The following is a 144179-nucleotide window of genomic DNA, read 5'->3' as shown; positions in this document are numbered from 1 at the left end:
CGACCATCTCATACACCTTAAAATGGACCGCTCCTCACTATTGAGTTATGTTTTGTCTTTGCAGACACGGATTCCTCTTTGGTCCCCACACTCATCAACAAACACATCTTTGAGCAGCAGTGAGTTGAGATAACTTTAAAAGAGAAATAGTTTCCACTTACATTTCTCTGAACTGCATTTCTGCCATAATGAAAGAAGTAACAGCTCTGAGGTTCAAGAGTTAGGTCACATATTTGTGTGGTTTAACCTATCAAATGTATGTCTTGATTCAAGTCGAAAAGGTCCAATTTTACACACTCTTCTTATGTTTTGAGTTTTTATATCCATGAGAAGATATATTTGTGGATTTAAGTACCAAAACAATCTCAATTTAGTTTTACATATGTCAGGCTTCTTTCTGGAGCTGTGGAATTCTCACTTTCGTTGTGACCATTCTTGTTCTGGGCACTGCGACACACTCATTGAACATACTCTGTCAATGAATGCAGGGATTTTTTTTCCTCTTACTTACATAGAAAACTGGGAGGAATCAGAAGCCCTGCTTTGAGAAACAGTGAATATATGTTTTGAAATGTCTTTTAGACAGGGCCTAAGAGGGAATATCGCCAACGAGTCGGAATAGTCAGACAGAATCCAACTATATCCTGAAATCCAAATGGACATGATTAACTTTATTGAAATAAAATACTGCATTAGAAACTCTGAAAGTTATAAACCTCTCATTAAAAGCCAATCCATGGACATTAGCGACTATTCTTGACAACTAAGTAGATGAACACAAATCCTCTTAAGAGACCTATTCTCAGGCAAAGGAAGAAAACTGGGACACAGATCAAAGCATGTATTGTTGGCAAATACAATAGCATTGTATCTATAGGATCTTAAAGTTTAGATGAAACGTTAATGACTTCTTTAGGGAAATCAGACTACCACTTATAAATTTGTTGGTACAGGTTACTCAGAAAAAAGCCCAATTTGGAAAAACTTCAGTGAAAGTTTTACAGCTGGCCAGGATCAAGGCTAACAGCAGCAGCAGCATCAGTATCCCTTCTCCTCCTTTAAGCTGGAGCTCTATTTGGCAGGTTAATATTTGCACATTTTTCAATATGTCCAGATCCTTTTTTTATAGTCTTGAGTAACCCTTGAGAAATTAAATTGTATTGGACAAGGATGGACACTTTTTAAAAGAAGTGATATTTGCACAAAAAGGTCACCCATGTTATCTCTTGCAGCCTTCGGCACCTGGAGTTTGTGCCGTGCTCAATAAGAAGAGACTACATGTTATTTAGCAATTATATCTTTTAGTAAAGAAAATAATAATATAAAGAAATACAGAAAAACTTTTAGCAACAGTCCTTCTATAATAAAATCCTTCAGCGATATCAACCTGAAGTGTGCACTGTATGAGGACCTCGGGAACTTTTCAAGTGGAGTTAAAAAAAATGTAACAGCCTACGTTTTTAAAGAGAAATGAACAGTTGTATATTCTTTACATTTCACACCTACATCAGTGATATAATTGTGTAAATTTGAGTCAGACACAATGCATAGGAGATGCAAAATGGCCCAAAACACCTATTGTCTCTGCCCTATCTGTACAAGAACCCTGACTTGTGGCGACTCCCTGTTGGAAGTATATCAAAGCAATACATGGCAGTTTCTGGGATTTAATGGTAATTAAAATTGAAGTTTGTTTAGTAATAATATTTTGTTTTTTAAAAGAGTGTCTACTCTCAGCCTCTTAAAAAAATTGTAGTTTTGCTACGAATGTGTATGTAATATATGAAGCTGCTTTTTTTGTCCATCGGCCAAAAAAAAAGTAAAAAAGTTTGCATTGTTAAAAAAATGGAACAAAATCAAATACATTTCAAAAAGATCCAATTTGTTTTATGTATTATTTTGGGAGCAGTGTTAAATGCACACACACACACAAATAGACACACAGACATACATGCAGAACCAAACTGCGATGAAAGAAACTGACATAAATTCTTTGCCATAAGTATACAATGGGTTCAAAATATTTGTAAACCCCACAGATACTTTGGAACATGTATATCTGAGCATGAGTGCCGAACATAGATGTGTAATTATTTGGTATGGATGGTTTGGGTGAGTTAAATTTAGCCGCTAACTGCAGTTAGTCAGACCTGTGGGACATAGGCGCTCTTTTTGATTAAAAATGAAGGAAAAAAGAGTGTACTCTGTTAAATTGCAGTATGTAAAGTTCAGTGATATCTAGTGGTGTAGTGTCATGTTGCAGCTGAACACCCCTCACCTCATTCTCCCCTTCCAAACATGAAAGAGAACCTGTGGTGACCTTCAGTTTTCAAGTAGACTCAAAGGGTGTTTAGTTTGTCCAGTCTGGGCTACTACAAGAAACAGGCCAGCCTCCGCAGAGGAACCACCCCTGATGTAGATATAACGTATTTCAATATAAAGGGCCCATTCTAGGCTAAATAAAACAGCAATGTGTATAATTTAGATGAAAGACATTCGTGAAAACATCACTAGGATTATTTTATAATACATTTCTGTGAGTGGATTCCTTTCACCTAAATCGTACACACTGGACCTTTAACAAAAACAGTCGGTCACTGTATGGATCCTTTCCCTGAACTTGTCGTAGAACTCACTCAGACAAGTGAGTGGCTGGATTTACAAGACAAACATGGCATTTTACTTGCAAAGGACGGCTGCCTGTTTCAACCACAGTATTTTTCATCAGATTGTGTTCTTTTCATTTTGACATTCATTTGTAATGTTGGAGACAGGCATTTTTCAATGTCGAGTTACGATGCAGGCCTATTCTGCAGTCTTACACCACGTGTTATTCTGCCATGTGTTGTTTATAAAGTGATTTCATGGACACAGATTAAGCTCAATCCAGGATTGGAGATTTACAATTCCTTTGGTCCAGTACTAGGGCTTAATCCTAATCTCTGTGAAATTATCTCAATTGGTTGTTTTGGCTAATTGGGCTTTCTCTTTTTTAAGAGGCATATAACAGCACAAAGGAGAACCAGAGATGTGGCTAACATTGCAGACCACTGTGGCTTCACTGCGTTGCCTCTAACAATCCTTCCTCCTGGTCTAAGCAGCTCCTGTGGGTGGAAGACGCCAACAACACGCTTCCCAGTTCGGCTACTGGACTCTCACCCTTCAAGTGCTCCCGAGGTTACCAACCCCCACTGTGTCCTGGGCAGGAGCGAGAATCCAGCATCCCATCTGTCCAGATGTTTCTCTGCTCTGCCTGATTCCTCTTAGGAACTGCCTTCTTGGACCCTGGATTCCCTTTTTGCCTGCTCCCTCAGGTAGCTGATGAAACATACCTGAAGCTAAGTGTTTGGGCCATCAGCTGCTCCATGTTCTCCTCGATGTTGTTTGAGGGAGTACTCCTGCTTAGCTGCACACTTCTCCTACGTGTCCTCCATTTTCTCATAGGAGGCCTCCTTCACTTTTCTTCACAGTTTTCACATTCATTTGTGACCTTGGCAATCATTGCATCCTTTTCAAAGATGATGTGCTTCATCTTCTTGTCGAAGGAAAGCTCCATCCACTGGATCTGGTTGCACTTTTCATTCAACTCCTGTTTCACCCTCTCTGTCTCAAACTACACGTGTTGTCCCTCAACACAAGCTTCAACTCCTTGAGCTCGTCCTCCAACTGTGTCTGTATGGCTCTTGCAGGGTCGTAGGCCTGCCCCTGTCTGGCCAAGTCAATGGTATCCTGCACGGCCCTTTACTCCTTCCACTCAGCTGGACATCATTATCTTCAGTGCAGCATTTTGTTGAGCGAGCTCCATCCTCTCAATCTCCATTATCCTTATCTCTTCATGGAGGAACTCAACTGTTTCAGTGGGAGACTTCACATGATGAGCAACTGAGTGAAACACACAAACATACATATAACAGGTAAATACACAGTCCCATTGCGACTTTGAAGCTACACAAAAAGACAAGAGGTCTTTCACCTTTATACTGATTCACAGTTACATCACTTTCATCAAATCAGAAGATTTATTCTCCATCAATTCCTTATCTCTCTTAAAACGTTGAGCATGATCATCACATGCAATTATTAGTTCATTAAAATGCTGTTTCTGTATTTCTCCTGAATACAGTATCTCAATACTTAAGTGAAAGTGAAATATCCTAAACAGCGGGGACTGTTTCATGAGGGGACTGTTGGGCCTTGGTGGTGGTATGTACTCTGCGTATTGTTATTATGCAAGTGCCCCCCAAAATTCAGAATGGTTCGCTCCTTTTTTTACTTTGTAAAATATGATTGTGTATTTTTTTTCGTGATTCCCGATATGTGCGTCTTATAATAAAATAAAATCTAATTTTATTTGTATAGCCCATATTCACAAATCACAATTCGTCTCATAGGGCTTTAACATGGTGTGACATCCTCTGTCCTTAACCCTCAGCAAGAGTAAGGAAAAACTACTAAAAACCCTTTTAACAGGGTAAAAATAAACCTCAGAGAGAGCCACATGTAAGGGATCCCTTGGCCTCTGTATTGTAAGGGAAAGACGTGCAATAGATGTCAAGTGAAGGAAAACATCATCAAGATTAAAGTTTTTAGCAGCATTGATAAGGGTAAACATTTAAAGGGATAACGTCAATACTATATGTCAAGCAGTCCAGCTGCAATCATAGTCTATGGTCAGCAGCCAGCAAGATCATGATCCACCATCAAGATCGGATGCCACTATAGTCCACAGTCATTGTCCACTGCCGCTTATTAGGATCCCTCAGCAGCCACCGACCTCGGCCGTGGTCCACCACAATTATATGATGCCAACGCGACACAGGATCCGCCATCACCACTACGATCAGCCTGCAAGATATAGAATCTGCCGTACTGGATCCACCATTGCGACCTCTGATGCGCGATCCACAATCGTAATCCATGGTGCGGCCACAGCGGGCCCAGATCTGCGGGCGATAAAGCAAAGGGACTCGGGGAAGGGGTCAAGTCAGTAACATGTACTGATGAGATATGACTTACTTCAATGTGATAGGGATGGAGAAGAGGAAGAAGAAGCTGCAAAGAGAAGCTCCATGTGTCATGTGTCATAAATTCCCTTTGCATCTTAGCGTCATCAGGGGTTTTTGCCCTGTAATCGCTGATACAATGATACAGGCCGAACTTTATGGAGGACCATACATGACTTAAGTAAAAATAAATAAATAAATAAATGTATAAATAAATACAGAAATAAATAAATAAATAAAAAAGGAAATAAATTAATTAATACAGAAAAAAAAAAAAATATGTTAATACCAAAAGAAATGTCAAAATAAATGTCTTAAATATATTTGCACATTTATTTATTCCCTGACACATTTCCTTTTCATTTGCAGTGTCCTTATGCTAATGAGAAAGGCGGGCCTAACCGCAGTCTCATGCAGGATTGGTCACAGGAGTGTAATGATCCAGCCCTACTACTTCTGCCTCTCAATGCTGGTGTCCAGTAGCTGTTTGCAGCGTTGAGCCAGTTCACACTTAAAATGAACTAGTTCAAGTTCAGAGGGTTAGTTAAGGTTATTTTTTATTGGGATGATTTAGGTGTCAGTAGTCCTGACTGTGAGCGTCACGTGTTCTACTGAGCACAAGGAGCGAGCCGAGAGGAGGAGGAGGAAACAGAAACTCCAGCTCGGTACAAACCACCTGCAGCTTCTGCTCTGATCATGAAGCCGCTGATCTCTGAGCAGATGTGACCAGAGAAACTCTGTGTTTCCACTGTTCTACAAAGTCACTGACTGGCTGTTTCACGGTGAAAAGCTCAAGTCTCAGTCACTGCCCGTGTCTCTGAGCGAGTATGTGGCGGAGCGCAGGGGCTGTGTGTGTGTAGCTCAGTTGACCAATCCTGCTCGAGACCGCGGTTAGGCCCGCTTTTCTCATTAGCATAAGGACACTGAAATCGAAAAATAAAAGTTGGAATAAATGTGGAAATAAATAAATAAATGTGGAAATAAATGCAGAATTAAATGAATCAATGTCTTAAACTTATTTCCACATTTATTAATTTATTTCCACATTTATTCCAACTTTTATTTATTCCGTGATATATTTCCTTTTCATTGTCCTTATGCTAATGAGAAAGGCGGGCCTAACCTCAGTCTCGAGCAGGATTGGTCAACCGAGCTACACACACACAGCCCCTGCGCTCCACATACTCGCTCAGAGACACGGGCAGTGACTGAGACTTGAGCTCTAAACCGTGAAACAGCCAGTCAGTGACTTTTGTAGAATAGTGGAAACACAGAGTTTCTCTGGTCACATCTGCTCAGAGATCAGCGGCTTCATGATCAGAGCAGAAGCTGCAGGTGTTTTTTTACCGAGCTGGAGTTTCTGTTTCCTCCTTCTCCTCTCGGCTCGCTCCTTGTGCTCAGTAGAACACGTGACGCTCACAGTCAGGACTACTGACACCTAAATCATCCCAATAAAAAATAACCTTAACTAACCCTCTGAACTTGAACTAGTTCATTTTAAGTGTGAACTGGCTCAACGCTGCAAACAGCTACTGGACACCAGTCAGCATTGAGAGGCAGACGTAGGGCTGGATCATTACACTCTTGTGACCAATCCTGCATGAGACTGCCTTTAGGCCCGCCTTTCTCATTAGCATAAGGACACTGCAAATGAAAAGGAAATGTATCAGGGAATAAATAAATGTGCAAATATATTTAAGACATTTATTTTGGTATTAACATATTTATTTATTTTTTTCTGTATTAATTAATTTATTTCCTTTTTTATTTATTTATTTATTTATTTATTTCTGTATTTATTTTTACATTTATTTATTTTTACTTAAGTCATGTATGGTCCTCCATAGAACTTGGGGGTACACTGAGGCACAAGGTAAATCTGACTGGCTACTGGTTTGTATGGTAGTATGATGAAACCATGTGGCCCACTCAGTAGATCAGCCATCAATACCTCTATGCCTTTTTAAACTAAACGCTTCCTATTTTAGAACATAGGAAAAGTGACGTTCTGCCGCACTAATTAGCTCTAATTATAAGCCCTATCAAAAAGGAAGGTTTTGAGCCTACTCTTAAACGAACAAATGGTGTCTGCCTCCCGAACTGAAAGTGGTAGATTATTCCACAGGAGAGAGGCTTGATGGCTAAAAGCTCTGGCTCCTACTCTCCTTTTAGAGTCTTTAGGGACGACAAGTAAGCCTGAATTCTGGGAGCGGAGGGATCTAGTGGGTTGATAGGGTACTAACAGCTCTTTAAGGTAAAATGGCGCCATATTATTCAGGGCCTTGAAGGTGAGGAGGAGAAATTTAAATTCTATCCTAGATTTAACTGGAAGCCTGTGTAGCGATGCTAATACTGGAAAAATTATAAGGATTTAAACGTATTTATTGGTACACACGATAAAAAATATCTGATGATGCAGTATTGCAATGTGCAACGTTTCTCACAAACCGTCTTGACTTGATATTTGGCACTTTGTTCCTTCTTAGTTGTCATGGGAAGTGTGGGCCGTAACAAGTGTGGTGTGATTTGGACGTGTCATACCTGTCACACTGTTGTTGAGCACTGTTGCAGTGTGTGTGTGGGTGTGGGTGTGTGAAGCGATGGGAGTCACACCCATTGCTGGTCTGTGTCAGTCTGATATGGTGAAGTAAAATAATCCAAACATGTTCAACTCGGCCCACAGACTGAAGACAGCGCCCCCCCCTCCCATTGACTACCTGCCATAAGGGGAAGCTCATAAACCATATAACAGACGTTGGACTGATTGTAAGCACGTATGTGTGCTTTGAGGTGACCATTATGTATAATGATAGATATTCAGGAGCTTTGAACTAATTTACTTCCACAGTACCTGATCGGCCTTCATTCAGAGTTATAAAGAAACTACTTATCTGTTCATTAGTAATTAACTTTTCTTTTCTTTTCTTGCCCCTTGCTCATTACTTTGCAGCTCCTCTGGACAGTCACGATTATTCCAATGTGTTACATTTGCATCAGATAAGTAGGTCAGTCATTCATTTGCCAAGGCTGCCAGATGGTCAGTCTTTTTCCATTCAGGTGAATTAGAAAACATTGTCCTGTAGTGAGGCATTTTCCTTGGGAATATTCAACTATTCCCTCATAGCGCACACAGATGGGATAGTGCCATTTTAACCCCCTTTAAGCCCTCACAAATTTCAGTGCTGAATACCAAACAATAGTTTATATAATTCATTGTCTAATAAATATGGTGAAATATAAAAGAGAACTGCCGAACTGATTTATTTACTCTGTACCTGACACTGCTGCTCACTGGTCACAGAGCAGCTCAGTTTGGTATTAATTAAGTGCTTTGCTCAAGGGAACCTCTGCAATGTGATGTGGAAAAGACAAGCGCTGTTCTTTTATTCTCCTTCAGAGAAAGTGGGTTTTTAGGGCTTTTCTTGCTGAAAAGGATTCTGTGAGTGCTGATAGTGAAAGAAAAACAATAAATGTGTTCACTGGACAACTAAATAATGAGCTGAAACTTAGCATGAACATCCAAGGGCACCTGCAGATTCAAATGAGGATTTTTTTTCTAGGCCTGTTCATCACTGCCAGCCATCGTCATTTAAATGGAGGCATTATCATAAGAATATAAATTGTGGCCACTTAAAGCTGTGGACAGAGATTTCTAACTCATGAGTTTTAGACTAGTAATACTGCACAAAAGTGGACAATCCAGGAACAATCTAGCAGTTGGGTCCACAAGATTTATCTGAGGATGCATCTCGGAGGATTAATGGGAGGAAAGAACACACAATGTTCCCAACAAAATAGTAGATTTTTTGTGCATAATGTTGACATGTCTGACTTTGACTGAATTAGCTCAACAAATGGGATATAAATATCCATTATTTTGTCAAATAACCCTGGCACCCAGAGGGTGAGTCCTGGTGACTTTGGAGACCCCCTAACTGTTCCAACCGCAGGTCATAGCTTTCACCTCTACTGTGAAATGTCTCAGCATCTACTGGATGGACTGGCAATAATTCTTTTGACAGATCTGTTTCCTGGAAGATGAAGTCTTTGCTGCTCCCTTGATGTCCCATCTAGCACCGTCATTGGGTCAAAGTCCTTTTTTGTCCAATATATTTTATGGACGTATGAAACGAATGGCATTCTCATCAGCCTTTCCTGTACTTCATGCAAATTAATATATATTAAAAATTGAAGCCAATAGAATGAGATGTATTAACATTTAGCACAAAGCAATTACCATTACCATTAGCAAGGTTACCAAGGCCATGGACCATAATTAAAAAGGTTTTTTTGGTGGTTTGCAGGGACAGATTTGATGCATTCTGCTCCAATCACTGCTCCGGTCATTTTCTGACAGCCTGAAATCTCATTTAATAATAATAAAAAAAACTATAGCAGTGTAGTAAAGGAGTAGTATAAAATAGCATTTAAATGAACTACTCAAAGAAATGCATACTATGATATTCTCACTTTAAATTAACATAGCAGTTACATGTTTTCCTTATTTTCTTCTTTAAAAGACTTTCGTTTGCAGGAAGCTATTTTTTTATTGATGTAATTTCCACGACAAACTTCCTACTGTTTGCACTTTTACCTTCAACTGTCAGGTGTTAGGACACAAGGTTCAGGACTTTTCTTTTCAAATGACCCAGTCCAGGGTTTTACTGATGAGTTGTGGTGTAGGTGAGAGGAGGAGGTGGAGACGTGCCAGCGAGATCAGATAAAAGAACTAACACAAAGTCTATTTTGACCTGTCATCTTTACCGCCATGTTGTGAGGACAATCAGGACTACAATAAGTCACTGAACCCTAAAGCTGTCAGAGGACAGGAGTTGGCTACCTGCAGGCAAGGGGGAGTGCAACAGCATGCTAGGGCGATACAGGAGCTTCAGACAAGAAACACTCTGAGTCTCCGGTCAGGGACAGAGTCTGGACACATCCACAATAGCTTCAACTATTAAAATGTATTCTTTTTAAAGACGTCAAGTTCAGTTTAAGATCTCAACAGTACCTAAGTGGTGCAGCATACACACAAGCACAACTGCAGGCAAACAAACTATGAAGGAGACAATCTCACTTTAAGTGCGTCACAGAAGACAGGAGGTGTTTGTTTATCTGTCCGTCAAAAAAACTTTTGTGTATCATCAAGCTGCATCTGTTCTGTTTAACCAATTGAAATGCTTGAAGTTGCGGTTGTTAAATAATAAATTAAAAAAAGATGACAACGCAGGTGTTGCATAACAGAATCCCAACAAAGTAACACGTACCAGAGAAATGAATAACACAAGCACATTCAAATGTTTGTGCTTGGGTCCTACCTGACTGCTCATAATGATGTTATCTCAGTCTTAGTGGAATAAACAAACACAGGAGCAGATTTGGGCTCAGACTCCGTCTCTGTGGAGGAGCACGTTGGCTAATTAAAACATCAGCGGCATCTCATCTGTTTATGTTTGTTCTTGTCAGGCCATCCAGAGTTTCTTTTGAGGTTATTAAAAAGGGAAGTCAGTGTGTCAGAATATTATAATATCTGCAGTCATTCCAGAGATGTGAACTGACGTGGCCTGTCACAAATCACAATACACTTTGCGATAATGTATGAAGTGCATATTGCATAATTAATTAGCTACTGATTTGATAATTATTTTATATTCATTAGTTGATTAGATGATTTGGTTCTTCTTAGTTTTATATCAGTCTTGTCTTTGTGAATATTTGACAGGTATTTTATTACATTTATTTGCTGTTAATAACACAATTTGTGTGCAGTACAATGGTTCATGAATATATATATACATATTATGTCCACAGTGGTTGGTTACAGGTCATCTCCTTGAAATGAAAGTACATGGACAGAATCTATTTAGAGTTGTCCAGTAGCTCATACTAATCATACTGTTTTGTTTACTTTCTACAACCTGGATTTCCCTATAGCCAGAACCATGTAGTTGTCACATGTAGCTCATTTGAAAAGTCAGAGTTTTTATAACCTTGGCATTATACTTGAAAAGAGAAATAGCTCAAAATAATGGGTTCTGTAAAATGTATCTTTATTGATGCCCCTTGGTGTCATAGTGTTGCACTGATAAACAGTTGGTAGTGGTAGTACACCAAGAATCATTGGAAGGCACCATTAAAGAACCACTTGTCTTGTTGTAACATGGATTAAATAAAACAGGGTTTTGCTTCACAAAGCTAGAGAATGAATTTGGCTCAGATCAGAAGTGGGGTATCTTGGAGTGCTATACAAATTTGCTGAACACATCATAATATCCTAAAGCGATGGCTGGACCTTTGTGTCTTTTGTGAGGCGTCTGATATCAAATGGCAGTGATGATGATCATCAACCCAAAGGACCTTGCATGACTTGTGAGACAGCAATTCCACCTTTTGTGTCAAACTCAGGGTAGCAGTTATGTTTTCTTTTTGGGTACAAAACTCTTCACGAAGCAAGATTTTATATTTGGCCCTGCAGGTCATCTGATTTAGCATGTTTCAAGCTGCAATGATGCTAAGTTTGGACATTTGCATAACTGCATCAAGACACACACACACAGTTGTCTTTTCCTTTAAAAAAGTAAAAACATTAATTCCAAGAAAAAACATTCCTCTTCTACTTTATTTATTCTTGACAGATGTCGTTATGCTTGTCAGACATGAAAGAGCAACATGTGTTTTGTTGACCCTGTCTATGACCTGACAGGCACACAATCAGAAGGAACCACTGTGTATTACATCTTAGTTTAAAATGTGAGAGAAGGATTGCAGATATTATTTTCTTGTACTCCAGTTGCAGTATAAGGTTTGCAGACCGACTTAGAACTAACTAATAACTCTTTCATAGCATAAATCCTATGACCTGCCAATTAGGGCTAGTTCTAGGGTACTGGTATTGCTCTTTTTTTTTCACTGGGATACTTGATGGAATTGGGCCATAATTGTTTCAAATAACTGCTGTAGAAGAGTCTTTAGACATCACATAGAAATTCATTCTTTGTACAAGGCTGTCTTCTTTTTCAACTGCTCAACCAAGTCTAATCTGCCATGAAGTATGGTTGAGAAAAAATGTAGCAGGGGAATTTTACATGGAAATTCAATATACCAAACTTTTTTTTTTAAACACAACCAGCATCTGCTATGGCTTCTTAATGATACACTCCCTGTTTTGTGACCACAGTGTCAGGGTTTAAAAATGCAGAAGCAAGGCAGGAGCATAGTAAACTAGCAAAAGGTGTCCTTTATTAAAAGGTAAAGCCCTTACCAAAAATCCATGAACAGAAAAACACAGTGATCATAAACAACACTAGAAACAAGAAAAACTCACAAGCGAGGGATAAAGGTGAAGGAATGAGGACAGGGTGTAAGGCGACCATGTAAGACAACAGACTGACCAAGACAAAGGGTAGCACAGAGACTTAAATACACAGAGGAGGCAGGGATGACACTCAGTGGCCCATTGTATTTGATATTTTAAAATGGGTAGGTTTCTATTTATTTGTTTAAATATTTATTTTTATGTAGTTTAAAAAAAGAACGGACACATTTCGCTCTCATCGCCTCTTCAACTGAGAGACAGGTAAGACCGCAGTCTCCCTGCCTGCTGAAAACTGCATGACCCTCACACACATCTCCACCCAAAACTATGAGGGCTGACATTAATTGAATGTATCATTGTGTGTCTGGAACATATATAGCACGACAGCAGGGGTGCCCAATACGTTGATGGCGATCTACCGGTCAATTGCAAAGGTAGTGTGGGTAGATCGCATCATGCTAGCATGATTGGACAAGAGGCAGTCACATGGACATTACTTATTACTGCATCCTTTCTATTCTGGAGAGGAAATAGTGTTAGGGAGCTTGTCAGTCAGCTGACTTCCTTGAACAAAGGACAAACAGAGTTCAACCAAACAGAGTTCAACCACAGTAAAGCAAAGGTCACTTTAGAGTTCAAGTGACCTCAGGATTAACTTCTGCAAAACATGTTTAAGACAATGTTCAACACATGCTAGACAGTGGGTGAACATGCTATATGCATAAAGTTTATGTCGGGCTGTGCCCTAGATGGAAATGTCTGCTGAATGCATAAACTAAGTAAATTTCCATTTCATAATCATTTCGGAAATTCAGTTACAGCTTTTTGTTTTGGTGTGCCATTCCAAAGTGTCCATTGGACACAATTTGCCACCACTATCAACATTTTCTGGTAACACCACCGCTGTTAACTCTTGCACTCAGCATAGGTTCCAAAAGAGAAATGGCTGATGTTGTCACCTCTCTACATTACCAGCATGTTTCTTGATTTCTGAAAACTCTTTTCTTCCTTTTTGAGCCATTCCTGTATTTTAATCATTTGGTGCCTCTGGGCAGCAAAGTATCACTGATTGTTATAGAGTCTTTGGCCCCATTAAGGCTGGGTTTATTTCTCTTGGGGATTTGGGGTGATTTTAACATATCCTACTCTGGTCAGAGATTTGAAACCCATTCAGGTTATTTTTCACTCCCACACCAGTAATAACTACAGCCCCAGTACCTGCTGTTTTTATGTTAACTGGCTAGTCCACCTGTAATCATAAATCACTTCTGACGTGTCTACCTTACATTTTAAGTGGATCTCTCAAAGTTTTCTTTCTGTGGGAAGGGCTCAGGGTGAAAGCAGATCAAATGAACTGACACAACGTCAACTACAGGTATTTTCTTTTCAACCCCATTGAGCCTAAGCCAAAAGTAAAGTGAAATAGATATTGGTAGTTATTGATTGTAAAGTGATTATTATTTTACACAAAACTGTCCTTGGATTACTTTGATACTGAAGAAAATGTGATTATTCTCAGACAACGTTTATGATTATGAAGTGGATGTTATTTTGTCAAGGAGATACCTCCTGAGGGTTGAAATGCCGCTTGGAACAATGAGTTGAATTACCTCTTAGGCTACTTAATGCCCCTTCTCCTTCTGCAGTATTAGTCCGTCGGAATTGTAGGGGACATTCCTGGCCTCTTAATGTTATCACCGCCGGTTAGCACCGCACAGTCCCACCATCACCCAAATTATCACCGCTTTATTTCCTTGCTATAACTCAAAGGGTCATCATTTATACCATTTCCATATTCCCTGTTTTATTACCATTTTGGATATTCCCTTTATAGTAGATATAAGTAAATCAATCTCATATTCTTGGTACCTTTGTGTTCTTTGGATTCAAAAATAACCTAGTATATGTTTTTTTTGTCCTATCTTTATTTAAGAGCGTGGTCTTGTGTTATGTTTGTTATGTTTTCACTCAAAACCCTACTCTCACACTCAAATAGACTGCCTGTGCTCTGCTTGAGTTCAAACACAGATATTTCGTTGCTTGGACAGATTTCCTGAAGTGCAGCTTCAGCTCTCTGCACGCTCACGCTGCTTCTGCAAGTGTGTGTGAAACACCTTGGATTTTTCCTCTGTTCTTGGAGCCCAAATGTTCAACATAGCCTCATTTAAAAATAATGGTATTTCAGTTTTATCGTTATGTGACATCAGTGTGTTGCACCTTCGGGTTAGTGGTATGCATCTAGTTGCAAAACTAGAATGATGGATGGTTTGATGCTGAATTGATCCTGAGGGAAATTTAGGCATGATTAGCTCTAACACAGGTTTTCTCTTGACTGAGTTATATTTGAAACTACTCCAAATGACAACCTCTTCTGTTGCCATCATGTTCTCTTTTACTGGACAGTATACTTTCAAATATTCTACAGCCATAGCGGTAAAGTCAATAGCTGCATCCAGTCCAGCACTGGTGGTATTTGTTATGGTGCTTATGTGAAAAAACACAGGAAAGATGATTCAAGCGCAAAGGAAATATGACATTTAGATATATTTATTATTTTATTCTAATCTTTTTCCCTGAACGACATGGCATGTTGATATAATCACAGAGAACACTGCGAGGTCTGGGGGGTTTTGTGTAATCTTTGAAAAGTTTAACTTTAAGGAAAGCAAATTTAACATAAACAAAATAAAACCAAATACTATTGTGTGGGCGCATTCATCTTAATTTTATTACTGACCTGTGGATGACTGTAAGACCTGAGAATCCACAGCCTGAAGGCACTGCCACTGTCCAGCTGGGACAGGATGCCTCCGTATCAACAGCCTGAGGCGTTTCCAGCAGGACGCCTGGCCACTTGGCGATGATGTCAGGGATGTTGTCGCTACCATCAAAAGGCGCCAGTGTGCTGATGCTGCCTATATATTTTTCATTGACACACATCTCTCATGAAACATGAATTTCACGTTCTACTTTGAGAGATTTGCAGAGTGCAGAGAAAGCATAGGATTCTGCATAACTGCTGTGAAAAGGACCTAATGGCCAGAGGACATTTTTAATGATGACAATCCTGATGCTTGTGAATGTGATGTGCAGTGAACTGTCACTCAAAGTCCTGTAGTTTTGGTAAAATAATGGAGTGAGTTTTAATAGAATTTCTGTAAGTACCAGCAAATGTATGTTTTGCAGGCAGAGCTGCTGATGGTGCAGGGCCTTCAGTGAAGGCTGGAAGGATATGTAGAAGGAAGGGAACCAGGAGCAGAGGGTGACTGTTTAACAAAATCCCAGGAAAGCCATTTTGAAACAGGTTTATCATTTCAATCAATTGTCTCTTTTCAGCTTTGGGACTGGTGCCCTGGGAGGAAAGATAAGCCATCTCTCCCCAACAGAAAAGAGCAAACTACCAGGATCTGGTACATGAGGCGCAGATTCATGCAGCATGCAGCATTACTCCCTCTCCTCGGCCTCCCAGCAACATCAGTGAGCTACTTTCTGCAGAAGATTGGTTTGGAATCCAAGTTGCCTGCTGAAGATGCAGCAGGGAATGCACACACACCAACCACCCTACCACCATCAAGAGGAGAGACTTGCAACATCCCATCTCAAGTCACTCTTGCAGTTTCAGCTTGTGCACACATTTTACTTTGTGATTTGCCTCTGTTGCTTTTTTGTGACAGTTCTTGGACTAAACGAACAAAGCATAATCAGAGCAGATGTTACAAAGAGAAGATTTGAGAATGAAAATCATATCAACAAGATTAAATGATGAACACTTTCATTAAGTGAGTGCGATATAGACGTTGCTTCCCTTACAATATAACTGAACTTTTATGTGATTACAATCTTACAATATGTGTGATGGTTCTCAGGAAGTCATTTCATCCAGATTATTTAAACTGAATTTGAGCACACTTAACGTTCCCCTGCTACACATAAAAACTGTACATGACAGCAATAAGTTCAATTTCTTACCACTACACTGAGTGGATCTGTAAATTGTGATGGATCTTTACATCCTTTTCATCACAAACCTGAAACCCTGTCTCCTGAAATGTTAATTTTTATTTACAACTATTTTCATCCATGTCAGAGCGGCACATCTGCAGTACTGAATAATTGAATGGAACATTTGTTGCTATTATGACAAGAGGACTTTGGAATTATATCACATCAGTATGTTCCCATTTGTAGTCTGGTAAGAAATCCATTGCCTCAGCATTTTATCCAGTCATACACATTATGTCTACAATACTGTAATCCATATATCTTTTAGAAACGCATTCATTATCTAAATTATTTAACTGTACCCCTGAAAGCTCATCGCTCAGCCAAAAAAACTTCAGACATGGACAGAAGATAAACGTGACTCGTTGACTCTCTACTAAATGAAGCATCAGCCCCATATACAGTCCCTTGCATAAGTATTCACCCCCCTTGGACTTTTTCCCATTATGTACTGTTACTAACTGGAATTCAAATAGACTTAAATAAACTTTTTCCCGTTTGATCAACAAAACATGCATAGTACTTTGGAGGTGCAAAATAAATTTTATTGTGACACAAACAATAATGAGAACAAAAAAGTTGACATCTGTTGGGTGCATAAGTATTCACCCCCCTGTGTCAATACTTGGTAGAACCCCCTTTCGCTGCAATTACAGCTGCAAGTCTTTTGGGGTATGTCTCTACCAGCTTTGCACATCTAGAGATGGAAAGGTTTGTCCATTCTTCTTGGCAAAAAAGATGAAGCTCAGTCAGATTGGATGGAGACCGTCTGTGAACCGCAATCTTCAAGTCTTGCCATAGATTCTCTATTGGATTGAGGTCTGGGCTTTGACTGGGCCATTTTAATACATTAACATTCTTTAATCTGTTGGGACATGGTTTTTGTGTAAACCACAGGCCTCCCTTCAGTCAAACTTGAAACAAGGGAGCCGCATGTTCTGGAGTGAACTCAGTCTCCCAGAGTGCCACATGTTCCCTTTGTCTTAAGACAGTCAAGGAACTCAGTCTCCCAGAGGATGTAACAGGATGCTGCATGTCCTGGGATTTGGGCAGTATCACACAAAGGTGTCAAGAACCTGGGGGGTCACTCCTATTGGTCACTCTGGTCCAAGACCTGTGAGGTCACCGGGGCCAATATAAGGAGAGGTCTCCCCTCTCTCTCTCTCTTTCTACAATCCTTCGAAGGCGGAAGACTGCTACAGCCTCTCTTCTCCTACATCGCCAAGGGGGGGGGGGGCCTGGCTGATCCAGCTTCCTTCTCTATCCAACCCACAACCGGAGGTCAGAGGTGCAGCTCCCAGCTCACCCCTCTCAAGGAAATCTCCTCGCCCTTCAAGCTCTACAAAACTCCTCGTAGCGACGCGATGTCCTGCAGGAGAACTTCAACCAGCATCTGAGCACACGGCTCGACAGAATCGCGAATGCAGAACTCTACGACCACCAACCCAGGAGACGTCACAGAACTGCAACTGGACTGCAACTTCTTTTCCCCTTTCCCTCGGACTGGTAACATAATCTGGGCTTAATAATTATACTACGCTAAGCAAGACTGTTTATTTGATCAGTGTGTGTTTATAAGTTTGATATGTGTTGTGATATTGTGGCAACAAGTTATTTGAAAGTAATTGTTAGTTAGGCCTCCTTTGTAGGTCTCTCTGACTCTTGCATTATCTGATTAACATCTACACAGACACACGCATAGTCTCCACCTAATTAAACCTACCCCTATAAAGCAACCTCAGAAGAAGGGGGGGGGGGCTCTTATCTTAGGGACCATTTTTAAAGCATGCTAATTTACATTCACACACACACACACTCACACACTTCCTTTTAGTTAGTTTGATTGTTTAGTAATTTGTGTTTTTATACTTTATTATGTTCATAATAAATGTTCTTCTTTCACAAATGTTCTGTCATTAATATTGCATAAGTGAATCTTGCCAACTGTTACACTGTTAAGAACTCCATAAACCTTCATTGTTCTTTATATAATCTTTAATGGTAAATTATTGAGATTTCTAATTGAACTAGATCTAAATGAGACTGATCTTAATCAATAAATTGGCTATCTTTTCCCTTCTATGAAGGGTGGTGCCCCGCGAGAACTTTAACCAATTAAAGTTATGATTTAATATTAATATTTTAAATATTAATGTTTTACATTTTATTATGATAACCAAATTTATTGAGTGCCTAAAGGCACACCATTCTATGGTAACACTTTTTACGTACTATTGCACAACATAAATGGTGCCCCGTGTGAGGCGGAACGCTGCACCTATTTAACATAAATGGTGCAGCCCCGTGAAAGGCAGAGTACAGTTGGCAAAAAAACTTCATGACTATGCAATATTAATGTGTTTTTCATTTTTGGCAAAAGCCAGAAATAGGTGAATTTGGAATTTTCAGTCAAGCCAGAGGCTTGAATTCAATTCCACTAGTCTGCTACCGGAGTAGACATTCAACCGTATTTACAAACAAGTGCATTGTGGTGAAATTTAATTTGCTCATAAATTAAATGTTTATTAATAATTAATTATTAAGAGCTACCACTTTAAGTCCCATAGTGTTACCCTAAAAGATTGCTATTGTCGCTAATAATTCTAGTTGAACGTTCTTTGTTGAAATTTTAAGAGTTTCTTTTAACATTTGAATATCACATATTCAATGTTAACTGGTCAAGCTGCGAAATTGCCTGTAACTGTTAAATGCTTTTGAATTAAGACATAACGTGCCACCGGCCCTATGTAACAGAGCTTGTACCTGGCTGTTACGGCCTAGCATATCAGCCCAAGTTGGATAAGAGAACGTGAGAAAGAGCCACAGCGTGCTTACAGCCCTGTGAATTTATAGAACCCTTAACTGTTACTGCCCTGCATATCAGTTATTGTGATTCAAAGTTTGGTGAATTGTTTTACTCACCATAATTTTGGTTAGGCTAGTGTACGATCAAATCCACACTACAAGGTGTCTGCCATCGCAACACCAAAGCCAACCACACTGTTTTTGATTTATAAACTTAAATCTAATCCTTACATTACTGATCCAACAATGGAGAACCCCTGTGTAGAACAATTTGTTTCTTCCCTAGCACCAAGCCTGACCCCTGGCTATCCTGAATTCATCAACAAGTTGAACTTCAATGAGTGTAATAAAGAAATAGATTATTTACTTAATGACAGGTGTGATGCACAAACAGCATCAAAGGGTCCATTGTTGAGATGTATGATTCTTAATTTCCACAGGCAAATCAACCTTGCCTGTCAGAGCACAGCAGCCATGGAACAGGAGGTAAATGCCCTTAGAGCGCAAAATGCTTTTCTCCTCCAGGAGGTTCAGACTGCTAGTAAGAAAGCTCTGCACTATTTGGAAGACCTGCACTCAGCAGAGTCAGATCTGTTTTCAGACATAGAAAGGAATTGTTAAAACTTAGATTAGAAGGCACGGCCTCACATCAGTTTTTGAACCAATGTGATTCTGGTTACTCCGATTCATACTCCTCTGATAGTGTACGGTTAACTCCCTCTTCACTCCCAAGATGGGACAGAATCCCATCTGACCCGAAGTCTTTGGGAATGAAGTCACTCTCGGATCCTCCACTGACAGGAAGAGGTAACAGCTTCCTAACCGCCCATCTTTCTGACTCTGAGACTGACATTGATGACACATGTAGTTTATTTTCAAGAACACATTGTGCCTCATACACTTCTCATCCACTGCTGCATGACACATTGTTCCGTGCACAACTCTCGAAAGGGGGGACTTCAACATTCAAAAATGTTTGAGCACCTCCCCCTCAACCAGAGAGACCTGTAGCAGGTGATGCATGCAGCCGGACCTCACAGTGTCCGTGCTTCAAGTTGCTGGAGTTTCTAGCTAAAGATATTGAACAATTTGATCCAGACAACTGTGATCACAACATTGATAATTACTTTAGAGAACTAGATCTCAGCTTAAGTGATGTGCCAAATGCAACAGAAAGAGAGAAGGTTAGACTTGTGATAAAAACCAGCTCTACAGCTGTTCACAAGTTTATTCAGTCACTACCTTCCAGTGTCACAAGTAACTACACAGAGCTCCGTCAAGCACTAGTCGAGGAATTCTCTTCTACTGCTGATGAGATAACAGCCATTGTTACAGCATCCGAAATTAAACATTCACGTCGCGAAAATCCCAAGGATTATTTCAAACGTTTGAGGCATGTTTATTTTCAAGGAAAGAACGAACCAGGCCTAGAAGAAAATCCCACCTTCAAGGCCATGTTCCTACGCAATTTACATCCATGTATACGCACACATGTTGTACTGATGACACAGGAAGGAAAACCTTCGATGCAGCAGATCAGGAAGATGTCACAGGTGGCTTGGGAAACTGTTATCACTCTCAAGGCTACAGTTGGTGCAACCGAGCCTTTCAGAACAAACACCAAGGTGTCAAATTTATCCACAGCCTCAAAAAGGCCCCCTCACAACAAAACGAGGGGGGGTGACAGCAGGCAGCGTGGGGAAACAGAGCGTATCCGCCATGTTCACCAACTGCCCAGAGATAGGCATTCCCACAGTAGAAGCTGCAGGAAGCCGTACTCTGACATTCTGGCCCAAACAGACAACCACTACTCAGAAGATGACGACAGCATCTCTGAGTACAGTTCAAAATATGGTTATGACCGAGCACACAGTGACAGCACCTCTGAACGCAACTTAGAGCCTGGCCCCACAGCGCGTTACAGCCCTGAGCCGAGACACAGGCGATCAAGAGCTCGCTCCTCACGGCCATAACCAACACACAGTTAAATCCTGTACGGACAGTCAGTATTAAGTTTCATGCAGTTAAATAGGAAAACAGCTTTTGTTAGCAACATCAGCAAACTCAAAAACCTAAATTCTGATTAAACTTATATACCACTGCCAACTTTGTAAATATGTTTGGATCGAACACCTTTCATATCATAATAAAAGTCCATACCACACAGGTTAGGACATTAGCATATTATTACAGAAACAATGATACATTCATTTGAATTTTGAGATTTTGAAAATTATGACATCCTTCTACAGGAAACCTGAGGAGTTTAAAATTGTTGAGTGTAACAGATACGACCGAGTACTACATTAAGTAAGATCCAATGAGGTAACAAAACTCTTGGATATTCCCCAAAAAAAAAAAAATGACCTTACCATTGTACGTGTCTCTCTCTTCGTCTTGTCTTACAATTAACAAATGTCACATTTTTGTTTTCTCCTTAAACCTAGTGAACAGCACAGGTTATTCATATTGTACTGTTACTGTAACTCTGAATGATTTGTCTAATTTGAATCTTGCTTAGCTTAACTAGATAGTATATACAAATGCCCAGATGTTACCGTCCAAATGAACTGACAATTGACTTTTCCAGCCTTGCACTAAACATGTTCAGATATGCCCTCAGGAACACACGTCAGGTGCGATCCCTGAAGCCACAGGGGGGATGTTGGGACATGGTTTTTGTGCAAACCACAGGCCTCCCTTCAGTCAAACTTGAAACAAGGGAGCCGCATGTTCTGGAGTGAACTCAGTCTCCCAGAGTGCCACATGTTCCCTTTGTCTTAAGACAGTCAAGGAACTCAGTCTCCCAGAGGATGTAACAGGATGCTGCATGTCCTGGGATTTGGGCAGTATCACACAAAGGTGTCAAGAACCTGGGAGGTCTCCCCTCTCTCTCTCTCTTTCTACAATCCTTCGAAGGCGGAAGGCTGCTACAGCCTCTCTTCTCCTACATCGCCAAGGGGGGGGGGCCTGGCTGATCCAGCTTCCTTCTCTATCCAACCCACAACCGGAGGTCAGAGGTGCAGCTCCCAGCTCACCCCTCTCAAGGAAATCTCCTCGCCCTTCAAGCTCTACAAAACTCCTCGTAGCGACGCGATGTCCTGCAGGAGAACTTCAACCAGCATCTGAGCACACGGCTCGACAGAATCGCGAATGCAGAACTCTACGACCACCAACCCAGGAGACATCACAGAACTGCAACTGGACTGCAACTTCTTTTCCCCTTTCCCTCGGACTGGTAACATAATCTGGGCTTAATAATTATACTACGCTAAGCAAGACTGTTTATTTGATCAGTGTGTGTTTATAAGTTTGATATGTGTTGTGATATTGTGGCAACAAGTTATTTGAAAGTAATTGTTAGTTAGGCCCTTCATAGGCCTCCTTTGTAGGTCTCTCTGACTCTTGCATTATCTGATTAACATCTACACAGACACACGCATAGTCTCCACCTAATTAAACCTACCCCCATAAAGCAACCTCAGAAGAAGGGGGGGGGGGGGGCTCTTATCTTAGGGACCATTTTTAAAGCATGCTAATTTACATTCACACACACACACACACTCACACACTTCCTTTTAGTTAGTTTGATTGTTTAGTAATTTGTGTTTTTATACTTTATTATGTTCATAATAAATGTTCTTCTTTCACAAATGTTCTGTCATTAATATTGCATAAGTGAATCTTGCCAACTGTTACACTGTTAAGAACTCCATAAACCTTCATTGTTCTTTATATAATCTTTAATGGTAAATTATTGAGATTTCTAATTGAACTAGATCTAAATGAGACTGATCTTAATCAATAAATTGGCTATCTTTTCCCTTCTATGAAGGGTGGTGCCCCCCGAGAACTTTAACCAATTAAAGTTATGATTTAATATTAATATTTTAAATATTAATGTTTTACATTTTATTATGATAACCAAATTTATTGAGTGCCTAAAGGCACACCATTCTATGGTAACACTTTTTACGTACTATTGCACAACAAATCTAAACCATTCCTTTGTAGCTCTGGCTGTATGTTTAGGGTCATTGTCCTGCTGGAAGATGAACCTCCGCCCCAGTCTCAGTCCCAGTCTCCATCCATCTTTCCCTCTATTCTGACCAGTTTCCCTGTACCTGCTGAAGAGAAGCATCCCCACAGCATGATGCTACCACCACCATCTTTCACTGTTGGGATGGTGTGCTCAGGGTGATGGGCAGTGTTGGGTTTTCGCCACACATAGCGTTTTGCATTGAGGCCAAAAAGTTCAATTTTGGTCTCATCTGACCAGAGCACCTTCTTCCACATGTTTGCTGTGTCTCCCACATGGCTTCTGGCAAACTCCAAACGGGATTTTTTATGGATCCCTTTCAACAATGGCTTTCTTCTTGCCACTCTTCCATAAAGGCCAGATTTGTGGAGTAGACGACTAATAGTTGTCCTGTGGACAGATTCTCCCACCTCAGCTGTGGATCTCTGCAACTCCTCCAGAGTAACCATGGGCCTCCTGGTTGCTTCTCTGATTAATTTTCTCCTTGTCCGACTCTTCAGTTTGGGTGGACGGCCTCCTCTTGGTAGGTTTGCGGTTGTGCCATATTCTTTCCATTTTCTTATGATGGATTTTATGGTGCTCAGAGAGATGTTCAAAGCTCTGGATATTTTTTTTAACCTAACCCTGCTTCATATTTCTCCACAACTTTATCCCTGACCTGTTTGGTGAGCTCCTTGGTCTTCATGATGCTGTTTGTTCAGTAATGATCTCCAACAAACTCTGAGTCCGTCACCGAACAGGTGTATTTATACTGAGATTAAATTGCAGACAGGTGGACCCTATTTACTAATTATGTGACTTGCAAATGTGACTTGTGAATGCAATTGGTCGCACCAGAACTTTGTTAGGGGTTTCACAGTAAAGGGGGTGAATACATATGCACTCAACACTTTTCAGATTTTTATTTGTAAATAATTGTGAAATCCATGTAATATTTCCCCCCACTTCCAAATGATGCACTATTTTGTGTTGGTCCATTACATAAACTCACGATGAAATAAATTTTAATCTGTGGTTATACCATGACAAAATGTAGAAAAGTCCAAAGGGGGTGAATACTTATGCAAGGCACTGTATGCCCATGAGGATACATGAGGGGGAGAGATGAGTTCTAGCTGCTGCATCAGTTGACATGTTTAAGTGCAGAAACTTGAATTTTCATCTTGTGGATATCAGGATATCCACTATCCAATGTGTTATTATGTCTGCCTTAAATGTTTCCCGAAAGGGATCCTCGTAACTGGTTACTTCAATGCCTCATACTAGGCTATGCATTTTCCCAATGTGTTAATTGTCCCACACGATGGTGGTATTTATAGATTTCTGGATGTTTGAATACTGTTCTTGAGAAGATTCTTCAACACCAACTTGACAATTGGATTTGTCTAAATGATTCCGCTTATTGTTAGCCTCAGCTGCCATATCCCTGGAAAACATGAAAGCCTTTCTGATATTCCGCACACTCCAATTCTTGGTCCTTTTTTTATTTTTATTTTTTTGTATATATGCTACCACAGAAGCACCACAGAACAAGTCACAACAGGTAATATTATTGATTCTGAGTTAGATTTTATGAATAAATCAAAAAAATACTTTAAAATACGTCATTTATCTGTTATGTTAAGAAATGTTACTGGTAAGACCCTTAAATGCAAAGGAAGATTACAAAAATATGATTCTTGCTTACAGGATTATTAAGAAAAAACATGAAACTTAACAAGGGCCATTAAGAGATCACATTGCTGCACTTATAGCATCATGACACTGGCTGCCTGTGTAGTGAAGGATAGATATAAAACAGATTTGACTTGTTTATAAGGCTCTTATTGGTTTAGCACCTTCATATATTTCTGATTGCTGATCTGGTTGTGTTCCAGATTCCACCTTATGTCGTCTTTCGCAGGCTTGCTGAATGTTGCAAAAGTTAACCATAAAAAGTTAGGTGAGGCAGCCTTCTGTTTTTATGTACCAAAGATTTGGAACACAGCCGACTCTCAGCAAAAATGAAACAAGCAATTTCTGATGATAGTGTTAGAAAACAGCTCTAGACCTATAACTATGATTTTGCTTTTAATTAACTGTTTCAATTAATACAAAAATATTTGTGTTGAGCTTAAGCCTTTCTTTTTTTTTCTTTTTTAAATTGTCCTCCTTGTTGTTTTATTGCTTATTGTCTGCTGCCTCTCTCCTCCTGGAAAAAGTGTTTTTATTTTCTCCTGTAAAGCACTATTTATGCATGAAAGGTGGTATGCAAATGAGGTCTGTTATTATTGTATTGTTTTAGATTATTACCTCTCTCTTCATCTTCACTTTTATGTCTTTACCCTAACCAGCTTGGTCAGGAACCAGCCTGCTGCTAAAGACCAAGAGTTACAACATACTGTATGTCGATGTGAAAATGTAATCAAAGTGATTCATGATGAACTGCAGAGGGCTTTATTTTTCACGAGTGGGTGAAGCCTAATCAAACTTTACAACTGCAGGGAAAGAGAGGATGCTGCTTCTGGAACGTGCTTCTTTTTCTCTGTCTTGTTAATCAAATACAGAGGGACTTGGCTGTATAAGAATAAATTACCCTGCATTTAGTAATGGCATAATTTAGTGATTTTACCATTACTGATTTTGCAGCTATCAAGGAAATATGTGCAAAACATACATACACATGGAGATTACACCAATTATAAACTTTATGATCATTGAGAGAGAACAATAAATCATAAAATTACTAATGAAAAGCTGTCAAATAATTTTCCCCCTTAAAACAGCTGCCTTGGTGCTGCTGGGGACGGAGTTGGTGAAAGGATCAAACTAGTACAGTTTTGGGCTTTAAACCCAAAACAATGAGCCTTTAATGCTCCATAAGGAAGCTGGAAAGTTATTTTTAATTACCTGTTGGTTATTAACTACAAGCAACTCCTTGCATATTACTAGCTCAATTAACATAGCGAATATAACTGCGTTATGTAGCTTCTAAAGCTTTTATTTGTCCATGTCAGCTGGCCTCTGCTCCACATCCCCTTCCACCACAAAGGATAAGCAGAATAGATGATGGTTGGTTGGATGAACCAGTAGCTTTTGGAACCGTCTAGCAATACATTAAAAGTAACTAACATACATTTTGGGCTTTAGCCTGTTCAGGGGGATTTGCTGACAGGAAAAAAATATTAAAGATCCCCACTTTATGTTTATGTTTTAATCGTGTTAGTAAAACATTTGAATTATGTGAAATAAAACATTGTAATATTTCATTACTTATGGCGAGATGTGAAGTGCATCTCTGGGCGTTTGCTTTTTTATTTGTTGTTGGTTGAGAAGGGATCCAGACTTCAATGGCTTTCCTTTCATTAAATCATCTCCTTTTTATGCGATTTTAAGAAAGGTGAAACTCCTTCCTGTCACTCCAGAATATGTCTTTAAATCAATACAAACTTTGACTTCTCATTAGAAGTACATTTAGTTGCAAAATGGGAAAATGGACCCATGGGACTCAGCATTGTCCCAAAACATATTTGAAATATTTTTTCCCGTTTAAGACTTTTACCAAACAGCGGTCAAGCACCATTACACCACTCATGAAATACAGTTTAACATAATGGACAAAGACAGCATGCTCATAAAAACAGTGTGTGTTGGCAGTGGATCTGACAGCAGTTGCAATCCACAGATTTATGTTTGACAAAATGAAGCACTTAAAAAAGCAGCACGTCTTTTAAATGGAGGGGAATTCTTTCTGAGGCAGGAGGAAACAACAGCGTCGACAAAGAGCACAGCACACAAAAGAGAGTTTGACATTAATCATCGGCGGTGATATGGAACCATGATATCAGTAATCACCTGCTGGCTGCTCCACTGTGACTGAACTTCACTTTATTGTCTTCACTTGTTCAATTATAGCCTCTGTATTTTACTCCGATATTTAGGAATTAATTTGAGGGAAACAGTGTTTATGGTCAGGCGTGCGGTCCTCAATCACGGTCATAAATATTTACGTGCTGTCCATGAGATTCAACGACCTCTCCCATTACTTCTCTTCATACCCATTGGCAGTAATTTACAGGACTAAAACAAGAGTCCCATTGTAAATTCAGATGTCCAACCTAATAAATAAAAATGATTAATTTGAACACCTCGAAGTATGTGTACGTTTTTAGTAGAACTTTACTTTGTAGTTGAATAACTAATAAACCATGAGGAGCAATATTGGAAAAACAGGGGGAAGCCGAAGTAATGCCATGATTATGAAAGTCTCTTGCATATAGTGTTTAAAGAAGTACTACGGCCATACAATTAAGAAACATGAGGGTTGGAAAACTAGAGGGTACCACAGCGGGTCGTCTCGGCACGAAGCACACAGGACCCACAGCCTCGATCACAGCTTTTTACTGTCTCTCATAGAACATGGCACAAAACAGTTGCTGCCCAGCTGCTCTGGCGCAGGTTTTTTTGGGGGGGGATCTACGGAGCTTGTTTGGCTCGTCTTTCTGTCTCTGTGTGTGTGTGTGTTAGTCTCACCACATTTGTTTAGGCCATATTTACAAATTACAATTTGCCTCATACATTGTTTGTCTTCTGAGCTTCTTGGATCATTCTTTACTTTGAAAACAGCAGTTGTAAAAACAATTTAAATTCAGTATCCAATCACTTGCTTGTTCTGGAACTTTTGACCGTAAAAACATGTTTCTCATCAATGTGGATGTTCAAATTTGCACCTCTTTTCACAACTTGTTATCGAAGTTGATTGAAAAGTTCAAACTTAGTCTGCAAGTGAGGGACGTGTGATATGGCCAAAGGCTCCAGAACAAATGTGGACCTCAAGTGAGATTTCTTTCTTAAAATATATTTCTTGATATAGAAATACAGGCTAATATGTTTTTCGGTTATTCCATGTTATACCTTGTCTTTATCCATTCTTCCATGCCTTTGTCCAGTGGGATCCATCACCAGCCAGTCAGCTGCTACAAACTGAGTAGCCATAGCATTGTTCAAATGTAAATGTCATATAAATAATTAACTGAAGAATCCCTCATGAGTGGATATAACCTGCCCAAAAATGTATATTTCAACTGGAAGAAGTAGGAGGATAAAAATACAAAAAAAAATAACAGTTCAGCTTTGTTTGTTTATTACTCTTAACTAGTACAGAGTGATGCGAGTTAGCTTTGCATGAGTGGATTTGGACTTTCTGTACTGCGTTGCACAGTCAAAGCTTCATATCACTGTACCACAAACCAAGCTTCACTGGGAAACTGCATAATCTCGACTCTAGCAGCCAAACACTTGGGTTTCATTGTGAGTGGATGTTCCGTAGCTCACCTAAGCAGGATAAAGCTGTAGACATGTTTTTTCACAGCTGTTGAGAATTTGTCACTTTACAGGCTTAGATAACAAAGCAGAGGCACATGGTTTTTATTTAGAAGTTCCACTTGTTAAAGATAAAGTTGTCTCAGCAGGAAAACGCTCAGGGGGTTGTCATCTCACAGCACAATAAACCACATCTTTAGTTATTTTTTGGTATTTACACTTGTAAGAGTGGCATCTGTGGGGCTTTTGCGGATTTAGAGACAAGGGTTTTAAAAAAAAATGCTTGAATTCAGCAATATGAGACAAAAATCCTGTCTTATCTTCAGTTATCGATGAAGGATCATTACAAAGCTGCATAACTTTGAGGATTCAAAATCGGGGGGGGGGGGGGGGGGGGGGTTATTGGAAAAATATCAGATCTGTTTGTGCTCTGCTGTTAAACATATTCAAAGCTGGGGAAAGAGAATGTGAGGCAGCCCCAGTGCTGGCTCCTGTATATCAAGCCAGTGTGCTCAGGCAGCTCGGGGGACACCTCCAGCCTCTCAGGAAGGTGATGCTCCTTGACGTTAGGCCTAAAGTCGAAGTCAGCTAGAAACCTGTGGTGTGCAGCAAACAGCTGTCAGGAATTCTGCAGCATGTGGACGTTTGATAAAGATGATGCCCTGTAGGGAGCAGTGCCGAGACAAGACAGAGCCAAATGGCAAAGGACCAGATATCCCTCAGTTCCTGCACAGCAGACATTACACATACATCCACAGAATGTCCAAAGCCACAGGAGTTAGAGTCACTGTTACTGAGAATGAATTTGATAATCAACATTTCATCGAGTACAAGTTGAAAAAGAAGTATACAGATGCTTGAGTGTAAATATATACAGTCATGGTAAGCCATATGACAATCGTAATGAATAAGCCTGCTGTGTAGTGTATAATCAGGATGCAAACGCAGTAATGTTCAATCTGTAAATTTTTTCATAAAGGAAAGGTTCCTTAATTTCCTTGAATTCAAAAGCTGTGTCAACACTGCACATATTATAAATAGTGTTTTGTCAACTTGCACTACACAATAACCTGTGTTTTGTGTTCATGCTGCAAAGATCAACTGACTGACCAGCATGTGGAGTTTGTTAACAAATAGTGGGAAACATAAATACCCTTATAGAAATCCTTACCAATTTGATTAACACCACCCTTCAAGCACACACTGATGTGTCGTGGTGACGGCAGCTGAAATTTGATCCTTTGATACCTTTAAATTTGACTATCTGCGGATAGGAGCTAATTAGTCAAATTAAGGATTGCATTCAGAATTAGGGATGAACATTTATACAGCATCTCAGAAATGAAAATGAAATTCATGCATTCTGATCATTAAAAAGACATGGAGGGAGAGACTTCACCTATAGGATAATCTGTCATTGACAAAGACATAGAGACCTGAGCTAGAAAATGAATTATAATGTAACCTACTTGAACCATTTTGTTAAAGACGATATGATTCAACTACCTTTGTATGGTTAAATTGTTGCGCATGAGTCTAGGAAGCATGGGAACCTCTCTCCCTTCATGTCCACTGTGGGGGAAAAAAAAGATTTGCAGTGGCTGGCAACATGTTGTGCAACATACTTTTGCAAGGCTAAATTGTAAAGTAAATTACGAGGATTCCATTTTTTTTTTTATCTATCTGAAAGAATCAATCTCTTATTTGCAATTAAAAGCTATCATCATGAATATATTGTAACAGATAACCCTGTAGATAACCATGAACATCTGGATAACGACCTAAAACAACTGGCAGAGCGAAATGGTTTCAGGCATCTTTAAATTGCTTCTCCTTTCCTCCTCCAATAGGAACAGACACAGAAAAGATGGGAGCCAGATTGATTTACTAACCCCGCTTTGAGGGTGACAGAATCCGGAGGATCTCTGCATCAGTGTCTGTAACAGTGTTATGTCCAGCAGCATGCCCGTTTGGCATTCTTTGCAGTGGCATAAAATGTTAGTCTGCACAAATAGTTGTCATGTTAGCGCGACTTGCATCAAAATGTTTAATCCTTATGATCTGGAAAGTCAGAATGGTCAACTGTCTGAACAAACATAATTGGCTAGAGAATTTTTTGAGCCTTTCATGCAGAAGCTGCATCCTCCCTGATGCATCCACACAAGAGTGTTGATGTCCTACAGTTCACTGTAAGGTCATGCTCTCCTGTTAGAAAATAATATCTTTGCCTGATTCAATATTTCAGTCCTGGGCCTGGCTTATCCTTGTATAGTTGAGGAATTACTTTGTGTATTTAAGTGTATTTATGGGAGCAAAGAAGTAACCTCACTTGCATGCATGTGGTCCTGTGGTCATATGAGTAAAATAGAAGCTCAAACGTAAAATAATTAGCATTCTAGCCCCCTCCCCATCTTATTCCAATAGTTATTTTGTCTAGTTTTTATTCAAGTTATACTTGTACTGACATACCGTTTCTGGAGCATTTGTGATAACCTTTAAAAACATGTTATGTCCCTTGTTTTATAAACAGGGACAAGCACAAGACAACCAAAACAATTGAGGTCAAAAGGTGCATGTGACAAAAGTATTTATTTAAGTTAGTTTTGTAGCGGTCAAAAAAGGGAAGGTTTAACAAAGGTAGGGGAGGTGAGGACAAGGTGGTTGGTGTCAAAGAAACTGAAATTAGAAATAACAATTCCAAATTTATCTATATTCTATTCTTAAAATAAAACCCTCAAAAAACGAACTAAAGAAGAAGCACTCCAAAATACACATGTGACACCAACGAATAGTGTGTCTATACAAGTGACTGTGTGCACAAAAGTGAACCCCGACTAATCTAATGTCTAAACAAACCTCCCACCACAAACCTTACAAATTTTTGCAAAAGCAAAGCACGTAGCAGCAGATCTGAGACCAAGTCAAAAAGAGACCCTGAACTTTGAGGGCTTGCTCCCTTTATTCTGGAGACCTCGACTGTGATAGGCTGATGATGAATGGAGGGAGCCAATGAGCTGAACCAATGCAGCAGCTACACAGGTGGCAGCCATCATCATTATCAGCAGCACCTGGGAGGGGGGGGGGGGGGGGGAGAGAGAGAAGGTAAGAAAATACACAGGCCCTTTGACCCTGCCTGATCCTGCTGCACATAACAATAGAGCAAAATTATTCAAAAAATAATTTTCCGTCCTGGCTCTTTTACTTTGATGTAAAGGATTTAGATATGCATATTGTGTAACATAATGACTACCAAAGTAAGCAATGTGGGCCTCCTAAAGCTTTCTAAATACACTTCAATGTAATACAAAGTCTGACTGGAAGTTAACACAGTAAATACCCCGTGGATTAGACATTGGCTCCATCTACAACTGGGGCAAGAAGCTGCTTTTGAAAGATATTCAGGAAAGTGATCTGAAGGTTTTTTTCCTAAATTTTTTGAAAATGTCGGGGTTCTAGGCCAGGCTCCCTGAGCAGCAGTTGAACACAGAATGTCTTAAAATGGTCTGGTACACATCCAGACGACAGAGGGCTATTAATAATACAGAGAACATTAGAGCGTATGGCCCCTATTATCTCTCTAGACAATCTTGTGGGGATAATGTCAGCGAGGCTGGATGAGGGTTTCATGTTCGACTCAATATTCAAAGAGCATTCAGTGATATTAGCCTAAAGCAACTGAACAAATTTAGATAGAAGTCAGACGGGACAGAGGTCTATTGCAGAGACAGGAGGTGTGAATTAGCAGCAGAGGGAGCATCTGTGACCCTTAACACTCGTCTTTACTTCTGCATTTTTTTTAAAGCTGCAAATACCACCTGGGCCTGCGGTCGCTGTTTGATTGAAACTCTTTTTTCTACGATTTTTCGTTTTTAAATCAAAATTCCTATAATCTATAATTACTAATAATAAAAAATATATATTATTAAAAAAAGTATCCCACAAGAATTGATTCCATTTTAATTGTAAAATATGCAATATCTATGCGCATACATCCAATTCATAAGATAATTCAAATACATAAAACACAGTATTTACATATAGATAGATATAACAAGTCAACTAATTGTTTAAAATATCTGAAATGTGTTATATATAGATGTTAGAAATAGTTCATAACAAAATATAAAGTGGTTATTAGTTACAGACTTAAATTGTCCTTACAAATACATATTAACAATATAACCATTCCAATAAGAAATTATATATTATTACAAATGTGTTTGAATATATTATCATTTATGAACTGCTTTTACAACAACCTCCATGTGTAGATGTCAATAGGAGTGAGTACAAATTACTTGTATCTACACTCAACTACCTTATACACCTAACTGTTGCATGCAAACAACAGGGAGTCAAAGTAAAGTGTTACCGATGGAACTGCATTGTGGCAGCAACTGGCTACAATACCAGTATGAGGGTCAGGACACAGAATAACATCATCAAAATGATAAATATTTGCCCCATTTTCAAGTACATCAGTTACATTTGGACATAGACAGGCCATGAAACCAGAGCAAATAACTGAACCTACAAAACGGGTTTTAATTTACTGACGGTTCTTTAAAAACACAGGTACACTCTGATATGACTGTTGAGGCAGATCACTTGTTTCTTCTCTCTCATTCCAAAGACATCTGTTCATATTCAGATCTGTGAACCAATCTTAAATTGACAGGTCCCTTAGGATTTCTAACAGCTCACTATCATCTGTCTGTCAATCACAATAATGCTATAAACCCACAACTCATCGGCTGTTTAAACACTGAACTGACACTTTGCTTTCTCTATGAAGAAAAAAACAATCACAGATTTTACAGTTTCAGTTTCAAAGATTCAAGTTTCTAAATTCTATTACTAATCCATCCCCTTTAATATATTGATTTGAATTAATCCAATTAATTGTTAACAGTTATTGATTCAGAATATTTAAATAGAAAGTAATGTAAGGTAATGTCTGTCTGTGTGAAACTGAATGTTTACCCTGTTTGCTGATAATGTTTTTCATAAATAAAAGTGTGGTGTTATCCTCAAATAAAATGCCAATTTGTATTTAATATCCACTATCAGCTGAACCCTACCGGTGTGAGCTATGGTGTTTTTCTCCCATGGTGCACTGGTACTTGTTCCCCTGTGATCTATCCATCTTTTAGAGGATTATGTAGGATAACTCTTATGTTATCCTCTCCTTCCTGCTGGGAAAAACAAGCAGCTCATGTGTATTAGAGATCTGTACCACTCTCTGTCTCTGCTTCCCTCCCCTATGTGACTACACAGTGTGAAAGTGTCTTTTGTTGACCACACACACATATAGGCTCCCAGTACAGTATATGGGGCTTTTGGTTATTAGTTATTATTTCTGTGGTAGTTGCAGCAGTAATTAAGAGTTATGTTCCAATATGCAGAGGAGATGAGGTGAGGTCAGTGCAGGCCTCCACTATTACACATCAGCTTTTACCTGAGCAACAAATGACACACAACTCCATGCATCCATTTACTGATAAATTATTGATGCCCACCTAATTTATGTTATGGGCTGTGGGCACACACTGAAAGGGCTGTTTGGCTGTTGTTGATGTGTTTTCATCATGTTCGTAGAAAAGTCTGGCAGAATGTTCAACAGAAAGAGACATGTGAACAGAAATAAAGTAAAAACTTATTGTTTTATGTGCCCATACTCTGTCAGATTGATGACAGTTATCCTTTCAGAGTGCATTGCCTAACATATTTATTTATGCAAAGATAGCAACCCCCTAACATTAAAACCACAGCAAATCAAGAGGGACTGATACACTTCTTTGCAAAAAAGCTAAATATTTAACCCACGTGTGAAAAGGAAAGTTGCAGAGTTGTAGCACTAGTCCCAGGCATGATGCAATATAACATAAAGGGTCTGGATCCTACCCTCCTGTGCCCAGACACACCTGAGAGACATCAGCAAACCACAGTGGCAGATACAGGAGTTTACTAAATCCGGGTCCATTAAGGGGCCACAATTCACACAGAGTGCATATTTAGGTCATGCCCTGTTTAGTGTTATCGCTATAGCTTTGAGCAAAGCCACAAAAATAAAAAAATCTGAAAGTGTCACATTTATTATTAGTTTTCTAAGTAGGTGACTATTTTTCTTAAAAGAATAATAAAACCACGAAACCACGAGCACTGACAGGAGGGGGGCACTTCCAAAAAAAATGGTTTGGTTTTGATTTGTTACACTTCTTCAACGTTTATTGGAAAGGATATAATGATTTGATTGTTGCTGGGGGGTTGTCATTGAAAACATTGCAAAGTAAAGCGTTGTAGTAGGGAGATATTATATCTGGAAGGTCTTATAAGGCTATCTATCATCACTGCGGATCCCTATGATAGTTGGTTGTAAACATAAATAGTAAGGATAAAAATTATGTTTTCTAACATTTATTAATCAGAATCAGAATCAGAAAGTTTTTATTGCCAAGTAGGTTTACACCTACAAGGAATTTGCTCTGGTTATTGGTGCATACAATGAACATAGAAACATAAAAACACAATAAATAGAACACACATAAGAAAAGTAATAAAAAGTAACAATATATATTTACTCACTATTTACTTCTTATTTACTCACTTTTTCTAATATTTATACAAAGTAACATTTATTTAGACATAAACATATCTAAATAAAAAGATATAAAAGATAAAAGATATAAAAAGTGAAGGAAAAAGTGAAATGCAAAATGCAAAACAGTGAATAGTGTCAGATTGCAGTATGCAATGTAATGCAGTATAATATAATATAATATGATATAATGTGTTAATTTAACACATCCTTGGGGTGTGGGGGCGGAGTAAAAGTCAGAGTCAGATGGGGGTCCTGGGCCTTGTTGATAAGGCCAACTGCAGCTGGGAAGAAGCTGGTCTTGTGGCGGGCGGTTTTGGTCCTGATGGACCGCAGCCTCCTGCCCGAGGGCAATCATGAAGAAGGCATATTTCTTATACATTTTTAAATCCATTCCCTTTCAAAGTACCTCTGTTTTGTTTGCTGAAGTTAAAAACTGCTTGAAAATTCATCTCAATTACTTGCAGGGATTGCTTCTGTGATCAGGGCACGGACTGAGATGCCAATTCAAATACATGCTTCATTATGTTGTTTGAGTTACCTGGGCTTGTTGTGTGTAGGTATTTATGGAATGGTATAAAACAGTGTTTGACTCTCATTGGATGTTTTGTAGTGGTGTTAATTTTCTCACATAAAATATGTTGCAATGCAACGTCTTCCAAGGTTGGTCACAGGTGAAACACATGAGGGACAGTTGCATATAATCACAAGTGCGGGAAACAGGACACAGACAGGATGTCAAGGTGGAAATACACAGGGAGCAAAAGCTACAAAATAAAACAGGTAGAACACAAAACCAACACAAACCTAAATACAAGGAAAACAGGAAAAGTAATAAAGACTCAGCGATCCTAAATAAAATCCTCTTCATTTAAAAGTCCAAGTTAACATCTAGAGTCCATGCGTCATGGCATGATGTTTGAGAACCTCCACACATACAAAGGTCAGTACATTTAGAGGTTAGATTTGGCATTAGTTAAACTTATAACTGGGAAGACAGAGAGCCTGTGACCTCCGCTGAAGCTGTGCAGCTGCTCAGCATCTGTGGTCAGCAGCACTCTTCATTTAAGAAATAAAAAACAAAACATGTATCTTGTTCTGGCTCTTATTAATCGACAGTTACTCTGATGTAATGTTTGGATAAAGGATAATTTCAAGTCCTCAATTCCCCTGTCATCAACAGAGCAGTCTCATCGTACCTTGCTTCTCTGCTTTTGCTGCTGGTTGTCCAGGCAGAGGCACCAGTGTGTGATTTATACTTGTAAGTTTGTGAAGCTACTGCAAGTGAGGTTAAAAAAAGAAATTCATCTGCACATCCCCTCTCAGTTTATCTGCATTAGCAGCTCATCAGTCTGCTTTGCAAACTGTATTAGCATCATGATGTAATCCCACTGCAACCAACTGTGCAAACTAGGTCGTACCATAGAAAATCTTTATGTCTACAACTTGTATCTGTACTTCTCGCCCTCTAACAAGCCGAGATGTACGCAAAGATCTTAATTAAATCAGCAGACTAAGTTTCAAAGAGTTACTTTGATAACATTCATATCACACTGCCCCTCAGCAGCAGAACAGACGGCTGCTCTGGAATGGTTGTGAACAATCTGACTGATCTGAACTTCTAGCAGTGGAGGGACGATGAACTAGATACTCATCAGCACTTGATTGGGTAACTTGGGCCCATGCAACGTCCCTACAAGAAGCTTGGTCTTGTTCATTACAGTTTGTAGCATTGCACAACACCTTTATAAAAGTACCAAACCTCATCATCTGTGATGATCTGAGGAGCCGAGGTTCCTTTTTGAGTCTTGACTTTAAAATGCATGTTTGTACACAACCAGGGCTGTGTAGTAGTCATTCTATGAACATAATTCTTCATGGCCAGTATGAACAGGTGAAATCAATGTTCTGACCATAGTCAGGCTGTGGCTGAGGGGTAGAGTGGTCGTCCTCCAACCTGAAGGTCGGCAGTTCGATCCCCAGTCTGACCCATCTGCATGCCGAAGTGTCCTTGGGCAATATGCTGTTCCTCGAATGGCACCCCATAGAATAACTAAGTGCTGCGAATAGATGCACTGTATGTATGTGTGTGTGAATGTAAAACTGTACTGTAAAGCGTTTTGAGTGGTCATCAAGACTAGAAAAGCACTATATAAATACAAAACCATTTACCAGTCTGTTTATTGTATGTTCCAGAAATCCGTCCAAAATATTGTGGATATGAAAGTTTTGTGTGCGCTGCGCTTGTTTGTGTGTGCAAGCTACTGAAAAGTTAGTTGACAAGAGGAAACTGACGTTTTAACCTTATTTCCACCAACGTTGGACAAAAAGTTCACAGTGAGAAACGAAATCCTTGTTTACTTTTGTTTTCTTACCAGCTGACATGCGGCACACTCTGTCGCTCTCTATATCTCTTCCTATTAACCATTATAAATGAAGCCGAGGCTTTGATTCACCTTTACTAAGAGGTAATAGTATAATACGGACATGAAGAATGTGTACTTTAACCAGGACTATATGCCCGTTTAGTAAACACTCATTCCCAAAACAGAACAACCATCGGTGACCCTTCACAATAAAAGTCCTGTACAGATAAACTGCTTATGATACAGGAAACACTGAACACCTTCCACAATAAGGCAACTTAATAAAATAGCTTACATAAATTATATTTAAATAGCCAAAAGTGAAACTATAAAAAACTAAGTGGGTATAGTTGATGATAATAAATATTTTAGTTCATTAGTTATATATTATTAGCTATGCTCGCTGTGTCTTTTTCCTTCTTTAGTATTCATGATCGTGGAAACCGTGAAACTGTGATATTTCCTCTTACAACAATTGTGTGACAAAATGTCATATCGTGACGTCCCTAGTCAGCAGCAGTTGAGTCAGGTCAAGTATATAGGTTTGTTGTACTGAATAGTCTCAGCAGTGAGTGCTTACAGCAGAGTAGGCCCTGAGGAGGAAACTTGATTCAGTCTGCCAGGTCCTGCAGTTCTTATAGTAATCTCAACTTTGTTATACACTACTCAAGAGAGTTTGTAACATTATTTACAGTCTCAGTACTTTCATTTATACCATGCTGAACGAGGCCTTGGAGCTAAGTGGATGATTGGAAAAGGCCGTACACATGTTGATGTTATGTTATTAATATAAGTGTCCCAACCGGTTTAACAGTTGACTACATGACAGTGACGAATAGAGTAAAATATATTGTGCCATTCAGCCGATTTACTTTTGCACATCAACCAAGAAATCCTTTTTGTTTTGTGTTAACCCTTGTATCTTTTATTTCACAGTCTGTTTGCTGAAGACTTTGTTAAACCTGGTTGTTATTATTTTCTTCCTTTGCACTGACAGCTTAGTTGGAACCTGTTGTGTCAAGGGTGAGTGGGGTCACTGAAGATGCGCTCAGCCTTAGTCAGAATGAGGTCTTTCCGCAACTGAGCAGCTGACATCTTTTCACATACTGTGACTACTTGTCCTCTTGATCATGCTCTGTGACTTATGCTGCTCTCCGTTGTGCATGTTACCTACTTAACAAATCAGGCTAAAGGGCAGGATAGTGTAAGGACCAGCCTTCTTGTCATTAAAGTTTTTTTTATTTATTCATGCATATAAAAACATACAATCAAACTCAAAAAACAACATTTATAACAGCATCAACAGACAGTATACCCATCATACAACCATATATACAAAGGCCTCCTGCAAATCGATATTTTCTTTTTTTTCTTGAAACAACCAGAATGTACATCCAGCACCATGTCTACAAATTTTTCCACACGCCCTATCTACAAAAAAATACAGTCCCAGGCCCTCCTAAAATCTTCCTCTTCATTGTTCATTCTAGCCAACATGCGTTCATAAGATGCAACCTCTGACATCATTTCCATCCATTTTTTAACATCTGGGGCAACTGTACTTTTCCATACTCTGAGAATCGTTCGAGCAGCTGTAGGACCAGCCTTCTTAAACAGTCGTTAACCATAATGATCAACTGTAAATTTATTCAGTCTTTTTTAAGAATGACCCCTCTGTATGTTAGTCTATTCTCATCAATGTGGTAAATATTGTTATTTTGTTGTTTTGCTTGTTGCACTTCTGTCTGTCCTGGGAGACGGATCCCTCACATGAGACTCTCTCGGAGGTTTCTACTTATTTGAACCCCTGATTTTAGGTAGTTTTTCCTTACTCACGTCGAGGGTTAAGAACAGAGGATGTCACATCTTGTTAAGCCCTATGAGGCAAATTGTGATTTGTGGATATGGGCTATGCAAATAAAATGTGATTGATTGATCGAATATGCATTTTTAGGTAATGTGGGTGGGGACCAAAGCTTGACACTTTCTGTTTTATAGTCTTAAGTATGAGAGGCAGAAGGCAGCTCTGCAGGCTATTTTTATACTTGAGGGAGGAAACAGTTCTGTTTGAATCTGACCTGCTCAGTATGGTTTTGGAGAAAATTAATCCTCAGATTAGCCTTTGCATCAACCTTTTTTTCAACCCGTCAATCACTTTGTGAACCAGCAGTGGAGGGGCTGCTGGTTTAAACTAAAACTTAAATGAAAAAAGCAGGAGAGGGGTAATGTGTTCACTGTGTGTGTGCTCTGTAGTTTTTTTGACTATATTTGTCTTGACTCTGAACTCATCTGGAAATACCCTCACCAGTAATGTTCCTGTCATACACAATCAGCGGCGACAGGACATATGCTGGTACGTAGTGTTTAAAAAAAAAGAAACAACAAATCTTCACATAACTTTGAGGTTGTTCCAAGGGTTTGTTTATGCTTGGTCATGGTCAGGAGTCGGTAGCCAGCCTCAAACTTGGACTCTGGCTACTCTGCATACCTATAAGGATCCGAAGATGCTGAGACTTCATGGGGACCGAGGTTAGAACGACTGGCGGCAGGTTAAATATTTCCTTGGGCCTGCTGTTTTTTGGGCAAAGGTACAATCAGAGGCCGTGTCCACGGGTCAAGGACTAACCTGTGTCCAGGGCTCAAACAGCCTTTGGAAAGGAGTTGCGAGTTAATCATAGCACGCTGGCAAGACTCTTCAGCCAATGCCATCTGGACCCTGAGATTTAGCAGTGATAAAACAGATTCTCCACCTCACCCTGGCTAATCCTGATGTCACTGATTGGTAAACTTTTAATTGTATCAACTGCCTCCGCCCGCTGTGCCGTATAATCAACGGTGTCAGATTTGCAATGAAAACTGTTCAAGTCATTGGCAAAGACAGAATCATTAGCCACATTCATAGTGTGTGTGTTAGGTTTATAGCGTGTGATAATTTGTCGTCCCTGCCAAGCTCTTTTTAGCATCATGATTATAACGTGGCTGCATTTTGTCTTTATAGGCACCCCTGCACTGTGACGGGTTTTCTTTATTCTGTTCTATACAGCTTAATTTCCTCAGCAGAGGCAGCAGGAACAGGTTTGGTAGAGGTATGAGCAGGAGCACTGATAGCTTTAGTGGTGACAGCAGCACTGCCGAGAGGAACAGCAGCTGCAGTAACAGTGGCAGGGGTGGCAGTAGTACAAGCAACAGCAGCAGTATTAATGAAGGTGACACTGGGAACGGTTGTTACTAGTTACAGCAGCAGAAGTGTTGGCAGCGGCTACAGAAGTGGTGTTAGCAGAAGTATTGGAAGTGGTAGTAGATCTCCACAGTGTGGTTCTAGAAGTAAAAATCACCTTAATTTTCATAACAGAAATCTTGATTATCAGCAATAATATTGAACCATCAAAGGTAGACTTACCACAAGATACGAGAATATGAAACGATTTTATATGGTCCTAGAAGCCACAAGTCTGTATGACATCAACTGTGTTTCAATAAAACGTGTTTCATACACAATGCCAAGAGGTTCTACACTACCCACAATCCTCAGGTGTAGAAGGGATGTCACTGATTGGTAGAGATCCCTGTCCCCATGGACATTTTTACCAAAACCACGAAAATCATGTCAGCTACGATAGGCAATGATCAGATGGTTCAGCCTTACTACACTAGATTACCACTACTCACTATATAAAACACTATATACAGACATACAAGTTCAAAACTAGAATATTTAACAGAAAATTAGCGACAAGGTTTCAATTCAAATAAAAAAATCACACTGGAAGTCATTGGAAAGGGAATATTTACTGAGAACCAACATGTACTAGCTCCCTTAGTAGTTTTTCCTTACTCTTGTTGAGGGTTAAGGGCAGAAGATGTCCCAACTTGTTAAAGACCTATGAGAGAAATTGTGATTTGTGAATATTGGCTATACAAATACAATTTGATTGATTTATTGATTGATGTAGAATATATAACACCTCGTACTCAGTTAAACAATCAAGCCATAAATTAAAGCTAGGGTTGGTAATACTGGAAGAGTTAGCAAAAGCAGACTACACTTTAAAAAAAAGCAAACAGTTCCTTTGGTCTGAATGACCCCTAGAGGGCCACAGACATCAGCTCTTTCCCTTTTCCAGACAACTATATTACATGGAAATATTATATTATAATATATTAAAAGTGTTTAGAGAAACAACTCACCAATCCTACCTTTAACCCAGCGTGTGGTTGGATACCAAGCGCTTTAGTTGAAAACAATACATGTCTTATGGTGTAGTAGTAATAATTGTTTTAGTAACAACAGTAGTTATATTAGAAGTCTTTTGTAGTAGTACAATAATCGACAGCAACAGTATTTGACGTAGTAGTGCTTCTAGTAAGAGTGTGAGAGGCAGCAGGACTATCATAACACTAACAGTGGTAGTCTTCTTAGTGTTGGAACCAGCAGTCATACAAAAAGTGATATCAGTCATTACAGCTGTAGCAGTGGTGTAGTATTTGTGTAGTAGTGTTGTAGTCATGTTGTGGTGGCAGCAGGTATCCTAACAGTGTGGAGCATCAGTATTAGTCATTCAGCTATTCCAAACACTGATTATGTCACCTATTCAATCACTGTGCACATTCAAAACACCGGAATCAGCCTTGAAATGAGAGAGAGAGAGAGAGAGAGAGAGAGAGAGAGAGAGAGAGAGAGAGAGAGAGAGAGAGAGAGAGAGAGAGAGAGAGAGAGAGAGAGAGAGAGAGAGAGAGAGAGAGAGAGAGAGAGAGAGAGATGGTGGTGCTAGAAGATGTTTTGTTCATTGCAGCAGATGCTGTGCCTTGCAGCCGCTGGCCAGTACAGACGAAGCGAACCAATACTGCGACTAGTCACACACATACACACACTCACAGATGAACACACAGACACACACACGCATGCACACACACACATTCCGCCTTCTTATGTAAATACAAGATTGTTCAGTGGTGTGAGAGAGGGAGATAGATAGAAGCACATGATGTTACAGAGAGCACAGAGCAATCCTTTTCAATACTTCAATAAAAGTGTGGGGAAAAAAAACCTGCAACGTGGCACCAGTAGAGAATGACCACACTGCCCTCTAGTGCTAGGAGAAAGAATAATACTGCAGATGATTTCATTCCCCCTAAATCCAACAGGATAAAAAGTGGCTCCTCTCTATGACACTTGTTTGTTTGTCCTCCTTGTTTCTCTCCATTCCTTCTGTCTTGTCTTCTTTGGGTTTTAAAGTGGTGTCTTTAAGCGTATTATTCTTTCTTGGGCTGTGGTGATGTCTATTCAGGAAAGCATTTCTATATCTGCCCTATACAAATGTCTCAGAGTGCTACGTTAAATCTATTAACTGTTGCTTTGCCTTATGGCTTTATTTGAGCGATATGCAGCCATACTGGTAAATACACGGTGCAAGAGCTGCATGCTGGGGTAGTGGTTTACACTGTCGCCTGACAGCAAGAATCTTCTGGGTTTGAACAGAAGATCAGGGCCTTTCATGTGTGGTTGTCTGTGTGTGTGTGTGTGTGTGGGCGTGTGTTTGTGTGTGTGTCTGTGTGGGTTTTACTCCGCCCTCCCCCAGTCCAAAGACATGCATCGTAGCTAATTGACACTCTGAATTGTCTGTGAATGTGAGCATGGATGGTTGTTTGTCTCCGTGTGTGTCAGCCCCGTGATGAACCGGCAACCCCGCCTCTCGCCCAATGTCAACTGGGATTGGCTGCAGTCTCCTCTCCCCTGCAACCCTCACAGAGTAAGTGGTTATGATTAGATGGAAGGTCGTACTGTAACATGTCCTAGGTTGAGAACTAACGACCACGAAGGCTGTCACTGATGATTCACATAGTTTTGATGCTCATCAAACATTTACCCCCCCGTGCCCTGCACTGAAGTCTCCGATGTGTTTCTCCACGCGTTTAATCAGGTATTCCCTTTATTTTTTGACACATTTTACATTTATTTAAAACTGAGATATGGTTGACTAAGTGCTCTGATACAATTTCCTTATGGAACTGATTTCCAGCTACACAAGTCAATGTTCTTATGTCGGCGATGGATCAAATGAAAAAATCATCAGCTATACTGATCTTTTTTTAGCCTATTTAGGTTCATTCTTGAGGCTTTTCTGCCTGCGCACTCTGATCTTATTAAACTTCTTTCAGAGGTGGCAGGAAACTGTTTTCTGTGAAGAGCTCTGATAAATCCCCTGAATACTGCAGCCTGCCTCCACATCTCTAAATCACCCCCCACTTCATTCTGCATATCTGATTTTGAAAGCAAGTCATGTGTTTTGCTTCTAATATTTTATTCAGGATGGAAAGTAAAAAAATATATAGACTGTTTCCCACGAGTTCTAAAGATATTTGGTGCTAAATCCCACAACTTCATAAGACTACAACTCTACAGCTTGTGACTTTAAAGTTAGAATAATGACATGAGTGTTCTGGATACAGTACAGTTTCACACACATTCATACAGTGCATCTATGTGCAGCACTTTATTCACTCACACCAGCAGAGCCATCAGGGGCAATCTGGGGCTCAGAGCCTTGCCCAAAGACACTTTGGTTCACATAAATGAAAACCCAGGGATTGAACCACTGACCCTCTGGTCAGTAGACGACCGCTCTATCTCCTGAGTTAACAATTGGAGAAAATGAAGGTTTCAGTTTGTAGTTTCTGTAGTGGATGAAAAGATTAGAATATGAAGAGAAAAACACAAGAATAAACTTTTTTAAGGTGAAGAAAATGCTGAATGGGCGTCACGGTGGCGCAGTGTGTGGCTGTTATCTCAACAGAAAGTCTTCGGCTTTCTGTCTGTTCTCCTGCATGTCTCCGGCCCCCTCCCACAGTCCACAGACATATTGGCATATTGAAGTTTGGTCAGTTGGAGACTCTGAGTTGGCCGTAGATGTGAATGTGAGAGTGAATGGTTGTTTGGTTCTAGGTTGGCCCTGTGATATGCAGGCTACCTGTCCATGGTGTACCCGCCTGTCGCCCAATGTCAGCTGGGATTGGCTCCGGTTCCTGCACCTCACCTCTTAATCAATGCATTTGTGGATTTCTCCATGAAATTTATTAGCAATGTGAAAAATTGCACATGTATGTCACAACAATGGTTGTTATTTTTATTATTACTGCCTAGGCTGCAGTTAAACTGTGTTTTACTTGAAAGCACATATCTTTGAAAGCCATTCAAATTAATCAGAGGTGTTTTTGACTTGAAGCCCACATTTTTTTCGCTTTCTGGGTTATAACTATTCCCAGGTGCCCCGAGATGGTTCCACAAAATCTCTGGTGAATGTACTCTCTAATAACGAGGAGAGGGTGCATTTAAATTGCTCTCCACTGTGCCTTGCATCACCAGCCCAAAGCAAATATACAGATGATAGTGTCACTTTAAATGTAAACAGACTGCGGTCTGGCTGCGTCAACTGCAGTCAAATTACTGTCACAGCTGTAAACCCAAATACCTCCATGTTTTTCACATCCATCAGGGCTCTTTTTCTATTGCGGTTGGATAAGTGATTACAGCATAATCTCATTAAACTTTCAATAAAGGCAACTAAATGTATCTTAACGGCTTAATCAAATAACATGTATGAGCACTGCCTACACATCATGTTGAACCCCTATGTCATATAGCTTCACTTCAGAATAGTCATCGTGTTTGAATCCAACAAAGAAAATCACCGAGGTAATGACACAATCTAGTATGTTATAAAACACTGTATGATGGGGCCAGAAGGAGAGGACGTGACATCACTTCCAGTTTTAGTGGATTCTTATAGAAGAAAAGGTTTCTCCAAATCAAAACATTTCGCTAAATGACTGTTAAAATTGGCACTAGTCTGGAAAACACAACTACTGGAGTAAATGTGTGACGCAGGTTGAGGGAAATGGGTTAGCCGAATAATGATTATACTCAAAATGAAATTGATAGGTGGGACAATATTCCAAGTTGTCCCTGAACACCACTGGTTATGACATTTTTTTTATTTACATTTCAATTAGAGTGCATTGACAAAAACAAACAGGGTGTACATAATGGCCGGGGTATGTCATGCCTTCTAGCGCTATAGATCCCATGAAGAAATTGATAAATACAGAAGAGCGGCTCAAGGACATGTTAATCTATCAGGTCATATTAGTCAGTGTGATTTTTTTTTTTAAATTCATCTTTATATTTATGTAGAGGCGCCATAACATTATCATATATCATTGATCAAATGATATATCATCAGACCATATCATTTTCTCAAGGCACCTTACATAAGACATTTTCAGACGTGAACTTGAATTGGATCCAGACTTTCTCCGAAGTTTGCTTTTCAGGTAGGAGTTAGAGGAGCAGGCAGAGGCAGGATTAATTCACATATTGTTTAAAGAACATCAACACCAGCATCAGCTCTTATCACCAAAAGCTCTCATGACATATTTGTCAGTTTACAAAAATATTTTTAGTCTAAGGTGATTATACACTGATAAAAATCTCAACCTAATCATGAATAATACATTACATTAGATATAGCTGTCTGGTCCCTGGACCTTTAATCTACATCCTCTCTTCCTGATGCTGAAGTGGGACTTTAGCTGTTTTTGTGGTGTGTATCAGGATATGGCTGGCGTGAAGAATATCCATGTCCAAAAAAAAAGAATCTGCCTTTTCCTCCCTCCTCCTGCATCTCTTCCTCCTTCTCCCTCTCATGTCTCAGTCAGTGGGAAAAGATGAATAGGCAGCTGTTGCTCCCGGTACTTCAATGACTCAACCTTAATGGAGAGGAGCTGACAGAGGGACCGGGAAAATGAAACCAAGTACTGGAAGTAGGAGGAGGAGGAGGAGGAGGAGGAGAAGGTGACAGAGAAAGCCTGGGGGTGAGAACAATGGGGAGAGACAAGGAGTGAGTGGCGGTGCAGAGGAATGAAAGGGAATAGGGGATAATGTGAGGGGGTGGCATGACAGGGAGACAGGGAGATATCATTGGACTACAAGCGCAGCCAACCCAGGAAGATGTAAATGTTGGTTACTCCTTTACATTCATTGGCAATTTATGTCTCTCCCACTCTCTCTTACTGTTCGCTCCTCTGCTGCCTCCAACACACAAGCAGGGATGGGCAAAAATACATCAAAATGTATTTTGATACAAAATACAAATTACCCCTCAAATAAATGTATTAAAATAAAATACTAAATACTGGTGCCAGAAAATGTAACAAACTACAACACATGTATTTTGTATTTTAAAATATAGGAAATACTTTTTCTGGATTTTCCGTTTTCTCACAATTTGGTATAGCAGAGCATTCAGGTTTGGGCTACACAAAGCTCTGGTGAACCCCACAAAAAGGAAGAACAGTCAAAGAATGTCAGTGTAACTATGCAAAGCTATTCAAAGACAACAACTTGAATGATTATGTATATCATTTTTTTTTTTAATGGGACTTAACACCACATAAACTTTAGCTTTGTATCAACAAGAAAGTATTTATCACACAACAATAGCATCACACATTAGGCCTATGTATACTATAAAAGCAAAATATAGAATTAAAACCAGTTGTACACAGGTAAAGAGCCTAAATAAATTACTCTACATCAAGTTCTGCCCTGAAAAATAAATTATAATAAAGGTAAATAGTAAATCAAATCAAAAGTGAACAGGTAACTTAACAAGTCAGTAGCCTACTTAATTCTCTTTTACTGAAACTTGGCCAGTGGTAGCCTACTTATTTCTCTGTTACATTGGCCAGTGGCATGGCAGGCCACATTGTTCTATATTAAATGGTAAATGGCTTTGTATTTATATAACGCTTTTCTAGTCTTAATGACCACTCAAAGCGCTTTACAGTACAGTTTTACATTCACCCATTCACACACACTGCATCTATTTGCAGCACTTTGTTATTCTATGGGGGGCGATTCGGGGTTCAGCATCTTGCCCAAGGACACTTTGGCATGCAGATGGGTCAGACTGGGGATCGAACTGCCGACCTTCAGGTTGGAGGACGACCACGCTACCCCTCAGCCACAGCCGCCCATGTATTACAGTGTTAAGTGTCTCATACAGGTTCACACTGACATCTTTATGACATAATAATCCTTCCAATTTGGTTCTTGAGACCCAACCGCTGAGTAGCCAATTTAGTTGCCTTTAAGAACAACTAAGTTTTCAAATATTTCTGTTGTTAACCGCCTCCTGTGCGGATGGAATATTATTCCTGCCAACGAGAACAGCCTCTCAACCGGAGCTGAAGAGGGGAGGGTTATGTTAAATCGAACAAAAAGGAGCTTGATGAGTGGTTACTGCTGAAAAGAAAGCAGGTCTTTTCTGGTGTCCTCCAGAAAACGAAGGGTCTCTATCTTCGCTTTGCTTTGGCGTGTGATTTCCTGTCTTTCCTGGACTTAAGTTTCCTTTAGCTGAGAAAGCAAAGAAGTCGTCTTCCTCTTCATCTTGGAGGTTGGAGGAAGCCGTTTCACTCTCTGCCACCAGGCCAAGATCTTCAGCTGAGTGGAGCATAAGGTGATGGATTCGTCTCTAACCCTTACCCTAACTGTTTTTTTTATTCGTGGAGAAAGTATTTTGAATATTTTAAATACAAAATTACTACACTCTTAAGTATTTTGTTACAAATTACAATCAATTTTTGATCGGCCCTATCAAATACAAATTACAAAATATTCTCAAAAGTAATGAAATACGTATGTCAAATACAAATAATAAAATGACTGCCCATCTCTGGTCGTACACAACACAATATGAATGATGTGTACACAGTTTTAGCGATGGTGGATACTTGTGTATTCAAAACACATGAGTTGTTAAAAGACCTACCTCGTACATAACTACCCGTCAAGTAGATCCTACGGCGCACATCTCCTGCAGCGCACATCCTGCGCACATCTGTGCCGGCGCACATCCTGCGGCGCACATCTCCTGCAGCGCAGATTTGCGCACATCTCCTGTTGCGCATATGTGCGCACATAGTAGTAGAAATTCAAGTACGTGTCCCTTCTGTATTTCCACAAACACTTTTAGCATTTTGACACAAAACACTGCCAATGAAAATGAATTAAACATGGACACTACAGGGGTTTTTCAGACAGTCCATGCCCAACATACTATATTGCCATCGTTCTGCAGCACGAACCTGAGAAACGAGAATACATAACACATCAGTATCATTACTTAGTTTTCCATGGCTGTGACCAAACAGCTGCACTCCAGCTGTTGTCCTGAATAAGCGTTTTACTAATGAAAAAATACTGCATAGTCACATGCAGTAGGCGTTGAGAGCACAGCATCCTGGTTTAAATGTTACTATCAACACATCTCCTTTGGTACTCTGTCTGCAACAAGCATACTGTGTCAGAGTGAAAATTTTAATTAATTACACTTCATACATTACAAAGGACACAAAAGTTTTGTACTAACGAAGAAAATTTCGTTCAAAGTCTTACCAATATGCTATCTATCTATCTCTATATATGGTGTTGTAGTTGAGGGCGGCGGTGGCGGGCGGCCGGTGCTAACCAGCTTTGGGGGGGCCCAGCTTACAAAAGTTTGAGAACCCCTGGTTTAGACTAAAACTATTTTATTATCCATTACTAAAAGAGAAATTGCACCAAAGACAAACTAAATAAAGAGGTTAGGAACAAAACATAAATACAAACAACTGTCCACACTCACATTCACACCTCTGGACAATATGAAAAGCTGAATGAATCTATTCAGAATATCTTAGATACTTACTCTCCCAGTGCGTAGAGTGATGCTGTGTGCACGAGCACAGTCAGAATGGAATAGTGATCTCTTAGCGGTGGTTATAAAGGCACAATAACAACAGTCATCTTTAACACTGTCTCTGTTGAAACACTCCAGGTATATTTACACTCCACAGTCAGAATCTATCCCTTGTGGAATCAGAGGACGATCGGTGAATCTGTGATGTAAGACTGAGGTATGAACAGCTTCTGTCCAGCAGAGGCCACCAGAGCAACAGTCCTCCTACTCTGATCGATGCAGTTAATGATTTCACTGATATGTCCTCCCACTACGAGTAGTCTTGAGCTTATCCTTTTAAAAAACATCCTTTCTTTTACATGCCTGAAGAGGTAAGTCCACATTGCTCCTCAATACAGCATCAATAATAAAAATGATTATCTCATTGGCAGATGATCTGTGTGTGTTTTCTGTCTGAGGCCAAGTGAATGAATACATTCAGAGGAGGTCGACACAAAATCATCGGTGGGAACTGTGAATTCTCATGACAATACAAAGCTCACTAGCGACCACAAACAAAAGGAAACAAATGCTTTCATGGTGACAAGAACAACAACAAGGCATCTTAGAAAAATCCTAAATCATATGTTTGTTTTTAAACCTGAATAGGTCATGACACAGAAAATCCTAAAGACGTGTAATATTTGATCTTTGTATTTGCTTTTAGAGCTTCTTTTGCAACAACAAATCAGCTTCTTCACCTCTAGGTGGCATTGAAGTCAAGAAAATGTGCCAATATCATGGAGCTGATCATCAAATGATCAACCAGAGGATTCAACAGTATCTATCTATCTATCTATCTATCTATCCATCTATCTATCTATCTATCTATCTATCTATCTATCTATCTATCTATCTATCTATCTATCACCATGGCAGCACTTAACGCTGCTCTGAAGGAGCTGATGGTGGAAAGAAGAGGAGGCTGGATCAGACAGACTTTTAACATGGCGAGAAAGGAGAAAGACTTGACCAGCCAGGTGAATATTGCAAGAGACCAAGCTCAAATGGATGACCATGAGGTTAAAACAACAGAGAAAAAGGTAAAATCCTCGAATGCTCATCTTCAAATGTAGCAGGTCGAGCACCAAATGGTCCAAAAGGAATTGATGGAAACGTGTGACCGGGTCAAGTAGAGGGAGCTCTCCCTGGAGAAGAAGGTAAACCACATCATCCTTGAAAAGCATAAAAGTAAATCAATAAAAGCCAGTGTAATAAACTGAAAATATGGCACTTGTAGATAGAAATGTGGAGCTCATTGCCAAGCTCACCATCCACACTGTGAACCTCTAGAGTGACACTGACAAAAGTCAACGCTACATGGAGGAGAGTGTGAGCGGGCAGAGAATGAAGCTTTGAAAGACTGAAGTAGAGGTTAGAATATGTTATCTTACACTCTGGGAAATTCCCTTTTCTTCACTATTTGATTTTGGAGTTGTCATATTTCTTTCTACATTTTATGGACAAAACACCAAATCCTGTGGATATGACAATGTGGATATTTTTGGGGGTGACCAGGATGATACTTTTTATTATATTTATATTTAGCTTAAATTGTAGTAACTTCAGAAAAACAACATTAAAATAAGCAGGGATTTATATTGTTTTTAAAATCTCAAAGTGATTGAAGTATATATTATGAGTCAATGACCAGGTGTGGTTCGTCATTTTGTTATGTTCATGTTTCCTGAAATGAAGAATTTTCTTTGTAGTATTTGAAATCCAATTTGTGGAGCGGAACCAAACAGTTACACATTTTAACTCTTACATCTTTGTTTGCAAGATGATGTGAAAATCCAGCTCAGCTGCAACCCTCTCATTGGCTAAAAGATGATGATGGCAGCTCAGAAGCTCTTTCTCTTTTCTTTCTTATTTCCTGCCTTGAACTGGATGGATTACCATGGAACCTGGTGGAGGGATGCAGTATGGGTCAGGAAAGAACTCATTACATTTTAATGCCGACACAGATCATGGGGCTGATCCAGGGTTGTTTTGTATATCAGCTGTTGCTGTTAGAACAAATGCTCTATTTATTGTTAGAGTCTATATCTCAAGTTATATTTTCCCTGAATATTATTTTTTTATATATTTAATATGATTATTCTTGCTTTTTTAAATTTACTGACTGGATTGCAATGGCATTACAAGGAATTATATTCTATTATTTATTTCACCTGTAGCCTGTTTTAGCAGTGACAAGTGAACGGGCCTCCTCGAATCAGCTGCATCTCTCTAACAGAGGAGAGGAGAGACGAGTCCGAGCACGAGAGGGAGGGGGGCGTATGTTGATGGACACGTAAACTGCGTGTTTATGCACGCGTTGTCGGGTGGAGGCGAGGAGATGAGGAGGCAGCAGCGCACGAGAGGAGAGAAGCGCGTTCCCTGATTGGCTGTAGGGCTATGGTACCCAACTACGTCAAGGTGAACATGTTTACGTCGAAAATGACGAGTGTAACCTTCAAAATAAGAGTATTTTCACTCTGAATTGCGTAATTTGATCAGAATAGTTATTTGCACAATTGCAAGTGAAAATACTCCTTAATTTTGAATGTTATTAATACAACTGTTATTATTAATGTTTTTGTTCTTATTATGTAATGTTTTATTAATAATAATAAATAAGTGCCTCATGAAGAGGTAAAATGTAAACGGAACAAATACAAAACACCAAAGACAACAAGCAGTCATTTAAAATCAAAGACCGCAAATTATACAATACAAAATCTTAAAAGGACCAGGGATAAAATAATACAAAATTAAATAATAAAAGACACATAAGTAATATAAAAATATACAATCTAATGAGGGCAATTCGCAATAAGTGCGTTTGGAGGGAATTTCTTCATTTCTATTTATTACATATTAATTAAAAATCGAAATAAACATCCAAAAAATGCACAATAAAACGTGAAATGTCAAAGTATTTCAACGTGGTTTTAGCTGGGACCGGAAATACTTCCTTTCATTGTATCTATCTTGACTGAGGTCCAGAGGAAGAGGAGAGGATGTGACTCTCTCTCTCTCCCATGTCTCATCCCTCTCTCTCTGCTGTTTTTTGTCTCCCTCCTTCCCCGCTTCAACCGTGGACAAAAATGGAGCTCGGCGGAAATTAGCCTCCTCTCCCTCGTCCTCACCGGCACCGTGCTTGGAGAATGATCCACCGGCAGCTCGTTTTGTCCCAGGTAGGTCTCCTCCTCGGCCTCCATTGTTGCTCGGTGAACGCTGGGGGTGATGCGATGGGAGCCTCGCCGTCATGTCAGCCCCCAGCGGCGGCCCAGCACCTCCTCCTTGTCGGGGGGGACGGGGGGGACACGCTGCGCTGAATCCTTCTCTAGAGTTTGAGCGGAATTCACCGCCAAAAGGAAGCAGGCGCAGGACGACGGGTTGTTTCGGTTTCTTGTTGAATTGACCACACAGGCTGAGCTGTCCTCGGGTAGCACGCCACTGAGATCGCCTGTCAGAGGATGTCTAAATTCCGTACACATCATCTCTAAAAGTTAATATTCTATCATAAAAAAATAGGTCAAATTTGCTATTATGAGCGGTTAGATGTTTGCCGAATTGCAGCGGCACCACGGGTGAGAAAGGACCTTCAGTCATCTGCCATGCAAGGGAGACTATATTCCCCAGGGAGCCACGCAACATGAAATTCATTAATTTTCTAAATGGTGTTCGGCGCCGGAGACGCCTGGGCCCCACAGCCGTACTTATCCTAGTTTCCCCTGATTCGGGGTCTTACTACGACCGTGAGGCTTCCCCTTCCCCTCGTTGTGTGGGGGATTCCCATTCCCTGAAATCCTCTTAAATCCTGGAGCATCACACCATACATGGCTGCTTTCGTTTTTGTGGCCTTTTGTTTTGGCTATAACGGGGGATACATTAAATGGTGCAATTATAATTATAATAATAGTTTTATTTTATGGGTGCCCATGAAGACACTCAGGGACACTTCACAGATAGAAACAATCAAAACACTGCAGAATATAAAATAGAGATGTAGATGTAAAAAAACACAAACAAATATGTATTTTCCATGGAGCAGCAGCAACAACTTTTTAAGGGCTAGACGTGACTCTGAGCTACAAATCAACTATGAGTGTGGTTGTTATTATGACCTACAGCTTGTGACCATTACTACAGAAACCACTCTAAATATGACTATTTCCCACTAACTATGCCTACCATTAACACGCCCCCATTTCCTCTCGCAACGTGTAATTTTAGTGTTAGTGTTATTGTGAGGTTGGTCTTGTCTCCAGAACACATGCACTCACGTAGCTTTAGAGTGTCGTGGTTTACCCAAGAAGTCTCTATGTGTGTCTCAAATCAGGGGGGCCGCAACCTTAGAAGGACATGGTCTTTGAACCGAAATGAGACAATGTGGTCTTCTTATTGCACAGCAGCTTGTCCCGCCCTTACAGCCGTCGCCTAGCAACAGATACAGACGAGAAAGTTCTTCGGTTGATGAAAGATTCTCAAAAGATGTGTTTTTGTGCACCCTTATGTTGAGTTGAAGTCGATACTTAAATTAAAAAATGAATCCTTCTACCATTCCTCCTCACCTGCTGCCGCCAACAGTTTGTCAGTGAAGCGCATGAACCGTGGGATTGGTTGTGGGTAAGGATCCAACCAGTGGAGCCTCCGTTGCTCGGGGGTGGAAGGACACATATGTCACATTTGAAGGAGCCTTCCAATTGGGACAGATTGGTTGTGTCGCTGTGACGCCATCAGCCTTCAAATGTGTAGTGCGCATCAACTTCTATTCATGTTACTCCTTTAAGCAAGTGTCCATGTACTGTATCTGCCACAACACTGCTGACCTTTGAAACCATTTACATCATAGTGAACATACTGTATTGAAATAGGAAGTTTTGCCACGTGTTCACATCTATATAATTATGTCCTGAGCTGTGTAGATTAGATTTGTGCTGGTACTGGCTTTCTGCGCACATTGTGGAGATTAAAAAGAGCAGCAATTTGACTGTTTTCAGTGGGACACCAGTCTCCCTCTGTAGAAGATAGAGCGCTGACTCAGCACTGGGATGTTTTGTCACTCTGGCTCTGATCTGAAACATGTAGAACCAGCTGACTGGACTGTCTTCTGTATTAATCTCAGAAGTTTGAAAGACTCACAAAACAGAAAGGTGTGACGATTTTTAACATTCGCCACACTGATGCCCTCTCCACACTAATGTGCACACAATTTGGAAGGCAAAAACTTTTTCCTCTCTGTTTGGGCCTCTCGTCCACATGTGAACTTTGTTTAAGTCACTATAAAGGAGATTATTAGTCTTTTACTTTTATATCTCTTTTACGAACACTTCCAAAGAGGACATTTTCAAAAACTCTGGTTTCCGTGTATCTGTTTTTACAACAATGATGTCACAACTTACCTAGCACATGTCCACTTAAGAATTAATGGTGGTGGTGGATTGTAATCGTGATGGCAGCTGATCATGGACTATGATAACAACATGACTGATTGTACATTATGCCTACTCACATAATCTACCATTACTGGCAATAACATTTTCTTATTTATAAATACTTAAAACATTTACACACTTTTTTATATGTTCAGTTACACACGGCATCTATTGCACTTCTGTTCATCCTGGGAGAGGGATCCTTCACAAGTTGTTTCCCCTGTTAATAGTTTTTTTTGGGGTAGTTTTCCTTTTGTTCAGGGTTAAGAACAGCGGATATTGCACCTTGTAAAGCCCTATGAGACAAATTGTAATTTGTGAATATGGGCTATAGAAACAAAATGACACCATTGTAAACATATTGAATGGGCTGTTGTTTGGCCTTTGGTGTATTGGTGCTTGCATCTTTCTTTCTGACATTTAAAAATGTACCTGCAATAGGACAGACAGACAGACAGACAGACAGACAGACAGACAGACAGACAGACAGACAGACAGTGGTTACTGGAATATGCCAATGGTATATGTTAGTATGGCATTGATTTTTAATGGCAGAGTGGCACTGTCCCTGTGTGTCATACGATTGTGCTCATTACTCATCACAGGAAACACTGGTGGTTCATGTAGGTTATCTGAGGACATGGACATGTTCAATTCAGTCCGCCTGTTAGCGCTCTGCTCAACCTCCAACCCAATGCAGCTACAGAGCTCTGTTTGCCTGGTTATGTGTATGCAATCTTTATTATTATTGAACATATGGCATGTCCAAATTGCACCAAATTCGACACTGGGCTTTCTTGTTCTCAATATATGCCTTCAACATACAGACAGATATCTGGAATAGATGGAATTGAATGGATCTATGGTTAAAACAAGAACCATCTAACTGTAACATGTCACATAGAGGGACTCAATGTTAAAACAAAATTCCCTGTGACCTTTATACTATTATATACTATGGTGTGAGATTAGTATTAATAATGCATTGATCTTTATTCAGGATTTTATTGTCGTTGTAGAATGAGCTTGAGCTCTTTTAAATAGTGATTATTCTCACTTTGGATGAATCCACTGATTATTTTCTCCATTAATAGATTTATTGTTTGGTTTGTTAGTGTTCAAATAATAGTAAGAAATTTCATCACAAGTGCTCAAAACCATGATCAGAGATATCCAGTTCACATTCTCTGCAGGTGCGCTGATTCTGTCTGGGCCTTTAACACACACACACTCACCTAATGTCAGCCCCTGAGCTGGGAACGTTTGTGTGTGTTTCTTTATGGGCTCAGATCAATGTTCTGATTCAAATAGACTGAAAGAAAAACATTTTGATCGCATATTTTCTGATCAACTTTTAAATATTTGCATGTGTTTTTGTCAGAAAGTAAAAATATTGTATATATAAGAGTATACAGTCTCTCATCAGATTGAGAACTGTAGCGATGGTGTACAGTGGCTCAGATTTAATCTGTGCTGGGCTGCCTCCAACAATTTGTTTGTTGATGTTTCTAAATCAAGGGGTTGAACCCTGTTTCTACAGTATTTGTTATAACAAACATCAGCATAATATTTAGGCCCTGGCAGAGTGCGGAGCGGATCCAAGTAGGACATGAGTCATCGGAACCTTTCCTCTTCAACAATTGACAGTGGTTTGTGAACAGAGAATTTTTGGCTGATATTTTTCCTTGGTTTCTGACCTTGCTGCAGGGTTGTTGTGGTTTCATTGTTATTGAGGTTCTCTCTCTCTCTCTCTCTCTCTCTCTCTCTCTCTCTCTCTCTCTCTCTCTCTCTCTCTCTCTCTCTCTCTCTCTCTCCACAAAAGCTTTGTGTTTCTTTCAGATACCTTGTAGAACTGCCAGAAAGGTGTTGCAAAAGAAGCCATTTTAGTCTTGCAAAGAAAAATAGTTTTGCACCGTTTGCATCATTTGATTGAATCTTCTTATCAGCTGATAACAATTGGTGGATGAGTGACTTGAGAATCCTTACATTTATAACTATAGATAATATTACTTTTTGGCGAATGCTCATATTTAGCTCTTTATATGAAACCACACTTCTTCAATGTATCCATCTTTCCCCATTAGATGATGCGCTGGGGGCCTTATGTCTGCCTTACAGGCTTGTGTTGGATATGGGCACGGGCTCAAATATTATCCTACCAGTTAAAAGTAAGGAACATGGAAGATAGATAGATAGATGAAAAGATGGATGGATGGATGGAAGGATGGATAAACTTGGCGCTGCGAACAACCCCCTTCAACACCCACTTCAGTTTAAAATTAAAACAGTTAAAAAGCAACGCTTTATGTCTTGACATATTTCATCCATGGCTACGCACATAGTATATAGGACACAATAACATTGGAGACGTCACCCTAACCACTCTAAGTCCTGTTCTGTCACGGCTGACTGACAAAGGTCAGAACTGGCCAAGCAGTTATAGCAGCAGCAGAAGCTGTGACACAGTTCAGGTAATTTAAAATCTGTAGTGTCTTCTCTTGTTGCTGGAGTTATAACTCGGTGAAATCTGAATAAACAGATACTTACACATAATTAACACTGTGTAACTTACACTTATATAAAAAAGATTGGGTCAGGTTTTATCTTGTGGTCAGTCACTGAATGTAAGGTAACTTAACACTTCCGGGGTATATTTGACAAAATGGAACTATTATTCCACTACTTATTATAGGAGGGGGGAGGTGGTTTCAATGTTCTCTCTCAACTCTGAAAACAACTTAATCATATGATGTAGCTGCTGTAGTAAATATGTTTCCATGACATTCACAATGTGTTACATACTGTATCAAGTTAGTAATGATTCATAGTATGGTAGGAGTTTCATATATTTAATAAGACCCGGCCGGCTTTTCAAAATTGACGGAAAGGGGTCAGGTTAAAGTAGCTAGGAAAGGGAAACGGAGGAGGACGATGGCTAGATCATGTTATCGGAAACTGGAAGCAGCGCCATGCTCTCCTGTGCACACCCTGAATCGTAGCCTGTCAATTCACAGAGAGACATTCACACTGTCACAACAGGGTCATGAAAATGTTCAATCCAATTTTGATTTCTCCCACTATTCTTGATGTCTGACGATAAAGTGTTGTTGTACCTCGGTGGCACACATGCCTAATGAAGCGGCATTTGGAGTAGGTCTCAAAAGGCAATACAACCTATCCAACTTAAGTTTGTTAAATCTGCCTTTCTTCTTATGTCAGCCATTGTCAGCTCAGCAGGGTGTCACCACGTTCAACCGTTGTTTCAAATTAATAGCCCTCTTCGTTGGGCCGCTTCTGCAAAATGCATATAAGGGAAACACTAGATGATTAATAATAATACAGTACGTTGAAGCAAGACTACAACTAGAAGACTAGAATGAAGGTCATTACAGAGCCATAGTTCTGGATCATCTCAGGTCCAGCTGAGGATTTTTAGTTTCTTCTACATCTGCTCTCCATGTGTATCTGCTCTACATGTTTATCTGCTCTACATGTGTATCTGCTCTACATGTGCACTGAATTCATAATCACGTCGTCTTGAATGCAATTATATCGGTTAATTACGCGAGTGTCTGAGTAAGTGGGAAGAACAACTGGGGACTTATCCCTCCAGATGCCACAGCAGGCTACGACATCGTACTAATATCCTGCGATATGACTAATGAGGACTGTGGGGATTTAAGCGTAACTTTGAAATGTGTTTGTGTAGTTTTCATATATGCCCAACCGGGCTTTGGCTTATTTGCATATGTGTGTCACTGTGCACACCATTGTGTCCTTGAGTTTGTATGTATGCCAGCCTCTTATGGTAGTTATAGCTACAGCAGTCACAGCCACCGCTGGAGACTGTTACAAGTTTACTACAAAGAAGTCATCATAGACATAATATAAGAATGGAGTCACTCTATTGACTTACGACAGCCAATAAGAAAATATTGACATGAGAAAAAGGATCATGTGAAATTGATCGCTTCTTGCGTCCTGTGAGGACAGTGAGAGTATCTGGGAGAGTATCTGCTATTTTGCAATTGTGATAACCATGTTTGATGCTTTTCATTATCAATATCCACTCGCACTTGACTTAAAAAAATACACTATTGTTTCTTTTTGGGAAGAGAGACAGAAGCAGTGTTTCATTTCATTTTCTGATATGAATGTTTTTCTTAATTATACGCAGGGGCAGATTGAGAACATGCTGATACAATAGGACAACTGTCCGAAACGTTTGTAATTCTCCTACAATATGTGGATTTATGTTAAAAATTACATTTTTGTAACTGGGATGTTACAAAAATACACACCCAGCAAGGTGTTGAAGCACAGTGAGCAAGTGTAATGAGAGTTGAGGGCCATGACACAGCAATTTTATGATTTAATTTGGGTTGTCCACAGGCACCACACAGTAAAAGGATATTGTAGCCACAACCGACCAGAGGTTAAAGTCCTCTAATGAACGACCAGTGTGGTGCTGATGAATACTGGCCACAAAAAGCTCTTTCATATCCGAGGTGAACCACCTTCACTGGACCAATCACATTTCAAACAAACGCATACACATCGCAATGTTGATGCTACTGTTGGTTTCATGTGCAGGCTTTTCTTTCCACTGCAACAATGCAAGCAAACCATGTGACCATCGAGCGATGCACATTGCATTGACGCTGTATCTGTCTGTTTTACGTTGACCATCATTAGACCCTGCTGTTGTGTCTGTCTGTTGTATATCGGCATTTGCTCTTTCTTCTGGGTGGAGGTCAAACTGTCTTTGTCTCTCAGTATCCTGTTGTCTGTGCATCTGTGCTAACACTCCTCAATAATTCATATTCTTATCTAACAAAGAATAAAAGTATGATGATGATGAGCTTCCCCCCCCCCCCCCCATCCTCTAAAACAAGTGCACACACACTTTCACCCGCTACATTCCCTGCCTCTGCTTTTTGTTCTGTGGTTTGTAACACGCCACCCTTCTCCTCCCACCTCCCTTAGGTTTTGGTCTGCTTTGGGTTGACTGGTCATTATGCTGATGCAGCTCTGTAGTTTCAAGGTCAGTGCACCCGCTTCACCCGCTAACACAATAACCCGCCACCTTCTCCTATGCATGCTCACCAACATGAAACATCCTTCATCGTTTGTCTTTGTCTGTCATATTTACCCACCTTTATATGTTTATATGCATACATACATAAATATATTCATATATATATGTATATTTATAGTTGTGTGTTCATGTCAAAATTCTAATTGTTTTTAATAAAAAACAGTATTTTACAAAGCAATATACTGATATAACTTTAGGCTTAATCCACACTGATGTTGGCTTTTCACTAATAGTCATATCATATGGTGACATAAGCAAACACATTCAAATTGTATTGGGTATACTCTTTCTTCATCATCAACTGCACACACTTAGTGCTTCAGCATTTTGCCCGATCCGTCGATGCTGGCTGAGTGGTGCCCTGGAGCTCCCGTCTTAACTGGAACATTCTCTGATCTGATCTGAGATGCCAGGGTGAAAAACTCACTCCCTTGCATGTGGACTTCCTGGTTATGATGCTGCATCTTGCCGTGATCACAGCATCCACGCTGCACAGACACTAAACTCTTAGGTCATTCCACACATTTAAACCATTTCTTCAGGTTTGGCAAGGTTAATGTTGACAGGTTACTTTTCATTAACTGATTCTATTATATTATGAACACAATAAGGTTGTGGTGTTTTATATTTTGGTTGAATATTTGGTTTCTGGTATTTGATCCATCCAGTACTGGGAAGTTGTCACAACAGACATTAATTGTAGTTTTGTATGATTACAGGGTGTTTTGTATGAGGTAATTCTGTCTTGTGTTTTTGACAAATCCAGTTCCAAGATAACACACTAAATGACAATAGACGTAATTTAGAATTTCTCTGACACAGTTGCAAATTAATAAAAAAAACAAAACTAAAAGACACAGCCTGTGTTTGCAGGGAAGTTGACATATTTAGTATTATTTAATGACTGCTAATTTGGATAGCATTCTTTGGATGAGTACTAATATTTTTGCCATCTGTTGTCCATTGATATGATTGTTATTTATTTGAGGATTTACTGTTCTCTCATTTTACTTTTTTATTTTGTCTACAGAACAAAAGCCTTTTTATTCAACTAAAAAGCTTCTTGTGATGTATTCTGTTGTAGAACTTGTACCAGAATAGGTTCCTGGGCCTAGCGGCTATGGCCTCCCCAACTCGCAGCAGCCAGACCCGCCAACGCTGCAAGGGTGCGGTTCGTCACAGCTACGGCCCAGACAGCTACGCTGTGAACGGCCTGAACCAGGAGGCCTTTATGCTTGGGCTGGCAAGGTCCACCAGTGACACTGATCTGGTCTCGCCGGATGCCCGATCCACCCTCACCATCAGCTCCTCCCACTACACCATAGGTCAGTCTGAGGACCTGGTTATCACATGGGACATCAAGGAGGACGTGGATGCTGGAGACTGGATTGGAATGTATCAAGTTGGTAAGTGAGACATAACATGATGACCCTGAATATTAGAGTTTGATACAAGATGAATTATACTGTTTATCTAGTTTAATGACAATAGCCTCAAAAGCTACAAGATAGGTTGACAATCGTAATCTTTGCCACTTAACAATCTGCAACGAGGCAATACTTATATTGATTATAATGTAATCTAATGGTCTTACAGTGTTGACCTCTGCTAAGGCTAATGCCCCATCTCGCCATGTCAATGCACTGTTTCCTATTATTTATCAAGACTATGCAGTCCGCCATTTTCTAATTTGTGGTGATATAATTTTTTTAATTACCCAAAAAAAAAGCTATCCCTTGTCATAATAATATAAGAGATCTTGTGTGCTATTGTCTGTATAAGCTTTTATAAACAGACTACAAACTACTTGTTTATTCCATTATAGATAATATTCCATCCACCTTGTTTAATACTGTCTTGATAACGGACTCAACAGATTTTTCCGCATCAGTGACAGCCATCCTGGTCGTTAATAAATGCCGCTCCCTTTTGGCAGTCCTCAGTCAGTCATGATCAAAGTGCTAGCCTCCAGGCTGCCACAAAATCTTGGACAGAAACTACTAGAAGCCGACCGACCTTGGAGATCTCCTGACTTTTCATCTGCTCTTCATCTGGCCTCATCATGAGTTTGACATTTTGGGGTTCAGAGGGAAATATCTTGACATCTACAGGATACACATCCGTGGTCCCCAGATAATTAAAATGTCTTTGATCCCTAAGCTTTTATCTAGCACAAGTAGCAGGTCAAAATTTAAATATGTCCCTCATTTTGGTTTGTGACCAAAACACCTTAAAAAAACCCGAATGATATTGCCATCATCCTCAACCTTATCAAATTATATTAAATGACACTAACATGGCTGGGTTAGGGTTATTAATCACATTACTAAGATTTGCTTCCTCAATTGCAGTCACGATGTTATTGAAACACTTGGCGGTTAGGACTCTTGATGTAGTGTTGTTTCAGAAATTGTTTACTGAGGAAAATTCCTGAAAGCATTGTTGGTGAATAAATTGCAGTGTCATTAACAACTCTTCCCCAAGAATCAAATGTATTTATTTTGCTGAGTGGAATTGGGAAATGGAATATAAAATGATACGACTTCCAACTGAGACTGTGGTTTCATCAGTTTCCTCTCGTTGCAGATGAGGCTTTGTCGGAGAACTTTCTGGACTATAAGAACCGAGGAATCAACGGCTCCCACAGGGGACAGATAGTATGGAAAATTGACTCCAGCTCCAACATCATTGACTGTAAGTTATAAAAAACCCTGCAAGGCCACAAGTTGTTTCATATTATATATGATAAAATGTTTGCCCATTTCTGTGTGCAGTTCACATGCTGTGCAGGCTTAGTCAAAAGCAGCTATTATAAAACCATCTATGCACAATATTTATGAATTAAAGTCACGCAGCTGATGCAGTGGACAATTACTATAGACTATACTGGCATCCGATCTTGATGGTGGATCATGATCTTGCTGGCTGCTGACCATAAACTATGATTGCAGCAGGACTGCTTGACATATAGTATTGAAGTTATCCTTCAAAATGTTTACCCTCATCAATGCTGCAAAAAACTTTAATCTTGATGATGTTTTCCGACACTTGACATCTATTGCACTTCTGTCCGTCCTGGGAGAGGGATCCCTCACATGTGGCTCTCTCTGAGGTTTCTACGTATTTTTACCCTGTAAAAGGGTTTTTTAGTAGTTTTTCCTTACTCTTGTTGAGGGTTAAGGGCGGAGGATGTCACACCATGTTAAAGCCCTATGAGACGAATTGTGATTTGTGAATATGGGCTATACAAATAAAATTTGATTGATTGATTGATTGATATTCATTTGAAAGATGGACACATTCAGTCGCTCTGTTAAAAGGTGCTGAAAATGTTGTAATGATAAGATGAAACCAATCGCTGAGCAGACACTGGCAAATTGTAGCTACCTATTCTAAAATAGTTTGGTTCATTTTGTCAAAAAGAGAGAAAAGTCTGTGTCATGTCCACACTGACTTCACACTGGGATGAGGAAACCTATTCAGTAGTCAGTTACGATGATGTCATTCCACAGAGGGAAATCATTTCTGAAGACTGACAGCAGCTCCAATAGCAGTTTACTGGACGCGGTGTGTCACAATGAGTTCACTTTACAGTGCACGGTTATGGTTCAGTTTCATTACTACTCATCTCTAGTGGCAGCAAGCAGGCATTTGCAGTTAATGCTGAATCAAGCTTTTGATTCAAACAAATACTGCAAAACTTGTCCCACACTGGCTTGTGCAAACCAAACAGATAAACACAGCCATGTTGCACTGAAGGGGTAGGATGTGAGGCAGCTTCCAGCTGTTTTCAGACAAGACCTCCGGAGAATTTAGTCTGGACTTTGTCTGGAGAATTTTCCTTTTCCACATGCACAACGCAGCAGGGGATACTCTCCCCTGAAGAGTTCACATCATCACAGCCTCCTCCGGACTTTCTGCGAACTTATTACTTGAGGACTGGCCAGAGTTGCAGCAAGTTCAGAGGTTGTCAGTCTCACATTTGCGCACACAAATATTACCCCACTGGAGAATGTTCAGTGCATGTCTGAGAGCAACTTTAGTTGGAAGTCAAATATAAGCGTTCATACAGTACTCTCACTACTTGTTATGATTTTAATTATACCGGAAAAATTATGTCAATCATCAATTATAATTTCCCAGTTATTATGCCAAGTGGCCTTCACTATGGTGCTTTTTAATCTGGTCTATTGAAAACTACACGGTCCTGTAAGCTCTGAGATATTTGATGCAGCACGTTAACACCAGTCTCTGGGAAAGTTACAGCGTTTCATGTAGAAACAGAACAGAGTGAAAACGGATGCAAAATAGGAGACAATCACAAATGGTGCACAATTGCTGTGTTTAGGGGCGAAGGGAACGGTGTGCGGGAGTGAGAGAGATGCTCATATGATGCAGTATAAATTTATCAGCATAAAATGTGCAGGTGTTTCCATTCAGTAACACCATCCACTCTATCACAGGCAGAGGAGGCATTTTACACAAGTTTTAGGCTTTATAGGACTGAAGCTATTATATTAAATTTTAAGAGCATTTTTATCTGTGTCAGGATGAAGCCTAATGCACTACCTTTTATAAATATTCCTCACTCAATACTGCTGTTTACTTCAGGAAGCCTACAAGCATCACTGGCGGATAGAAAACAATTTTTTTTGCTGTTTTTCTAAGTTCTAGTTTTCATCTGTATTTTACAAAGAGAATTTTCATATCATATCAGACAAAAATAGCACATAAAGAAACAATCAAGTTCACAGTATATTGAAAAGCTGTCACAGTAACAGGTGGGACTCAAAGGGATTGCTGAAGCTGAAGCACAGAACACATTCAACCAGTTTCCATTATCATAATCTGTTCACAGATCTGTCTTTCAAAAACTATTTCACATTCGATTATAAAATAGTTTGTTATTTAATGTGATTGTAGAGCTTTGCTTCGTTACTGCGGCAAATCCAAATTATCCACATGTGATCGTCTGTGTTGAACTACAGACCCTACACAGTTTTTTATATGTGGATATTTCCAAAATGAATAAATATCCAATAGACTGTAAAGACAGTGTATTTATGGCATTCATGGCATTTGTAGACCCATTATGCCACAGCAACGCGACTAGTGTCTAAATTCGAAAGCTCCAACTACTGCGTCCTTCCACCCTTGACCAACTGAGGCTCCACCGCAAGGATCCTTCCCGGCCCGACATGTCCCATTATCCATTGTGCTTCAATAGCAATAGTTTTTCAAAGAGGTAATGGCGGCGGTAAGCGAGGAACATCGGAATAATTTATTTTTATGTTAGTACTCTAGTACAACAACGGTACACATTCCTGTCTCTTTAAGGCCCACCTCCTGATAATGTGACATCTGCTCTGATTGGCCAACTGTTCCAATTCATTGTGGATGGTCAAACACTTCCAGCTTGTATAGAAAATGCACTCTTGCTTAATCTGCTTTTATTAGGGGGTTTTCCCAGCTCAAAGGAAATTGCTGAGTGCGCAGTATTGGACTCAAGGTTTTACCCGATCAGTGTGTTGTGGTATTTATCATTGTAAAATAAATATGTTCAGGACAGAGAATGTCAGACTCTGAACCAACATGTTGATGAGCCTGTGCCTCATACCAAGGGTTCAAGCTTGGAATATGCTGTTCACAGGGTTGAATTAATTTTGTCACCAGCCTATTCAGTAATGAGAGCGTTGTTTTAAGAGCTTGCCTGTCCTTTGGGAACAACTCAACAGCAATTTTAACAGACTTGTCAAAGCACCTTGGACAAACATTTGTTGTGTAACAGGCACATTTTGAAAATTCAGGTATAAATATGTAAAATTACACGCAGTGTTGAAATTAAACTAATCCTTGTTTGATTTTCTCTCCATTATTGCCTCCTCCCTTTTCCTTACATGTGTGTGTCCTCCTCAGCTGAGACCCAGGTCTGCTTCAGGTACTACCACGGCGTCACTGGAGCACTGAGAGCTACAACACCCACTGTAACCATCAAGAAGGGCCCGGCACCCGTGAGTCTCACCATTCCTCCTGGCTTTATTTTGACATGTGGAGCTGTCTGAGAGTTGTGTACCTTCATTGGTCACTCAGTGTTGTTTGTCCAGTGTCTACAGGGAAAGCAGTCCAGCTCCCTAAGTTTGGTTAATTTCTGTCAGTCAGTCAATCAAGCTTAGTTGTGAGGAAGCTTTAGGACAGGAAAATTCAACATTTTAAGGCATCCTACGAGGTATTTAAATTTTGAGGCAAACTCAATTTCCTAAATTTGGAAGAAAATCACCTAATGCAGCCTAATTATTACCTGAGTCTGGGGGATTTAACCAGTATTCCATATGAAGATGGTAAATATGTCACTAACTAATAAAGAGATACTGCACACTTAAAGGGCCAATATTGTGTAAAATAAATTTCCTGGGATAACTCAAATTAAATCCCATAAAGGTGATAAATATGGGGCCTTTAAATATGTTTGTTGAGCTGTAAACAAATAATTTGACTTTACTGTGATGAAATACATTTAAAAATGTACGAAATAATCAGCCTTTATGGGTTGAACATGGCTCATAACCCACACAACACCACCCAGTGTTAACCGACTTGGACCTTTCAGCGCCAAAGCTTATGTAATGTGAATTGTTTGGGACGTTGGGAAGTACCGTCCCAGACGAGATACATAAAAGACTAGATATCACTTTATTAATTCAACACTGACAGTTTTTGACAAGAGGGTCAAAACTGATTTAGCAGAACCAAGAGTTTTTGTTCAACTCATTCTTCTTCCACCTGGGGCCAAAATTACCCACAATGCAGCACAATTGTTAGTTGTGTTACAGTAGTGAAGGCTAATGAAGCCAGGAGCCTCTAGCTTCAAGCAGAGATGACGTGTGGGCTACAGAGGTATATTGAGCCCCCATTTTTCCAACTGTAAGTATAGAGTGTGAGTGTATTACTACACATAATGTTGAATTGTATCTTGAGAATAGAAAACAAAGCTGCAAACTTGGGAAGGATGGATGAGAGTGGAACTGTATGCTATTTGCTCTGTACTGACACATTGCATGAAAACCTCAGAAATGTGTTCTCACCTGTCAGGATGGATAAAGGTTGTAATTAGCACGTTGACCTTTTATTGCTCCACGCAACACTTTGTGTGTCTGATGTTGTACCCATGAGTACAAGAGATTAGAAAAAATGCAATAAAAATGTTTAACAAAGATAAATGTACATACAGATGACATGGTGGAACAGTGGTTGCCCCATAGCAAGACGGTTCTTTGTTGAATCCTGGGCCTTCCTCTGTGGATTTTAATGTTCTCCCCGCATCTGTGTTGGTTTTCTTTCGGTATCTCGACTTGCTGTCTCAGTCCAAAAACTGGGTTAGGTTGATGGGAGACTCTAAATCTACTGTAGGTGTGAATGGTTGTTTGTCTTTGTATGTCAGTCCTGTGATACGCTGTCCATGATTTATCCTGCTTCTCATCCAATGTCAGCTGGGATTGGCTCCAGCCCTTCTACTGTGACCAGTCGTGAATTGAGGATAATACAAAGAATAACAAATAATATAGTTGAAAAGTTTTTTATTAATTGTAATACCCTTTGCATTTAAAACAGAGGTAAGTCTATTGAGTGCTTGAGCACAGTGTCTCAAGGTTCTTGGTTTGTAGGATATTTTTAGCATCTCAGTGAACTTTCTGTTGTTCTTTCTGGTCTTCTGTCTCATGTAACTGATATGGAGATCAGGGCTCAGTGGAGACCATAGCATGTGCTGCAGGACTCTTTTTTCACTAAAGCTAAGTGAACGTTTTTTAAAGCTGCTTCAGACATGCACATGACTTTGGAGATACTCTGGACATCCTCCGGTGAGGCTGGATGTGTGAACGCAAATGTCAGAATGAGAGCCTCTAGACTTTCTCTGACGGTCCCTAAAACGTCAGCAAAGTGTCTGGAGGAGCTGATGTGAGAACAGGAGATCCTCTGCAAGATTCATCTCAAGCCAGTGGATGTGTTGATGAGGTTTCTAACACGCCACAGAGGCAAAAATGGAAAAAGAAACAAAAAGAAGAATTTGTACATCCTGCCTCTCTGACTGCTGCACTCTCCCTCACCTGACTGCTCCGTAGATTTCTGTGTTGCTGTGATCACGTCTAAGCAGAGAATCTCCGGCTGTGTAGTTCTTTCATGAAAGGCAGCCTCCAGAGAAATTCAGGACCCAATTCTGTGGACATCCTCTGGAGTTAAAGCCTGAAAATAGTTCGAAGTACTTGAGCAGAGTTTCTCAGGGTACTTGTTGTGTAGGTTGTTTTATGTTTAGGTTGTTCATCTCTGGGAACTTTCTGCAGTTCTTTTCTGGTCTTGTGTCTCCTTGTGTAACCGATGTGATGAGGTGGAGATCAGGGCTCTGTGTGGGCCACAGCATCTGCTGGAGGACTCTGTCTTCTTCTTTTTTTGTGGACTGTGTCATGCTGCCGATTGAATTTGGTATCTGTGATGAACCAGAACCTAAACATGTCTTAAACTGTTCACAGTGCTTTTTGTATATTAAATGAAATGACCTATAAAAAAGTAAAACAATTTTACTTTTAGCTATTAGATGCATTTGATTTGTGGAGAGAATTAGCATCACTAACACATAACCTCTTACATTAAATTTGTGGAGTGTTTTCACAATTGTGGCTTTGGTTACAGCAGTCCCGACGGCTGTGGAATCTCGTAATGAAGTAATGGGGCATTATTGTTATAGCTAAAATAGATTCTTATGCTGAAATTGTCATATTCATTTTTTTTAGCAGCAGAGCGACAGTGTTACTGTCACTCTATCAATGTTGTCATTGCTCTTCCAAAGCTTCTGTCAGTTGCACCCTGTTATCAGGAGAATGTCCAGCAGGGCGATTGGATTTCCATGTTTGCCTTCCCATTCTGCTGCTGTGGGCCTCTGGAAATGCTGATGGGCCCAGAACTTGATCTGCACTTGCTTCCTGAGGACAAATGAATAAAAATAACCGCCATAGGAAGGGAGACAGGGCGGGAGGGAGGGGGGGAAGGGAGGGTAGGAAGTGGGGAGATAACAGGAGATAGTCCAGCTTAGGTAAGTCATTCAGGTTTTTTGGAGGCAAGAGGTAGAATGCACCAGGTTTAATAGCTTGAGGTCGAGAAGGAGAGGAAAAGACGGAGAAGATGGACTGAAAGAGAAGCAGCGGATGGACATTTGTCTGCTTCAATTTTTCTCTACTCTAGCCAGTCAGACGGTGCAGACAGTGCAGACAGAGCAGACACAGCGTTTGTTTTTGTTTGTGTGTGATGGATGGTTTGTGTCTTCAGCTGGGACTGCTGTCTCCCAGTCATCCCGAGAGGAGAAGCGTGAGGTGGACGAGGCTCAGCTGGATAGCCTGGGTAACCATAAATATGTCTTTCTCTCTTCTCTTCATATGCATTTGGAATACCTCAATCAGTCAGCTGTCTTTTTTAATATTTATTATGCAGATTATAAGATGTGTGTCAGATTGCATTGACAGCAATTCATCAGTTTGACACTCGGAACTGCCTGAAAGTCTTTAATATCAACATAGATATGATCAAACACAATGAGTTAATATTCACTTTTAAAAAGTATGCTTGATACTCGGGTGGTGTCTGCAGTTTATTGTCCAGTAACTGTGGCCCGTAGTTTGTATAAATATTATTTATCAATCTGATCAATAGTATGTAGGTTACATTGTCGAAATAGTTTGGAATGTTGTAGCTTTTAAGATTTCTGGTGCGTTTGAATCTAACAAACAAGGTACAGCTTTAAGTGTGCTGCTGACTAAGGACAGAGTTAGGCTAGCAGCTTCCCCCTGCTTTCAATATTTACGCTAAGCTAGGTTAGTTACCTCCTGACTTTATACTTAACCTACAGATCACATTTGGAGGTGGTCTGGGACACATGAGGAACCACTTACTCAGCTGATGTCCGCTGACTTTGCTACAGTTTCTCAATGTATTGAAAGTAATTCTTCGCTTCTCACAGCTTAATGTTAATTTTTTCTTTGGTCAATTTATGTTTTTTTTTTTCAAATGGGTAAAATCTGACTCCATTGTAGAGCTGGACACAGCTCTTTCCCCGTGAAATTTCCTTTGAACCATAATGATCAAAAAACTATCCCCCTTACACAACCTGTACATTTTCCAATCCTCCATTTTCCCACCGTCTTATAGCTGTTTTTTAAGACATGCACTGAACTCCAGTGATCCTCCTGACATTTCACTCTACTGTATTTGACTGTATGTGAAAAACCCAATGAGTTTCTCCGGCTAGTCCCCTTGTGAGAAATCTGGATAATGTCTGAATGAGCCAATTTGAGAATACAGCAGGAGATCCCTCGCAGCATTCACAGCAATATGTGGGTGTGTTAATGACAGTTCTAACACAAAAGGAATACAAATAGCTCAGGATGAAAGAAACGGTACCATGCACGTAGAAAACACTGACACAGAATTCTGCTGGGCCACCCCTCACCTGAAGACTCAATATTTTTGTGTTGTCATTAATGCATCTGACCCGAGAAACCCCTGAGAGATCTCCTGGGAGGAAGTCTGGACCCAATTCTGCAGACATCCTCTGCAGATCATGCCTGAAAATTGCTTATGAGAGAGAGGGTTGCATGTGGAGTGAGTCATCAGAATCATCCCCACCCTGGTAAAAACTAACAAATCCACTTAGTTTGGGGCCAAAAAACGCATCAGACTTCTAATGTGTGGCTGTGGGGAGAGTGGTCCTCCTCCAACTTGAAGGTCGGCGGTTCGATCCCCAGTCTGACCCATCTGCATTCCAAAGTATCCTTGGCCAAGATGCTGAACCCTGAATGACCCCCCATAGAATAACAAAGTGCTTCGATTAGATGCACTGTATGAATGTGTGTGTGAATGGGTGAATGTAAAACTGTACTGTAAAGCGCTTTGGGTGGTCATCAAGACTAGAAAAGCGCTATATAAATACTAAAACATTTACCATAATAAGTATTAAATATATTTTCTACATTATTGCAGTTTGTGCGTGTGGCAGGGATTGTTGCAGGTGAAAGGGGGGAATCCAGCAAACCCTATTACTGACAAAACCCCCACAAAAACACAAATGGGAGAGATGAACAGTCCATCCAGTGTAATTAGCCATTCATTTAATTGTGTCACTGTAGCTAATGGTGAGAGATATGTAAGAGGTGATGCTGCTCTGGCAGAAGCTGCAGGTGAGGCTGAAAACAGATAGAGCTGTAAACTGCATATTGTTCAGTCGTTTATGAGGCAATTCAAATATTAAGGGAGCACCTCATAATTCTAACTTACAATATAATAAAGCCCCTTCAATCAGTGCCCTCCACAAATACCTTGTTATTCCCTGCAAGACACTGAGAGTTCACCGGCTTATTGGTGAACCCTAATTGGCACATCGGTGTACTGTGGAGTTCTCCAAATGTCATGGAGCACCAGGTTCAGTGCTACTGCTGAGTGACTGACATTAGACAATGGCATTTGACAAAGTACCCTCCACAGAACTGCTCTCAACGCTGAACTGGCGTAACCTCCTCTCCACTATCCTGTGCAGCCACACTCAACTCGTACTCACGCAGAGGTGGGATCCCTGGTATAACTGACCTGTAATCACACGTGGATTAATTTCATGTATGTAGGCTCTTTAAAATCGATCTTCCCCCAAAACATTTAAGCGCCTTTTATATTTTGATAGTGCATGGGTAATTGTTTTTTTTTGTACATTCTGCAGCAGGATGTTAAATTATATAAAGTGTGCAGCCGATGGATGAAGTTGTCATTCGGTTTATCTGTGAGATTAGAATCACTGAGTAGACCCGCGCTGCCGCTTCTCTCTCCATCTCTAGTCAGCAGAGCAGATTAGCATCTCATTAAAATGAATTGGTCCAAACATCTGTCATGTCCTTTATCCCTTTATCTTGTTGTTTTCACTGCCTGTTTTTTTTTTCTCCATTTCCAGCCAGTTACACAAGTATTGAGACCTCGCATAGAGTTAAAGGAGGTACTGCAGGATTCTCAATTTCACACTAACTGAGTTATTTGTGGTCACAATATCAACACAAAAAGTTTTTATCATTTCAATTTGGTATAATCTAATTTCAGTGTAGAGCTGGATAGAGCAGATTGGTTCACTAAGACCCCCCCCCCCCCCCCCCCCCCTGGCCTCCCCCTTTCTTTCTCACATATAGACAGCAGACCAGATTGACATCACTTGGCCTTTGTGAACAGAAATTAAGTATGTGCTTATTTGTAAACAGAGTGGGGAGTGAGATCTGATCACAGGTGGTCACTGGAGCCACTTGTGAGAGGATCACTAAAGACAGATGCTAATACCAATCTGAATAGGGCCTAGGACTAAGGCTGTGCTAATGATTTTTCTTATAACAGTGTTAACATCAGAATGCTGACATGATCATAGTGACACTGCTAACATGCTGATGTACGTGTTGAACATAGTGAACATATTATAGGTTGTATATAAGTAATTTTGAAGGTCAAAGACCAATGTATATGACCAGGAGATATCTAATGGTGATGTAAGAGAGGGAACAGCGGCAGTGGCTCAGGAGGTAGCGCTATCCTCTTACCAGAGGATCGGTGGTTCAATCCCTGGCTCCTCTGGTCCTGTTCTGAAGTGCCCCTGGGCACCGCTAGATATAGAGGCAGATATGAATGAATGTGGATGGTTACCTAAGTGTGAATGTGAAGTGTTTTGAGTGGTCACTGAGGCTGGAAAAGAGCTATACAAATACAGTCCATTAACTAACGTCATCATAACTCATCTTGAGAGGGGGTCCTGACTATGCATACTAAATGTCATGGTAATCCAGCCCAAACGAAAAAGTCAAATCCCTGGTAGCGCTGAAGAAAAGGTGGGCAGATCACCAAACTGATTAGAATTCATCCTGCGGGAACCATGAGTATCTGGTTCAATGTTCACAGTAATCCATCAAATAGTTGTGGTGATTTGCCTAATGCCAGCGGATACTGCATGGTATAAAATAATGTGCTGTCAGACACAAGTCGATCCACCATGTGTAAGCAAGGCACAGATACCGACCTGCTATGTCCTTTGATTTCTGTTGGCCTGTCAGCCTACTGCTTAATCACCCGTCCATCAATTACAACTCTTTATCGTGGACAGGACCAAGGTGACCACAGAGCCCAACAAAAACCCTTTTTTACCCAGCAACATTCTCCAGCTTTCCTTGGGAGATCTCAACACATTTAGGAATTAGGCCCATTTTTTAGTAGCAATAGATGTCTTGTTACTTATCTTGTTACTGTAAATTTATATTCATAAAGTTGTAAATGAAGCTACGAGCTGATTAGTGATCTGAACATTAAAAATAATCCAGAGGGAAGAATGTAGATTTTGTGAAACTCAGGTGTGACGTCCTTTAAGATATCTTGCCCATCACTTATCTTTTTTACGCAACACAGTATTTACACTGTCCTCCGCTTTCTCCACTCTCCATCCTCTCCACTGTCTCTCCCCCCATCCCCCTTACTCCTTCTCTTCCTGGCTCAAGAATCAATGTCAGGATAATGAGGACTAGAGTATTGATCGCAGTCAGGCTGAAAGTGGAGCCTTTAAAAACACTGTGCTGAAATGAGATTGGACGGAGTGTCCCTACCTAAACGTCCATGTATTTAAAATCATGTCTGACTTTCACTCCACCAAATAAGTTGTTCTCTTGTATACTTGAATTCTTTTTACTTGTATACCATTGCTTCAGTGACCTACTTCTCTGATAGGCATCATTACATTTTCATTCTCTAGCAAAGGAAGGAAAAGGATTAGAGGAGAAGGAAAGTTCAGTGTGTTCTCATGTTCCTCAGGTTCATAGACACATATTAACCCTACTGTCTGTCTGTGTCTTCAGGTATTAAAGCCAGTGGTTAGTCCTGAAGTCAACCATGGACTGGGCAACAGGAGACTCATCAACTTTTCTCTGTCAGGTATGCCACACATCTGTCTCTTTCTTTCTAATCTTTACAAACAGTTTTTTCGATTGCAGGCGAGGGCGGTGGTTTTGGGGCTGGAAGCTTCTGGGTTGTGTTTCTAGCTTGAAGAATCACGTTTGAGCAGACTTCAGTTCCCGCAGGTCCAAACGGTCCGTGTGGAGAGCAAAAGAGGCGGAACACATTGACTTTTTAATTCATATGGTTTCATATGCAGCTAGTTGTCAATAGAAATGAGCTGAAATGTTATCTGGACCTAAAACACTTACAAAAAGTATTAATGTTTGTGGTTTGTGGTCAAGCAACATGTGATGAAAGAAACTAGTTGGACTGTAAATAGTGTACGGTGAAAGGAAGAAGCCATGTCCTACCCAGATATCCAGAGGCTAATTGACTCTCAGATAATAACCGATGGGCCCAGAGATTGGTGTCTTTCCATCTTTTCTTCTAATGCTTTAGTCCGAGAATCAGCACCCTTCAATCAGTGTGTTCTCACACTCCTTCCTCATCTGACCCGTCTCTCTAGCTGCTGCTCTCTCTAGTTATATCATCTTTACGCTGGCTGTAGACAAGCAGTGGTAGCTTTGTCATTTAATGTGTCCATAATGTGGCAAAACTCAAATCCACCTTTTTGACACAATACATTGTATATACAGTTGATTGATTGAATGTGACTACAGCGCCTAATGCAGCAGCAGTTCTTTGCTTTTAGAGGAAGTAAAGTAACTCTAGCTTCCAAACCTTCTACAATGAAATGAAACACACATCACTATGGTAACACAACATGCCAGTAGTTCGAAAACATATGAAAGACATAATCTCATTGGTAGCTGCAGCCTGGTAATCATCCTCTGTTTACAGTGACTAGAGAAGCTTTTCTCTATATGACCATTATTTTGTATTCTAGAGAGCCTCAAGCTTTAGAGAATTTTCAATAGCTGCTTTCAGACTTTCCGACTGCACTAAACTCCTGACTTTCTCATGAAATTATTTAGAAGGTGTGTATGTGAGAGCACAAATGTCTGAGTCAATTGCTGCGGACATGGCTTCACCTGCCAGCCCCTTTGTAAAAGCTCCAGAGAAAGTCAGGGATTCCATGTGAGGATGCAGCAGGATTTTGGATTCATTTGTAGGATTCATCCCCAAAAGTGTCTGGTGATGACGTTTCTAACATGCAGCAGGTACAAAACTGGAAAAAAAGAAGAATACAAATATCTCAGGATAAAGAAACGTTTCATAAATATAGAGCAAACTGATGAAGAACTTTGAAAGACAATAGGATTCAAGAACTTTTGGTAACAAGACAAGACAGCAAACAATCTCCTGCTTCTTTCTTCATATGAGAAAGGCAAAAGTCTGGACTCAATTGTTTGGACATTTTCTGGAATTAATGTCTGAAAATGACTTTTGCACGTTTTTAAAATCCAAGGAAAATGTTTTGGGTTGTAATTTGATGTTAATGCCAAGTTAATCTACAAACAGAATCTGCACAAATCACTGCAATCAATGCAGTTTGATATCAGCGGTCATCTGAATCATTAATGAAAAACAATTTCCCTTGTCAGATCTAATGACAGGTGAAATTATAATTTGCTGAACAGCAGACAAGCAGTTCCGTGTCGTTCCTATTTCACATAACATCATCCCTGTTTATTTGCATGTCCTTCAGACCTCCAGGCAGTTGGTTTGAAGAAGGGGATGTTCTTCAATCCTGACCCCTACCTGAAGCTCTCCATCCAGCCTGGAAAGCACAGCATCTTCCCCTCGCTGCCACACCATGGCCAGGAGAAACGCTCCAGAGTGGTCTGCAACACTGTCAACCCACAGTGGAGCATAGAGGTATACACACACACACACTCTTGAAAGATTTCTCTGCTATATTTAGACATCTAATATATATGCTCAGGGCCGGAGTGGCTCTTGCGGGTCTTATTTTCAGCCCAGGAGTTTAATGCCTCCGACCAGCCCATTTAAATTCACAACCTATCATACTGGAGATAACAAAGAGAATCTACCCTTTGCCTCCAGACATCCCACTCCATGCATTCTGTCATCATTTTTTCAGTAAACAAATAAGTTGATGTGTTTGGAATTAGGAGTTGGTGCAGGTTAATCTCTCTAATAGAATTGTTATTTAAAGTTATTTTTCCAAACATATCCGATATAAAGCCGGTGGGGATTTGCTGCTTCTTTGGTTTCTGTAGTGGAGTAAGAGGATCAATGTAATCCATGAAAATCATTTCTGCTTTGTGGAAAACAAGATCAGCCCATTGATTTTCTCATTTAGGACTTTTTCTTGGAAATCCATACGTTTTCTGGAAAGTTCATTGCTGTTCAATCCAGTTAGGGGCACTGCAGAATAATGGCATTAGCAATGTGGTTGACTTATGCTAAACTATTTTTATCCATCTGAGTATGCTGTTAGAAAGAAACAAAATATATATACAAAATCAAATGCTGAACAAGAATCCCTCTGAGACCACCCTTCACCAGTGAACTCTCGACAGATCAATATTGAAATAAATGACAAAGTTGTATTATGACTGAACAGTATATATATTTTTTTTTTTTTATTATTTTTTATTTATCAACAAACAAAAAAAGGTGGCACTGACATTGAAACAAACAGATCTCTTAACACCTCACTATGGATTTATCATTAGTAGTGTCCGTGCACATTCCTCCTAAGAACGTTACTGTTCGAGACCAGCAATATTTATTTCTTCTGACGTGCCGTGTCGCCGGGCTCAGTATGGAGTTACCTATACGTTACTTGTTACTCCGTACTGAAACTCCGTAATGTATCGCGGGACGTTACTCCTACATTGGCAACTGTCCTGCTAAAACTTGAACAAACATGAGGATGATGTAACCTACCATTCAGAAACATCCTGTTGTAAACGACTGTAAATATGTGGCTGGTCTTCTATAGCGGTATGCAAACATAGCGTGCAAGAATGAGACTGTTGATAGGCCTGCCCCACGTGTCACTCAAAACGCAGCCAACCAATCAGAGGAGGGGCTCAAGAGGCAGCCTGTAGCCTACTGTCTGCAGCTCCAGAGAGAGGCAGGAGAGAGCACATGGAAATACACATTGCAGCAGTTTTTCCGACTTTAAACCACTGATATATCATCTCAGGGGTACTAATACCTCAAATTAAATCCCAGAAAGATCTCAAATATGGGGCCTTTAAGAAAAACTATCCATCTGTTTTTCTCTCTTCTTTGACGTTAAAATTGCCTAAGATATGTGCTGAACTGCAATTTAATGCCCAACCAGTTGTCTTCTTTCATATGTTATGTCAATAGTTGTTGGTACACTCCTTGTTCTGTTTCAGAAGCTACAGAAAATGCTTTTATTTTAAGGAACCTTGTCTGAGACTGACGTATATGTAACATACTCAAAACTTGAGTTTGGAGTTGATGACCCAGATTTATACACAGCCATTGACTCAAATAAATATCCTTTACCTTTGCCTGATGGACACATATTTGTCAGGATCTTCTGCAGGAATTTCTGCTAATGTTTATTTTATATAAAGGCACAAGAAACAAACATTATGTTTCTGTGTCTGGTTGAACTGCCGATTTGTGAAGAGAAAAGGAACTAATGAGGGAAGGAAGAGACCTTAAAAACACTGGAAATGAACCAACGCTTATGTGTCTGGTGTTGGGCTGTTGCCTGTCTGACTGCAGTGTACGTCTCACAGTGCTCTACCGCCAGAAATCTCTTCCCTTCATAGTGTCCCTCATGAGACTCCGTACACTGATTTACTGCAGTGACCCTCTTGGCAGTATCCACTCAGCTCAGAGCCACTTTCCCTTTCCAAACAGCTCCCATGTTGAGTGGATCTCAGGCTGCCAAGAAGTAATGCACTGTATAACTCTAATGGGTCTCTATCGCCTGCTAGCTCAGTGGCTAAAGTAACCATTGCAGTATGGTTAGTTTAGCATTGAGCTAGTGACTCCAGTCCCTTTCAGATTAATTCTGATTCATCTTATGTTGAAAAACAATGAAGAAATAATGTAGCCCAACCAGAATTGATGCATGGAAACCTGAAAAGTTAGTTTGATGCAGTCCAATACTTTTTTGAATAATTAATGTTATATTTATCTTCACCTGTCAGTAAGATCAATTTTGACCTTGATTAATGCCAGTGCATCTAAAATGATTTGATTGACTGGTGGTTAATCAGCAGAGCTTTACTTCTCGGTTGTCTTAAGATGTTTAGGTAAATGTGGACGTGCGTGGTAATATGTAATACTACATTTGAAGTGACTTCCTCATGAGATTTTTCAAGATCTTTTCAATAATAGTGTTGTATGTCCTCAATAGACTGTAAGCATAAGACAATACTGGAAACCATTTTCTCTGAGAAAGGGTTATTGTATTATTATCTGTGCCACGCTTTGGGACTTATTGAATGGGGCTTTTTGACGTTGTTATTCTGGTCCTCAAACAAACTTGTATCCCTCTCTCAGTATGAATATGTGTCGAAGGAAACTGGAAAATAGCAAATTAAGGATATAATAGTGCAACAAAATAGAAAAATAAAATTCAACAGTTGAAGATAATTATAATAATATGTGACAAAACATGTAAGTACATCAAACAATACTATACAAATACACACAAACCAAACTGACTATGGGGGAGTGAGGTTCTGGTTGAAGAGTGTATAAAAGTAATTTTGCCATATAAGTCCCGTTCAGCTAGATAGATAGAAAAATGCATGTGTGCTACAATATTTTAATATAATATGTATGTATGTGTAATATGATATTGTGGAGGGAATTTTAAAACGTCAGTCTCAACACAGAAGGCATATCTCAGAAACAAGGCCATGTTGAAACTGTGTAGTCGTCCTGAAATAGGGAAAATTGCAATGAAAATGATCTGACCTTCCAGTGACCCTCTTTAGTTTTTGGTCAGATCAAAGCTGAATGGGTTCTCCATTTTCTCCTTTTCATGCATATATTGTAAATGTGACATAAGTGTCAAGCCAATGTGCAGCCCAGTGAAAACAACCTTTATTACCGTGTCAGGATCAATGTTGTCGCATGTGGAGAGAGACGTGCAATCCCATGCTGTCCCTCATTATGTGCCACGCTGCAGGTCATAAACTGCTGAGTAGATAGTGTGGCGAGTGGATGTGACGTCCACCTTTTTGCATGTGAGGGAAACAGTATGTTTTATAACAAGAGAACCAGGCTACATCCATACGATCCGATCTCTGTCCTCACAAGCTGTATGTCTATACTGACACTATACTATCACGTGACCACACATGCACATACCGGTGTAAAGTGGAATGGATGCACGTGCTGGTGTACACAGGAAACATTTAGTTTTTTAGTTGCTAAATTGTTGCAGATTGCTCAAGCTCAAATAATTGAAGCTTGTCTGCTGGCCATGTTAACAGTTTTGCTTAGTTAAATGGAGAATTAATTATTTTACAATAGTTGTTATCAAAGACAACAGGGTCAGGAATGCTTTTCATTGATTATCCAATTGCAATGACCAAAAAGACCCAATCAGCAAGCTGTTGTGACAAAAACACAACACAACTTAAGACAACAAAACAAAACACACACTCTTTCCTCAGCCTCTCTTCTCTTCTTTCCCTCTGAGTTTACTGAGTTTGTCCCACATCCCCCACTCCGGAACACACACTTTTGTTGTCTGCTCCCTTCTGGCTCATCTTGTAAATTATTCACTCTCTTTCTACCTTCTCAGTCCCACCCTGTCATTTAATTTCATTCCATGCAAACACCTGCATTCTTTCCATTTCCTTACTGTGCAGTTTTTTATTTCGCTCTTCTCTCCCGCACCAATTTTGTTTCCCTTTGTGTTTCCTTTTATTTTCATCTGTCTTCTAGCACTGGCTCACCGGGTGTAGAAAAAGCAGAAGAGACACAAGCTGATAACCACATCAACAAAAAAATACACAGACAAAATGATAGAGAAACACACGCATGCACTTTAAAACTTGATGGATAAAGCAAGCTGAAGGTTGAATAAAAGCCGTTAGCCCCATGCTGTATGTTGTAGCTCTGCTGAGATATTGTCCAAAAGAAAACTAAACTAGGACAAGAAAGAAGTCAGCTGCTGAAAGAGAAGAAGAAAAAGCAGAGAATCCTGAGAGAATCACCAAAACTGCAAGAAAACAATTTACTAACAAAATGTTATTCATTACATTTGAGGAATGCAGAAAACAATGCATTATATTAACCGTGCTTGTGCAGATAACTCCCTATGCTCACATGATAAGTCATAAGAACGCAGCAGCTACAACTGGTGAGCGAAAAGCTGGCGTTTTCTGAATAATTCATTTGGCTATACACACAGTTGAGGTCGCCATGACCACTGCTGCAGTCGATCCAACACACATCTTTGTCTCTGCACTGCAGCCACTTAGGAACCCAACATCTCCTCATGCACATGGACATGAAATCAGTCTTTCCCATTTCTTCAATAAATAATCTCTTTCTCTATACACTTTTAAACAAGTAAGGGGCCATGTTACGTCATCGTCATTTGGAAGAGCACCCATTTTTACTCACATTAATCAGTAACACAGCTTAACCCTTTACTTAGTTTTAACCTTTTGTTACTGTAAATACATTTCGATTGGGAGCCATGTTTCTGAAAAATACAAACCTCTTTGAATGTGAACTATGGCTGAAATTGGGATTGTGAATATGGGCTATAAATATAAATAAAATTTGATTGATGATTGAAATACTAAAATGTATTTTTACAACAAAAGTATTATATGATGTTCAGCCCAGTATGACAGAATAGTTAAATAAAGCAGAATCATATCAGAGATACAATATAGGACAGGTTTCAGCTCACAGAAACATTTTGAGGTCTTTATAGAAACCTGAGCAAAACTCATGTAACGTAGTTTAACATCAGGGCCAGATTGTAACGTCTGTTGCTTCAGCTCCTGTACAACACCAGAGCCCTTCTGGTGCTGTGAACGCTGAATGTTGTTACACACAGGTCCCTTGAAGCCTTGTCCTCAGATGAAAAATTGCTTTTTTTGAAGGCTCCTGCAGGAGCAGCGTGCTCAGAATATAGAAAGGCATTGACATTGAGTTTGTATACCATTTGAAAGGACTGTAAAGAAAAACATAAGAAATGCCTTAAAAAATATAAAATAATACACCACGTCACTTCTGTGGCTTATTGATTCCTTTTACGACTTGTCTCCCCCCTCTCGACATTCTCCAGAGTGAGCCATGGACACATAAAAAACGCTGCAGGAGATTCTCAGCTGGGGCGTATTCACAACAACATAGAAAACTATATAAACAAAATTTAAGTGAATAAAAAATCTCTTGTAACATATTAGTGTTTCATGTGTTACAATCATCATCAACACACCCACTCACTTCCTTTCGGTGAATCCTGCGGAGGATCTCCGGCTGTGTTCTCACATCGGCTCCTCCGAACTAACTTTTATGAGTGAAACTCCGGAGGAAGTCAAGAGGCTCTCACTGTGACTTTGCATTTATCATGAAAAAAATAAGCAAATGAAGCATCTAATAATATGATGAATGCTAGGTAGGTGCATATGAAGTGTGTATTGGACTGTTATAAGCGCGGTGACAAGAAAGGGGTGAAAATTATGTGAAAAAGCCTCAAATACCACATTCTGCAGATCAAAGCTTATTCTTTTTCTTTTGTTGAGACTCGATTTCCAAGAAAAACACATAGTTGATATGAAAGTCATTTTCAATAGACCTACAATGACATTGTAGTGCACAGACGAATATCATGTTTCAACTTAAGCAGTGCTCTAATCCTTAAGTTTTCCTCTGTGTGTGTGTGTGTTGTCTGTTTGTGTGTTGTCTGTTTCCCCAGAGGTTCACCTTTGTGTCTCTGCCCACTGACGTCCTGGAGATCGAGGTGAAGGACAAGTTCGCCAAGAGTCGACCGATCATCAAGCGTTTCCTGGGGAAGCTCTCTGTCCCTGTCCAGAGGCTCCTGGAAAAACATGCCATCGGGTAAAACACACTCCCACTACACAAGTGTGGAGTCCCTCTCATCAGTCCACATTTTCTTCTTCTGCTTAATGAGTCCAGTCATCGGACTTCTGGAATTTTCCCCTAAATCCACCGGCTGAGGCGTTTGACAGGCTGTCGTCCCTTTAAATCTCATTTGACAATCTGATAGCTGCAGATTTATTTGCTCTCAAGTCCTAACTGCATTTTATTGCTGGTCAGAGTCAATATTATCACAGCAACATCTGCATCTTCAATTCCCTTATCTTTTTCCTGTCTCCCCCCCGATTCACCCTTCCTCCCTTTCACTCCCTCTGTCTCTGTCTTTCGTTTGCAGGGATCGGGTCGTGAGTTACTCTCTGGGCCGCAGGTTACCAACAGATCATGTGTGTGGCCAGCTGCAGTTCCGCTTTGAGCTGACCACCTCCATTCACCAAGGTACATAAGGCATCATGACACCCAGAAGCATGAGCAGACATTGTCATGTTTATCTCAAGTCATATCCTGTGCTTAAGTGGTTAAACTTTGAAGCCAACAACGACTGCACATGGAAGTATTGTTTTTTCTCATACTGCATGTTGTTATTTTCTGAAGTATCTGATGGCTGGTAATATAATCTTTTAGTTGACCATATCGGTGTGAGCATGCTGTGTAAACAGGATAAGATGTCAGGTTTCAAATTTTTGGTCTTTCAGCTGTCGCCTGCAAGAGACTGTATCAGCTGACTCTAGAAAAATTACTTTCAACCTCCATTATGTAAATGTAAATGTCAGATCTTACTTTAAACTTAAGAGCTTCACATATTTCTAACATAAGTTTGGACGGGAAAGAAGAGTGTGTTATGTTGAACAGTTGGACGCAAACACGAAACACAGAAAGAAATAGAATACCAAAAAAGGTGAATGTCAAAGCACCATGAAAAGTGTGTTTGGGTCTTTCCGCAGATGAGGACTCCCTGGTCATCGAGCCAGCGTGTCCTGAGGGGGAGACTGCAGAAGATGCCAACCACGCTGCTGATCCACCTGATGACGACACACTGAGCGTGGGACCAGACATGCCTGACCTTCCCTTAGATGCCTCTCCTAACTCTGAGACGTCTGCACCCCCATCCCCCGCAGCTGAGGAGTCAACACCCGAGGAGGTGCGACCTGGTGCTGAGATGGAGATGGAGGCGCCACCGGAGGTGGAGCAAGGATCCACGGAGGAGGAGAGCACAGAGAGGCAGGAGCCCCCGTCTACTGAGCCCCAGGTGGAGCAGGAGGAGGGGGCCTCAGCTCCGCAGCAGGAGGAGAGCAGTGGAGTAGGGGAAAACGAGGGAGGAAAAGATGACAGGCAGTCGGAGGAAGAAGAGGAGGACCAGATGGAAGTGTCAGCACCACAGGCGGAGGAGGTAACAGAGGAAGAAATGGAGGTTGGGCAGGAAACTCAGCCAAAGCCAGACTGTGACAATCCTGTAGCACTAACAATAAATGATGGGGGCACTACTTTGGAGGATCCCACTGAGGAAACCCAGGACGCTCCTTCAGAGCCAGCGGGCAGTGCCCAACAGGAGGGGACAGAGGACGGAGAGAGAGGCTGCATCCCCTGTGCTTGCAAGTCCCTGTTCTCAAACCACAACTCCCATGCTCCCTCGCGCCGTAAAACCCGCCCCTGCTCCCTCCCTGTGTCAGAGCTGGAGACAGTGATCGCCTCGGCCTGTGGTGAGCCGGAGACACCGCGATCCCACTACATCCGGATTCACCACCTCCTTCACAGCCTCCCGTCGGCCCAACAGAGAGCTCCTAGCCAGGAGGAAGAGGAGGCCGAAGAGGGAGAGATCACAATCACCTCTCAAGAAACATCCTCCACATCACCTACGCTCAAAACATCCAAAGACAGAGAGGAGGAGGGGCAGGAGGACGAGGAAGAGGAGGATACAACCCAGTCTCCTTCTCAGGTACAGTCTGACATTCAGAATTTGTCAAACCTTATCACAACCCTTCATTGACCCCACACACCACAGATCCCTACAGGCTACAGTGGCCTAAAACTGACACAATTAATGAGGTCATATTTGTGGAACAGAATCATATACACAAAATCTTCACTTGTGCATGACCCAGTTCTAAAGATAAATGTAAAATAGGTGTCTACTTACTAGTTCCACAAGTCTCTCTGTTTGTGGAATACATATCTCACAAACTGTTCAGTAATAATTACTTTTAGTTTTTTCCGCTCTTTGTGGCTCAAGATTTAGATTTAATATTTTCTTTCCGAGGATACCTCGGGCCTGACAAATATTTAGGGGGAACACTTGCAACGTGTCAAAATTAACTTGAAAGTTTTATTACAGAGCAGGTGCTTCAGACCAGCACACTCTGTATGGGGGTGCTTACCACAAGGTAACTTTCTAAAGTAAACTAATTAAAATCCAAATGTCCTCTTAGAACCTGTGTATGATGTTACAGTCCATAGTGAGGGTTAAAATGTAAAACCAAGTAATATTTGTAATTTGTAATAATTCAATGTTCATGTCTGTATTTATCTGAAGGTCCTGGAGTGTCCAGGTCCTTGCTGCCGGCGATCTCTCCCCCGTAGCCTCTCCATCGAACGCCTCTCTGAGCTTAACCAGCTCTTGGAGGGTGAAGGAGGACACCCCGCCATCAGGAGGATCTCTCCCTCCTGTTTAGAGAACGAGGAGGGGGACTCCAGTACTGGAGGAGGAGGAGGAAGAAGAGTCGGCGGGAGCACCAACAGACCTCCAAATGAAAACGAGTGCGAGTTTTGCGACACGTCCTGCTACAGCACGTCCTGCTACAGCACTTCCTGTTACAGTACGTCCTGCTACAGCAACTCAGGCTATGAGGGGAGGAGCCGCTTCTGCAGCCACACCCGCCTGTCATCAGTGGACAGCAACAGGCTCTCCGGCAGCACTGTGTTCTCCTCGCAGGATGAAGAAGAAGATGAGGAGAGCGCCTTTGAGTCGGTACCTGATACGGCGAATGCACCCGAGGGCCAGGAGGCGGGCGGGGCCGGAGGCGAGAGGAGGACGGGGAGGTTAAAGGAGGCCAGAAGGGGAGAGCAGGTGGAACCAGCTGTGGCCGGACCCAGCGACAGAAACAGCATTGGTGAGATAAAACGTGATCTTCTTATTTGTTGTCTGCTGGAGTCTGGGCTAAAATGTGCGTTTGTTGTGAATCTTTTATGTGTAACTTGTGATGTTTAAAATGATTCAATAGTATGAGTTTATATTGTTTAGTTAAATGCATGCCGAAGCAACTGTTTACATTACACACAGAAAAAAAGTAAGGTAATTCTGTATGTTATTTGATTTTAGTGCTAATACAAATGTGCTAGCTGCAATGCTTTTATTTTGAATAGTAAGAGAAGAAGTAATGTGCTGGGAAAGTGACAGTAGTGTAACTAAACTGTGAACAAAAGACGTTATAGGCACCACTACTTAAAATAATAGATGTAAAGAAATTCAGAGGTCAGGCAACCAACACACACAGCCTTGCTGCGGGAGTAGGGGCCTGATTGTTGGAAAACACGGCTATGTCGTCATATAAAATGCTTTAAACTTTAACTCGCTGGCAAAGTTTCATGTTGGACGAATAAGCGGCCAGGTCACTTTATTTGTCGAGGTCCAAACAACCCTGCAGTTGCTGTTTACATCCCAGTCAGGCGACGATAACTTTCTATGTCTCTGTGCTGGTGACAGCCAATGGCCAGAGGCATCATGTTTTGGGGTTATCCGTCCGTACATCTGTTTGTTGGTCCCATTTTTATGGTTGCGACATCTCAGGAACGCCTTGGGGAATATTTGTTTGAACGGTACAAACATTAATTTGGACTGAAGGATGATTTTCATGGTCGTAGGTTAAGGTCAAGGTCATGATTACCTCACAAACTATGTTTATGTTGTTCTCGAATGTGATATCTTAAGATCAACTTAAGGGAATGTCTTCACATCCGGCACATACGTTCACTTGGCCAGAAGATGACCTCACAAAGAACATGTTTTGCTTTTTAAATTTGATACCTTTGGAACACCTTGAGGGAACCTTTGATCAGTTATCACTTGGACTCAAAGATGAACTGATTAGATTCCAGTGCTCAAAAGTAAAGGTCACCATGACCTTATATGAATTTTGTAAAAAGAAGAACCTGCATTGGTTGAAGGAGGCATGCTACCACAGTTTATTCCTAGTTTAAAATACAATTATGACATTTCATAATGACATCATCATGAGGTCATGTATACCATATCATGAGAAATGATTGGTTAATCTAAATAAACTGTGTTGCATCTCTTATCTTATTGGTTGCTTGAGAGTGACATCATGATATCATCATTCCTACAATATGATCAAAATTGGAGATGCCTGGAAAAGTAGGTCTTTGTGACTACTTCATGACATCACTTATCACATGATCAATATAAACCTATGGTTGTCTATTATTTGAGTAGATATCTTGGAAAATGTTGTTTTGGACCGTAGATGTTTCTCTTGGCCTTGGACCGATCAGCTCCCTTTCCTGTTGGCCTGTTTTGTGATACGTTTGGAGCCACTTTCGCCTTTTGTCAACTGTCACTAAATATTGATTGAAAAACAGATAGTAGAAAAGCAATAAGAAACTGTTAATGTATGAAATACTTTTGTAAACAAGAAATTGAGAGAAGCAGAATGCTGACATCGGTGACATGGCTGTGGATGTACTGATGACATTTGTGGAAAAATATGTTACAGTATGGTGAAACATTATTCCAGGCACAGCCATTATATGAACACCTGCTCTTGTTTGAGGATTAACTGTTTGGGGATTCACTCCCCAAAGTGGAGACTGACAGAGGTAGATAGAAAAATAAAGAGTTTATTGCTCAACAAAAAGCAAAAAAGGAGCAGTCAGTGGAGGCAGCGAGCAGGCTGGCTGGCAGAGTCCCAGAACAGGAGCTGAGCTCATGGAAGAAACTCTGCACTGAAGACACAAAGGCGAGCAGCAAGGCACATAGGATTACCTGAGCAAACAGAGAAAAACACAGGTAAGGCACTTCAAGAACCACTGACTGTTCAATGAGGAAATAGAAAGCAGGGCACTACTGAACGAGACTCAATTATTGGGCAGAGCAGTGGAGTGAAGAGCAGGATTTAAAGGCAGGTAGATGAAGGGAAGCAGGTGTGCCTTGTCTGCTGCAGGGGAAGCCAGCCATGCCCCCTGCCACACAAACATGCCCTGCAGGAGAAAGAACGGAAAGAACACACAAAATTAGGGATGCACCGATATGGAAATTCTTGGCCGATACCGATATTTAAAATAACAATCTGGCCGATAGCCGATACCGATACCGATATTTGTTTATTTTCTTTTTGTTATTATTCATTCACCTTTTTGTGCCAGAAAAATAATTAAATCATTATTTAAAAAGCACTATTTAAAAAAGATTCCGCCCTTCATCACTCTTATCTTTTAATGAGCACAAATTGAATCAGATTTATGAAACAATCTTTGATTTAACTAAACTTTATTTAACAGAGACATATTATGCCCATTTTACCGCAAGTTGAAATGGTTCCTTGGGATCTTAATGAAATGTCTGTAACATATTTTGGTCAAAATACCACAAGGATAATTTAAAACAGCACCCTTTTACCCTGTCTAAAACAGCCCTGTTAAAGTATCATTATAGAGAACGCTCTTCTCATTGATTTACGGTAGCAGTATTGCCCGTTTATTAGATGTGTTACGGCTTCTGTGTGTATGACGTATGTTGTCAATTCCCTAGTCACCTGTGCATGAGACGGATGAATAGAGCCGGTGCACATGAGAATAAAATACTTTAACAGACGCTACGCTCATACTTTTTACGCCAAGTTACACTGCGTGAGTCAAGATAACTTAACAAGCCCTCCTCAGTTTTACCTGTTTTGAGTGTCGGGCAGAAATCACATCGTGTCAACACCCACCGTGGCCCTTCGCGATGCTTGTTTTAATTAAACAGTCGGGTTCCCCTGGTCAGCACCAGTTCTCAGTCAGCTGCTAGGCGCCAGCCGAGGCGCACCGCAGGGTGCCCCCCCGCGCGAACAGAGGGTTCCCCCAGCGGTCGCCGTAGCTGAGGTGATCCGCGAGAAGGGCCCGACACGCGTCCAGAGTGGCCGCCGCTGACCGCCGTACCCGGTCCCCTCCAACGGCCCGCCTTCCGCGCCGGCGATGGACACCGCCCCGCGGTCCAAGAGAAAGAAAGCCCCCTTACCAGTGACGCCGTGAGGCCCCACCGGATGAGGACCTCCCGGTGCGGAGAGGAGGGCGACGGAGCGACTGCTCCCCCAGCCGCGGCACGTGCCCAGCGGTTTTACAACAAATATGAACATCGGCCAATGATATCGGTGAAAGTCAAGTTTATTACCGATAAGCCGATATCAGTAAACGAGGCGAATATCGGCCGCTACCGATGTTCGGCCGATAAATCGGTGCATCCCTACACAAAATCTTACAACACAATGAAGAGCAACACAGAATCCTCACAAAAGCAGCATGATTTAAATATTTTGACCTTAGTTCAATCGGGGACATGTTGAATCTTCAGATTGAACATTGTGTTTTGGGAAGAAGGAGCAAAGTCTTTATACTTAATAAAACATTTGTTAAAAATCAACTTTTTTACAATTTTAGAATATATATATTAGATTGTACAATATTACAAATATTGTTGATTTCAAAGGTTCAACTACAGGGTAGAAGATACGTCCAAGAAACTAAACTAAACTAAACTAAACTAAACTTAGCCTGTTGACAAATTAACAAGCGTCAGCTACATGAAGCTGTTTAACTCCAGACCACAAGGCAGCAGTAAGTAGAAGACAATATAACTACGATGACACGATATAAACCGGAAATGTTTCTGATTTAGGTGAGACATTTTTTTACAACAATTTAATTTGCATCCCTCGGATGATGTGGTCTACCCTTGGCCACGAAGTCTGTCTGTGAAATGTGAAATGAGACAGTTTGTTCGACAGCGAATTTCCCTGATTGCGGTTGTCAAGCCACATAGCCAAAGTATGTCAGACAGGAACGTTTTAATGGCCCTTGTTGTTTTAACGTGTACTGTTAGCTTTTCAGTTGAGTTTAAGCGTGATACTAGGTTCGTCCATGAAGTGCAATGAATCCTGGGATAGGTTGAGCTGGGAAAGATCCACTCCTTGGAATGGGACTTTCTAGTTCCACCGCTATGACGCCATGGGTCTTCAACCCAAACACAACCATTAAGGTATCTTTCTTGCTACCCACCTGATCAACGATTACACTTTGAAAGTTGGAAAAAGCCCAGGTAAACACCAAAATCAGTCTTATCAGTCTGTGGGGGTGTGAAGGGGGAAGCTCCCACTACAGGAGGTTAGTGTGGTAATCAGTTGATGAACAGATACTTTACCTGAGCGTACAATCTTCTTCATGCTATGTTTGCAGTATAGTTTATTTTTATTCTTCCATTATATCAGTCAGAAATAGTACTTTTTCCACTGCGATGATGAGGCTGATGTGAACAAACCATTGCTGTCATAGATTACATCAGAGTGTATTCTGGACAAAAGGGCAGTAAGCAGAACATCTTTCGTCGTTGATAGCTTTTGTTGTAATTTGTTGACTCGTGAATCATGTCTGCTTTGGGGATTAATATCTACCCAGTGGAGTCACTCTTCCTCATTAATGAGATGGAATCGTATGGATACCAGACGGACTGCAGCAGATCTGACCATATCTCCATCTCAATGCATGTTCTGTTTAGCTCCACTTTGCATTAGCACACATTTCCCCTCATCTGGATCACATATTCACTCACAGATAGTGTTTTAAAAGCAGAGGGAAACACTTTCAGAGACTAACTACAGAGAGGCCAATGATAGTGCAGTTTACAGTGAGTCAAGTATTGTGTAATGCACCAGGAGACACTTGAATTACCAATCTTTTCAGTAGACATAATGTTGCATTAACTAAAATGTTAAAATATTTTGCACTGAACATCAATGTGTATGCAACCAGGCATTGATATTATTACACACATTAAATCAAACCCTTGATAGCTGGTCCATTTTTACATTAATTTCCTTTAACCCACATTTCAAACCAAAGGTCCCCAAATCCACCAGCATTGAAAAAAGTCAAAGGGGAGAAATCAAAGTTAATTGAAATCATTTTATATTTCGCCCAATCCCGAAGGCATTTTTGATCAACACATAGAACAACTGAGATAACAATTAAAGATGATTTAGCTTTTGGTGTTAAATTTATATCACTGATGATGATGATGAATATCTGTAAACCCTAAAGTACACACAAAATTATTTTTTAAAGAGATGAACAATAGGATTGTTATGATTTCAGACCGAAGAATCGCAAACCAACAGGATTGCTTCAAACAATTACTTCTTTAAATATATGTGTGCTGGTTGTGGTAGTTTGGGAATCAGAAGAGGTTTGACTAAATCAAATATTTCAATGAACCTGTGCAAAGTTGAATTATGTTATTGTGTTGCCTTCCTTTAATGGACCCATCTCATTAATCCCTTTCATTTCTTCTAAACTACACAATACTATATGTACAGTTTGGCTGTTTTAGCTTTGATAGTGTCTCCATTAAGGATAGAAAAAAGCATTATGTTATTCAGTATAATATTTTGTGTATGTACAAGCTAACGAGCTATATTCTCTGCTGAGAGCTTGGTGGAGACCAAACCAGAGCTAAAAGGAAACTGCTTAATTGACTTTTGAAAAATCAATCATGCTGATGTTAGTCACTGGATGCGTAAATAAGAAAATTTGGCAAACTCATTTGCCATAATTTAATATGGTGATAATATGAAAATTATTACAGTTTATTCCACTGCCTCAAGTGAACAATGAAATATATTAATACTGCTTTAAATTTTGAGAAAAATTTGGAAACTGTGTAAAATAAAAAATAAGGAAATTCTGCTTCAAGTATACAATGAGTCTTTTCCCAGTTTGTAAGGGGGTACAGCGTATCCCAAGCTTCATGGTCATTTATCCCATACTGTCTCTCTGATGTCTCGTAGGCTCAGACTTCTCCCCTCCTGTCGGCCATCTTCCAGTCCTGCGACCCAGCCATGACCTTAACCATTATCCTGCTGCCACTGACCAAGCCTTACCTCCAAGTAAGAACCAACAGCTCCCAGTCTTACTCTGGAGTCTCATCCCAACACCTTGGTTTGCTATGACTGTGGTTCATTGTGTGTGCATGCTGCAATGAACCTTCACTTTCATGATATGTTCCACCTCCTCTTTGTTTGACATCATCATCCCTTCCTTGCATATTCCTTAAGTTTGAGATGTAATGCCCGGGCCACACCGGCTGCAGAACATCTTGCTTTTTATGCAGGTGCCCATCACATCAGGTTAGTGCAGCTACACTGCAGACAAGCTCCTTTGTCCCACAATAGGTGCGGGTTTGCACCTATTGTGGCCCAGGCGTTGTCCTGCTCTTGCTTCATGGTTGGATTTGCACTCAGTATTTGATGGATGCAGGAATCACTCGTCGTCATTTATTCAGCCCCAAACTCCACTTAGCTTTCACGGCAACATCCAACTGAGAATCACAAAACAGTTTCCTTTTTTATAACTCATTTTTTTGTGATTTATAGTGTGGATGCTGTCTGGTTCTTTAAATAAAGTAGTAGTATAAACTATTTCTGAGTATTCTTGAGTTTTAGAGTCGTTTATCTGTGTATTTCTGAACAGAGGACATGCAAAGCTAGGCTTAATAGGTCCTGACTCCAGCGTTGGTGTAACACACATTAATGGAAGTGGTGTCCCTCCTACCTTCTCATTCTTAGAAATAAAACAAACAAGTGTGTTTAAAAACTGTTGAACTTACAAGAGACGCATTGCATGTGTCACTGATGAGTGTTCAAACACTTGCTTTTCATCCTTACTAATCCAAATTCTTTAAACTTGGCTATTTGGAAATACAGAGTCTGGTTCGATACTTACATTTCCCTGAGTGTAGATGAAATGTGTATCTGACTCACTAACATTACAGCTGTGGCAAACTTGGCAAACCTTTTTTTTCAGGAGGAACCGGATCCAAATACCAGGGGTTAAAATGCTAAATGAAAGATATTATTGAGTTTATGTTGAAGTGGGAGAATATGATTTGATGCAGTCTGCTTGTGGGAAGATGTACCACTGGGTTTGGATTTCCTGGAACTACGGAAACACAGCTCAGCGATGGTTACGCAGAAGTGATATTAGACACTGCCAGCAGAGATCATATTAAACAGACAACACACATTTTCCGCCTGTCATCAAATTATACACGATATTCAGTATAAGAGCATGAACATATAAACTACCACCAGCTATGTTTGTCAGTTTTACTGGTGACTCTGAGACACACTGGCCTAAGAATCTAACCTGGTTCATGGTTTGTACACTCCTCTTGGCTAATAAGAAAGAAAGACCTCGTTAAATCTATTATTTTGCAGATCCAGGTGACAGCCCTCACCAGACTTTCAGTATTGATAGGATCAGAAATCACCGTCAATCAAAACCGGACACAATTGCACATATTTTAACCTTCGCCAAATATTTTCTTTTTTCTTTTTGTGTTTGTTTAACGTGAGCTGGACTACGAAAAAACTACTCTACCAATTTCCATGAGATTTCATTGAGGGGTGAGGCACAACCCAAGGAGGAACTGATTACATTTTGGTGCCGAACCTGATCAGGGGGCAGATGCAGGATTTGAATTTTCACTTCATTCTTCGTTTGTTTACATTTCCGTGGTTGTGTATGTTTACAGTGTTTACTTTGATTTCTCAAGGGATAATTCATGAATCTTGTTGAAAAAAATCTGGCGTATTTAGGAGACTGATATTTATGAGTGCGATTTAGTGCAGCTCAAAGTAAAAATCCATCTTATGAATTGAAATGTGGTTTTATATGTTAGATTCAGTTACAGTTCAGAAGCATATCATCACCTCTGATGTTCATGAATCTGCTTAGAATTCATACAAGAAAGATGCTGAAGTTCCAGAACTTCAGTTTTCTTCAGTATCACGGTGATTCAGTGATAGTTTCAAACAGGAATAGAAAATAACCTATTCTTTCTTATAGTTGCCTGTTTTCCAAATATGTAAAAAATAAAGGAAAACAATCTTAGAAATAGAGCTCAATTTGTATTCTACTGTAACACAAGCCCCAAATCATCTGCTACAGAATATAACCAATGTGAAGTTCATTCCTCCAAGTACTCTACAGCAGAGTGTAGAAGGCTCCATCCAGGCACCTGACACCATGATTTGGACCCACTTATGACACATAGAGTCACTACAGCACATTTAAATCTAGTGACACTCAGCAGTATTTTGTGCAAAGCCGACATCCTGACCACTGTCGGATTTGTGTAGAAACTAAGGGAACATGTGAGTGTCATGATTAAATCACACATTCACCTAGAACCTGATCCATATCACCTTCAGCCTGATGAAATAGAGCAGAACCAAAAAGCCATGGTTGGACCGCCTATTTCTTAGTTAAGGTCAGGACTGGCCAATAGAGGTTGTTCTGTGTCTGTCTGCATGTGGGTGGGTGTGTGTTTGTGTGTGTGTGGACAGAGAAATCATGACAGCCAATAGAGGGGTTTTCCATCCTGCAGGAGACAGTCTTCATATTCCTCCTCCTCAGAGCTGAGAAAAGCTGCTCAGGTCCTTGTCTCACATTTACCCTGTGGTCGTTTACAAGCCAAATGACAAACTCATTGTGGCATGTCAGACAGCCACAACGACAACAACAACAGATTTCAATGTCAGTCATCAAACATTGACACAGGTTACAAAAAGTTGGGTCGTCATTTCAGTGTTATCCTTAGAGATCTTAACGAATCAACTGTGACAGTGACTGTAATTGAAACAGTGATGAAATAGTGGTTCTTGTTATGACAAATCCACAGAGAATCACCTCAGCAGTTGTTCTCAGCTTTCTGGATATTTTACAACGTTTTTTTGGTTTTACAACAACCCACTCTAGCGTATGTGGCAATCAGCAGCAACAGCAGGAGCAGCCGGATAACACCGTGAAAAATATTGAATAAACTTACTTTAGAAATGCCATTCACCAAACAGCAGACAAACTAGGTCAGACAGTACAGAATTTTAGAATGTGACCAAATCAAGTTTTGCTATTGAAACAACAGAGAATTGAATTTTTCAAATGGTAACTTTATATTCTTCAGCAAGCAATGTAGGCAGACAACCAGGTAATATCACCCTTTGGTTAATACCACCAGGTTCTACTGAGTTGTGGTGCTTGTCTTCATTTGTCATTGGGGTTAATGACATTCATAAGGATTCTGTTTTCATCCGGTTAATTTGTGCCACATTCTGAACAGTGACACAGAAGAGCAATTTCGCCCTGTTAACCCCTCCTCACCCTCTCTGCTGCAACAGACTGGGAAGCTCGCATCGACAGCCACGGCAGAGTTTTCTACGTGGACCACGTCAACCGCACTACAACCTGGCAGAGGCCGAGCAACAGCGACAAGTGTAACCATGGCATCCCTCGCTCAGGGTCCACCCAGCAGATGGAGCAACTCAACAGGAGGTCAGACTCAGGGGGGGGGAGAGAGAGAGAGAGAGAGGGAGAGAGAGAGAGAGAGAGAGAGAGAGAGAGAGAGAGAGAGAGAGGAATATATGTGGAGAAAACCTTGTATAAAAAAAGTATTTGGGTCTGATGACGATATTGCTTTAAATTCAATCAGCTTGTTGTTCAATGGACAGATGTGACTGAAAAGAAATCAGACGAACATGTGATGATTTACGTCAGTTCCGGATTGTGTCAGGAGAATAAAACAGCTGTTCTGTTGGTGTGCTACACTTTAAATGTTGTTGCCACAAAGAATTGTGGGGCGGCATTTTCTCCTTTCCTTTCATAAAGAATGGTTTCCCGTACTAAAGGAGAGAATTAAAGCTCCCTTCTTCATCATTTAGAGAATTATAATTAGGATTGATTCTAATAACTGAACCTGGAAGTTTTCTTTTATGACAGCATAGCAGTTTATCATGTAACAAAGAGAAGCAAATGGATTTTGAGTAATAACAAGAACATGGCATGAAATAACAGGATAAAGTGACCATTCATCATCATAAAACTCAATTTGACAACACTATCAAAATTAGTATTAGTATTTTACCTCTTAAAATGATTGTTGTTTTATAGCATGATTAAGAAGAAGTCAACTTGGCAACAATAAGATGCTGTAAAATGACTAACCCTAACCCATTTTCTTTGATATTATTATTTATATTAAATATTAAATTACCCATAAATGCTAAAATATAGGTCCTTCTAAAATGCTAAACTTGTTAATTTTGAATGTTTAATTCCAGTGTTATGTACAGAAAATTGTACACTACACACCGTAACAAGAAAACTCACCTTAATGGAAAATACCAAAATGCCCTATTGATAAATTGTTCATTGTTGATCTGTATATGAAGGAGGAAGTGTTGTCAGAGGGAAGAGAAAAACACAGTTCCTGTAGTGGGGTTAGGCTGACATCTTGTGACTGGAGATGGAACTACAGCTACCCATGCAGAAAAAAGTGCAAAGCAAGGCGCCCAAAAAATTTGCACTTGAGTACTAGCAGTACTGAACAGGTATTAAAATAGTGAAATGTTAAAGGTGCAGATACACTTTTAGAACTCAGCAGTACCTCCTAAACCAAACACATGCACGTGTTTCATTCGTGCAGGTACCAGAACATCCAGAGGACGATGGCCACAGAGGAGGAAGGAGGCAGTCAGAGGTTAGAGAGGAGCAGCAGCACAGAGACTGATTCTGACTCTGCTCCGACAGGTACACTACCGATCCTCCTCGCATGTTCAAGTCCCGTCGTCTTTACGCAACATACCAACTGCACTGAGAGTTCATTTGTGGGACTATGGATTTGTTTTTAGTATATATAGATAATTAATCATGAATCAATAAAAAAAGTTTATATTGCTATTGTCTGTCTGCAGGCCCCTCCTCCCCTGTCAATCATCAGAAGATCAGCCATCTCCTCCAATCACCCGCTGTCAAGTTCATCACACACCCCGAATTCTTCACTATGTTGCATAGTAACTATGTGAGTAGTAAACACAGACACATAACCATTCTTGTACTTCTATCTTAGTGAGGACACTCACCTAAGCCTCACCTTAAAGCAACTCTTAAGCCTTAAACAGTCCAAAATGGTTTGTCACTGAAGTGCAATGAATCCTGGGATAGGTCGGCAAGTGAAGACCGCCCCATGGAGCCTTTTTTTCCTGGAGATGGAATGACGCATTTGTCGGCCACTTTGGAGACAGCCTAGTCCACACAACATCTGCACACAACATATACAAGGCAAAACTAGATAAGTCTCTACATACTAAAATGCTGCAATGTTAGCAGCATGTAGCATGTATCTGTTGGTTTCTTCTAAATAAAATACCGTTAATATTGTGCCAAACGGAAGTGTAACGAACGAAAGTTGTGTAGTAAATTTGACGAAGAGGAAACCTTCTTGGCTAGATTCTTGCACCATCTTTCCCTCGTAAATCTCACAAAGTAAACCTGTTTTCCAGACAGCCTACAGGATGTTCACCAGCAGCAGCTGCGTAAAGCACATGATCCTGAAGGTGCGCCGCGATGCCAGGAACTTTGAGCGGTACCAACACAACCGGGACCTGGTGGTTTTCCTCAACAAGTTCGCAGACATGCAGATGGAGCTGCCTAGGGGCTGGGAGATCAAGACCGACCCCCAGGGCAAGGTATCACATTGCACACACATGTAGAAGAAGTTTGAATCGATCCGCAGGAGGGGATGGAGGTTGATACCTGATCGTCAGCAGTGCGTCACACTGGGGGAAGCTAACGAGGCGAAACAGATCAAGGATAGAACACTTGACTGATACTCGTGTTCAGCTGTTTCTCTGTGATGCTTTAAGCTGCATTACCACCAGAGAAGGTCAGTTACTACAAAGTCCACAGTCAATCATGTGCAGCCGAAATTTCAGACCACAACATGAATCCAGCAACATGCACTCTCCAATGGAATGTACCGGTGATGGTCTGTCATATTAGAGGATAATAGTGTAGTTTTTGGGATGTTCTTTTGTCCTTTAGTCATATAATCATTTGAAAATGGAGAGATCATTTGAAAATTAATATTTTCCTTCACGTACTTTAATTAAATCATTCCAATCCATATTTTTTCTCCCGGCTCCTCAGTCTTTCTTTGTGGACCACAACAGTCGAGCAACAACCTTCATAGACCCTCGGATCCCTCTGCAGAACGGCCGACTGCCGGGCCCCCTCGCCCACAGGCAGCACCTACAGAGACTACGCAGCTACAGCGCAGGGGAGGTACGTACACGTCAACTTAATGCATTGTTCATAAAGTTAGTGTTAGGAGAGCAGCTTTGTTAAGTGTGGCGTCAATGACTCAATGATTTATGGTTTGCAGAAAACACACCTGAACTCAAAACTGACAAAAGATTATCAAACGGTTTAACTCCACAATTTAGTAGAATGCACTTTTTGCGTAATGATTTTCTGTATAATGTAAGTGTTTAGAAACAAATCTAGAAAGGTCCTTCACACAGGCTTTAGTCCTGCTACTGATATCAGATAGCATAGCCAATCTGATAACAACTCATGAGGAAACTAAACAATAAATTACACACTTAATTACCTTTTCACAACTGTCCATTAATCCGCTTAGTAATCGTATACATCGACTTGAACAGGTAGATGTTGACACCTGCCCGGCTCTGGGCCAGCCGCACCTCCACTGGTGTCCACTGGCTGCTGGGTCATCAGCTAGCCAGATGTTCATTGATCTTATCTCTGAATATTTCCTTGTGCCGGGGAAGTGCAACTCCCTGACACTCAGAGCAGCTAAACTTTCTCAGGAGCTGCTCACTCCTCAAATCTTGTCCGGTCTTCTTAGCCGTATCCAAACACCGGCCTTCTCTGCCTCTTGTGATAGCTCCTTAGTGGCTCTGTGTAGCTCCTTGCCCTGTAGTCTAAGGTCTCAGAGCGGGTGTAGTGTTGAGCTACCAACAAAGCCTCTTGTACTGATCTCCACCGGACAGAGTTTTGTGTTCCATGGCAACATGAAACTTTCTGTTTACATCCCCTAACATCACTGTGGGTGGAGCGGAGAGGTGGTGTGCTCTGTGACTCTATTTGACCACCTTCTGTTTCCTGCTCCTGTTTGTCCTCAGGCCTCCGATGTGTCCAGGAGCCGGGTGGCTTCTCTGATGGCCCGGCCAGGAAACAGTCTGGTAGCCGCCATAAGAAGCCAGCATCACACTGACTCACCACTGACCCCTCCAAGTAGGCACTGTCATAACACGCCATTTTTAATCTGGATCATAGTAACTATTCTTTCCGTTGACATTTTTTTTATATTCAGGTTGTGTTGACGTCTCTGTCTCTCTCTCATATCTCAGCTTACAATGACAAGATCGTTGCATTCCTCCGACAGCCGAACATTTTTGAAATGTTACAGGAGCGACAGCCCAGCCTGAGCAGAAACCACGCACTCAGGTAAGAACTGACTCAGAAATAATGACGTGTTGGATTTATATTCACTGTCCAAATCTAAGTAGTGAGAATTCCTCCACCACAACCCTTTCCCCGCAGACAAACACATTTATTTAAAGTGAACGCGATTCTTCCAGTCCACTTTAGAGAATCAATTATTTCCTCTGTGTTTGCTCAGGCTGTGTTCATTGCTGTGCAGTGAATACAAAGTGCATTATTACTGCTGCTCCTCTGTCATTCAGTGATCATATTGTGGCCAAAAAACAAGTCACAATGACAAGATTACCACAATATCCATAGAAGGTTTTAACAATAATGATACAAAATTTCATTCAGTTAGTAAAAAATTGTTAGGTTTATTGCATTTTAGATATTTTTAATTATGCCAAATATACTTCAAATCGTTTTTAATAATATGATATAATCATAAACTAGGGTTTTGAAGATAGATGATGATCTCTGTGAATAAAGATGGTCTATACTTAATGTACTAAATTATCATTTTATTCATAGTAGCATTACATTAATATTGGATTTCATTGAGTTTTTCAGACTAAGTCTGCACAACCACCACAGGTTCACATCACAATACAGACACATACACACACACATACAGATACACATACACCACTCTGACTGCCCTGTTTGTGTGGAGGTGCCCTGCTGATACAGATATGGAGAGGAGGAGGTCAGAACATATCAGTTTCTGAGTCTGTCTGTGTTTCCTTTCTCCTGATTGTAAATACAACTTTCAGAGGGAGACAGAGAGAGCTGCAGCCATATCTGGGTCCATGATGCTCCTCCACCGCTTTTAGAAAGACGGGTTTTCTCGGTACATAGGTTAGAGATAATGTAGTATGCACCAAATGATATGAATACAGCTTTGCTTGCAACAATCTACATGGCTTCTCCAACTGTTTTAAGACTTTGTATAATTTGTCACTTTAATACCTGTAGTTTGTTTCATTTTGTCAAGATAGATTAACTAATGATGAGGCTCAATTTCTGGAGACAATAGTCGGTCCGATTGTCGCCAGTCAGACAGGTCATGTAGTGTAAACATGGCATAAGACCTCATAAGATACTCTTTGTCAAGTCAACCCTAAAGGGGCTTTTCGGGCCTTTTTAGACCCAGATTTAGTTTGCTGTGGTCTAAATCAGTAGAGTTTGTTTTTGTGCATTTTTCTGAGTTGGTTTCTTTTCCAACAGAAAAAAATCAAGCAAACAGAAATGCATCGCTTCACACATTCAGACCTGAATGTTTCCCAGAACAACTACAGTTTTGTCTGTTCGTCACAGGAGCAAATTTCCTGCCTGTTTTTTTCTGCCAGTCCACGGTCACTGAGTTTCTGAAGTGTACTTCAGGGATTTTTCTAAAATACCTTTGCAAACGAAATGTACCAGGCTTGAAGGATCGTGCTGCATTGATGTCATGGAAGAGTAATGGTCAGTATGATTTGACAGTTCACACCGGCAGTGGAGGCGTGACTATGCTCTCTAATCCACTGGAAAATGATTAAACCTTCATTGATATGATGTTTGACCATTAATTCACTTTAAATTGACTTCCATTGGTATGGTTACATCAATAAGTCAGCGAACGTGGGTCGCAGTACCTCAAATTGCTACCGGTGTGAACAAGAGATTGAATTGGACTTTTGACGATTATTCAGGGAGAAGATCCACTACATTCGGACAGAGGGGACCCAGGGGGTGGAGAAGCTGTCATGTGATGCAGACCTGGTCATTCTGTTGAGGTAAAGAACCTCATTGACTTCAACTGAAACCAGTATCAACATCTTGTTTCTTCACAGTATTATCTTCACGAATGACTGAAATAGCACCTTCAACATGCACTAGAACTCTATGTGCTGTTTTATTAGATTAGATTAGATTAGATTAGATACAACTTTATTGTCATTGCACATTAGAAGAATTTATACAACAAAATGCAGTTTAGCATCTAACCAGAGGTGCAAAAAAGGCAGTAAAAGAGCAGAGTATTGTGCATATTTAAAGTGGAAAATTAAATAAATAAGATATGTTATCTGTTGTTCTGTCTGTTTGTGCAGTTTATGTGAAGAGGAAATCATGTCCTATGTTCCACCTCACCCCATCCACCCCGGGTTCAGCTTCTCTCCTCGCTGTTCTCCCGCCTCCTCACCACAGAACTCTCCCGGTAGGTGGACAGTTACAAATGTCTTGAGTTTACAGGTGTCAAGCACATACTCACTGTTGACTGGTATGATTGTAAAACAGACTGTAGATTGTAAAGCAGTTGGTATTAGAAACGTCTTTAAAAGGCTTAATATGAGTTAGTGAACTTCCAGAAGAGTGTACAGCACAAATGTGTCTTTCCTGCCACCACAGCTTTCTTTGTTGAGAAATACATTTTGGTTTCATACTATATATGGAGAACATTTTATAAATTAACTTCATGAGCAGTTTAAATCAGTTTAAATCAGTGGGTAGCTGTAAGGACGTGAAGACACTTCCTTCATCTACTATGACGCTGATACACTCTTGAGGCCTGTTGACAGTACGAGATGCTTTCTACTCTAGTTTACTATTTGAGTTCAAACACTCAGCCGAAACCCCACAATAACAATCACTGCTGTTTGACCGAGCGTGCTTTGCTGCCTTAGAGTCCAATTATGTTATCATAATGAGCTCCACTATTGGGCCACAAGTGTGTTCGCGTGTGTGTGTGCGTGTATCTGTGTGTTTGTGTATATTCCATTGATGGAAGGTTCTATAAAGGGAAATTGGGTCACAGCAGGGAATCCTGGCTCGTAATTGTGCGTCATTCGTTAGTTGTGTATTGCCTCTGTTGAAACATGACCTGGAAACAGAGTAAGAAGTGTTGAGCTGAACTGCTCCATATCAATCAGCCTCACTGTGATCCATCATCGGGTCAGTCCATTTCGTATTGACTTTTGAAATATGAAAGGTAATGTGAAGATCCAGACCAGCCTTAAAACCTTAAACCCGTTACCATGACTACTTGATCAGCATTTCACACCTTGGTCTACCATGACACCCCTTGGATTATTTGCTCCACAATTTATATTAGATTGATGCTACTCGGACTTGAAATAGGAAGAATGGTGCCACTTTCATTCCCACTCCTCACCACGAATGCCCGTTTCTTGGCTTTAAAACTTTGGTGAAGGGTAACAATCTCCAGTGAGAGGTGATTACCTGTGGCCTTAATGTCCAGAATCAGACGCATGAGTTGATGAGTAATGCCAAAGTGTAGATCAGTTAAAATGACTAAAAAGTCTGTGATGCTTTGTCTATTATCATCAATATGTACAATGATTATTCCACTGGGCTTGGCATTAGGTCCCCTTTTATTTGATCTATATATTAATGATCTTTCTGATAGTATCAGTTGTGTTTCAATTCAGTGGGACTACACAGTCAGAGCTGCTGTCAACAGAATCATAGGCTTTGTTTTTTCTCTACATGAATATCATTTAATCCCTCTGACCATGTGTGGCTTCTGAGGGTGCTGTTGTGCAGTAGAAGTTATATAGTGTTGCTGTAATAAAAAATGTAGACAATGCTTTCCTTGTCCAAACAAATTGATTGAGTCTTGATCTGAGGATCTGTCTTCTATGTTAAAGTGAGATAATCCAGGGTTTCATCAGGTGTTTATATGATTTGTGCATTTCTGTTAAAACATGGATCTATGTTACAAAATCTTTGTATGTGCATTCAGCTCTTTACATGGAGGCTTTTTCATTTCAACCTCCTCCAATATATTACATTAGAAATAGTATAAAACGCCAAGTTATATAAAAATATTAGTTGTGTAAATGAATGAAATCATTTGAATCTTTGTGTACGTGTACGTGTGTGTGTGTGTTTGTGTGTGTGTGTCTGTGTGTGCAGGCTTACAGAGGGCCAGGGCTCCAGCTCCGTACCGCAGAGACTTTGAAGCCAAACTGAGAAACTTCTACAGGAAATTAGAAGCAAAGGGCTACGGCCAAGGACCGGGCAAAATTAAGTAAGACTGGCTGTAAATAACACAGATGAAATAACTGACAGCGATTATACTGCTTTATCAAATACTCCCGTTAAACTATAAGACTTAAAGCAGATGTCATGTTACAATATTTTATATATCTGTCAGGTGAGTTATTTGTCAGAGTTGTTTGTCAGTTGGTTGTTGATGCCATAGATAAAGTGCCACAACATTTGGCTTCAATTTAAACTGAAATACTTCATGTAAATATCCACCAAAATTCCTGGCTCTGTAGAAATAAGATTGAAATGGAATTTTAACATAAAGTAGATGATGTAATTGATCAATTCAATTGTTAAATAAGTAAGAAATGAACAGTCCAACTTATTGAAATATATTCTAGACTTTTGGTGAGTGGTCAGATGTTTTGATGTGATTGTATAGAGGGAACTTGTAACCTCAATGTTTTTAAAGTATATGTAGTTCTAGTGTGATGTGTTGCCTGTTGGGGTTGTTGCAGGTTGCTGATCAGGAGAGAACACCTACTGGAAGGAACCTTTAACCAGGTCATGGCGTACTCCCGCAAAGAGCTGCAGCGGAACAAACTCTACGTCACCTTCCTGGGGGAGGAGGGGTGAGACACGCACACATACACATGCCCAGTGATGTAACAGCTAAATGTATTGCGCCGCTGTGAGTTACGTGGTCACATGTCCGCATTTTTGTGATTTATTATAGCCATTTTCAGACAAATACTCCGGAGAAGTCTGGAGTCACATGCAGCCCCTCCGGAGAATGTCCTGAAGTACTCTGAAGTTCAGTGTATGCTGAAAGCAGCTGTTGAGAACTCAGAGAACTGTCAGAGAAGCATAAATAAATAGAAACAAATGAAACAGAGGCACTACTCACTCATACGACTTGATACACAAACTAATACACAAAGGAAGAAATCCGTTTATCCGATGGTCTCTATTTAATGCAGGACCACAAGGAGCAAAACTATAGAGAACAGATAAACTCACACATGCATAAACTACACAACAAATTAAAGATTAAACACGATCTGTTAGGCCACACTGATCACTAGTATGTTTAACTACACAACATACACATTTGATGACTCTAAGAAATGTAAACACATTTACAACATAAGGACTGAAGGAGATTAGAGAGAAGAATGAAAGGCATGTTTACAAGGTATTGCCTCATGACTGCAGTTAAGCTGTGTGTAAGGATCAGGAGTAGAGGAGTTAATGTCGGGCAATCACTTTCTTTCATCCATATTCAAAAGTTTGTTATGCTCTTTTCACTTTAAGCATCTGATTCAGCTTTGTTTACCAACCAGAGAACGTCCATATTAGTGACACCGAACGATGCAATATGGCTTCTTATGTGATTGATTGGCTAAAATGTTTCTGTGGTTTGTCTTTGAATAGTAAATATTCTTGAATGCGAATTGCATTAGTTTTGTCATTCATCAGTGAGTGAGTTTTAGTGAAAAAGGCTTTTAGAATTATTGCTTTGGGAAGTATGAAATGTCAGAGCAAAATCCATGGTATAGAAATCCCTGCCTGTTGCTGGGGATATTGTGTGGTCTGTTTTTATCAAATTATACTCTTATTAGTAAAAAACAAGGCTATATTATCAGTTTGTGTCCAATTGCTCTATGAACTAAATATATAAAAATGTGTCCTCCTGTCTTCCCATCTCTCCAGGTTGGATTACAGCGGTCCATCCAGGGAGTTCTTCTTCCTCTTGTCTCAAGAGATGTTTAACCCGTATTATGGCCTCTTTGAATACTCAGCCAACGACACTTATACTGTTCAGATCAGCCCAATGTCGGCGTTTGTCGAGAACCATCTGGAATGGTGAGCAGCCAAGTTAACAGACACACACACACACAGTTATCTATGACCAGTGTTCTAATAAGGACACATGTGACTGAAATGTTTTTCATCTGTGGTGATAAAAGTATTTTGTTTTAATGTTTGATGGTTAAGTTATGGTTTCACTATTAATTAAATGTGCGATGATTCCAATGGATGATGCAACTTTTCTTCTTTACCTGTGAGTGAAAAATGTTTTTAAGTGTGATGGATTATTACCGTCATGTGACACATTACTGATTGCATGCACATATCCGTGTGTGTGTGTGTGTGTGTGTGTGTGTGTGTGTGTGTGTGTGTGTTTGTCCAGGTTCCGTTTCAGCGGTCGTATCCTGGGCCTGGCTTTGATTCATCAGTACCTGCTGGATGCTTTCTTCACCAGACCTTTCTACAAGGCCCTGCTCAGACTGTTAGTACACAAACACACAGACACATACACAGACAATAAATACAGCATTTTTCGTATGTCATCAACTTATTCAGGTTTCAGGGGTTGAAATCAGTATACGTTAATATCATAATGGGTACAACATTCAATCTTTTTATAGAGTTATGAAGTAGGAAGACTGTTTTCAGCATCCAGTGTTAAAATGTCATTCACAAGTGATAAAGCTCACAGTTTGAGAATGTGATGGTTTAGATTTGTTTTATTATTGTAACTTGGTAATGTGAACTTGACCACTATGGTGACACAATTTATTTGTGTTTGCTCAAGTTGCAATCTAAAGCTTTATATATATATTTGTGTGTATAAAAAGTAGTTTTGTGCTTCAAATCTGTGACCTGCGTGTGTGTGTTTGTGTCCTACAGGCCGACAGACTTATCGGATCTGGAGTATCTGGACGAGGAGTTCCACCAGTCTCTGCAATGGATGAAAGACAACGATATCACCGACATCCTGGACCTCACCTTCACCGTCAACGAGGAAGTTTTTGGCCAGGTCAGCTTCTGTGTGTGTGTGTGTGTCTGTGTTAGCTCAAACCCTGCCTCATGTGCATATGATCTATTCTGCATGTAGCTCTTTAATTTCTTCATGATGTTCATAGTACTGTTTTACATGTATTTCTCATGATAGCAAACTTTCACTAGACCGCTATGATAACTCACTAGTCAACTCGACCTCTGCTGTGTTTCTAGGTAACGGAACGGGAGTTGAAGTCAGGCGGCTCCAACCTGCAGGTGACGGAGAAGAACAAGAAGGATTACATAGAGCGAATGGCCAAGTGGAGAGTGGAGAGAGGGGTGGTGCAGCAGACTGAGGCCTTGGTCAGAGGATTCTATGAGGTAAACAACTCTCAGATGTCAAGAACGGCATGGATTGAGTTTACAAACACTGAAAGATAAAGATAAGCTTGGAAATTATTGTCTCTCATTTATTAAAACAGCAAAAAGATCCAAGGCCAGCTCGAGGAATCAGTTTTGAAACAAATTCCAACAAAATATGTTGCTGTGCTGTGTAATATTTTTAGTTCATTTAGAACTGTCCTGGGACTTTATCACTATAACATGTGCACATGAATGCAGCCGCACACTGAAACGTGTACCTGTCTTTGTCCCAGGTGGTTGACTCCAGGCTGGTGTCTGTATTCGATGCACGGGAGCTGGAGCTGGTTATTGCCGGGACAGTTGAGATCGACCTCTGTGATTGGAGAAGCAACACAGAGTACAGAGGAGGTATGTTTGTGTGACAACAGAAACAATTATTTCATTTTCTTAGTGTGATTCTGAACAATAGGTTGACTTTAACCAGCAAAGACAAACAGGACCTTATAGATATAATTAAGGTAGGAAAAAGTCTAACCCACATTATAAATATACAAATGCGTATGTGGACCTCACTTCGATCAGGTGCAAGGTTCCTGAAATTTCTGACAGCATCTGAATCTGCATTTGAATCTCACCAGTTGTTGATGTATTGTGTTTGGTAAATGGTCTGTATTTATACCGAGCTTTTCTCCTCTTGCTGACCACTCAAAGTGTTTTCCACTACAGTTTGTGCCATTCACCCATTCACACACACCCATTCATGCTGTATCTATGGGCAGCATTTTCTCTAACACACATAAATCGCACACTGCCAAAGGACACTTGGATGAATGTGGAGTCAGCGAGTAGCCATTACGTTTTTACGCTTAAACGCTTTTTACGCTAAGATGTTTAAGCAGTGGACTGTAGAGATGCTGGTAGAGGATTTGATGTAGGCTCGCTACCTGCCTCTGTTTTCGGTTTCTATTCGTCACTGTACAGATGTGTAACCCATGTGAATCTTCTCATCTTACTCTCAACAAGACCCACAATGTCCAAACTATTACATGAAGAAAAAAAGTCACTTCATGATGTCAGCTCTCCTATAAAGAGTAGTAAAGTGTCCCGTTCTCCAGCTTATTGTCAACCAACTTTCACAAAGCTGGATACTGATTGGTCAACAAAAGCGACTTCGTTTGAATTAAGTGCGTAAAATGTCTGATCTAAGTTTTTCAAAAACTAGAGTAATTGGATGCAAGTACGGAGAGCAAATGTTATAAGTCAAATCTAATTACAAATTACTTGTTTTTATCATGTACACTACAGTATACATTGATATAGAAATGTGTATAGAAATGAACAGCTTGTCTGGTTAAAGTCAATGTTAACTTCCTGACCCCCTCTAACCAGGTTACCATGATGGTCACATCGTGATGCGCTGGTTTTGGGCTGCGGTGGAGCGCTTCAACAATGAGCAGCGCCTGCGCCTGCTGCAGTTCGTCACAGGGACGTCCAGCGTGCCCTATGAAGGCTTTGCTGCCCTGCGGGGATCCAACGGCCTGCGACGCTTCTGCATCGAGAAGTGGGGCAAAGTCACATCTCTACCCAGGTATCTAACTTTGGTTCCTACAAAGAAGGGCTGCACGATATTAGGAAAACATGCGATATGCAATAACGTTCTTGAATGGTGCGATGAGGATATGACTTGCGATAAATAAACAAAAGCTTAAGTATATGGTGTTTAAGTAATACAATTTTGCCCTTGGCTTCTTACAATTGTCTATGAAGAAAAAACCTGGACATGCCCGTTTTCTTGTATATCAAATAGGTGCCACAAGCGAGGTGGAAGGTTCACTCATAGCACAGCATCAGTTTATAAGGGGCCACGTGTCGTGGAAATGTTTTGTGTGAGTAATGAGGAAATATTTCCCTGTAACGTAAAGGTTTAAACAATTGATATTCAAAGCTGCTGAACTCAGTAGATCTTCTGGACATGGAGGACAGACAAAATATGAAAAGAATATCTGTGGATAAAACAATTGTTGCCTACATGTAGAAGACACTGGCAAAGATGTCAGGAGAGCCTTTGGTGATAAGAGCCGCTGGTGTTTATGTTTGTAAACAAAAACTTATACATAACAAACTATGTTACAGCCTGCCTCCACATGCTCTACCACCCCTAACCTTAGCATTCTGAAGATTCTATGTTGTTGTGAACGCGTCTGAGCTGAGAATCTCCTGCTGCATGTGTGAAAGGCAACCTCAGCAGAAAGTCTGGACCCAATTCTCCGGACATCCTCTGGAGGTCATGTCTAGAAACGGCTCTAAATTACTTAGAGAGAGCGTCAATATTAACAAAGAATCCGACAGATTTTTACCTAAAATGCATAAAGGAAATCATTTCCCTTGACTCAAACATTCAGGGAAACTGATGGAATTATAAGACTGCACTAGCACTTTTGTGTTTGGTATACAGTACTGCATAACTGATGCTTGGAGCTTTATATACATGCTCTTGCATTTCCCATATCAGTACACAAACAATCCACCGACTCAGCAGAAGAGCTGTTTAGTTTTTTTCCCCTCCTCTGCAGTGTAAGTAGATGTGATATTGTTCGAGGCGTGTTCCTCTGACCTTACTGCAGGGCATTCATTAGGTAAACAGCAGTTAAAATGTGAGAGCGCTCAGCAGAAAGAGAGAGCTGGGCTCACGTTTCACTGCAGAGAATTACCACAGTTTGAACGTGTGGTGAGCGGACTGGCATGTTAATGACGTTTCTAACACACCACAGATACAAAACTGAAAAGATCTAAAAGAACACTAATATCTCAGGATAAAAAAGAGGACCCAGACACAAAGACGCTGAACTTGGAAAGACGAGATTCAAGAGTTTGTGATGTGGGAAAATGTGGTGTAGACAAAGACATATGATCCCTGCAGAGGAATTAATGCATCATGTCCTGTCTCCTGCATTCTGCACCAACCCTCACAAAAACACTCAAGAGATTTATGTGTTGTTATGAAAGCATCTGAGTGTAGAATCTCCTGCTGGGTTCTTAATATGTGCAAGACAAAGACATAAAAGACAGGAGAAATATTACATCATCTTTTTCTTTCACATTAAAAAAGTAATGAATGAGAAAACCTAATACAAAGCTTGATTAGTTCAGTCTTTGCTTTGCTTGGTCTAGTCTGACCAGTACCTTATGCTGGCTAATAGTACTGAGCCACGTTAGATTATACTGTTTTGAAATAACCTATTTGCAAATCGAAAAACTATAAATGTTTGCACCTGTACATTGGATACATCTAATTTGAATAACTGATTTGAGCTCCAGGTTTTCCCTTCAAGCAATGACTCTGTACCCCTCTCTCTCTCTCTCTTTCTCACCCTCTCTTTCTTAGGGCTCATACCTGTTTTAACCGCCTGGACCTGCCTCCATACCCTTCATACACCATGTTGTATGAGAAACTGCTAATCGCTGTGGAGGAAACCAGCACATTTGGCCTGGAGTGACACAGACAGAAAATAAGTCAACACTGCATCCGTCCAGGTGACACACCTGGCTGGGCCATACTGCGAAGGAAAAAGCTCTGGTTCTGGTTGGTTCATGTGGCACAGATACCTGGATTGTACTGAACAAAGAGGTTTTGGTCGTGTGGATGTATTTATGTCACTGTCACGTTACCATGTGTTGAAATCTTTCACTTAGCTATGCGGATGTTTATGATAGCACCCAGCACTTAGTACACTACGGAAGGTCGAGAGTTATTTTTATATTAATCATTAAGACCGTATAAAATGAAACTACTGATATGGCGATACATGTATACAAAAAGAAAGGGTATACAAGATGGATTCAAGATCATTTATAGTTGCATGCCCCAAAATGCATAATCCATCCAATGATAAAAATATTTACATATATATATCATAACAAAAGCAAAGTAAAAGTAAGAAAAAACAGTGACATGCCTGGTTTGAAATTTTTTAAATATTTAAGTAATAAATCAACAAGTAATGAAAGATAGAAAATGCTTATACAGAAAAAGACAAAGAAACAAATGAATAGAATCAGAGAGAATAATAAACGGTATAAAGACAAGAGAAGTTTAAATTGAAGCATGTTAGACATCGAACGAGGATTGGAGAAGTAAAATTACACTTTTACTTGGAAGAAGTTGTCTGCTGAGGAAACATTTTGTTTTACAAATTTTCATCCTGTGAATCCTGCGAATAGTGACGTTGAAATTTGTAAATCTTCTTTGTGAATTCAAAATTGAATGCTATTGATGCGTGCACAGTCCTGCACACAAATTCTCAGGTGGTTTGCTGCTCGAATATAATTCTGATAATAGTAAATTATTTACTCATCCATTCAGATAATCTATAAATGTTGCTTTAAAAAAGTAGTTCAGAGTATAATACAGAAGCGTAGCAGCAAAAGGAACAATCATCTTTGGTTTTTAATCTGGAGAGCCAGCAAGAATCTGCATTGTGGCAGGTCAATAGGATCTCAGACTGGGACCTTAAGAAATGCGGGATCAAAGAAATGCAATGTAGCAAGGCCTCAGGTAGAGCTTGACAAACAAATCTATAATTAGAACTAGTGTAAAGATGCTTAAATTATATAAACCTCCTCTGTTTGCTTCATTCTAAGAAGTAGTCACCGCACATTTACTTTAGCAGAAGGCATTTGGCAAACAAACAAATTATTCAGACCACTAGAAGGCTGGTATAACTCTTTTCCTATCCACAAGAATGAGAGGGTCCACTGTGCAGGCGTCCGTCCCCCCCCTCCAATATGTTAGCATTGACTTGTCCACGCTGGTCTGTGTGGCCACTACGCTGCAAGGGCACCAATTGCTCATGCACCTATCAAAGCAGATTCCCTATGGACAAGAAATAAGTATAACAACTACGCACCTGTGATGTCCTCAGCTACATACAACAGCATGTGTGAAAATAAAAAACAGCCCAAAACAGAACTATAGGATTTGGATAAGATTACCAATATAATTAGCTTGGAAGGACCACTGGACCACGGACGGGATACTTCAATGTAGGAAACAGTTTAGCCATCAATGCACATTAAGTTGTTATCCTCTTAGTTAACCAAAGTCAGTGCTTTTCTTCAGCAAACAATTCAGTATGGAGCGGTGACACTGGAGAAGTGCTGAGAAGAAAGAAACAGGAATGATCATGCACACAGGAATTAGGAACAGAGTAATAGTGGACTACTTCATACTACAAACATCCTTCAGTTAAGAATTGCGATACAGAACACTAACAGCTAATCCAGCGAATGGGTGTGTCACACCCTCTTAAATGGGTGGGTCTTATGGGTAGTTACAGGCTCTGCAGCTACTACAATACCTTCAGTTCCAGTTCTGATACTACCTGCATCTTCCCATTCTCTGTGTCCCAGGGGCACAAATATTTCGTTATCTTTGGACAGGAACAGAAAGAACTTCCAACAGTCTCTCCAAGCCGTCTGTCTCTGCAAGGCTATTAACAGCAGAGACAGTGATGTCATGTCTCCTCTTTCATAGTAGCCATCAATTCCAAAACAAGGGCTTCTGAGATTTCCTCTGTGGAGTATGGTCACGTTGACCCAGCAAACAGGTAGTTCATGAGTCCTTGACTAAAAATAATGCACATGTCTACTCCAACTTGATGAAGAGGACTTTATGTGAAACCTGTTGGCCAGAACGGTGCTTCATCTATCAGCATCTCTGGTCCTGCTGTTTGAATGGGAGCTTCTTGTACTCTTATTCAGGTCTTCCACTGATGAAGCTCTCTGTCTGTGTACCAGGGTGTTGCTCTGTGCACCGAGCAGGTACTCCAACATCTGAACCTTTACTGTCTCAAACAAGGGGACTAGTGCAAAACAGCATGTGGGTCTTCTAGGGCTTCATCGGATCGGGATCCTTAACTGATAAAGTTGTTCTGCTATAAACTTCTGGTGGACAGGGGCCCTTGGATGAACCAGTGTACTATATGCAATAGTTAATAGACTGCAACATAAGTCTGTTTCACAGTCTGCCATATTCTTTAGGACAGTGACTGACTGCAGTGTTCCCTCCACATTCCTGACCCTCTGTCTACATCTCTTGTCCAGTAATGAAACTGTGCCTCAGTTACTTACTGCCTCATATGTGACCTGTGATTTTCATACTTGATACTTCATATCAGACAGGTCCTGAGTTCAGAATTTGCATTGGTTCCTTTTGAAAACTGTTTACATCTTCCTCCTGGTGTTCACATGGCTTTCCTGTCACGCTCAAAACACAACTCGAGTTTGCCAGAAACTCTGACACCGGATTTACACTAATCATCTTGCACAGAAATTAAATATCTAATATCCCAAAAACTCAGAAAAATGCAACCAGACCCATAACAGCTGGATTGAAATCTGACACATTTTAGCAAGATGTGTCAAAGGTGTAAAAGCTTTAATCTCTCAAGGCCACATACGTTACAGTTTGTCATTGCAACCATTGTATGAGCTGTATAAACTTAAAGGGAAGATCCACTGATTTGAAACTGACACTGAAGTGTTCTCAGGTGTTGCGTGGTACCACTGCATATGTGAAAACAGTTGTACAAAGCCTTTTTTAATCTCCGTAGTGAGCTGTGTGAAGTCTGATAAATGTCTTCAAGTTATGTCTCTTGTGTCAGTGTCAGCTGGGTCTAAAGATGACTAGTTGGAAAATGAAAACAATCTGCGGGTGGGAAGTTAAAAAGAAGAGAGTTTACCACTGTCATGTAGCTCGCTCCTCATTTCTGAGGCTTCAGGCTACATTAGCCTCTATTAGCAAAACAGACAGTTGCAATGAGGAAGAAAGTGGGAAATAAAAAAGTCTGATTTTATTTATTTATAGTCCATTAATGCGAGTCGTCCCTGAGTTCTTTAGCTTAAATTAGTTTAGTGCCAAACTCTAACCACACCATAACCACACCTATTTGCCATGAGGACACTCTTTACCAACCTTAAACACAATGCTTTTGCAATAAATTTGCAGGATATTGTATAAAGCAAGAATTTTGTTTGATTGTTAAATAAACATCCGACAGAGAGGGTGTATTCTGGCAATGGGGTTAAGTTATGAGTCAAGTGCAATTGGGTCCTAAATTAAGAGATTGGCCACCTGGTGCCCTGTTTTCAACCCATTGCAAGCTGTTAAAGATTCAGCGACCCACCTCCTAATCCTCCATAGAGATTCCAGGCTTTTTTGTTCCCCACATGACGTTATACTATTTTATTTATTATACTCTTAACAGTTGAATTCACAAGATCAATGGAATGATGCTTGATACGATGCTTGTTGTGTTTTATCCGCTCAATCACTGAGAATAATCAAAATGGGGTAATTGGGACGCTGCAAAAGCAACAGAAATTAGGGATACCATGTTTAATTGTTGCAGTAGGACAGACCACAGTTTATGTGATGAGTAGACATTGTGAGTTTAGGAATAGATTTGATCAGAGTCCGATATAACTGTACTGGCAGTGAGAACATTTGCAACACTGTGGCGAGGCCTTATCCACACATTTCTCCGACCTACAGGACAAGGCTGTGATTATGTTGCATTCCCAGTGTTTTTTTCTACAAATCTTTTGTACTGTTATTTATACTGTATTGTAATTATAAGTGAAGGAAAGTCCTGAAGCTTTCCTTGAATGTTTTGTTTGTTTGCTTTTTTTTTTTTATTTCTTTTTTTTAAAGAAGCATCAGTCCAACAGTTTGCCTTCACTTTCGAAGCCTTTGTGTTTTAATATGTGTCTTTTTAATTATCTATTAAACTAGCTGGTCATCTGTCGCTACGTTAAGCGCTGCATTAAGCTACGTTACCAATCAGTTCACAGTGTCTCTGTTTTTTCTAATTAACAATGTCACTGGTGGCATCATCACAATCATTATTAAGGTTCTGTCAATGCCTTCACTGATTTTTCTTCCATGTCATAGCTTATATATATATACATATATACATATATAGATAGATCATTTTACTGTACCATGAATTTAAAAGCCAAGTGTATTCAGTAAGTAATCTGTGCTAGAGCAATTTTGACAACAAATGAAATGCATAAAAATAAGAGATTTTTGTATGTAATTTGATGTAAAATGTAAAGACAGTGTAAAGAAGTCTTGCTCTTATTGGGTTTATATGTTGAATACATGCATTGTAGATCTTGAACACTGGTATTTGATCTGGAACACGGAAAAACACTCCCATAACATGGATGCATTAGTGCACTGAGTCAAGCTTTCAGAGAAATATTTAAGTAAGCTTTTGGACAAGTAATAAATCATGGGGCGTCTACACAGGGGTGAAGTGGTGGCAAATTGTAGCAGCAGTTTGGTATTTCTGTCTGTTCAAGTTATTTATTTTTCTTCATTTTTATTTTACAAAAGGGAATTTTAGCAAAGAGAATATGTGAATGACTCGATGGATGGTGGCCAATTTACTGGGAAGTGACACTGAAGCATGCATATTCGTGTATGTGTGTCCGTGTGTGTGTGTGTTTGTGTGTATGTCCAGGTGTGTGTCTGAGAGAGAAAGAGAGAGTGTATTACACACTGTGTGTACATAATGTTGAAAAGTACAGCTCTGTCTGCGAACAGGTTGCTAAACACTCAGGCTGTGCTAATGCTCCACCATACCATACAACTGTTTATGAAGCTCAATAAAAAAGGTCACTTTGTTACCTTGCTGCCATTGTGTGTATGTATTGTACAGACTCAAACTCTGTGTGACCGTCAAATAAAATCTCAAGGTTCTTTCTTGACCTTGGAGACAGACAAGACGTTCTCATCACAAAGTTATTGTACAGGGCTGCTGTGGCTGAGGGGTCGAGTGGTCGTCCTCCAAACTGAAGGTCGGCGGTTCGATCCCCATTCTGAGCCATCTGTATGCCGAAGTGTCCTTGGGCAAGATGCTGAACCCCGAATGGCCCCCCTATTGTTATTACAAAGTGCTGCGAATAGATGCACTGGGTGAATGTATAACTGTACTGTAAAATGCTTTGAGTGGTCATCAACACTAGAAAAGCGCTATATAAATACAAAACCATTTACAGCAGGATGATCTTCCAAAATTTTGTCAAAAAAGTGGTATACGGTCCATACTAACTTGCTTCTGCTGGAGCTTTTAGCAACATTTTGAGTTTAATCTAAATTGTACATATTGTGTTTTTTTTTTAATTGTATGGCCCCTGTGTATTGAATTACGTCATATTTATGGAGGCGGCCATGCTTTTAACAGTAGTCCTTTTTGACAAACTTTACACCTTTTGAGTTCTTATGACAACTGGAGGCTACCCCAGGTTCTGCTTTGTGTTTGGAAGGGGAGGGTGAGGTGAGAGGTATTCAGCTAAAATATGCAACTTCACCACTAGATATCACTAAATTATACACATTGAACTTTTAACTGATAGGAATAATGCTGCAATAAATAAAATAATCAAATAGAATTCCTCAAGTCTAACACATTTTTCTTTGTCATTTTTATATTGTTTGAACTAACTCATGAAGAATGATATATAACATACACTTGCACCTTGCTACACATTGGTACATCATTGTAAGATGGATTGTAGCTAATCAGTAGCATAAGGAACGGTTCTGTAGCTGTCTCATGCTCTGTCAGACTAGTTGCTATTATGAAAATAATTAGTTTATTATTTATTGATGTAATTATTTTATTTAAAATAGCTGCACCAGTTATTATCATGATTAGTTTTAGTATCAGTATTATCATGTGCGGCGCACATCATGCTGCCGTGCACATCATCCTGCGGTGCACATCATCCTGCGGTGCACATCATCCTGCTGCGCACATCATCCTGCGGTGCACATCATCATGCGGCGCACATCATCCTGCGGCACACATTATCCTGCGGCACACATCAACCTGCGGCGCACTTCATCCTGTGGCGCACATCATCCTAAGGCGCACTTCATCCTAAGGCGCACATCATCCTGTGGCGCACTTCATCCTAAGGCGCACATCATCCTAAGGCGCACATCATCACCGCACATCATGTGCTGCGCACATCGGTCTAAGGCACATCATGGTGCGGCGCACATTATCTTGTGGCGCACATCATCCTGCAGCGCACATCATCCTGCGGCGCACATCATGGTGCAGCACACATCATCCTGCAGCGTACATCATCCTGCAGCGTACATCATCCTGCGGCGCACATCATCACCGCACATCGTGGCGCATATCATCATCACCGCACATCATCCTGTAGATCACATCATCCTGCAGCGCACATCATCCTGCAGCGCACATCATCCTGCAGCGCACATCATCCTGCAGCGCACATCATCCTGGGGTGCACATCGGCGCACATCGTTGCACATCAAAGGAGGAGGGGTGGACCTAGAGCTAGAAGTTCCACCCCACATAACAGCCTTTTGATTAAATTTGATATTCTAACATTTAACAATACAGGACAAAATCGATTTATGTATGTGGGTCTAGATACAGCATCAAAGTCATGTGGTTATTTTGAGAGGTGATGGCCTATTTCAATGGCAAGATAAAAAAAAAAAAAAAAGAATCAACAGAAGAATACGGAAACGTATTGCATTCACTTTTATGTTTTTATTTTTTTGGGCATTTGTCTCGGAATTTCCGAGATAATTATCCCAGAAAAACATAATAATTTTTCTGTGAAGTGAATTTAATACGCTTCTGTAGAAGAAAGCTTATTTTAAGTTCTAAACATATTTAGGGTGTTTTTTTCTCACTTTCTGTACGTCCTATAGCGACCATTACATTATGCAAATTAGGCAATGACGTCATTTAGCGACATCTAGCGACTTTTAGGACAGCCAATAGCTACTTTCCGTACTGAGGAGTTGGCAACATTGCTGACAGCCCAGCAACCGCAGGTCAGTGACAGAGAAGAAGAGGAGAAGTAGAGAAGAAGAAGAGGAGAGAAGAAGAAGTTCATCCAACATGAGCCGGACTCTCTCGTCATTTATCTCAACATTCCACTGTGCGGATGATTTAACTCCCAGGCTGCGGAGCCCTGATACTTTCCCGTCGCGCTGCTGTTCAACTTGTTTTTAAACTTGTCGTTGAATGTCAGTCTGCTAACGTTCGCCGTCAGCTCACGTTTTCACCCGGACCGAGCCAAACGAACCGAGCGCCATGATCCCCGAATGTCCCCGCCCCGGGGACTCGAGGAGCCGGGGCCGCTTCGTGTACAGCCCGGCAGCCGAGCCGAGCCCGAGCCGTGGCGCCAGCGGCTTGTTGACGGAGATCCAGACCAGCATCAACAACCAGCCGTTCACCGACCACTACACCATCATCCCTGGCAAAGAGCTCGGAAGGTACGATCAACTTACTTACTCACTTACCTCCGAACCAGTTAGTGTCCTGTAGTCGGTCAGAAATGGAATTCGTGACTTTTGGTTGTTGATTAGGAAGTTTTCTGTTTGTTTCGTGCTGTTTGGGCTGAATGGATATATGTTCAGCTGCTGGCAAGGAGACCACAGGCTGTCTGCCAGGCTGCTGGATCCACACCTGATGAGAGTGAATGGATCGAGACAGCTAACAGAGAGACATCGTTGACATGTGTCTCCTTAGCTCCATTTCTTTAATAACATAAATCAAATCATATATCTTTTATTGCATATATGTCACTCATCCTATTGTGCCCTGAGATCACTGAGCCAGCTTGATTTGGCAGAAGTGAAGCATTGACTTTCATTAATGACCCATTGCTGATGCACAGAAATACATCCGTTCTGACTCAATTCCAAAGCAATATCATTAATAGCTAGGCAATGCATTCAGCTGATAGAAATATTGGCGTTTTTTTAATGCTGGTGAATATAGGATTATATAAAAAATATTGTCAAATCTAACAAATCCCCATTTTGCTCTGTTATGTCTTTGGCACTTCAAACGTCAGATCCAGGTCATTGTGCGATGCCAGAGCTCAATGTTAGGGAATACAGCCCCTAACAAAGTCACACGGCCAATCCCCTTTTGGTACGAATGTGCTTCTGCCATGATTAATCACCGCAGACTGACTTTGGTCACATTGTGAGTGTAAACTGTTTTTCTCTCAGCTTCTTGGAAAATATAACAGGACTGTGGCCGTGCTGGTGCATTGACCCACGTACAACTTTAGAGATAAGAGCTGAGCGTTGAATTGGCTCATTAAAATAAATTCGACCCAACAATCTCCTGCTATAGAGCTGTGTATGTGCAAGTCTTTGAGGACCACAACAAAGGGTGGGTGTGTGTGTGTGTGTGTGTGTGTGTGGCTTTGTATCGCATGACATGACATTGTGACTGCGATTAGCTGCCACAGAACCACATGAAAGGTTACATTAATCTGCAGTACTACTCGGATCCACAGCATGGAAGTAAAAAGATCAGCTGACCCAAGTTCATGTGTTAAGATTCATGTGCAGCAAGTTGCTGCTCGGGATCATAGTGTCCTAGTGTGCTCATTAATGTGAGCATGCTCATAACAGTGTTGAGAGTAACGAATACTCTCTTTCCTTCGACCTATCCAGGTTTTTTTATACAGAACAATATAAATCAACTCTTATTTTAGCACTGATAGTATGTGTGTGTGTGTGTGTGTGTGTGTGTGGGTGGGTGGGGTGCATTTGTCAATTGTTGGCTATAACATAAATTATCTCAATTGAATATTACTTGAATAGTAATAGTAATTCTCCCATACTGAGAGACACACACACTTTAGCCAAAACCACGTTCTTCTAAAATATGGTCTAATTTTAGATGAATTGAGCGACTACAGGGCCATTTGCTACAGAACTCTTCGACTGACTTCTTCAGCAGCAGCGGCCAAGACAGTAGCCCAGATGGTATTGACGGAACGTTGGGTTAGCCGCATCGTGGTCCCACAAAATAGTTTTGAATCAAATCAACTTAGGTGATTTTGCTTTCTCTATGTGATGCTGAAGCTGTTCTAAGCTGGCACATAGTTGTGGTGGTAAATCTGTGTAATCACACATGAAGGGGTTGGCGTGCTCCGGCCAATCCACTTGTGTTTTTATTCCCTGGCTGACTTTTGGCCAGCTCTCCGAGCCTTCTGAAGTCTGTGGTGGAATTCCATTCATGAGGCCTTTTCAGATTAAAGGCTTGGCTGTAAACCTTGCCTATACGCTGTTCCGTGCTGTTACTGAGTTCTTACCTGGACTATGAGCATAATCATTTCAATTTTTTTTCTAAATTGATATGGCTTTACTTTTTATTCGAAAGCAATTGTATCTGCTCTTTGCATGTAAAAGTTGCTGTCACTTTATCCCATACTGGTCTCTCTCTTCTGGGGAAATTCACAGCTGCACAGCTCCTAAAACTGAAGTATGATCATGAAACAGGCATGCAGAACATTCTGCCTGTAGCGCAGCATTGTAGCTGTGTGTGCGTGCGCGCGCGTGTGTGTGTTTATAAAGCGTGAAGTGCGGTGTTCATGGTGAGCAGTTTCCGCACTGAGCTGTTGAGAGACGCAGCCCACCTCCCTCCATGTGTGGACTGAAGCACAAGGTTTCTTGGTTGTGACATGGCCCACTCACTTTCTCACAGTGCCCACAAAGGCTAATGTTCAGGCTCCACAAAAACCTCAGTTTGTACGTTCACAACACATCAGTTCCTCTGATTAGTGAAGACTTTTGCCACTTTTGTTGTGGCTTATAAAGCAGCTATCAAGAGAAAGGAGAGACGAGACTCTTTTCCTTTTTTAAATTTTCCAGTAATTATTATCTTTTATATACATTTAGCTCTTCCACAAGCGTTAACAGTAGTTTATTTATGCAGATGCCCTGCCTTCCCTGAACTTAAATTCTGAAACAACTGTTATTGCAATGGTCATACACTCATCTGCATCAAGACATTGGTCTGAAATAAGTTTAATAATCATCACCTGGAAACTTATTTAACCCAACTTAGTCTGTGCTGGGTAGGAGTTGGTTAAGATTACAGATGGAACAGCTGGACAAAGTTTAAAGCGCGTACTTCCGAGGGTCTTCCGTGAGCTCACCTTTATAGGTGCATGCCATGTATCAAAGCTGAATCCCTGGTTTGAATCCAGCCAATGTCCTTTGTTTCATACTATTCTCTCTCTCTTGCCTTTCTGAGAAATGCCCAAAAGCAGTTAAACTTCCAACCATTGACACTTTCTAAGCATTTAAAAAAAAGTAGTTGTCCATATCCAGCGAGAGACATCAAATTTGAACTTTTATAGTAATTTGGACGGGTTATAGTAGGAGATGCATATTTCAGGTCTCTAACCAAAGCAACAATTAAATCCAATGGAAAATCAAGACATTACAGTGCTGCTCTATTGTCAGACATGAGGTCTTTTGAAAGAACCATGACATAAAAAGACAATGAAAATTAAAACACGGAATATTTAGCAGCAGAATTTTTAGCATTTATATGAATCAGTTCTCATAATAAAAGTAAGAGCTGCTTTCCAGTGCTTCACTTTCATAGGTTCTAAAATTCTTCCAACCTCTGAAATGCCACAATGTGTGAGAAGCTTTAAAAGCAGTGGTGAATAATTACTCTGAGTATTGCCCTGAGTTTGTGCTCAGTCAAATGTTAAAACACTTTAAAAACATTTAAGTCTCTTTACTTGCCACCTCTCAGGTTGAAGTGGGGCTTTTGGTGTTGGATTCGGTCCGTATCTAGAAAGACGGAAAAGTTAGTGTTTTATTTCCATTAATTTCTAATAATTTTGATATATAATGGAACAAACCCCTGTTTTAGTTAAACTCAATCCCCAAAGCGGAACATACACATTTTAGAATAGCTTTGCTTTGCCAAAAGCACTAAAAGTAACTGTTTGCCTCACACAATAGGTATTTGTCAGTAAAAGGTGACAGTTCCAGGCATACAGGGCTTATAATTACAATCCATATATACATTAATAAGGACAGTTTGTTCACCCTTCACATTTTTCAAGTTCTTCTATTTCTAATTAGAGTGAAAACTATGATGGCTTAAATAATGTATTCAGTGCATAGACTTTGTCGTTGCTAGAAACTATGACATGAGATTTGTGAGTTGGCTGCTGAAATCAACTTAAAAGGAAAATCCATCCCAGAAGCAATAAGGAAAGTGCGTATTGTGAAAAGAATAATAACAATTTGTCAGTGCACTAAATAGCTGCTGTCGGCCCCCCACCATAGTGACTGGGTGTGTCGCATGTTTGGGGATTGAAGTACAGCTGGGGGGGAGTTTAAGGTAATACCTTCCATTGAGTCTCTGCAGTGGGTGTCCCAGATGGTCTGCAGTCAAGCTCCTTTAGTGACTCCAGCAATGGTGAAGTGGAAATTGAATTGCATATGGTTAAGACCCAAAGCTTTTTCTATAATGGGTCTTAGTGGCCGAGATGGTCACTCTCTTGTTAGCCCATATGGTCCTGGGTAGAGCTCTTTGCTCATCTTCCGTGACTGAATGTCACACCAGGAAGCCAATGTCATGGCTCAGGTTAAATTAGTTTTTGAATACATTTGCTGTTAATAGTCGACACAACACACTTATTTTGTATTTAGACCTCTTCATTAACAAAGACTGGCTTATATGTTGTGTTTTTCTTCAATAATTAATTCTATTCTGTGACGTCCTTTAACTAACTTACTTGATTAATTGATAGATACAATTTTTCACACACACTTGTAAGGCGCTGTCAAGCTTGATTACTAATCTTGTCCTCTTTTAGTACGGTATACCAACTCCTCCATGTCCTGACAAAGTCAGGATGTTGACTATTTCCATAACCTAATCTATCAACTTTAAATTGAAAACATTGAGATCTCGAATCATAGTTTATCTAAACGATGTTCTCTTTTGTCAGCTAATGTTTATACATATATTAATGTCTTTACCTGCTGTCTGTGATAGAATCCAAGCTAACTGTTAACTTTAACCTACAGTATATACTCGATGCTCGACTATATAGACACATTTTTTAGTCAATGAAACAATCATCCATGATGTCATCTCCCAAAATAAATGAGAGCTAATGAGGAAATCAACATGAAAAGTTGTTTTAGTGCCAAAAACTGTGTGAATTGCATAATAGTATCAAATGTTTATTATCCCAAGATGTAAACCTGTAAGCTCAGAAGGCAAAATTAGCAGATAGCTCAGAGAACAGATTTAGCTGCTAGCTAATACGATCTGTTCCGTCTGTGGACGGTTTTACACTGAAATTGCAGACTTAATATCAATTTAAACTGTCACTTGTTTATTCATGGCTGATTCGTGTTTCTTCATTCAGTTTTACCTCCAGATGCATGTGCACCCAGTAACATTTGCGAACTGTTTGTAATCTTCTATTGGGCACACTCTGATCAATATCTTTTTTTCTAGACCTGCGTGTGGGTTGAAGTAATCTTTCCTGTAACATATTTGATGACAGAAAATGTGGATTCAAACTGAAAATCCGCCCTGCTGTGCACAAAGGTAATCTGTTGTAGTAGGAGGGTTTGGCCCCAGGCCAGTGGAAATCTTTATAGCATTAAATGCATCCAGGGCTGCTTGGCTGCCTGTCACCGAGACTAGCGCTGAGCCTGCAGACAGCCTCCACAGCCCACATGGTGAGAAACAGGGATTCACTGACATGGTTTTTATAAAGCCCATGTACTCATGGCTAATATTTGGTTGTGGATGGAAAAACATCTCTACTGCATGAAATTAGTAAGCCCCATTTAGACTCTGGAAACCATTACAAGTAAACATCTATGATTCTGCTTACATATAATAGAAAAGAGACTCTACAGAAACTTCAGTATTGGTGTAATCCACTTGTAGCTCTCTGCACATCCAGTGGTATACATTGCAAACAGGAGCTGCTGATAATATGCATACAAATAAGAAAATTCCAGTGTCTACCTGTAGTACAAACCCAGAACAGCAAGAACGATGTGATTACAGTGCTACATAAAAGTGCAATGTATAAGTGCAACCAACTTTTTAGTTATAGTATATACACCATTTATACAACAAACAAAATTGACGACATCATATTCAGCAAAGTCGTGGAAGATACATAATATGTGTAATTAAAAGCTCTAAGTTGTTACAACTAAGAGAACATGGCAAATTGTGACTTGTCAGCCTGAAAAACCTCTTTAGAGAGCGTCCTTGAAGTCACTGCAATGGAGAAAAGCTCAAGGGCACATTAGCGGGACAGATAGAGGGTTTAAACCTGGAAACTCTTCAGTGTAAATATTAACTGTAAAAGCTAAGCTCTATAAAATATTGTATGTGCTAATCAGTGATGCATAAATCTTCACTTAGTTAGGAGACACTTGCACTGTAACTAGGCCATGCTTAGACTTTTGAACAGCTGATGCACTGTATCAGTGTATTAATACACACTGAACACTGTCAGGCTCTCTGCTGCAGCTGGGCTTTAGGCTCTGACCTCTCAAAGCCATCCACTGCATCCATTAGAAAGCTTCTTTCCATTAAATGTAACCATGCCACCACCTTTAGCTTGTTTTTTTTACACACACACACACACACACACACACACACACACACACACACACACACACACACACACACACACACACACACAAACATACACACAAAAGCCATCTCTTTCAGGGTGTAGCCTGTGAATGAGGCTGCTGGCTTTGGAAATCTGCTGATGCCGCTTTAGAAAAGGCTGTGGTGGCCCAGTATGGTTTCTAAAGAGCAGGCCCAGAATCCCAAACCAAACATCATCTCTCAACTGATCCCAGGCATAGCCACACCCAGACTCGAACACACTGCCTCCAGGGTTCTGTAAGCCATGAAAATTTAAATCCCAACTTAATTCTGCATTTAATAATTACCCTGCATTCCGGAAAAGCCATACAAGCAGGGCATTGTTTTGTGTATGTGTGTGTGTGCGTGTGCGTGTGCGTGTGCATGAGTGAATGTACTTGTAGAAATATCACTTGATGATTGAGGTTTTAAAGGTGATCAGTGAAATGTGCACCCTAGAACTGGCAGGTGCTATAATGAGCTTTCCTGTCTGATGTGATTGGTAAAAAAGGATTTTCTGATGGCCCACCAGCTCACCGACTTGATGGGGTTTCTCCTGGTGCTGCTGATCGCCAGTTACAAACAGGTCAATGTGTTTGTGTGAGAGTGAGTGAGTGAGAGCGAGAGAGAGCGACAGCGGGGTAGATGGCACTGTACACAGCTCAACAATCAAAGCAACGGCACAAATTGAGAGATTATTTTATGTTAATATGAGAAGTTGAAGAAATTCTTGTGTCATTATGAAACTGTGTCAGCAGTCCGGGACAAAGTATAGTGGGCTGCCCCCGTTTAGGTAGTAAATGTTTAAGACTGGATAAAACTGAGGCGGCCCACAGTGAAATCTAACTTAAAGAAACAAATTCGAGCTCTAAAGTACTGAGCCGACACACCGGACATTTCCTTTTTAAATGTCCGGTGTGATTTTTAGCACTTTTGACACTTTATTGAGTTTATTACCAGGTAGGAATGGTTCCAAAGAGTGGGAATTCTAATTTGAAGGCTGAACTATTATTTGAATTTGGGGAAATAATAATTCATCATAAATATTTAAATTGTAATTGTAATTGTAATTGTAGTTATTTGAATTTTCACAATGGTAGAACTGCAACGAGTGGTATATTGTGTCTTTCTCACCCAATGAATGCCTGAAAACTAGAAAGCTGTAATAAATGCATATTCATGGCCAATTATACAAGACCTTTTAGAGGAAGTGTGAGGACATATTTTGGGTTCAACCTCACGGATGTCAAACTTGTGGTGATGACTGTTTAATCATGATGTAACTTAGAGCTAGGCACCACTCCAAATGATTTTTGGAAAGTGTGACAGTCCTGTTTCAGTGAAAGCATTGACTGTATAAAGACCATAATATCAGATTGATTATAATGGTTTATTAATATCTATCGAGATCAGAGTAATTGATTCACAGTTTTAGTGAAAAGGTCAGTAACTAGAAAAACTATGCTGACGCCATTCAAAGTTCATCATCGGCATCATTCAAACCGTCACTAACTTATCCAGTGACATCAATCTTGCCATTTGAAATGGGGCTTATCAAATTCACTTAACCAAGGGAGAAGCCAGTTGCATGAATAAATAGAAGTGTTACAAGTCACCGCTGTGATGCCAAGTCTTCTAATCAAAAGCATCTCTCACTGCTGGAATCTGTAGCTTCTAGCAGCTTCAGCCCCATGACTCTCACATGAGGCCAGCTGAGTATGAAGCAGCTCAGTGCAGAGCTTCAGGCCCAGAGCCACTCGTCATGCCCTGTTCCCTGACACTCGGCCTCTATGGCAACTACAGCCTTCTCATTGTGGTCTCATCTCACAGCTTCCCCTCTCGCTCTTAGCTGTGGGTTCATAAAGACTGAATTTGAATTACTCTTATCTCAGATATCTCTCTTTCATGTTGCGCAGTCTAGCCACAACTTATCATAATAACATGTTTTGACTGCCCCTGCAGCACTGAATTATTATAATACTCTTCTTTATTAAAGTCAAAATGTTTTAACGAGTGTTGTCATATGTAAAGCATGGTGTCTTATGATAAAAATGTAAAAAGACATAAAGATTTTCTTGACCTCTGCACTCTTTCTGCACTTTCACCCTGCAGTGAAAACCATTAGGCCTTTATACTGATTGTATTGCTGTGGTTGGCAGTGAAATGTCAACCTCTTGATTTCCGCAATTTTGGAAAAAATTTGAAGCATTTTCCAATTCCGACAAAACTTTATTAATTTAAGAAAAAACGTAAGTGGCCTTTTTACTCCCTTAAGCTCAATAACTAGAAACAACCAATTTTCTCAAGAGTAAGTACAATTTTGTTATTTGATGTTGAGAATTGCACGTGCAAATGGGAAGTGGAAGTTGAAGAACTAAATGAATTTGAACGTTAAGTCCCGGAAAGGTACTTAAGGTAAAGCTTTCAGACAGAGTGAGTCATGAAAGTCACAAGTGCAATAGATGAGAAGGTGAAAGTTAAATTTAAACAGTTAACAGATTTAGCATATTTGCCTTTTATAATAAAACTGTTTTTGAAATGTAAGGAAACATTGATATCACAACATCAGTGTTGTAATAGTTTATGATTGTGTATTTATTCTTAAAAAACACTGTTTATTTTAAATAAAGGTACATCGTTTATACAGTTTTTTTTATTCAATATCAGTGTTTTCCCTGTGTTATGCTGCTCCTGCAAAAATTTGACATGGTTAAATTGATGTTCACAATTAAACATTAGAATATCTTACTTGCCACTCTGTGTGTAACCTACTGTGGCAGTGGCTTTGTAATTAGCTGCCTCCTGACTGCTATCTAAGCTGCACTATATACAAATGTTTGGATGGTTAACACACTTACCAAATCATTTTTTTTTAAATATCCATTTACTCTTTCTTAGTCAGTAGAAAGTAGGTGAAATTAGCAGTGCAATTGTGTGTCCAAAAAACTAGAGAACTGCAAAGGTCTGTTTACTATAATGTCTTTACATCCCATCCTTATTTATGTCATGCCACAGAAAGATTTTGATCCAAATTTAAAGAAGCTGTGAGAGTTCTGACGTGTCAGTGTGTATTCGTCTTGGCTATGAACCAGTCAGATTCAGCCAGGGTCCTGCTGCTGATTATTGGAGCATTGACTGCCAACAGAAGCCAGAGGGAAGGCATGATGGGGGCCTGTCATCTCCATCACCAGCTGCATTTCAGAGGATTTCCCCTGGGCAGCGCACATATGTGTGCACACAGCACTTTGTGGTCTTCACATGAAACCATCCTTCCACTCTGCTATAAAACTGGGTCAGGCTAGTCTGTGGTGGTGGAAAGAGAAATGGAAATGCTGCCAACAATATCCACAGGCACTGCTCATTATGGGATAAAACTACATTCAGATCTGTACTTAGCTTTGACATATGTTTTGACATTACTTTCTTGCAGATAATACACATTTTTCAGCTCTGACTTTTTTATTGACTCAACACTGATACAGTCCAGCAAAACTTTTTAGAGAAACAAAATCAGTGCACATCTTATCTGTTTTCTACTACATGAATTTGGTAAACAATGTCCCCCGCCAGATGACCTGCATCATTGCTTCATTGTAGAACCATGTGCAGCGCTTGGCCTCTTCCTCCTTTCACAGCATTGGTAGCCTGCCAAAACCTCCACATTTGTACCATCCTCTGCAGGAAAGCAGAATTTGTCTTAACACCGGTAGATACCCTTTTCACTGTGAATATTAGCACGACAAGCATACAGTTCTCTTACAGCCAGGGAGATGTGTGTTCAATGTGTGCTCTTCACTCTACTCACTGTGGTTTGGTATGGTGTGCATGATAGCATACTGCTAGCATGATCACAAGGCGATCTTACTTTGTGTTAAGTGCTGATTACCAAATGTTGGCACGCTAAAACATTACACTAGAGCATTGAAAATGCTAAACTATGCTAAACTATAAACTAGCTTGTTAGACAAATATGAGGTGTGGCATAGTAGAAGGTCTTCCGTATAAAAATAAACCCTAGTATCTGCTTAACACAAGTGCAAGTGTTCCTCCTGTTCCATTCAGAACTGGCAACTGGCAAGCGCCTACACACCACTGACGTTCATCTTGTCTTCCAGGGGGAAGTTTGCCGTGGTCAGAAAGTGTGTGGAGAAATGCTCGGGCCATGAGTACGCTGCAAAGTTCATGAGGAAGAGACGGAAAGGCCAGGACTGCCGGATGGAGATCATCCATGAGATTGCAGTGCTCGAGTTGGCCACAGTTAATCGCCGGGTGGTCAACCTCCACCAGGTCTATGAGATGGCTTCTGAGATGGTGCTTGTCCTGGAGTTGTGAGTATCCAATCTATACACAATGATTACTCTCAGAAACCTGAGATATGAACATTTGTCAAATGTTTAGAAATGTTTAATGTTCCTTAAAGTATACCAGTGGTAATTGGGAATGCTTAATTGGCTATTTAAACTCATTTGTACCATTGAACTCCAGGGTTTCCTAATCAGTTTCCTAATCAGCCATGGAACAAGGGATGTATGAAATGTAATGAAATAGTGATATATAAACCATATTCACACATTGGCCATTTTCCACTAATGTTACGCTCAGGGTAGAAAGCTTCATGCCCCCCTAGATTGAACTGTTAATTTTCTTCTCACTTACTGATCAGTTAGGAAGCAGTTAAATGAAAACAAACTGTCAGATTCTCTGCGTTTATATGACTCAGAAGCCTGGATCACAGCAGTACATTATTCTGTTCATAAAAACATTTGGGCTTCCCACCTGGATCGGGATGTCCGAGGGAAATGGCAGCTGTGTGAATATGGTCTATTTGCTCAAAAAGTTACATTCAGTGAGGTGAAATATGATATAATCCAACAGGTAATTCTGGAATTCTTTATCCATTTATGTGTCGGGGTATTTTTCATACATATTCTGAAATTTTTTTTGTCTGTGACCAAACACAGAAAGTTCAGGAAATAAACAACGTGATATTTTCTAAAGAAAAGCGGGTAGAGGGAACAGACCGCCCTTTAGTTCTGTAGAGCTTCAGGCCAAACGTTAACACTCCTGTAAACACTAGCTATTCCAACAATGTGATTCGCCTCTGTACACACACTCTTCTCTCTCTCTCTCTCTCTCTCTCTCTCTCTCTCTCTCTCTCTCTCTCTCTCTCTCTCTCTCTCTCTCTCTCTCTATCTCTCTCCGGGATTGGGTTTCCTGTGTCCCAGGCTTAGAGGTGAAGGAGACAGACACTGACAGCGGTTTGATGTGTTAAATCCATTAGTAACCGTGAAAAAAGACCAACTGGAGCAAAGCTCAGTTTGACCCAGTATATGAGACACACACACACGCATGCATGTGATCCTGCATGGTGATGACGGCAGTAGCTACACCAGTTGTCGATGATCTCATTTCACTGGTCTGGCCCAGACCACGCTTGACCTGGTTCCCATAGTGTGTGTGTGTGTGTGTGTGTTTGTGTGTGTGTGTGTGTGTGTGCGAGCACTTTAGTTCATGCCACGCCGGGCTGATCAAGAAGGTCTCCCTCACTTCCCCTCTGTCTTTCTCCCCGTTTCCATGCCATATTGGATTTTGCCTGCATCCCTCTCCATAGTGACCCACAGAACTCCCTACCCATCAGAGTCTGACAGATTAGATGGTATTGACACATCCTGGATCAGCTGTCATCTGTCGTGTTTGACCTCTACACATACACCATTGACAATGCAGAGCTGATTTCACTGCACAGATATAGTATCATAAACTGTAAGAAAGCTCCCATTACTTAATGATACAAATGTGAAACATGGATACAGTTACAGTTCCAAATACATCTGTGGTTGTTTGACACAGCAACAGATCATATCAGGTGGCGATATTGAAACTCCTTTGAAGACACTGGAGGCCAGCTGGCCCCTTGTGTTGAATGGGATGACGGACAAGTTAATCCCGGATTCAGCGTTGCGCTTTCGTAAAGTTAGGTGTTTTTTTTCCTAATCTGTCTCTATGAGTAAATCAGTGCAGCCTCTGTTTAATGTAAATTATTGTTAGAAGTTGAATTAAACTGTAAATGGAGTGAGAAATTAAGTTAAAGTATTGTCCGTGTAATGTTAATTGTATTGTATTGTTATACAGAATTATTTGAAGTCAGCAGCACAGGCCATGCAATGCAATCTGTTCTGTTAATGAGATACAATAAATGCCCCGCTAAATTCTCCAGTTGGCCCATCCTCCCCCACCTCAGCCCATAATCCTAATCCCAGCCATTGTTCATTAAAAGGATAATCTCAGAATTAACTGCTGTCCTGGGTGAGGATAGTGCTCCTCTTCAGACACACACAGTCAACACAGACGCACACAGACCTACCCATACTAACACAGAAAGACACTACAACTTTGATGGTGTGCTAATACAATTCAACTATAATTGGGAAATTAATTATGGAATAAGCATGATATGAGGGTTATTAATTTTTTATGGAAATTCTCACGTTGATGACTCAAAGGCCACTGGAGTGGACAACATATTTATCTCATAATTCATGTTTTCTGTTTATGTGGTTTAAGCATAATGTAGTTGTGCCACACCCTTTTGTATGAGGTCTGGTCAGTTTCATTCTGTCATTTATGGATAGATGACGGATCCAGATTGAGGGATGCTGTATAAAAGTCCATATTTAGGATATTTAATGGGCCGTGCTGACAATTTATGATTTATTCATTCATTGTCCTAAATTTCATAAAATATGCTCATATATCAGTCTGCATCACATCTGCTGTTATTGACGCTGACAATAGAATGAGTCATTTATCAATGAAGTGTTTAAATAAAAGAGACTAGCCCCATTAACTACATTCTCAACAATCTGAAGGTATGAGATCATTCGAGTCATGACCATAGAAATCAAGGGACTTCAGGGCCAAGAGTTCTATGGACCGCTAGAGCATTTCTCTTCTGTGCTTTTTTTCTTAATCAAAGGAAGTAGAGCAGAATGCTTTTATTCTTTCATAAGAGGACGACATACTCTTTTTTTTGTTTTCTCTGCCCATATTTTATTTGGCTGAGAGCTGACAGATATTTCGGGTAGTGGGGAAATGATAATGAAGGAGGATGAAGGATGAATGGAGGAAGGAGGGGGCAGATATTCTGCAAATGAGGGTCAACTTAACATAGAAAACTATTCATGCCACGATTTGAGGAGAGGAGAGGAGGGAAGTGAGTTAGTAAGAGTGAGGAAAATAGGCAAAGACTCCAAAAGCTTTTTTTCAGGCTGGTAGGGAGAGAAAGAAAGCAAGTGATGAAGAGTGAGAAATGGAAGGGAAAAGACAGAGGCAAAAATAGTGTAAAAGTTGTTGGAGAAAACAATTAAACGGAGAGATGAAGGAATCCAGAGAGAATGGATGAGAGCCCAGAGCTCCATGGCCTCATTGCTGGCTGAGCTCCAGCTGGGAGTTTATTAAGTCAGTTGAGGTACACAAGCTCTTTAGACCAGCCAAAGCGTGGTTGCTCGCCCAGAGAGAGAGTCTCAGTGAGTAAACAAAACAGAGGAATGACTTGATGGCTCAGGTCGACTCTATTGAGGTTTTTCTGTTTTATTTACTTATTCATCATCAGCTTGCTAATGACATTAAGCATAAGACAGGTCTTCAATATCTGGTTTAATATATTCTTACTGTATTATAGTAGCAAAATAAATAATGTGTCATGTTAATTTAGTTAGGTGATCCAAAAATGTAATTGACGGTAGCTTTTAAATGTTCATTTAACATATTATTTATATTTTCTTCTTGTCTTTCACCCTGCTTTTACTTGTCTTTTGTATGAGAACCTCATTTTATCTGGCCCACCTTTAGCTGTGTGTCATGCATGACAGCTACTTCTGGGTTTATGTTTAAAAAAATAATAATCTGCGACCTTTTGGCTTATTACCAATAAAGCCAAATAAAGACACAGGGTAAAATATGAACACTTGATCTAGTGTTTATATTGTGGATATTCATAAATATGTATGTCTAGTCTCATAATATAACTTGGGGCTTTGTATTCCAGGTTAGAGATATTGGTGTGTTCTTGGGGCTCTGAGAGAAAACGAAAGTCATGGATCTCATCTCATTAATGTCCCCAGGACCCATCACAGTCTTAATTTGTTGTAATGAGTCAGACAGCTGAACAAATGTGAGTCTATTAGCGTATTGCACGTTGCTACTTTTCTGCAGTAAATGGAGCCATTATCTCATGGGAAACTCCAAGTTGGTGGACACGAATACATGATGAGTTCAATATGGAGGGCCACTTTTAGGAATTCACTTGACCTCAATCTGACTTTATCGCTCCCCCTCTCTCTGTCACGCACATTTGTCTCTTTGTCTCTGCTGTTCTTAGTGAAGATGGTTTCCTCCACTGGCAGAGCATCTCTCTGCCTTGATTGAGATCGCACTCTCCACTCGATCTCTGTGAATCCTTAAGGACTCACTCATAAAGGAATATTCTGGACTTTTGTATTTCCCCTGCCTTCCAGTTTATTTAGCTTCCTTCGCCTCCCACCCCTCATTGTTTTCATGGGTTTATGTTTATGGCATGACCGAAGCAGTTCAAATAATTAGGTCAGCTGACGTTAATGTTATTATTTTTCCACTCAAACTATCTTGGGAATGAGCGTAACGGGTGGCTGATCAAAGATGAAGTGATCCATTCCCACAGCACTGAGCCAACACTGATTTCATTCATTACATCAGGAACTCGCCCATCATACTGTGACTGGCTGAACCTGACCTCTCGTCGGGCTTCAAAGCCACTGTCAGGGTTCAGGGGCAAAACTCTGGTGTGAATGACCCATTTAGTGAGGCTTCTCGGTCACTGGGGTTTTCAAAATAGATGGAGATATATGAGGTCATTTTAATTGATTGGTGCATCAAGTCTCACAGTACTCTCCACTCTGCACATTACGGTGTCCTGCGATTGGACTTAAAGGGCAATGTGAAACAATTTTGACAAAGCACCTTTGGAAGATGGTTCAGCAAAATGGATGTTTAAAGATGATTCCATTGGTTTCAAGATTTTGATGAAGACGAGGCAGATTTCACACTCTGCTATTCCTGAGTCAAAACAGAATTTTAAGAAATACATGGGTTATATTCAGTTTTCAATTGAAGGCAAAGTTTCCCAGATATGCATCTGGTCTCATTAGTCATGAGTAAAGCTCCTGTGTGTGTGTGTGTGTGTGTGTGTGTGTGTGTGTGTGTGTGTGTGTGTGTGTGTGTGTGTGTGTGTGTGTGTGTGTGTGTGTGTGTGTGTGTGTGTGTGTGTGTGTGTGTGTGTGTGTGTGTGTGTGTGTGTGTGTGTGTGTGTGTGTACATGGGGAAGTCTGTAGTTGTTGTTTTCTGTTTGTCAACTTGGTTTAGTTTCTGTCTGATCCTCTGAGGAATGAATTGCAATTCCAACAGTTAAACGCGCGTGCCGAAAGCAGCCCCGTGTGTGTGTGCATGCGCAACAGTGCCACAGATTAGAAACCAATCATTTCACGCGCACATTTCCCTCAGGTGACCTGATTATAAAACATAATACTCTTTGGCTTCTGATACTTCCTGAATATACACACATATAATTCCTCATTAAAGCAGCCACACAAACCACAAACCAAACCCTGCATTGTGAGTATGTGTGTAAAGACTGATTTAGAAACAAATTGTACCTGCAATGGGAAACACACATTGATCACACATTGATCTGTTAGTCTATACTAAGACAGAGGAAAGTTAGAGGTACTTGAAACAAGATGTACCAGTGAGAAATTGTTGTATGTGTGTGTATGGGAATCAACTCTTTGACCTCTTTAGCAGAGACACTAGCTAAGGGTTTAGCTCGGTGTCGTCAAAGCAGTTCTGGTGTGTTTAACCACATCTACTTATGTAAATCTGGCTGACCTCAGGAAATTACGTTTAGTAATACAAGTTTATATGAGTTTGACCTAAGTTAAATGGAAACATATCTTAAAGCTTGAGCAGTTTCCTTGCAACCCAACACATGCATGAAGTGCCATAGTGAGGGCATGTTTTAAACTGAGGTCCAGCAGTTGTCATGTAAGTTGTTGCTCCCAAGGAGCAAAGAGACTGTTTTGCATCCATGATAAGTCAGATTCTAGTCAATGTCGTTCTTAAACTGAAACAGAATTTACTTTATTAGTGTTCATGTGTGTGGTTTGTATATAAGTTTGAATGATTAACTTAACTGGTGTTATTTTCTGTAAATTAAACTTCAGCTATTTCAGAGGTCAGTTAAGCAATCGACACAATCTTCAGACCCAAGGTCAAAACTTAGAAATAAATTCAATAATTAAAATGATCTGACAGACCAGACATTATTTCTGGTGCGCGAGTCTTGTATGCATCACATCAAATTTGACATTGGACTTTCATGGGCCCTTAACAATACACATGCCAAGTGTGTAGCCGCTAAGATGAATGCTTTAGTGACAGAAAGACAGAGATTTCTGAAATAAGATAACAGTGATGCTCAAAACCAGATCAAAATGAGGAGCTGCAGCTGAATCACAGTGATCTTAATGATTATTATTGTTGCAGCTCAGTTAAAATATGTTTGAACTCGGTCGCTCTGTGTGTCTGTGTTTCTTTGATTCTTTGATAACTGTGAATAAGTAGAATGGATGTCCTGTGAGCAGCTATTTGACTTTCATTAGGTCCAGCCTCCAGATTTATGTTTTTATTTTCTCCGTCGGGTCAAAGGCCCTTTTATCAACTTGTAAATCCACATCCTTCTCCCTCACCCCTCCTCTTCCTCCCCCTCTCCACCTTCCTCTGAGATAAAGCCTAATTCACCAGCACCCTGAGGGGACACCTTGTCTATTCCTGACTGCCCTCCCTCTTTTTCCTTTTTCAGTTTTCTAATTGAGTTTGTCCGTCAGAGTTTATCTCAGGTCAAAGGAAATTAAAGGTGCTTAAAGAAGGCCAGTACTTTCAGTGTTGATAGTAGGTTGAGTCAATGTTCATGTTGTTGTTATTTTATTCTTGCAGTCCTGGTTTTCTCACGTCAGAGATGATAAGAATGTGATCAGTCAACAGTACAAGTGGCCTCATTCAAGAGAAGCTTGTAATTAGTTTGCTATATTTAGAGGACTTCTTCTATTTCTGCCTCCACCTCCAGCAAGTCAAAACAGACATTTGGGCGAGACAATGTTTTTATTCCCATGGGGTCTTGTGGTATTCACCATAAAAAGTCTCACATAAACCTAAGCTTCATGATCGTTTTGGTGAGCGTGTGGTGAAACAGGGAACCAGAGCTGTAGTTTGAGTTTTCCTGTGGACGATCTGGTTTCCTCTCACAGTCCAAACACATTGAAGTTAGGTCAAGTGAGAACTCTAAATCACAGGTAGTGACTGCTGACCTGCCCTGGCTGTAAGGCTTGACAATGATTGGAGGACCCTTGCAGAAAACCTGGATGAACCCTTATCCTAAAGTCTAAAGATTTAGTCTAAAAGTGAACATGTTTTTTATGCTCATCTGATGTATGTGTCATGCAGTGCGGCTGGAGGCGAGATCTTCAACCAGTGTGTGTCAGAAGACGAGGCCTTCAGTGAGGAGGATGTGAAGAGGCTCATGAGGCAAATCCTGGAGGGAGTCACCTTCCTCCATCAGAGCAACATAGTCCACCTCGACCTGAAGGTCAGTGAAGGGGAACACACACACACACATATATTTCGTATTTCCATTTTTTGCTCCATTCAGCTCCACTCCTATTCCTCAGTGGTCTGCAAACCTTCACCAGTTAGTCAAGCAAAAATTCATTTCATCCTCTGGTAAAATGCTTTTGCAGTGACCTAAGATGGCAGACATTTAACATTTCAGAGCAGTTAAAGCCTGCATGGCAAATTCCTGCTCTGTTTCATGAATTAGTTCTATATAGGACCAAGCAACAACAGCATGTAATTTAAAGGTTTTAATAATTGTGAAAAGATGGAGGAAGGGAAAGGGTGGGTGGGGATATTCTTAGACAAAGTGGGTGGGTGGACCAGGTAAATCATACCTTTTTGGCGTGGCCGAGTTTTGGCCCTGCTCCCTGCTCCCAAACCTAAGTTAACTTAATTTATTCTGTGACTGTTCAAACCAGATTTTGAATTGAACAGATTAAATTACACATTTACATGAAAACCGGTTCCATTTACAACATTGTGAACAAGGGAGTCTTTAAAGCCAGAAGCAGAACTTTAAATGTTGTCCTTAGTGAATAAAAGGATGTTGGGGGATTAGTGGACTCAGGAGTTAAAACAGTCAAGAAGCTTCAGCAGAAAAAAGACAGGACACTTTTTAGAATCCAGATCATTTAATCTCTCAGTGAAATAATTTATCTTTCACATGTTGAGACTGATTGGGCGCAAAATATCTCAATGCAGGGCTGTTGGCAGTATTAGTAGTCAAAGAATTCTTTCCAATGTGCAAATCACATATGAAAAAACGTTACTAACGACCATGAAAGTGGTTTAACATAAAAAGCACTGATGCAAAGTCCATGAAGGACAGAATATGAGATGGTTGACTGCCACAGTCCATCCTAACATGTGTGTGTGTCAGGTGAGTGTGTAACGGGTGCTGTGATGTCCCTCCAGCCTCAGAACATCTTGCTGACCAGCAGCTCTCCTCTGGGTGACATTAAGATCGTGGACTTTGGCCTGTCCAGGATGGTCTGCAGCCACCAGGAGCTCAGGGAGATCATGGGGACCCCAGAGTATGTTGGTGAGTCACTGCCAAGGTTCACTTATACGACACAATCACCAGACCAACTTTGTCCCTCTGTCACATTCTCGTGAAGGCATTATCTCAGGAACTCCGTGAAGGAATTTATTCAAATTTTGACTTGTCATGGATCCCTCACAAATTAGGTTTTGGCCTTGTCTCAAAAATGAATATGTTAAGTTTCATACAAATGTCTATTAGGATAAAATAAGGAAGTGATATAATTTTAAATCAACAAGGTCAACTTCACTGTGACATCATATTGTTCTTCAAAAACACTTTATGACCTTTATTTAACACCATACCTCAGGAAAAGAAGGAGAAACTGTGACTGGATTTCACATTTTGGTTGGATTATGACCATCGTGTTCTTGATCTTCCCACCTTGAATCTGTATTGAATGTATAAGATCCTGTCATGGTTACAACTTAGTTCTATTTTTTTGTTTCCCTTAATGAATGTACAAACAGCAGAACAAGAACATGGGGATCATATATTTTTGTTGCATATGCAGGACAAATGACACACGCTTTCACCACAATAACACACACTCAAATCCGGGTGGACAGAGACCATGACTAAGTCATTTTACTTTTTAAACTGATGTAATTCTGAATGATAATTTGTGTTATTATTTTTTCAGCTCCGGAGATCCTTAATTATGAGCCTATAAGTACAGCAACAGATATGTGGTAAGAAAACTTTTTTAGAGTATTTTTTCTTATTGATTTGAGGGTCAATAGTGTCCCAACTTTATATTGTTTCCTTCACACCTTAACAAAGAAGTTAGAAGAAGTTTGTAGAATGTGTTGACAATGTTTTAAATAACACTGTAGCTCACAGCAACTTACAGACAGACCAAAGAGATCCCAACTTTAACCGTCACTCTCTCAACATGATAGTTACATTTCATTTTGTTCTATTTTAACAAGGATACCTAACAGAATGACAGTTTTGTCAGGTCCCAGCATAACAACAAAACACATACAATCTTCATTTTGTTCTGCAAAAACACTTGTAATGAAGTGGAGGAGGTAGAGGATGTGAACCACGATCAATATTCTATTCATTTGAATAAATATACTATTGAGGTGTTTTATATTGGAATATATTTTGTTATTTGTAAATGTTAGTCATTATGTCTCTGGAATCTTTTGAACAATTTTAAGTAACTTATCTGTGGGCTTCATTTATTTATGGGTGAATGCTTTTTTTGCAACCATCTGTCATTTTAACTATGTGTCATATATACTCTTTCTCTGTAAATATTCTTTGAATATTTACAGAGAAAGAGTCTTCTACCCTTACGAGTGATGTAGCTTAGTAGAGTAACTGTAGTTACCTATATATCACTCATTTAACTCTTGCAATTCTCTCATGATATTTGAGTTATTTCCATTGTTTTGTGATTGCTTTATATTTTTTTGGTTGTGTTCTGCCTAACCCTGTGTGCCCTCTGCTCCATGTTGACTCTTTCAGGAGTATTGGTGTTTTGGCCTATGTGATGCTGACGGGCATCTCACCGTTTCTGGGCGAGGACAAGCAGGAGACGTTTCTCAACATCTCCCAGCTCAATGTGAGCTACATTGAGGAGGAGCTGCAGCAGCTGGACCAGGCCGCACTGTCCTTCATCCAGATGTTGCTCCTCAAACAGCCACAGTCAGTCCACACCTCACTCGTCCACAAGTCCCATGAACATGCGAGGCACATTCTTAGAAAACATAAAGGCAAAATTCATGAATGAAATCAAAGGTTGACTAACTAATAAAAAGCAGAGTATAGTCCGTGTGTGTGTGAGTTGACTGAGTTCATGTCAAGTTTACTAGTAGGGTTGTCCTAGTCTGACCAGGAAGTGACCATTTATGTGTGTATTGATTTTGGTGACCCTGCACTGCACAGAAGTGAACCTATTGAAAACTACATTTTTAAGTCATTGCACTTTGTTGACGGTTCCTGCTCACTTCTCTCACTGCCTATTGTACATTAAGTCCAATGGTTTTCCTCCTGATTCTTCGCTGATGTAGGCTTTTTTTGATAAAAAATAATGCTGTAGCTGGTTTTGTACATTACTCAGATTGGAACGTGAAACCTTTCACTTTATAAAGTGATAATGTTTTCATGCTATAACGTGACATGGCTGTCTTTTTATTTTTCTGATGTGACAGAATAATCTAATGTTGATCAATAGTTATGCTGAACTGCATTTGAAAACATTATTTCACAATATCTTCTGACAAAATAATGAAATACAGCTTAATATCAATGGCAGTGCTGCGAGTTCAGATAAATGAGTAAATGTGAAGCGCTGGTGACCCCTAGTGGACATATTGATATCCAGATTGAGAACCCCCTGATGCATGGCTCACTTTTCCCCCTCACAAAAAAATGTGTTAGTCAGTGTTTGGTTAGAAAAAACATTTAAACTATTTTAGCAGAAGGCTACAAAATTAAAATTGCCCTTGATAAACATGTTTTCAATGCAGAACCAAAGCAGGATGTGAGATGTGTAGCTTCATTCATGTGTGTGTGTGTGTGTGTGTGTTTTAGGGATCGGGCCACAGCAGAGCAGTGTCTCACACACCCATGGCTTCAGCACTCAAAGACTCCGGAAACCCAGACGGTGGAGGAGATCCTCCCAATGAAGGAGCAGGAGGTTTCCAGCACCACCAGTACACCTGAAACTCCCAGCTGCCTGACTACAGCTGTGGATGAGAAGGAGGAGGAAGAAGGGCCCGTTACAGATGAGCTGATCGTCTTGGCTGCCTACACTCTGGGTCAGTGTCGCCAGTCCTCCACTTCAGAGAAGGAGGCTCTGGCCGCTGAGCAGAAGGCCATCTCCAAACGCTTCAAGTTTGAGGAGCCCTTCAGTGCCCTGCAGGAGGTCCCTGGGGAGTTCATCTACTGACCCCATTTACCCACAGGAAATGTTGCTGTTGTCACGGTAACAAAAATAAACCTTCTGTTTATTCAAACTCTCCTTCATATATATTGTACATGTATAATACGATGCTGTTGCACAATCAAATTGATTATATTTAAGAAGTGGGATTTAAGTTCTTTGTTTTAAGTACCTACTCACTTATTTCTCCCATAATGCGTCTCCTTGCTTGATTCCCGCCAACTCCCACATCCAAGCAGGGCAACAGTAGGTTTATTTCACTTGTATTTCATTTGGTTTGCTGTTGTAGTTTTATTATCTCTTAAATAACTGGCCAAATGTTAGACAAATGTGTGACATCTGACATATTTCCATACGTGAAGACTGCCTGCTTTTAAATCTCCAGGGTGCATTTCACAGCTCCATGACTCCACTGTAGATTCCAAAACTCCCTAAATCTTTTTTTTTCCCTTTTTCTGAATGGATTTAGCAGTTTGTAAATTTGCAAGTTGTGTGCAATATAAATCCTCATCCTTAAATAAATAAACCTATACAAAAAAAAATCTACTTGTTGACTTAGATTCTAAGTTAATTTTTATACTGGAAATGATGCTAATATCATCACCAGTTCTGTTTAGAAGGTCTTTTTGAGCTTTTTGTCGTGTGCTACTATCTTCCTCTGTCGTCCAGTTGTCATGGCAAAAATCGCTCTCAGAAAAATAAAAAGTCAACAACCACATCTGCTCAGGAAGTTAGTGTGATACGACCAAAAGATCCAGAGCAACTCATAAATCGTATTTATATAATTAAGAAATAAAATATATTTTTTGACCTTCACGATTAATAGTATTATATTAATGAAGGTCACATGCGTAACGATCAGAGTCTTCACCTGCAGCAGAAGGGCAGTCCGGACATTTGGATTCCCCCAGAGACAAACAGAGGAGGAGAAATCAGATAAACATGTTGGTTCAGTTCCTGCGTTTCAGGACGGAGGTAGACTCAGCGCAGAGGGGCTGGAGCACTTTGTCGCTCTTCTGATGACATTATTTGTATATTCACTTTGTAAATTAGAGGATTTATCCTTTAGTATCCTATAAGTTCATACTATGTTCTGAAAAACTTTAAAGTCAGCATATGGCAGTCTACATGCAATCATAGATAAACGGCTCAGCACAACTGCTGATAGACAAAGACAGGCAGGTGCGCTGTCAATGTTCTCTATGTCTCACAAAAGATTAATATGTATATAATATATAAACAATAAAAGAGTCTGTGTCCGCAGTTAACTGTTTTTAAACTGACATCATCAACACAAAGAGAAACAACCTCAGCGTAAAGCTTATATTACCATTGCAGTAACAGCGCTTTCACGCCAAAGTAGTTTACTATTTGGAACACTGCTGAGGTCCTGAATGTTACTCCTCTCTCACTTACCAATCAATAAAAAACTCGAGCGATTTAGTTGTTTTCATACTACAAGTGGCCACTAGGACAAAACATTTTCAGTAAATTGGACGTATCGAGCTCTCCTAAGAAGGTTCTTTGTGTAATATTCCTAAAATAATAAGTGGACTTCATTCAGCAACCAGTTGTTCACACATGTGCTCATAAGTAGGTATGAGTGTGTATCCCGAGCAACAGCAAAAAATAGTGACGTGATTGCATAATGTTGATAGATGAGGTAATTAAAGTTAAACTGTGATTATAGTTTGACTACAAACAACATTTGTGACTAGAAACAGGATTTCTGAAGTGTAACATGGTTTTCAGCTTGCCAGCTGTTACAATGTAGACTGGTGACGTAGGTACAATGACTATATACGATATGTTGGCCTTAGATAGCAAGCTTTGTCACTCTGTTTGTCAAGCTAAGCTCCGACTATTATTGATGTGATCATTTCCTTTGTCACCCTGATCGTTAATTTTTCATGTTTCAGCATTATAGAGCATATACCTTCTTTGTTTTCTTTTTTTTATGACGGTACCAAGAGTGAGCTGAGACGATGAGACTCCTAAACCAACATCAACTGTAAACAAATGATAGTAGGTAGAAACAACATCTACATTAAACCCACAAAGGAACAGGTTCTGAAGAACTTTGTGCGGGGGGACACTCCTTGACTTTGATGTCCCCCTGAAAATCCTTTACGTAAATATAATTTCACAGGCTAGTGTATGCAACCAATGATTATTCTGAACTTTTAAAGCTATGTTACCATCTGCTCAAAAAACCTTTCTTACATCTAGGACCTTTAATACAGGAGTATGTGATTTAACCAGTGAGAGAAGCTCAGGTGGAAACAGAAACAAACTGTTCTATCTAAAACGTGTTAGATTGAGGTTGGATCAAGACAGAGTGTACCTTGTACACGTGCTGGAAAAGAGCCAATCAGAACATAGGACTCTTGGTGGTCATGGTCACACTGAAAACAGTGAGTGTTCTGACGTGTCAGTCAGTTTTCAGCCACATCATTACAACATCAGAACTGGTTTCAATGTTGTGGCTGATAAGTGTAAAGTGGTTCAGGCCTTCGTTCTTTGAGTGAACACTGATACCTAACCACCATGTTTTGATGAGGAGGCAGAGGGCATTCTGGGTAATTAAATGTCACTGAATATTGTAGAAAAAGACGATTTACTTTGAAGGAAATTAACAACTAACTCCTGCCACTGATTCCACATCATCTGTTCAACTTTTCTGCTTAATTTATTGATACTGCTGGAGGTGTTGGTTTAAACTGAGAGTTCTGCTTTTCCTTTGGAAATCTCTCTTTAGTATGCAAAAGTGTGTATATAGAATACAATTACAGTTCCAGTCATGGTATATGTGCATGTGTACTGATGACCGGGTTTTGACTGTTTGTCACTCTCAATAACAAACAGTTAGAAAACCCTTTTTCATGCTCATTTGAATCCAGAAGCCAAATCTGTGTTAATCTCTGTCTATTTCCTCATATTTGCTGTTTTTAGAACCAGCTGCTCCAAACTCAATCCTGTTGGTGTCTTTATATTATCTTTTGTATTTGGTGCCAGGCTTGGAGATAAAATTTGGTTATTTTTAGCTCTTGCTGTTTTATTTCAGGTGTTTCTGTGTTATATTGCAAATATCTCTGAGACAAAGTTCTGGAGTTTTCTAATCCTGTGTCCTGATGAAAATGTTGTTTTTAAGAGGTATAACTTGTTTAAAGAGCCATGTCACATACAGTACTCCTCTCACATAGAGGACTGACCATCCCTGGTGTCAGCTTTCTCTCAAGCAATAAAGACAGATAGTTTTAAATGTGTACACGTTGACTCCAGATTTCCACTGGATCTGTGCTGTAAATTTGTGTCCATGAAGCAGTGAGTTACTAAAGGAAAAGATTTGTTCATGAGTGTCCCCTCCTGTAAATAAACATTTCAAAAGCCTGCTGAGGACTTTACTGATCATTTGAGATCTGAGTCTGTATTGGTAGCTGCACATTGTCTCATCATCTCAGTTTAAAGAAAGGGTTGAAAAACACTGCTAGTTTGAGTTTGGATATAAACATGGTAAATGTTTATATCACACTTTCCTAGTCCTGATGACCACTCAACACTGTGAAATGCTTTATTGGCCCCTTAAATGGTAATGGTAAATGGCTTTTTATTTATATAGCGCTTTTTCTAGTCTTGATGACCACTCAAAGCGCTTTACAGTATAGTTTTACATTCACCCATTCACACACACATTCATACAGTGCATCTATTCGCAGCACTCAGTTATTCTATGGGGGGCCATTCAGGGTTCAAGGACACTTCTGCATGCAGATGGGTCAGACTGGGGATCGAACCCATCTGACCTTCAGGTTGGAGGACGACCACTCTACCCCTCTGCCACAGCCGCCCTTAGGGCACTGTATGTTCCAGGAGGAGATCTAGTTTTGATGGCTTCAATATTTTAAACTTATTTAATCATATTCTGAACACAAGATTTGAACCCAGTACTATAGATATTTATGTATAAAATAAATATAATGTGAATTTCCTCATCTTAATATCTACTTTTAACTGAATATTTTTATAGATATATAGTTTATAGAGTAACCCACAAGTTCTCATTTGCAGTCACAGAATTGCAAAAAAATCGGATTGGTCGAAATAAAATAATTACTCTGTTTTTATTCCTTTCACATGTTACATGTTACAGGAGCACAGAGACGGTAAGAAAACAGACAACAAACTCTGAGTGTACACACATGCTATGATGTATTCATTATAAATATATGTGTGTGTGCAGACAACTCCATCTGCTGGGGAAGATGTGGGGGGAAGTCATGACATCATGAAATAACCTGGAATACCCAGTTTGTACAAATGATGCCAAATTCACTGACTGGTGAGATGACCACAAGATGGCGGCAATGACTCAATTCGAGGCCATTTGGAGTTTTAGCTGCTCACAATGCTCGGAGGAGGAGGGGGGGAGCTAATTAATAAAACACCAATGTTTCAATTATTGAGTATTAAAACACATTTTAAAGCTGAATTCATTTAAATTTTTTATTTGAAAGTTACCCTATGTTACATTTTGTTACTCACTAACATGAACGATGTAAATAGTAGGAGATGACTGCGTTGACACTCCAAATGAAAGGATAAATGTGTCATTAAGTGGGACGAGCTGACTCTGTCCATCTTGTACTGTTTTAATGAAGTATATGTTCCTGAGGTAACAGGTAACAGGTTCCAGTGATAGATACTTTCTTGGCTCTTATTCATGTCAGCCCCTCACTTAGAGGCTCATTTACGTGTAAAAGAATCACAAGAAGAAAAGTTCTTAGCTCTGCTGTTGACAGCAGAAAGACAAAATTATCCCTGGGAAATGCAAAAAAATCAAAATCATTCTAGGGAAAGAAAAAGAGCACCAAACTAGAAAACATCAAGAAGCCAACTCCTTCCCCCGGCCCCCCTCCCTACTGACTGGCATTTAGCTTAATAGCCTCACCTGCTTGGAACCTACCACCTGTTCTGGTAAGTATACGTTGAGCTAAACAGAAAGACAAAGAGAAACCAGACTCAAGACAAGACCAAGTTGGACTTTGTGTTACCGCTGACCTCACCATTCAACCTATCTGCACAAACACAGCAGATCGATGCAATAGGTTGTATGATAATACAACACACAACTCAAAACCAGATTATCTACCGAATCTAAATGATCATCGAAATTCTAATAATAATCAAATGACCAAATGTATAAATATATAGGGAGGCAGGGCCGAGTGGAAAAGGGGGAGAAAGCACCTTTTCACACTGAAATCAGACATCTCTTTGTGTTTTGTTGAATTGATACCGACATCAGTCATGTGAGTCATGTCCATCCTCTCTTAATGTACTCCCCTTTCAAAAAGGAACTGAAAGCATCAGAGTAAAAAGGTTTACGTTGTTATAGATGTTTCCGTTATCATTCTCTAATGGTTGTATGACAGATGCAGAAAAACAAAAACATGTAGACTCTTTGACACTTTCAGACCTGTCCTCAAAATAATAATTAATTTGCTTATATCGCAATATTGCATTAGAGAAGGTTGACGGAAACAGCTAAAACAACTAATTTGATTTTATGTATGTTTAATACATTGATGGA

General features: G+C 40.2%; 2 protein-coding genes across 2 annotated transcripts; both read left to right on the top strand.

Annotated features, from left to right (window-relative positions):
- The first annotated feature begins 52358 nt into the window (after positions 1 to 52358).
- Positions 52359 to 114026, top strand: LOC128425709 (E3 ubiquitin-protein ligase HECW1). The gene is made up of 29 exons (XM_053412453.1): positions 52359 to 52388; positions 60815 to 61136; positions 62317 to 62424; positions 65647 to 65741; positions 73638 to 73713; positions 75386 to 75555; positions 81590 to 81732; positions 82067 to 82167; positions 82674 to 83665; positions 84260 to 84836; positions 90783 to 90881; positions 94173 to 94326; positions 95477 to 95580; positions 95745 to 95851; positions 96333 to 96518; positions 96979 to 97113; positions 97977 to 98088; positions 98205 to 98301; positions 99972 to 100055; positions 100371 to 100477; positions 102196 to 102310; positions 102789 to 102902; positions 103984 to 104136; positions 104465 to 104563; positions 104965 to 105094; positions 105292 to 105438; positions 105714 to 105828; positions 106810 to 107008; positions 108806 to 114026. Exons 1-29 carry the CDS (start codon positions 52359 to 52361, stop codon positions 108915 to 108917), a joined length of 4983 nt encoding a protein of 1660 aa, XP_053268428.1. The 3' UTR covers positions 108918 to 114026.
- Positions 114027 to 116573: 2547 nt separating this feature from the next.
- Positions 116574 to 141979, top strand: stk17a (serine/threonine kinase 17a). The gene is made up of 7 exons (XM_053412366.1): positions 116574 to 116755; positions 127061 to 127273; positions 134481 to 134622; positions 135564 to 135690; positions 136334 to 136382; positions 137170 to 137349; positions 138238 to 141979. Exons 1-7 carry the CDS (start codon positions 116574 to 116576, stop codon positions 138593 to 138595), a joined length of 1251 nt encoding a protein of 416 aa, XP_053268341.1. The 3' UTR covers positions 138596 to 141979.
- The last annotated feature ends 2200 nt before the right edge of the window (positions 141980 to 144179 follow it).

This window comes from Pleuronectes platessa, chromosome 20, assembly GCF_947347685.1.
Source record: "Pleuronectes platessa chromosome 20, fPlePla1.1, whole genome shotgun sequence".
In the NCBI taxonomy this organism is placed as follows: domain Eukaryota; kingdom Metazoa; phylum Chordata; class Actinopteri; order Pleuronectiformes; family Pleuronectidae; genus Pleuronectes; species Pleuronectes platessa.
The sequence above is the reverse complement of the archived record's forward strand: the minus strand, read 5'-3'. Positions and strand labels throughout refer to the sequence as shown.

Bases quoted from the DNA above. Each gene is read 5' to 3' on its own strand.
- LOC128425709 (XM_053412453.1), top strand. From the start codon at position 52,359: ATGATCCACCGGCAGCTCGTTTTGTCCCAG. The intron at 94,327-95,476 runs GTCAGACTCAGG...TCATTCGTGCAG, and splicing joins ATGGAGCAACTCAACAGGAG to GTACCAGAACATCCAGAGGA. The intron at 104,137-104,464 runs GTGAGCAGCCAA...GTGTTTGTCCAG, and splicing joins GTCGAGAACCATCTGGAATG to GTTCCGTTTCAGCGGTCGTA.
- stk17a (XM_053412366.1), top strand. From the start codon at position 116,574: ATGATCCCCGAATGTCCCCGCCCCGGGGACTCGAGGAGCCGGGGCCGC. The intron at 116,756-127,060 runs GTACGATCAACT...CTTGTCTTCCAG, and splicing joins CCTGGCAAAGAGCTCGGAAG to GGGGAAGTTTGCCGTGGTCA. The intron at 136,383-137,169 runs GTAAGAAAACTT...TGACTCTTTCAG, and splicing joins AGTACAGCAACAGATATGTG to GAGTATTGGTGTTTTGGCCT.